The sequence below is a fragment of the Neltuma alba genome, unplaced genomic scaffold, assembly GCF_004799145.2.
Source record: "Neltuma alba isolate B1F8T4 unplaced genomic scaffold, ASM479914v2 tig00011709_pilon, whole genome shotgun sequence".
Taxonomy (NCBI): Eukaryota; Viridiplantae; Streptophyta; class Magnoliopsida; order Fabales; family Fabaceae; genus Neltuma; species Neltuma alba.
The window spans coordinates 544,178-686,618 of NW_021636345.1; the positions used below are offsets into that span (position 1 = coordinate 544,178).

Consider the following 142,441-nt stretch of genomic DNA (forward strand, 5'->3'; position numbering starts at 1 on the left):
AATGTCATCTAATTTATGATTGCCATAATATTAAATGGCCTCTCTTATGATTATGATTCCACGTTCAGCTGAGGAGTCATGGTTCCTAATGAAATGTATGTGTGTATATATATTACATAACAAATTTGTAGAGATTATGAAAATTAATTAAACTAATTTTTTTTTAAAAAAATATATGTATTGATCTTTCTGAAATATTGTTTTTATAATAATTTGCATGCTATTACTTTTTTGATAGAAATCACTTTAATATATATGTGTGTGTTAATAATATAAATTATATAAAATTGGGAGGCAAAATAAAGTAAAATCATACATTAAAAACAAATTTTTTTCTTCTAATTCTTATATTTAACATCAAGGCGGGTAGTTTGAGCAGCGGAGATGCGTTTGCTTCAATCTTCTTCTTTTTTTGTTCCTTTCCTCCTCTTCATTTATTTTCTACTTCTTCTCACGATCATTATACTCTTCTAGTTGTTAACATAAAATTTAATTAAATAATTTAAATAAATTAAAGATGCTAGTTAAATTATTTAATATAATATATATTTTTTAAAATACTCTAATAATCTTTTATAAGTTTCTCCTTCTCTTTTCTATTTGATTATTGTTAAAAAAATATTAATAGGGTTAATTAAAAAAATGATTACAGTCAAAAAAATAATTTTAAAAAATTAATAAATATGTAAAATAAATTTACAGATAAGATTAATATCAACTCTGAAATTAAATTAAAAATTAAGTGGAGGAGTGTTAATTTTGAACCGCCACGTCCTTCCTAACGTGGATCCAGCGCGTGATCGACACGCTCCGTTCGGGACTGTGAGTCTGACCTTACAAAAGGTGGGCTCCACGTTCACGCTCAGATGTCGTTCTGTGAGCCTTTTGCATGGCAGCACCGTGGCTCCCCGAGATTCCTCCTCGGGTCTGAATTCTCTGCCATCTCGCTATATTCATTTCTGTCAATGCTTCCCTTGGGCAGCTCTTCGCTGAAGTCCAAGCTCTCAGCGTGTTGCCTTACTTCACTGCATAATCGGTACGCCAAAATCACTAACTATATCAAATTCCAATGTATTTTATTGCTTTACTGTTTTTCTCCTTGTCTTCGCTATACAAGTTGTATTTGGATATTATTGGCTTTGCTTACTTTATTGCTTCTGCTGCCGATTTTGGGCATCTTTACTTTGATACTTGCCTCTCTTCTCTTTTGAATTTCATTTACATCTAAGAGCCTGGCTCGTATTGGGTTGTACTGATTTTCTTGTCGAATCTACGTTGCTGCTTCTAAGGAAGGTTGGCTTTATTGGGTTGACTACCTTGTGACTTCTCCCTACTTCATAGCACCCGGCTGATATGTTGGGATGATAAGCGCGATTTTGCTTTTGGACGCTTCACTGCACGAGCCTTATGAGGAATTATGTCTGACACTTCATGTCGTTTGGAATCTTTTTCCTGAGCTCGTCTCTGGGATTATTCGTAGAGCACTCCTGCCTCTTCAACCCCAAGCTTTGGTTTCCCTTCGTTTAGTTCGGATTTGATGCTTACCACTTGACTCTGCCATCCATTTCCGTGCGCTCTCTGGATCCTGTTTATTTGAACTTCCTATCTGTTGTTTCCTGCACTTCTTCTCTGTGCTTTTTCCCCCCCGCTGCAGCGGTTGTTGATTCACCAAGTGGACGTCCATTGTCTTCTTTGATTATTTGATTATGTTTTGAAATTTGATTTGGCTTTCTTTTAGCAGTAATCGGTGCTGCTTGTTGCGCTGACGATTTGACTAACATATTTCTTTAATCTGTACTGTTCTTCCATTTTATGTTTATGTCCATTAAAAAAGCTGCGGTATTATTCTCAATAATAACTATAAAACATCACCACATAAATCTTGATGCTAGCGATTCTTTATAACGTTTAAGCATCTGGTTTCTCCGGAGAAGGGATTTTTCTGGGCTCGGATTCTCTCGGGGATGCTGTTACTTGGTCTATTATCCCATTCACTTGCATATATTAGTCTTTTTATTATTTCTCTAATATCCATGATGCTGACATTAATTTGCAGACATAGTCCTACCTTTCTAAGACTGAGCACAAGAGAGCCAGAGCAACGTTTGGGATAATGGGAGCCTCAAGCTCCAAGATGGAGGATGATAAGGCACTTCAACTATGCCGTGAAAGGAAGAAGTTTGTTAGACAAGCACTTGATGGGCGATGCTCAGTAGCAGCTGCTCATGTGTCATATGTCCAGTCACTGAAAAATACAGGAACAGCTTTGAGAAAATTCATAGAAACTGAAGCACCAATTCAGTCTTCCTTGTATGCTTCCACTAATGCAACAACAGATCCCATTGGTTTAACTGAGAAGACTCTTTCACAATTCCCTGCCTCTTTGCAATCTGTGTCTCAGCGTTTTGATGCAGTAGAATCCTCCTCCTCATCTCCCTCTTCTCCTGGCTCTAGTAAGATCCAAGCACAACATATGAAATTTGGCAGTTTCTCTTCTAGAACGGTTGAAGAGAACCCTCCCGCTCATTCTGTAGGAATAGGAACATCATCAGGCACACCACAAAATACCATACCTGGCTCAAATGAAAGGAATGAAATGCCAACATTTGATTACTCTTCTCATCCGGCTGGAAATCAGCCCTGGGATTACTTTGGTGTTTTTGATCCTGTTGACCATCAATTTTCTTTTATGGAAGGGAAGGGAGGGCAACAAGAAATAGGGATACCTGATGATATAGCCAAACTAAAGGCAGAGGAAGGGATTCCTAATTTGCAAGATGCTGAAGAGAAGCATTCTTCTCATGGAAAGGAAGATTCTCTTGATTCTGAAGATGAATTTGACGATGACCCAGCCCCAAATTCCTTGGTCCAAAGATTTGAAAATCTTAACAGAGTTAATTACAATGTTGCAGATAATGAATCACTTGCCCCAACCAAGCCTCTGTCAGGGGATCCTGAATCTGAAGTTGAACTCATGAACGGAGAGAAGGGCAATTCCCCAAATTTATCACCACTGGAAACAATATCGACTGTAGCTTTAATGCCAACTGAAACAAATAAGTCAGTGGAGAAAGAAAATCATAGTGAAAATAAAGTTGCTCCGAAGGACTTATTTTCTAGCATGAAAGATATTGAATTTCTATTTATAAAAGCTTCAGAATCTGGCACAGAGGTTCCAAAAATGCTTGAAGCAAATAAGTTGCATTTCCGTCCAATATTCCCAGGAAAAGAAAGTAATCCTTTTTATCTATCACCTTTTTTTCAATTTATTTTTGGGTGTTTGTTTGTCTGTAAGTTAGCATCTGATGGATGTTAGACATAAACAGCGGTAGTAATAAATAAATAAATACATAGTGACTCGTGTAAAGACATTCAAGACATATCATACACTGACCAAAAACTAAATTAACAGTTGAATAAGTAATTCCATTACCATGAACAATGTTCATTTTTTACACAACTGTCTTGTAATTATCTGGGTTTAAATTGTGGATTTTCCATTCTAGACGATTTTCTTACAGATGGAAATGTTCTAAACAAGAGAATCCTTGATTCTAGCAGATAAATCCGTGGCATCTTTAATCTTGAAGGCATGTTTCTCATGTGGGGAAGACCCCGGTCAAGTTCCAGAAGGTATTTCTCAGCTCATTTGGTTATATTTTCTTAAGATCTCCATTACCACTAGCACTTCTGGGTTTAAATTAGTCTACTTGGTAAAGTTTTTTAAGACTGCTTTTACTTTCCAAGACCGCTAGTGGACATTTCATTAAACCACCTGATATTTTTATTTCAAACTGTCACTTTTTAAGGTTGCAAAATATAATGTCTCTACTGTGTTTTACTTACAGCTCTAGATCAACCTGATCTTGGTTAGCCTTGATGTCAAATTTTAAATTGAACTACATTCAGTAGATGACCATGTTCATACACAAGTTAACTGATCTTCATGCAAGTAGTAATATTCAATTAGTATTAGGCAGTAATGCGACATGTGCGGGACAGAGGCAAACTACATGTACATGACCAAAACTTTCATTTATTGTATAATCAAACAAAAGATGAAGCTAATGTTGAATGGTCAATCCACGTGAGAGTCTTTGGTGGATGGCAAATTGTGGCTGGTGGGCTGTTGATAATGATTTTGAGAATGTAGAGAGACAGCAGAAAAGAAAAAGGGAGAAAAGAGCTAATGCTGGGCACCCAAGGGGGAGTCCCTTGGGATTTTGACTACTACTAAAGTTCTGCGAGGCAATACCCTCGCAATTTCCTTTCTTACCATTTTCACTTCTTTTTTTCACTGACCATAGAATATGAAATGCCGGAGTGGATGAATGCTGGCCTTTATTATCAATGGTGGACTGTTATCTACCCGCACTTAATTTATGAATTTGCCTAATGTGTAATGTCCTATTTTAGACATAACACATTTATATGTTTACTTGGATTGGGATTGATGCAAACAAATATTTAGTTCATTATGATCATAATAACATGTGAAATAATTCTTATTTAGTTTTCTAGTTGTCTCGGAAATCTATTTCTAATTCTTTCCTTTTATCTTCTCAGAACCTCCTCAAAACTCTATTAAGTACTTAACTTGGCATAGGACGGCATCATCTCGATCTTCTTCTTCAAGGAACCCATTAGGAGCAAACTCTAAAGACGATGTGGAGAACATCACAAGTAATATCTTTGATAATTTCTGCATGATCTCTGGCAGCCATGCATCAACGTTGGACAGACTCTATGCATGGGAAAAAAAGCTCTATGACGAAGTCAAGGTACTGTATTTTTCATGAACAGTTCAATATTGGTATATTTTTCAATTTACATTTGGATAATAGTATGATGCTGTGATCTTGATTGGGATATTAGACTAGGATCAGAAGCTCTTTCTCATGCAATTTTCAGTAGCCTCAGATTGAAATTATTTTGAAATGGTTTCTTCATTTTATACAAATCCTTTTCTATGTATATAGATGGGGTCTTGGCTTGTATCCAATATTCTGAGAGAAGATTACAGCAAATACTTGTAGAAAAACAGAAAGCCAAGACTGAGCTTTTATACAATGTGAAATTGATAGAAGTAGTCGGATGCAGCACTTAAAACTAGTAGTAGAAGTATTTAAAACCCATCCTTTAAAAGCCTCTTAAGCCACTGGTCATATTTAAAGGTTAGAAGAGGTTGCAAGATACTGGAACTATCATTTTGTAACCTATTGATGGGCTACTTTAAATTGGTTTAAATTGAAGTAGCTAAAAAGCTAGTATAATTGAAGGTCAAACTGAAATCAAAGATTCAAAATCCCTGAAATACAAGATTCTTGGACACACTATGTTCTACAACTAAAATCACCTTCAGAGAAGGCAAAACAACCTCTTGGGAAATAAGCTGGCTGCTGGCAGTGCTAAAGAAAGTGAGGCCGACTATATTCATTGGTTTCTTTTCCTCATGTCAAGGTACCATTAAGATTTAAAAAGAAAAGAGAGAGGGAGAGAGAGATAGTGTATCAGTCAGTCATCCAATTGTGCCTCATTATTTGGCCATCTAGAATTCTACATGACTAATGATAAATCAGTTACATCAACCATATCATTAAAATGTTTTTCTTTCTGGATTTCCACTAAGGAACCAATTAGTTTGGTTCCGTTCCTTGATTACTCCTGGTTATCATGATGTTTATGATTGATTGATAATCATATCAAGTGTAAATACTGAGTCCGGTCTCATTTACAAGTCATTTCCAACACTTTTCGTTGGAATCAAGGAAAAACTTAATACTCATTAACTCCGTTTAAAAATTAAATAAAGTTCCTCCTTTGCCCATATTAAACACATCTTTAAATATGGGTAAAGAGAGGAAAATTGTATTAATAATGTATGTGGCGCCTTATACAAAGAACCACAAAGCCTCTACGTCAAGTGCCTATTCATAATAGGATCGGAGAGAGTAAAATATTATTAAGCATTGATTTGACAATGGTAGGTTTAATCTTAAATGGTATTCGATTATGTGGATCGCAAATACTAACCATCATTGAACGCCAACTTTTTATTTTTTCCCCAAATGACAGAGATAACATAGAAGTTGTTACGCTCTAACATACTGACTTTCAGTGGGCATGCACTCGCACGTATCCTTTTAATTGGAAATGCAATGTCTAGCATTATAGTATATTTATAGATAGATAGAGTAGCGAATATATCTAAATGGTCAATTTTGGTTGGCATGCCTTATCTGAACTTTATATATGATTTTGACATAAGAATTTCCATGTCTATTCAGTATTCTCCTTTTTTTTTTCTTGGTGGTTTCAGGCTAGTGGGTTCATAAGAAAAAATATGACATGAAGTGTAAAATCTTAAGACGCCTAGAATTGAAGGGAAAAAGAGCTCCAAAATTGATAAAACTCGTGCTGTCATCAAGGATCTGCATTCAAGAATCACAGTTGCAATTCACAGGATAGACTCTATATCAAAAAGGATTGAGGAATTGCGGGACAAAGAGCTTCAGCCACAACTTGAGGAGTTGATTGAAGGGTATGATTCTTTCCTTTTCTTTTCTTTTCTTTGTTAATCTTTCTTACAAAGTGCTGATTTATGGCGGCCTCTTGTGGCTTTTAATTGCATGCTACGAAGAATGTGTTTGTTTTTTTCAATGTTATCAGAATAAGACCAGAATGGTCTGGTGCTAGGACCAGTGAAGAACTCTATTGAACTGATCGAAAAGAGAACCAATCAAGAAGTGGTCAAATCGGTGTCTTTGATTTTCTGTATAATTTCTTAATATGAAATTAAATATTATTAATCTGATTATTACCAATTCAACCATGGATGAATTGGTGTACCTTGAACCAGTGCTATGAATGGTTTCACGGGCAAATTTTGTAGATAAGTGCAATTAATAGTCTCGAGGAGTTTATCTTCAGCAAGAGACGTTTGGATATTTCTTAGGCTCAAAGCATATGCTTTGGGGTTGAGTTTTTTTCTGCTTCTGTCTATATGACTTTTGTATTAAAAAATGAACTGATTTTTGTATTTCCTCTGTTTATTATTGCTTTGATGACAGTTTAAGAATGGGCGAATGTGGGAGTCATGTTTGAATGCCACAAGCTTCAATTTCAGATCATGTCAACTGCCTACAGTAACAGCGCGCGCTAGAATAGCTGGGCAGTCTGAACTACGCAGGCAAATGGCTGCTTATCTTGAAAATGAGCTCCACTCTCTGCAATCAAGTTTTTCCAAGTGGATTGGAGCTCAGAAGTTTTACTTGGAGGCTATAATGGATGGCTTTACAAATGTGTTTCTCCCCGAAAAAATCATCAAGCAAGAGAAGGAGGCTTCAACCTCCTCCTTTGAGAAACTATGGCCCTCCAATATATGCCACTTGTAGCATCTGGCTGGAAAAAGCTTGTCACTTTACCTTCCAAGGATGTCACAGATTCTATAAAGAGTTTAAACTAGTGAGATTGCCCGGTTTTTATACCCCATCAAGAAAGAACCAGGGTAAAGGTGCCAATAATCCACCCATGACATCCTGGAAGGCCGAAAAAGGGAGTGAATCGGTGGAAAACTTCTTTAGAGATGACATTTCAGAGGACTGGGTTTTGGGTTTTGATCGATTTCGAGCAAGTTTACTCAGATTTCTGGGTCAGCTAACTAATTTTGCCAGGTCATCCGTCAACATTTATGCAGAACTTACACAAGCCATTCACGATGCCAAGAGAAACTACCATCGGTGGAATTCTCATTCTCACGATAGTCAGAGGAATTCTCATTCTCAAGATGGTAATTCAAATTCTCAACATCCAGGTGATCAATCCAAGTCGAGATAATGAACAGCACAAAAAGTTTTTCTTAAACACTGGAATCATATCATAGGATTCATTTATAGGGTTGAAAAGCAATCTAAGCAAAGGAATGAACTTAACGTTCAGATACAAGTCCATTGCATATGGCATCTGCACATATGGGAGGAAGGAATAAAGTGATTATAAGATGGGTATACTTTCAGTGTTTGGGAATGAGGAGGAGCTGACAGATATTGGTTAGGAGGAATCCTGAGGGTGATGTGACCTGATAGTTAGGTAAAAGCTGTAATTAGTTGGTGCTGGTGGTGAGGAGGGAGTATGCATGCAGAGATAGAATGTGTATAGTGTCAGTATTGTTTCTTTTAGACTTCCTTCCCACCCTCCTCTCTTACTCATACATGTCATTTAATTTATGTATATTTACATGATTGATTTTCCTTGAAAATTTTGGAAGGAAAAAAAAATTAATTACAGTGATGCTTGGATGGGTGATTTTAATTATTCAACTCCGTTGGTTCCAGTAGTGACGGATCCGGGGTAGCTGGGTAGCACACTTGGTGGCCAAAATTAAAAGTAAAGATGCTGATGTTATATTCTTTTTTTTTTTTGGGTCAGAAGCTAATGTGATATTCGAAATTTTTTTTAGGGAAAGTGACATTTAAGTACCCTCTAAGAATATTAATTATGGGTCCTAAAATTCTAAAATTTTAGAAAAAGATCATGGCCTTAGGGTGAAATTAAATTTTTCGGAGCTATTTTTTGGGCCAGCCAGAGTTTTCTTTTTAATATTTATATTTCATATTTTCAGTTTCACATTTTCACTTCCCATCCTTACATTTTCAATTCAATACTAATGGGGTGTTTGGCAACCCTCAAAAGTATTTTTAAAAAATATTTTTTCGTAAAACAAGGCAAACTCCTTCACATATTTACTTTACTTTGTAAACTATAAAAACACACTTTTAAAATCATGATTTAGTTTCCATCCAAACACCCACTAAATTTTCTTTTTTTAAAAAAAAATCTTTTCAATAGTCATCTTCAATGTTTTCAATACTAATCTCCTATATTTTCACTAAAATAAATCAAAGATAAGTACTAAACACATAAAAAAAATGCGCATTGAAAATATCTAAGATGAATGCAAAAAAATTGAAAAACTGAGTACTGAAAATGTTGAAAATGAGTATGAGAGATAAGTGTTTAAAACTCCAATAAGAAATTTCAATCTCAACCAAAGATCGTTATGCTTTTTCTAAAATTTCAAATTTTCATTATCCTTAATTGCAATTAACATACTTAGAGATCCTCTTTAAATATATTTTCTCAATTGGTTATACACATATATATACTATACTATCTCCGGTCTTTAATATAAGGCCTCGTTTGACTTTTATTATGGTCCTAAATATAAGGCCCATTCACTTTGTCTCTAATATTTAGGCATTTTTTTCTAAGATAATCCTTATAACAATAGTAGTTCTAGCCAATGCACTTGATTAGCAAAGATATTTTAGGAAAGACAACCCTATTTATTACCAATAGCTAACTTAATTTTTTCTTTAATCTCTTCAAATTAGTTAACTACGCTTATAATTAGGATTGGAGGTAGTATTTGTTTTGGAGGCCCAGTGTGAGTGGAGCCGGAAAAAAAATCTCACATGAAATGATAATAAATCAAAAAATGATATACAAGCACGTAATAAGCAATTAGTTATTGAATACCAACTCAGATGATAAGATGATAAGGATAAGCTGTTGGGATGTGGATAAAGAGTATTCATGTAGCTTCTTATTTCTTTCTTGAAATATTATTGTTCATAGAGTAGGCATTGACGACTAAATATTTGTATTACTTTAATAATTTTTTTTGTGTTTTCTAAGTTTCCAACTTGAAAGGCTGACATATGGCATAGTTGAGGCCGAGACGATAGATAGATCATTTTGGAACGTAACTGAAGGAGGACGACAACTTCCTATACATACTACGATAACTTTGTCTCACTGAATTTGTATGATATGAAGTACACACTATTGTTTTTTTTTTTTTTTTAATAATGACAAGTTTAGATGACTTGACTTTCGGTAGCTCACTAGTTAGGACATTCTTTTAGGCTCAGACAATCTTTATAGAGGTATTTACAGATCACTCATCAATAAGATTTTTATATTAGCAGTAGAATTCAAATTTACAACCTTATAGGTTATGAGACAACTTGTTACCAACTAATTTAACTCTTGTCAGTGAACTATGCTATTTTATTTATGATGGATGCTCTATGTACTGCTCTAGTCATATAAATAGGGTTTAGGACAAAAGAGAAATTTTTTATATGAACGTAAAATTTTACTCTTCATTTATTATTGTGTTTAACTTTGTTCTCATAAGGTATATTATACATTAAAAAGAATAAAGTTAAAAATTGGGAAAATTCTAGAAAAGCCCTTGGAATATAGGAAATTCCAGATTGGGTTTTGAAATTTTGTAAATGACAGAAAAGGTCAATGACTCAATCTGTTATTTGTAAAATCAAGAAGAATTGACAATTTTGTCCTTGCTAAGCAAAAGTGAGTAGTTATTCTCTAAACAAATCTAGGTAACGTTTTATACTGTTCTAGTGATTACATAATTAGTTGTAGTTAATAACAAAGTACCTGACTACGAAAAAGTGAGTAGTTATTCTCTACACGAATCTAGGTAACGCTTACACGGTTCTAATGATTACATGATTAGTTGTAGTTAATAACAAGGCACCTGACTACGAAAAAGTGAGTAATTATTCTCTACACGAATCTAGATAATGCTCAAACCCTTATAGTGATTCCTTAAATCATTATAGTGAATGAATACAAATGAAGGCAAAGTTGTCAATTCTCCTTGATTTTACAAATGACAGATTGGGTCATTGACCCTTTCTGTCATTTACAAAATTCCAGGACCCAATCTAGAATTTCTTATATTCCAAGGGCTTTTTTTGGGATCTTTCCTAAAAAATTATCAAATTTTGAATAAGAGTTAATAAAATTTATATTTTTTATTAGCCTATGTAAACATTTTAGAAGTGACTTATAATAGAATAAAAGAAATATTAATTTCCCTACAGAAGCTATTTAATTTAACACACACTATTAATTGTTCATAATTTATGATTAATTATTGAAGTAAACATTATTAATTGGAGGAGACAAGAGCACATGAAACTTAATCTCCCATTAATCAGATTATTACGCGATAAATAATATAATGTCTAAATTATTAAAACTGTCAAGACAAACTCACTCAAAAACAAGAGCACCACCCTAAACCGGCCGGCGGCGGCAAAATGTTAACATCCAATTTTAACAACAACAACACTAATATTATCATTTAACAGGCTAATGAATGGAATCACAGGATATATATTCAAAGCAACTAACTCAAAGAATTAATTAGTAGTGCACAGAACAAATAGACCGACTCACATAAAAATACCCCTTTGGTTCTTAATATAGGACTTAATTGTTGACTTGATTTTAGTCATAAATATAAGACATATTTCTCATAATTATTAATTTTTTCTAAATTACCCCTACGTATACTCCTTTAATTATAATCAAGTAGAAGAAGAAGGGATAATATTAAGGAAGATGATTATGGTGTTTTAGGAAAAACATGTCATATTTCTTATAATTAACTAACTTATCTAACTTTCTTAATCTAATTAAATTAATTAAATATGTCTCATATTAATGACGGGAGGAGTATTAATTAATTAATTAATTTGTAATTAAAGCCCTATCTATCTCCACGTTCATCACCAAATATTCATACTGTAATCACAACTCTGGGAAGCAATCTTTGCCTGTTCCGTCGACTTATCCACCGTTATATCACAATTTTACCCTTCATTTCCCACGTCTTCAATGAACCCACCCACCTTCAGTTTCACAGCCACCCCCACTTTCACTTCAACACAAACGCCAACGAGCTTCCATCGATGCTCTCTCACAACTCCGTTCGACCCCTTTAATGACGTCTCGACCACCGTTACATTCTTCGGCGGCTGATAAAACGCGGTCCACGCTCCGCTACACACCGTCACGTCCTTGTAGAAGACTTCCACGGAGCCGCCCTTCTCGTAGTATATTCCCATCTTGTCGTTAGGGTTATTGGCTCTAATCCTGACGTCAAACCCCGGTGAAATCCGGGCCACTTCAGATGATGGAGACGTGAGGTCCATTCCTTTTATTGCAACGCCCTGGACAGTGTATTCTGGGGGTTTAGGGTGGAAAACGAGGTAGAGGACGCCGGCAGCAATAGCAAGGGGGAAGATGAAGACGAAGATGAAAGCGAGGCGGCAGCAGCACCGGCTACGGTGGCTCTTCCGGCTAGTGTAGCTCTGGAAAAGGCGAGCATTCTCAGGGTGGGGAGCGCGGTAGATTTGGTCCCTTGGGACTTTAACGATATGGGTTCCGGGACGCGGGGTAGGCTTGGAGTGTGGAGGAGAGGCTGTTTTGGCGTCAGCGTGCGGGAGAACTCGTTTGGCCATTGAGAAGAAAGTAAAGGAGGCTGAGTGTGTCTGTGTTTGTGAGTGTGTAGAGAGAGGGGAAGGCCGTGAAGGAGGAAGATTTCATGACAGCTTGAGAAGCGGCTGGCTGGGGACCGGAATGGGTCAAGGCGTGTTTGGCTGAACTGGGATGGTGAAATGGGGACTTGTCTGGGAGTGGCCGGCTCTTTTTCCTAGTTGCCAAACACGTCCTGTTTGGCATCGGCAAATGGCGGATCAGACGTTGAGATGAGATTTTATCATTATATAGTAAAGTTTAGGAATAACATGCTCATTTGACTGATAAGCTGTTACGTTGGTTCAGTAGTAGTGCCAGAAGATGTGCAATTTAATTAATCAGTTCCTAATTACAAGTTGATCGACGTGATGGTCATTAATTGTTGCTTATTAGTTGCACAGTTTGAGAGATCTATCGCGCGTACCTGTAGCTTCTAATTTTCCTCCCCTCACTTGATTATAAGCTCATAATATAAGAGGTAGATAACTAATCTGTGAATATTAAAAAATTAGTTATTTATAATAAATGAATGTTCATGTCTATTGAAATTACCTTTTTCATAAAAATTGTATATTTATATCAAAGACAAACTAGATTGGAGTCTTATATATATTTAAGATCAAATAAAATATCCAACTAGCTGTTATGTTAAGAATTAAATGCAGTATATATATCTCTGAGTTACCAAGAATTTTTCATATACTCCTTCTGGTCTTTGACATGGGAGTTAGTTAAAAGATTATATTTTGTTTTAAAATATAAACTCTCAATCATTCTATCTCTTATACTTATCATTTTTTTTTTCAAATTAATTTACCTAGTTGGTACATAATCTAATATTATATAGTGGTACTTGAGAGAGATCATGCATGACCTTTTTTAGTCTGTCCAAATTGATTAAGTAGCTTTTATATTAAGGAGGAGAGAGAGCAATATAAGACACTATAGTGCTACTTATTTTTGCAATGAATAATAAGATTTTATTCCAAATATATATAATATGACAAATGTCTAATAATTTTCTTAAAAAAATATTTGTGATTTTCTACTTAATTGTATGTTATAGTCATGTTAATTTATATGGGAGGATTACGAACTAATTATTATATCTTCATTAAAAAAAATTTAATAATAAAAATATAAAAATGGATATAAGTCTAATTTAATATATCTAACTTTGAAAAATTGAATACTCAATATGATATATAAATCCTACAGGTCAATTCCAAGCCAAACACACACGTGTAGACAACTGGGATAAGTCTTCTGTAGTTGTGCTAATGTTTGCTACCTACTTTTAATTTTATTGGTGCTGAATTATTAAGCAATTAATTTCTCTGCAAAAGAAATGGAAAGATATCTGCTCCCATATTGTTATACCAAATTGCTCCCTCTTGACCGTTTAGAAAGTTGTCTCCCTCTGATCTTTCTTATTTTAATTATTGTGATTCATATCTATGATTATACTAATGATAGACATATCATGTCATCAAAATTAATCTTTGGCCAAAGGAATTAAATTATCCTTTTAATTAAGTTTTCATATAAGTTGAACCCACACTTATTATTATCATTTCATTGTGCGTGCAGTTATCTCTCTCTCTCTCTCGCACGCATCTAACTAAACGCAATCAAAATTCCTTAAAAAACAGTAAGAATCTAATCTAAACACGTAGCATAGATAATAAAGATCTTATTTATTCATATGATAAACACAAAACGGTCCATAGATTGATGTAGTAGCAGGGCCACACACATCATTATTGCCAACAAACAAACCAAAAAGGAAAAAGAAAAAAGAAAGAAGCCAACAAGAAGGACCTAGGGACGGGATGGGAGAGATAGGAGTTATGCTGATATATAACAGACACAGACACAGACACAGACACAGACACGCAAGAGGATTCATGGACTTCCTATTACTTTGTATTCCACAGTCTCACTCACTCACTCACTGGAACCATGCTGATATGTCTGGCTGCTGCTTATCCATTATTATTCCCGCTCCTTGCATATTCTCCCGGAGATCGAAAGACCCAAAATCACTTGGGGACCCAAACATTACATTGAAATTGCTCTCATTGTTGATCATCACTTCATTGTTGCTATCATCTTCATCATTGTTGCCGTTGTTATTGTTGTTGATCATACTGTTGTTGCTGTTGATGATATTGTTGTTGCTGCTGCTGCCGCAGCCAATACCACTGATGATGTTGCTGCTGCTGCCGCCAATACCACTGATGATGTTGCTGCTGCTTTTGATTATGTTGTTGTTGTTGACGTTGTTGCTGCTGCCGTTGTTGATCATATGGTTGTTACTGATATTGCTGCTGACGATGATGTTGTTGTGGTTGGTCTCAAAAGCAGAATTCAAAGCCTTGAAGGGATCAAACTGACGAGCTTCTTGTGGCACAAGCATCTGATGAAGTTCATTGTTGTTATTAGCCACGCTTGAATCTTGGAAGAAGCTACCCACATTCATCATTGCTTGACCGCCAAAGAAATTATCTTGTTGTCCTTGAGCCACCTGCTGTTGGGGAGGAAGCAATTGATTTTCTGCAGCCACAAGATTAGTATTCAAAATCAAGTTGTTGTTGTCATTGCTGCTGCTGCCGCCGCCGCCGCTGGAATTGCCCTGGAAGGTTGAGCCATAGAATGGCACAATATCAGTCATCCTTCTCTGGCTGTTGTTGGAAACTACGAGCCTGGGCATATTGAACGCCGGCTGCGCGGGTGGTGCTGGTAGAGCCAAAGGAACAGACTGAGGCTGAGGATTTGGTTTGGGCTGACCAAAAGATGAAGACGATAAGATTGTCTTTAACTGAACAATATTTAAACCTGATGGAGCCTTGTAATCTGATGAACAAACGCTTTTGTACGGACAGTTGAGCTGATGGTTGTCCCTGGAAATCCTGTCAGGAAAACCGACACGAGATTCGCTGTAAGGACACACAGGGTGTTGGCATGTGAAAATCTGAGGCTCCTTTATCATTTTGTTATTGTTGACCTCAGCAGGAATCTTCCTCTTCATTGGTTGGTGCAGTGACAAGCCTCCCTTCATTCTGTCCATCTTGGACGTGCTGATAAAATTGTCGCGCTTCCGACGATCTTCCAGCTCTAAAATGGAAGCCTCCAAGATGCCTTCAACGTCGTACTCACTGCCCTCATCAAGTAGAGAGCTGCCGGGGGAAGATGAGGGAGGACGATAATCAGGATAAAGTTGTCGGGCCAATGCCTCTTCTTGATTCACAATGGCGATCCACGCAGCGCTTTCCTTGGCCGTCATTTTATCTTGAAGGCACTTAGATTGCCTCACAAGCTTCCGAATCTTAGGAATGTTGGGCGAAATGTGCTTGATAACTGCGGTGAGAACCCCAATCTTATATGCCTTCTTCAAGTCATGAGGCTTCTTGTACGGTGGAGGGCCTTGGTCTCTGGCTATACCGATCTGGGGCCACCACTCTTCCTTCCCCGTCGGCCACCACGGCGGTGACACACCCCTTTCCAGTGGAAACCGCCTCTGAGGGGGATCACAGTGCTGCATCAGAGTTGACAACAGCGAACCCAATGTGGTGTCCTGAATCTCTTGCAAGGTGCATGGCGTTGGGCCACCAGCATTCAGCCCATTGTTCATGCTGGCTAGGGTGTCTGCTCGATATTTGGCGATCGCAGCGGGGCCGTTCCGGTCAAATCTAACTTTATCCTTCCACCATGCACGGAGGTTGTCGGAAGCTCCGGTGACGGGTTTTCCGTTCTCAGGGATGATACCATAGACGAAGCCTTGAGCCTTGCAAACCTCCATCATCTTGAGCATGTACTTCAAGATTCCGTCCTGAGCTCTGGCCATCTTCTTCCTCCTGGCCTGTTCTTCCGAGTGCTGCTGCCTTTGCCTGGCAAGTTCAAGTCCATGATCTGTCGCTGTTCCTTGCTGATCTCTGAGGCGCTTCAGGCGGAGTTTGCTCTTCCAGATCCTCCTCTCCAGCTCCTCCACGTCAAGTTCCTCATCGTCGCTGGAATCATCCTCCTCCATTGTCATGTCTGGTTCGGTCGGCAGGGAGGAGCTACTGCCTTCCACAAATGGAGCAGCCATCATGTCCAGGTCGTCGTCACAAAAGGCCTTGTCATTGAAAATCGTCATCTTCCTGATTCAATCTCACCTTTAATATTGCCCTTTGTATCTGCCAAAAAGCAATAAACCCAGCAATAATTAAACCAGTACGTGAAATAAGGTCAAACTTAACTTTTTTACTTTGTTTTCAATGGCATATACACGTGCTTTAGAAACGAAAAAAAAAAAAAAAATCATCCCCGGCCCCCTTGTATATTTATATATACACACACTAAAAAGGAATCATCATAACCTATACTTACATGTATATGGATACACGTGTGTATTTATCGGCTAATGACTATTGAATAAAGCATAACTTTAAAATAATCTTTCCGTACTTCCAACATTCCCGGAAAATTAAAAATACTTCTGACATTTCAAACTTCCAGCATCCCGGGATAAGAAAAACACTTCCGGCGTTCGTTTCCAACGAAAAACGTATTTTCAATATCATGGCCTGTTTCATTTTTCACAAATCCAAATAACGGCTAAATATGAGAGAAAGAGAGACAGGGGGGGGGGGGGAGAGTTTCAGTTTAAAAAGGAAATTCCAGAGAACAAGGAATAAACGCAAATTCAAAATTCGCAAGCGAAGTCTGTTAAAAATGATACATAACGCAGCGGAATACAAATACAAAGTGAACCAACAACGCGAATGAGGCCAAAAAAAAAAACTTGAAGGGACACGGAAATCAAAGACGGGTGAAAGCTTCGTGACGAACCAAAAGGGTACGACGTGATACACGGAGTACGCGTACCAACAAGAAGGAACCGATTTGAACACAACCCCATGAATGGGATTCACAAAGCTTCCAGGAAGAAATGATTAACACAAACACTGAAACCGAATGAATCAATCAAAGGAGTGAGCATACCAGAAGATGAAGGAACGAGTCCTCCACCGAAGTAGGGCGAGAAGAAGAAGAAGGGGAGACAGTACTGTGATGTTAGTGTATTTGCGAAAGTGGTGGTGCGGTAAAGCCAGTGTGTGGGGATTGTATTTATAGGCAGGAGAGGGGAAGGTTAATTTCATGGGGACAAGTTGTTTTTGGTAGAAATGGGAATTAATGAGAGGGTCCGTGTCGGAGGGTCGCGACCTTTGCCAATAAATCACATGAAGCAATTGCGATTTATGATTTCAGATTCTGTGAGTTAAGAAGTTACCATAGTGGGATATCACATTGGGATTCTGCTCTTTTTTTGGATTGTTAATGCTTCCGCTCTCCCATTTAATGGATTGGAATGCATTTAATGACCTCTCAATACTTGTGTCTATTTTCTTGGAAATATCTCATTTCTCATCTTCATCCAATCCTTGCTTTCATGTTCTTTGACCATTCTATTTTATGTTTCATATCATTTCTTTATTGCGCACTTTTTTTTTTAATCCATCAAATCAAAAGAATTTGCACACTTATCTCATTAGTTGAAAAATCAAATTCAGTAACTCTTTTTTTCACACTAAGACAGTATAGACTAAAAAAATACTTAGTGTCAGTTGAGTCAAACGACTCTAATATTTATCATGTGTTTTTTCACCCTGTCATTCATCAAATGAAAAGAAAAACTTACACACCCATCATATTAAGAAGAAGCCCAACTCGCAACTTCTTATTTACGTCAAGACATAGATAAGAACTAATTAGAGAAGATGTTTAATCTCAGTTGAGTCAAACGGCTTTGATATTTGTTACGTACTATTTAACAGTTGTAAGTAGTGATATAATATTATACTCATTTAAATTTTATACAATGTACATACTTGCAACAAACAAGTGTGCAAAGAATGACTCATTAAAATATTCTATTTTTTGTTGTTGTAAATCATAACACTATGAGCAACATACAATATCAATATAATCTTACAGGAAGTGCTCGTGTCTTCTCTTCAAACTTGTAATTCGCAGGTTAATTGCTACAATATAATTGCACACGTGCTATGAAATTCTCACAATTTTTAAGTTTTACATTATCAAATTAAATAATTCATTATCGTGAGATTATTCAATATATTTTTGGGAAACATTATTAAATTGAGGTTATTTGTATAAGTATATCAAAAAAATTAAAAGGACCTCAAATATGCATCATTACTTGTCATCTTTTATACTATTTTTATAAATCACTAGTATCAATATAACATGTAAAATTTTTATAAAATCATGCCATTCTAAATTTTCAACAATGAAACTTATATGTAAATCTTGTATAGTGCGGAGTTTATATAGTTATTGTAGATATTTTTTTACATCCGATATTTTCATAGACAAATAGTATGGTAAGTTATAACATTTATAATAATTAGCCTTAGTCCATGCAATGCATGAAGCCAAAGATGAGTTGAATTATTCATAATTTGTAGGGATTCTATGTACATTTTATATTTTTAATATGTTGATAATGATATTGATTTTATACTTTTAAAGGTGAGAAAATTTATTAGACACCACAAATAATACAGTGTAAGATTTCACATAGACGGGTGGCAAGCGAAAAAAAAGAGAAAAAAGTCATTTAATTAAGAAATCATGACAAAATGGAAAGGGGAAAAGAATTTTACTTTCATCATGTTCTACATTCACTCAACTTTTTTGAAGACTTGATATTTTTTTATTGGTAGCTGCTGGCTAATTCTCCAAAAACGTGCTCCTATGGTTTTTCTTTCATAAGTTGCAATTTTAATTTTTTTTTTCCCCAATAAGTTTGATTCTTTTTATTAGTTATCTTTGGAGAAGCTAGCCAACTCATTTTCTCTTATTTTTTTCACACTCGTTTCCCTCCCTCATCCACAGGGATCTCTCTATAATATGGGTGTATTTACAAAAAAATATTTTTCTAACATATTTATTAACTTTAACTGACTTCTTAATTTACATAATTTAGTTATTTATAATTTATAAAAAGGATTGAAGAGAAATCGTAGGATGAGCTGCATTCATAGCGAGGGGGCACAAAACCTAATAAAAAAAGTTTCCTACATACAAAATATCAATTTACTTTATAATTAACTAATTTATCTAATTTTTTACTCTATCTAAATTAATTAAGTAGTACTCTTCCAGTTCTAAATATAAGATCCCTTAATTACACTACGAAAGAGGTCTTATATTTAAAATCGGAGGAGTATTTATATCAATAACAGAACACAGTGGTATTGATTTCCAATGTTAACATGTTTGATCCCCTCACACCTGGCCTCTACATATTGTATAGTAGTTGACTATAATCCCTCTTTTAAACTTGTTGACCAGGGTATTGATAAGTTTGAGGAGCTGAGGACTGTTATGAGTGAATCATGTCAGTTCTGTTGGTTTATGTTGGACAGTTATATTCTGTTATAACTGTATGATTATAAATTAAATGCATCGGATGATGTATGTACATACGACTCACTTGAGATGACATCAATACAATGAAAAATCCTTTCTGACATTTCCTCCTTTCTCTCCTTCGTCCCCCGCCCCTCAAAAAACAGTTTGTTACTCTCCTCTCTCCCAAGTCAGTTTTCTCTCTCGCAATTCCCAAACTTCTATCTTTTAGAAAGTACATTATCTACTTTACTTGTTTTATCCAAACAGCATTATTCTTATATTCTAACTTATTCTTAATATAAAAGTTACGACTTCTAATTTTTAATATAAAATCTAGTTTGATTTTTAATTTGATTTTACATATAACATCTAAATCCGTTTTGTCTATCATATTTATCTATTTTTTTAAAGTAGTTCTTATAATAGTTGTACATGTTAAATTTTTCATCAAATGACACTTGATTAGCAAGAATATTCTAGGAAAGACAACACCAATTTATTACAAATAACTAACTTAACTAAATTTTTTAAACTGCTCAAATTAATCAACTAGCTTTAATATTAAGGACCGAAAGTAGTAATTGATTAATTTGAGTAGATTAAGGATGTTTATTAAGTCAGTTATTTGTAATAAATAAATGTTCTCTTTTTTAAAATACTCTTACTAATCATGTGTACTAGTTAGAACTATCATTTGATGAAATTTTAATATATACAACTATTATATGGACTACTTTGGGAAAATAACCATGAGAGGCAAAGTACATTACCAAATTAAAAGGCAAATTAGCTCTTATATTAAGAATTGAAGGTAGTACTATTCTTCAATAATTAATGTGAGGGGTCTTCCTTAACCAACATAAAAAGTTAGATAATTAATAAATGACAGCTAAACTAGTTTCCAAGCCGGTATAATAACTGAATTATGCATATAGAATCAACTTCCTTGATACCAACAAGAGTTTGTCTAGTTGGTAAGGAGCTGACTCCTAACCTGTAAAGTCATCAGTTCAAATCCCGCTGCCAATGTGAGAACCTTATTGATAGGTGATTTGTAAATACCTCTATAAGCGTTATCTGAGCCTAGAGGCATATCCTGACCCTAATGAGTCCCAGGGCCAACTCACCTAAACTTTAACTTGTCACCAAAAAAAAAAACACCCTTGATCTAAGAGGGGTGCAGCCATACGTATAGGTCAGCAATTTCAACATATAGGAATTATTTAACAAAAAAACTGTTAAATCTTCTTGTCAAGTTTTATGTCAGTAAGTATAAATAATTCATATTAAAGTAGTTCTGATCGACATTATTCAGTGATCGATTTGATATATATATATATATATATATATAATTTGTCTGGCATTATTAAAATAGATGCTTGGCATTTACTACCATCCAAAATAAAATCTACTCATAGGAATTGTTAGTATAATCAAGGAAAAGCCTACCGGCGTGCAGTTTCTTATATTTTTGTTTATCAGATTCTTAAACCAAAACAAGATAAATATATGATCAATTGTGCCTTACCAAAATGTAAAAATTCTTCATCTTCAATATTTTCTTCTTCTTCTTCTTCTCTCTCTCTGTTTTTTTTTTTGCCGAAGGAACTTCAATATCATAACATTACGACTCTTTACACACACACACACACATATTATAAAAAAAATATTTCAGCGGCGTGTCTTGGTAAAAATAATTCAGGTGATAACAGTGAGACGGAATATAACTATAGGTTAAAGATTCAAACCCTTCTAAACACACACACACACACACACAGGCTTGTTAATTACTTACATTATGAGTGTGTATTAAAAGCAAATTTCTACACTCTATGAGAGGAGCGTATAAGACTCATGAATTTATAGCATCCATAAAATAACTCGAATGAGCAAATAAATGGTCACAATTATCAACTTCTTTGGATATACTGTGAGTTATGAAGACAATCCGCATAATGGGGATATCAATACTTTGACTCTTACTATTGAATTGTCAAGTTAAATGTTATTAATGCATGCATCAAATATTAAATAGTCAAATTAGCAGCCCAATACTCTTATTGTTTTGATGAATTTTATAATTAGAGCCCTTTAATTAATTCAATCAAATCAGACCAACAGTTATGGGCATTATTATATTGCCATAAATTTTTGTCTTAAATATATGTATATAATGCAACTTTCTTTCATCAGTCAAAGTATTATAGAATTTATTTTTTTTAATTAGAGGAGAAAGCACTAAGGAACAGAGGTCTCAGATTCGCAAGTTAAAGTAAACTTATGATAAGGATGCAAACTTATATCATAAACTAGAATCATAAGCTCATAAGAGTTCACTTTTATTAATAAATTGATATTAGAAGTATATAATTAAATAATTAATCTATAAAAAATGACATCATTTAAGTATATTTCAAATAATTGAAATTAAATCGATTAATATTCATAATTTACCATAGTCAACAAATAAATTTTTATGAAATTCATATATAAAGTTACTAAACATAACTAAATCATAAAATTTAATACGAGTTTAAAGGTGAGTTGACGTGATTTTATAAGTTAAAAACATAAAAACAGTAAATTCAGCGAGTAAACTTGCAAGTTCAACCGAATTTACAACTAACATAGGTTTAAGAGTAACTTAATATGTTTTTGCAAGTTCAAAACATAAAAATATTAAACTCGAAAAGTCAATTTGTGGGTTTGATAACAACACTCCCAAGTCACAAGTGGAATCAAACCAGTAACCTTCTACTTTACCAAGGAACTTTCATGCCATTAAATCACAAGCTTATTGGCTTAAATTTATTTTTTATATCCTCTTTTCGGCAAATTATTTACATATCACTGCATTAATTTACATCAATGCCTTCTAAATTACTGGCCGTGACCTAGTGTATGCAAGTTTATTTTTGTATTTATTTGTAAACAAGTTACTGAAATGTTTTTATTTTAAAAGATAAAGTAGATAATGATATCTTTGCCACGTAATGAGAATTTATCTGCTCTAATCATACAACGATTAAATAGTTATATAATTTTTAAAGAAAATGAAGTTATGGGATACTGTATTAATGAAACAGCTTTCTAATTTTACAACAAATGGATAGGTCTATGCAATGTTAGAAATAATTTACGCTATTTATGGCTCATATAATTTATTAGAGTTTTATGTCTAACATTAGAAACAATGAGATAAAGACCTCAAAAATTATCTTTTATATAAGATATATGAAATAATTAAAAAAACAAGGGAGAATTACAATAAAATCCCAAGGAAAATATAATTACTAAAAAATCCTAATAACAACCTAAACAGTCTATAATGACAAGTTCCATAATAGAAAATAACAATTTTTAGGGTTTATTTTGTATTTATTTTTCTTTCTTGGGACCTCATTGTAATTTTTCCAGAAAACAAACTATTTATACTTGGTTATTGATATGCATACTGTGAGAATAGGAACTAATTACATCACATAGATTACACTATGATAGTTTGCAAAAATTAAAACTGTTTGAATTTCTTTCAATCAGAGTATCCTCATCATTTAAAATGATTTTTACGAAATTTTGTAATATTACACGGTATAACGTGAAATATTGTAATATTATTATTATAATATAAATAAGAATATGTTACACCTAATTAACCGGGTCCCTGCATTTCAATTAAATTTAAAAATTAAATTACATTAGGACTTGAAAACAATATGACTTATTAGTGTAAATTTTATAATTCATATTAATATATGGTTATAAATATATTGGTCATTAGTTTTGAATATTTATTTAATCCAAAATCTTGTATATACAAGACCCACCGAAATTGATTTATATATAAAATCGTACACACACACACACACACACACACATATTTGGGTACAGTACAAACGTAAATATTCGCCCAAGTAAAGGCAAGTCTAGCTTCGTATTGGGCCTAATGCCCCACATGGGCAACTTTTTTTGGTCCACCTTGCCATATGGACTAGTCGAACTGTGGGAGAATGACAAGGAAAGACCACTTGAATAAAGAAATGACATAAAAGAGCCATGAATTTGTGAATTTAATAAACCACAATGCTCTTACACAATCACGCACTGTTTGGTTCGAAGTTTGTCAAAGAGAGGGAAGAGAAAGAGAAGGGAGAGGATGGGTTAGCAATGGGCTTTTGACAAAACAATGGGAACTACATCCCGTTCCTTCCATTGAATCAAACAAAGCCTTAGCAACAAAGCTGATCAGTTGTAAATTCTAAAGGCGTAGTTGTAAATTTTGTAAGGTTAATTATAAATCTTAGAATATTAGTTGTAAAAGGATTATAGGAGTTTTATACGTGTTTGAAGATCAGTAGTAAATATTGGAAGATAGTTAAAAATAGGTTTAAAATATAGGTTTGTAAGTTTCAAAAGGTTAATCGAAAAATGGGAGCTACATCCACGGTGGTAAATTGTGGTAACTTTATTGAAAATAATTGAGTACCTCATTAACTATTTGATTTTTTTTTTTTGTTTACAACTAAACATCGAGTTTGAGTTTGCAGTTGAGCTTTCAAGATTTATAACTGAATTTTTGAAGTTAACTGAACTTTTATAATTCACAATCTAGTTGTAATTATCTTTTAAGGTTTGTAACTAATTTATAAAATTTACAACTAAGTTCCCACAATTTACAATTGAATTATGTTATTAACCATGGCAGAGTATTTTCATCTCTACTCACTTTTATCTAGGTAGTTCTCTCTCATTTAACCAATTCGCAGTCCTTTAGTTTCATTTTTTTTCTCCAAGGTCTTTCTATATAATTTTCCCTTTAACTATCAATAGGTGAAAGAAACTCAATTTTTTTTATAAAAAAAAAAAGACAAATTCTTATATGACGAGCCTTGCAGATGAAAAATAAAAATTCAGAGTCTGTTACATTCCATTTGTGAGGGCCTAAAATAGCTAAATCTATTTGATACCAGGTGATGCTGTATTTTTGGGGGCTTTGACAAGAGACACACAGCACAAAACAGGCCACAGTGCCGCACGTTAAAAGTAAAAATAATATAAAATAGAGCCTTTTTATTTTGACCCTAAGATAAAAGGTTAAGATCATAGATTATTATTATTCTCTATTTCTGGAAAAACAATATAATCAGAAAGCGATGGTTTTTCAGTTCTTCTGAAACACCCCGAATTACTAATGGTGAATGCATTTCCTCCTTCCCATTGATCCCTCATATGAATCTCATTTCTCTTTTCTTTCATCCACCGACACGGAGCTCTACGTGTTTGATTTTAACTTTTCTCATTTCGCCATAAATCACATTCCACTTCCGTAATGAAGTTTAAATCTGGAATCTTCGTGTTGTCGGACAACTTTTCCCCCCTTTTGTTTTCTAGATTTCCCAAAAGGACCTATTTTATTCTACCTATATTTCCCGCCATGCACATATACCATCTATTTGCATTATTGCTCCTGAGAAATATCTCTGTTATAAAGCACATATTTTACTGTATCTGATATATCATATGCAGTTTGGGTTTGATTGGAACTAATAGATTTTGGTAGGGGCTGCGCAATTTATAACTTCTTTGGCTTCTTAATTATATTGCAGATTCACTTTGTGATTCTCATCAGTAGACAAGGGAAAGTAAGGCTTACGAAATGGTATTCACCTTACTCTCAAAAGGAAAGATCCAAGGTATTCATCAGATTTGAACCGTACCCAATATTCATTATAGCAACACTGATTTTTCCCTTACGTTGTTTTGAATTCCAAGTACGCTACAGTATATCTTATCTTGTCATTTCAAGTATTTAATCAAGTGCCTCTATCATTGTTGATGAAGTTAAAGAGATTGCTTAATTGCTATGTGATATCGGCTTCCCCTATATTATCAAAGCGCCATGTTGCCTGCGGAAACTTATATGATGTTGGTTGCTAAGGATACCTTGATTCATAAATGGCCCAGAAGTTGCATTTTGAAATCTTTTTGTGGCATTGATCCTTATATACCTCTATTGTCCCAACACCCCCCCGATAACATGGCTTGAATATTGTCTACTTTTTTGTGGCGATGGATCGATGTAACTATCTAAATGTGAAAAAGTTAGAATTTGGAAGCTCGCATACTTTCGCTTCCCAACATTTAATATATATATATTTATTTATATATAAAGTGTGTGTGTGTGTGGGGGGGGGGGGGGAAGAGACAGGGAAGTAGTAGTGAGTGAAAAGAGGGGAAGTAGACTTATTCACTGTCTTCTTGTTTTTTGTTTTTGTTTTGTCCTTTTTCGGTGTTATTTTATCTGTCTCCTTTAAATGCATGGTCCATTACAGTGGAAGATCACAATCCAAGATGCATTCCATCTTAATGATGCACTGCTTAATTTATTTCTTGTTATGGTCTTTCATTCATGCTTTTGCACCAATATGCATGCCAAGAGTTATAAAAGGTACAGAAATTTACATGTATTTTGGATTTTATCTGGGGCGTCAATGTGGATTCTCAGCTCCGTACTGAAAGTCCTAGCCCCATGTAATTATCCAATGCGTAGCCTGTTTGTAGTTCGGACCTTTCAGTTTGGACGGTGATCAGTATGTGCATACCAAAAATCATAAATGGTACAGTAAAGGCGATGCGTTTTGCACTTTTCCGTATCATTGATTCTGTACTGAAGGTCCTAAAACCATGTGATAATCCACTGAATTGCTTAGGCTGTTTCTTGTTCTGATCTTTCATTTTGCAAGGTAATTCGAGAGCTAAGTGGCCAAATTCTTCCTCGCCCTCCAAAGCTTTGCAACTTTGTGGAGTGGAGAGGACTCAAAGTTGTTTATAAAAGGTAGGTAAATTTTGTTAAGAAATTGGTCGCCATTCAAGGTAAATCAAGCGTAATTGGTTTTGGTTCATGTTTAGATATGCCAGCCTCTACTTCTGCTTCTGCATTGATCAGGATGATAATGAATTGGAGACCCTCTCCATCATTCACCACTATGTTGAGACACTGGACCGTTATTTTGGTAGTGTGAGTATTTCTTCAATCTCCCAATTTCCAAAAGCTAATGCATTGCCTATGCAAAAGGTTAAAGGAGTGTATTTGTTTCTGTGTTACTTTTATTGGCTTTCTTATCAGGTCTGCGAGCTGGATTTAATCTTTAATTTCCATAAGGTATATATCTGACCTCAATTTCTTTTCCAAATTTTCTAAATAGAATTCCTTTGCCTGTCACAGCGTCTCTCTAGCTAACGATGAGGCTCTAAATGGCTCAAAACTAATATTGTCTGATATGATTATAATGAAATACTGTAAATTGCGTGTCTTGCTTGTGTGGTTTCTGGATTCAATACAATTATTCTTAGTATGGTAAGCTTTGATCATGGCAGGCATATTACATGTTGGACGAAATTTTGCTAGCTGGGCATGTGCAGGAGACCAGCAAAAGAACTACCTTGAGACTAATAGTTGCACAGGTATGAATGAAAATGAGCCTTACCAATTGCTGCTGTTGAATGACGATATCAAGATTGTGTATTGAAAAGGGATTTTTTTTTCTCCCCACAATACTAACACCGGGTCAGAGATTAATCATGATGAATTTAACACTTAATATCCATTGTTCTGTTCTGTTGTCCTCTGTTCTTGAGTTCAAACATGTAGATTTTAGGGTCTAACAAAAATTAGTGCAGGAGGAGCTGGTAGAGGCTGCTAAAGAGCAATCCAGTTCAATAGGCAACATCATTGCACAAGCCACCAAATAAGAGCAATCCATGCGTTTCCCTCTACTTTGCACCCAATACCAATAATATTTGTTCAAGGACGCAACTCTCTCAACATTATTGATTCTACTATTCAGATATATATACATATATATATATGGGTTTTCTTTTGAGTGAAAAGACATCCATACCCTTGCTGATTCAATTATAAGACCATAATACCCAGACCGCTAAGTAAAGCTGATCCCTATCAATCTACCCTCCCGGTCCTTAATATAGGACCCAATTATTGAGTTAGTTTTAGTCCTAAATATAAGACTCATTTATCATATTTATTAATTTTTTTTAAATTACCCCTATGGATACTCTCTTAATTATAATTAAATAGAAGAGAAAGATGGTGTATTAAGAAAGATGATTATGATATTTTAAGAACATGTCACATTTTTTATAATTAACTAACTTATCTAACTTTCTTAATCTAATCAAATTAGTTAAATATGTCTTATATTAAGGAGCGGAGGTGTATTTCTAAAGTACTTAACCATAATGAAGTAAAAACTAAAAAGAAAACGGTGCATCTCGCACTCGCACTTGTGAACTCATACTCATGGATCATATATAAACGAACTTGACAACGACATTGGAACCAACAAGACTAATAAGCCATTGATCGCTCGCTAGTGTTACATACAGAACAATGAGTAACTAGTGGACGGTGGTGTTGGTGGTGACCAGCATCTTCCCTGTGAGGCCACAAGTAATAGCCTCAGGAGGGATATGCCCCACCTGATCCACCCCTTCTGCAAATATCACCCCCATCCCCATATGCAGATGAGGCTCTATGTGACAATGGAAGGCCCACACCCCCGGATTGTCCGCCACGAACCTCAGCGCCGTCCATCCGTACGGGAATATCACCGCCGTGTTCTTCATCGGCGGATTCTTCAGGTTCAACTTCTCCTCGTCCCTCTTCGGGTCGAACTTCCCCTGCCCATATCCCAACACCCAAAAATCATGCCCATGCAAGTGCCACGGGTGGATCTCACTGGAGCTAGCGTTCAGCACATTCGCATTCTGCAGTATCACATCCACCACCTGGTTCATCTCGAACATGTACACCCCGCTGCCGGTCACCGAGGTCGGGTTGGCCGGCGGCTTCATGACGTCGTACTCCGCGGGGAAGTTATCCGGCGGGCTCCGGGTGTCGAAGGCGTTTTGGAGCTTGTACTTGATGGAGCCCAGGTAGGGAGTGGTGGGGAGCGTTAAGGAGACGTTATTGATGGCCCATTTGGTGAAGCCATTGATGAGGTTCTGGGTGTTGAGGAGGACGAGGCGGCGGTGGAAGGTGGCGGGAGGGGAGGGGGAGCCCATGAGGGCATAGAGCTGCTGGGCAAAGGACTGGCTTCGCTGATAGTCATTCCAGAGGGGAGAGACGGGAGGCGGAGAGGAAGGAAGGCGGGAGGCGGAGGTGGGGTGGTAGTTGAGGATGGTGAGGGCCTGGGGGGTGAAGGGCTTTCTGCCTCGGACGCCAATGGCAATCCAGTAATTTTTGGAAGGGTCTTGGTCGGTGGTGAGCAGCACTGAGTAGCTCTCGCCGGAGTATATGTCTATGTCTTCCACGGTGAATGGTGTCACGTAGTTGCCATCGGCCTCCACCACCACCATTTTGTGATTCTGCATCAAAATAATATTCATTAATGACATGTAAAATTCAAAAAGAGAAAATGGATTGGGGAAATTTGGTATAAAAAAAAAATACCTAGTTAGAAATTTAATTGGTAAAAAAACCTGAATTTGATTGAGTATAACTATGATTAATCTATAAGTATAACATATCTTCCCTATAACATGTCACCAATGATATTACACACAACGAAAGATATGTTATACATAATGAAAACTATATTATATTCACGTACCATACTTGCATTCTTTCAAATTCAAATCCTTTTAACTAATTAAATTTTTAAACTGAGATTTTCTTTACCAATTTTTCCAAAAGATTGAGGTAAAAGTTGATTGAGAAAATGTGGTGGTCTAATCTAAAAGCGGGTTCCCACATGTTGAAGCGGGGTCAAAAATCAGTAGAAGCTGCAGGTGTCAAATCAGTAGAAGGGAGCATGAAAGTGAAACGCTTCCATGTTGCATGTAGCAACAACACAGGTGTTGTATCGGGTTGCTTTTGTCAGTATGCAAGCTTTTGTCAGTGGTTGTTACAATCAGAGGGGTTGCTATCAAATCAAAGGATCAGTTCATGTCCTTTAGTCCTTTATTGTCATGCACGCTACTACTACAGCCACAGCGTGCTCCTTTCAACAACGTTTCCAGCTTTTGTGCGTACCATCATTTTGGAAAATGGCACTCACCAAAAAACACGACACGAAAGTGAAATCCACCCCTTCCTTCTTTTTCCCCCCCGGCATACTGCACTACATACAATAGCATCCACCCATGTAACGATTTCTTTCTTTATTTATGCCAAATAATGTGTGGTCCTATAATATAACTTGAAATAATTTTCCCATGCGTCCATCCATCAGCGTGGATCATGGATCTGCTTGCACCCACGAATGGAAATTTATTAACTAATTATAACAACCATGCATTCTAATCTAAATTATTTTCCACAACTTTTTTCCTCAATTATTGTTGAAAACACAGGTCTTAACTAAAATAATGGACCAACCCCACCTCTTATTCTGCGAACCCCTACATTATTTCAGTCTCAACGTGGTTCAAAACCACTTTACAGGCTGTTTTCCTTTTACTCTTAATTAGCTACATATATATATACTACCCTCAGTTCTAATTATAAGACCCAGTTGACTAATTTGAGGAGATTAAGAAAAAAAGTTAAGTTAGTTATTTGTAATAAATAGATGCTGTCTTTCTTAAAATATCCTTACCAACCAACTATATTGGCTAGGACTATAATTATTAGAAAGACTATCTTAGAAAAAAATTGCATAAATATGAGAGACAAAGTGGATTGAGGTCTTATATTTAGGACTAAAATAAAAGTCAAACAGAGTCTTATATTAAGGACCAGAGGTAGTATATATATATATATATATATATAGCTCCTAGGGAAACAAATTCACACTATTATAATTCTTCTATTCATTATATCCATTTCAATATGTTTCCGATAATATAATACTATGCGCTTTGATCTTTACTCCCTCCGTCCCGCTTTCTAAGAAACAACTTCTCTCTTACTTCTTCATATTGATGTTTCTAAATATCAAAAACAAATCATCTTTGTTTAAAATTTTAAACTAGTTTTTTTTCCCCTTTTACCTCTCATTAAATATATGGCACTTGGTTTCGTTTTGCAATGAATTTTCACTCATTATCCCTCATGCACTCTTTTTACAAACGAGATATCTTACATGTTTATTACTTTAAGCTAAATTTAACTAACATTTTAAATCGGATGATTTTAGTAGTTATTTCTTGTAATAAGGGATGGAGGTAGTATCATACAACATTCTCTACTAATTCTCACATGTCAAAGAATAAATTAAAGCATCAAATGCTTTTTAAATTGATAATTTTTTAAAGTTCTCCACAACTTAAATAATATAGATAGAGAAACACAAGGTAATATGATCTGTTTAACACTAAACGTTAAATTAGAATAAGAATAAATTGAAAAGTAACAATTAATGAGTTTGGAGAAAAATTACTGGTAGAGGTAGCACGACCTAATGGACTAATAACAACTTCCTCAAATATCTGTCTCGAGTGATAGCTTTGTTTGTTTTCTTTTTTTCCGAAAAAAAGAAACTTTATGTTTGGCTTGAAAAAGGTCTACAGGCAGCTTAGGTTGGGCTTGAAGTTGGAGGAGTGACCAAAATCAGGACAATAATTACAACTCAAAAAAAAAGAAATGATGTTAACTTTCATAAGGTTTGGTTTTTAATTATGATGAGGATGTTTGCATGATGCATCATAAGATTTATACACAAATAATAATGAAGAGATATAAGTTAAATTCATATACACATATAGCAGCTAGAGATAAATCATGATTGATATAGATTTATTTGAATGACATACACACACATATATATATAAACATACGTATAAAATAGCAAGTAAAGGAAGGGACCTGAATGGCCAAGTTGAGGGAAGCGAGAGCAGTGGAGCTGGCAATGCGGAGGCGGTAGGTCTTGTTGGGAAGAACGTGCTGTATTTGAGGAGCACACTGCTCGTTGCCTCTGAACCTGCACTTTGGAAGCGTGCTGTTGATCATGCCTCCCGCCATGGAGCAGTTGAACTGCCCTCTTCCGTTTATCAGCAAACTCTGTTCTCATAAATATATATATATATATATGCATCATCATCGTGATTATTGATTAATAATCTCCTAATTTGTGTACGTACATGCTTCATCATCATCATATACATATGTACATACATACCTGGGGTTCTCCGATCCAGCGGAAGGGTTTGGAGGAGAGGGCAAGTTCCTGGTGGTGAGAGCTCTGGTGCCACCAGTCACTGAGCACGAGATTGATCTCTCCGTCGTAGTGGAAACGCTCTCTCTTGCCGTCCTCCAACTCCACTATGAGTGATCCGTACAGGCCTGCGGATCTCTGCATGCCGTAGTGGCCGTGGTAGAAGTAAGTGCCGGCCTTGTCCACCTGGAAGCTGTAGTTGAAGGTCTCACCGGGGTTGATGGCGCACTGGGATATGGAAGCGGTGCCGTCGGCCCAGGGCGTGCCCTTCTGACGGATGCCGTGCCAGTGGATGACGACGCCCTCGGTGGAGAGCTTGTTGGTGAGGGCGACCACGACGGTGTCGCCGACTTGAGCTCGGATGGTGGGGCCCGGGAACTGGCCGTTGATTCCCATCACAACGTTCTCGATGCAGTCCGGGGAGGCGTACATGTACTCCACCTCCCACTTGTAGTGCCTCACTTTTGCTGCTGCTGATGCTGCCACTTGCAGCAGCAGCAGCACACACACCCACATGCCATTTCTGAGGCTCATGGTGTTGCTTCCCCACACCAATATGATGAAGAAGATAAGAGAATGCAATCACAGTGTATATTATTATACTTGCTTTGCATGCGTATACCATGGATCCCCTTGCTCCCTATTTATAGCAACACTTCCGGTTACTATTGCCTTCACTCTAGTTTCTAATACATGTGTTAGTTCGTTTTTGGATGTTACCCCAAATATAAAAGATCTCAATCCATATCATTTTTATATATACTTTTATCATTTGTTTACCTGACTTATAAAGTAATATATGATCTAACATTACGAATGTATTTTAAGCGGCGATCATGTGTTACATTTGTTGCAATTAACTAGTTTACTAGATTTATTTTAATCTACCTATGAATTAGTTAGTTAAGTGTGTGTGTGTGTGTTATATTGATGATGGGATGAAATATTGTTATCTATTTATTACAAGTACAAAAGGCATGGAATAAAGAATTAAGCACCTTGATAAGCATTATCAGCCTATCAGGTCTAGACTGTGTATATTTGATTTAAATGGTCCAAATTTAAAATCTTTAATTAATTATTTTTAAGAAAAAATGATAGTTAAGAGATTATCTCTATTTTAGATTATAGACATATTAAAACAATTATTTTGAATACATAAGAATAAAAAAGAAGAAACCAAATTCAGACCATTCAAATGAGATATAGACGATCTAGACTTGATTAATTTAAAGTACTCATCAAAGTGATGAGCACCGAAACTTGTTCCAAAGTGTGCAATGTCCAAACCAAGGCAGCCACACGGAATCAATTTCAGTACTTATTACTTTGATGAACACCCAAAACTCATCATATCTAGATTGTTCATATCCTATTTAGATGGTTTAAATTCAATTTTTTTTATTTTTATTTATTCAAAATAATTATTTTAATATGTATAGAATCTAAAATAGAGATAATCTCTTAACTACTATTCTTTGAAAAAAATAGTTTTTTATTTAAAAATAATTAATTAAAAATTTTAAATCCGAACCATTCAAATCAGACATAAATATTCTAGATTTGATGAGCTTAAAATATTTATTAAAATAATAAGCACTGAAACTAGTTTTGCAGCGACACATAATTTAATTTGCATGTAAAGTCAACAATTATCCGCGGAATCTTCAACTTGCTTCCTCGTTTCACACCGCCGACACACATACCGCATGGCCCTGCATCCATGTATATAACCTTAATTCACAAACACATAAATATTCAAAATATCTCCACCCAAAACAATCAATCATAACCATATATATATATATATATATAGACACTCGATTGATTATGACTTTACGCTTCCATTCATTAATTTCACTTAAATTGTATTAGTCCAATCCTGATTTAAATGCCACGTGCTTCAACCAAAACCTTAAAGTAAGTGTGTGTGTGTGTAATTATATATACATATACATATATATATATATATATATATATAGACACACACACATACAGAGATATAAAACGTTGAGTGCGCGCGCGTAAAGGAGGAGTCAAGATCAAGCTTCAGTGGATTTCACAGTGTTCAACTTGGAACTTTGCATCCAAAAATAATGAATGCAAAGTCATTAATTGTTCATCACCTTGGAAGAAGCATATGTAAAACAGAGAGGAATTATGAGAATGAAGCAATATTGTGAGTATGCAGAGATGAGAGACCTACATATAATCTTCAAACAAGTTTTGGATGGTAAATGATTGTTGGACCTCAGTGAGGCTGATCATGAGGCAACAAGGGCCCTTCAACCAGAGCCTTCAGACCTACGAAGATAAACACAATTTCCTCGCGTGTGCGCGCGCGCGTGTGTGAATCAATTGATCAACGTACAATTTTCTTCTCTCCCAAATATTCGTGGGGATAAGGCAGACGCGTGAATCGTGGAGGGGAAGCAGAAAAAGAAGAAGAAGAAGGCAAGGACAAAAGAATCTTAATAATTTGAACTAGTCAACAACAAGCAAACCCCACACGGCTTTTGCGTCCTTCCATACCCTTCTCTTCCTTCGCTTTCACTCATCCTTTTACTTTACGTACACTACGCTCTTTGTACATATTACTTCTTTACTCCTAAATATAAGATCCTTACACACACTGGATAAGGGTTTTACATTTAGGACCGAAGGAGTACCTCTATATATTCTTCATTATTATCCCTTCACCTTCAAATACCGTCATGTTATTCTAATTCTCAATCCCATATACTTTCGCACGATATTTTTTTTGGCCAAAACTTTGTTTACAATATCAAAGTCTTTTCTTAATAAACAAAACATATCTTCTATTATACACCTATATATATTGAAAATGTTGAACATATACTACCTTCGGTCCTTAATATAAGATCTTGTTTGACTTTTATTTGGTCCTAAATATAATGCCCTAATCTACTTTATGTATTTTTTTATAAAAAAATTCTTCTAATAATAGTAATTCCAGCCAACACACTTGATTAGCGAGGATATTTTAGAGAAGACAATATATATTTATTACAAATAACTAACTTAACTTATTTTCTTAATTCTTCAAATTAGTTAACTCTGCAGGTAGTATATAGATTATGATAAAACTCATTATTATTAGATGGATAATGCATGCATGTATGCATGAAGGCGTAAAGGCATTGGTGTTTCTATAATATCATCCTATTTTGTGGCAAAATGTAATGGAAGAAATATACTTGCCTAGTTAGCTTGAAAATAATTAAAAAAATCATGAATACAAATTTTTTCTTCTTTTTTTGACACTCTTCGGATACGTTCTTTTTTTTTTTTGCCAGCTCTTCTTATATGTATATCTTTTTTAATTTGTCAATATATGCATTGGATCCATACCCATGATGTAACTGCAAAACATATAAACGAATTTCTTATTTTGTCGCCATCGCATTCAAACCACATAAAAGCCCTAAATGGCTGCGTTTCACTTATCCAGTTTTTGGCAGGACTTACATGCACGCCAATCACATGTTGGACACAACGAAATCTTATCTTACCTCCTCCTCAACTTCAATGTATTTCTTCTAATCTTTAATATAAGAACCAGATAATTAATTTATAAATATTAACAAAATTATATAAATTAGTTATTTGTAATAAATATACCTCTTAATATATGCAATGACTAGGTGTACTTTGGCATAACATTATAAATTTATAAAATAAAATAGATTGAGATCTTATATTGAGGATCAAAGTGAATCCCTTGTCTAAAACTCATGTTTAGGACCCAAGTTGGTATAAATATACTACCTTCAATCCTAATTATAAGAGTTAGTTGATTAATTTGAGGAGATTAAGGAAACAAATTAAGTTAGTTATTTGTCATAAATAGATATTATCTTTCCTAAAATATTCTTGCTAATTAAGTGTATTGGCTAAAACTACCATTACTAGAAGAACTACCTTAAAAAAAATACATAAATATGGAAGACAAAGTAGATTGGGGTTTTATATTTAAAACCAAAATAAAAGTCAAACAAGGTGTTATATTAAGGACCGGAGGTAGTATAATGCAATCATGATTTTGAACAATTGCCCATATACTACTCCTATCCTTTATGTAAAACGTAATTATTGAATTGATCTTAGTTTTAAATGTAAAATTTATTTCTCATATTTATCAATTTTTGTCTAAATTACTCCTATTAATATAGAGAGAATTATAATGCAATCCCAAGAAAGAAAAATAATTACAAAACAAACTTTAGAAGTTGTTATTTTTTGCTTTAAAACTTGTTATTACAGACTACTTAAATTGTTATTGAGATTTTTTAATAATTATTTTTTTAAGACCTCATTATAATTATTTCATTAATATATGCTAATATATGCAATGAAGAGAGGTTTGTTGACTTGAAATGAAAGTGCAAAAGCAAGAGAGGGCGCGGAGGTGGACTGAAGGAGTAGCCTGTAGCCGGTAGGACCTGATCTGCTGATCATGAATGAACCATAAAAGATGAAATAATTTTTCGGCAATATTCCTTTTGATCAAGAAAATCTCCATCAAGAATTAGTAATGATACATATGATTAGAAATAATATTTTAAGAAATACAATAATAACTAACTTTATTTTACTATGTGGGTCAGTTATATAAATCACACACAACTTTATTGTACTCTATCAATAATCAAATTTTAAATAATATTTTAAGAAATAATTAATTAATATTTTTAATATATACAAATCAGTTATGTCGATTTTATATATCATAAGAAGCATAGGGAGTGTAATTTTCAAAGCTATCTTCTTCGTCCTCTTCTTTTTAAAAGCAGAATTTGACCTCTTTTCAGAAACAAAAAAGGTTATTTTCTTTATACTTCAACGCCCTATGCCCATTCTCAAAAGAAATAATTGTCAAAAAGAAGTAAATAATTAAAGAAACCGTGTTACGTGTACTATATTTAGGACCGGAGCAGTACCTCTATATATTCTTCATTATTATCCCTTCACCTACAAATACTGTCATGTTATTCTAATTCTCAATCCCATACACTTTCGCACAATATCTTTTTTGGCCAAAACTTTGTTTACAATATCAAAGTCTATATACTACCTCCGGTTCTTAACATAAGACCTTATTTGACTTTTATTTTGATTTTAAATATAAGACCTTAATCCACTTTATCTCTCATATTGATGCATTTTTTATAAGAAAATCCTTTTAGTAATAGTAGTTCTAGTCAATACACTTGATTAGCGAGGATATTTTAGAAAATACAACATATATTTATTGCAAATAGCTAACTTAACTTATTTTCTTAATCTCCTCAAATTAGTCAACTGGCTCTTATAATTAGGATCGAAAGTAGTATATAGATTATGATAAAACTCATTATTATTAGATGGATAATGCATGCATGTATGCATGAAGGCGTAAACGCATTGGTGTTTCTATAATATCATCCTATTTTGTGGCAAAATGTAATGGAAGAAAGGGATAATTAATCTCCAGGTCCTTATAGTTTCATCTGATTTTTAATTAGGTCCTTATAAAAATTTTTCTTTTTATCAGATCTTTTTACTTTTGTGTGTTTTTAATTAGGTCCTTCTATTTTTTTTTCTTTTTATCAGGTCCTTATAGTTTTACTTATTTTTTAATTAGGTGCTTTGTAGTTTTTGAAAAATTATTTATTAACTTTATTCTTTAAAATTAATTTCACTTTTAAATTAATAATTATATAATTGGATAAAATAATTAATATAATCATTTAGTAATTAATAAATAATCAGAATAATAATTATACTTAAATATAAATTATTTATAATCATATTTTAATTTTAGAAAAATTTATTTTATAATTTGAATTTTATAATTATAAAAATTCAAATTGAAAATAAATAATATATTTGTTTAACTAAAAATTTAAAAGAATATTAACATAAGATTGTTACAATAATTTATTATTTTTAAAATGTTATTATTTGTAAAATAAAAAATAAAAACTACAAGGACCTAATTAAAAACAAAGTAAAATAATAAGGACCTAATAAAAAGAAAAAAAATTGTAAGGACTTGATTAAAAATATTTGAAAGTATAAGAACCTGATAAAAAGAAAAAAAATTATAAGGACCTGATTAAAAACCAGTTTAAACTATAAGGACTTATATATTAATTATCCCTGGAAGAAATATACTTGCCTAGTGAGCTTGAAAATAATTAATAAAATCATGAATACAATTTTTTTTTTGGCACTCTTCTGATACGTTCTTTTTTTTATTTTTGCCAGCTCTTCTTATATGTATATCTTTTTTAATTTGTCAATATATGCATTGGATCCATATCCATGATGTCACTGCAAAACATATAAACGAATTTCTTATTTTGTCGTCATTGCATTCAAACCACATAAAAGCCCTAAATGGTTGCGTTTTACTTATCCAGTTTTTGGCAGGACTTACATGCACGCCAATCACATGTTGGACGCAACGAAATCTTATCTTACCTCCTCCTAAGAAAAAAACCAAACCGAACTGGCCGATTCAACTGATGAACCGGTCTACAGTCCGGTCTAGTTTAGCTAGTAAACTGGAGGTCTACTGAACCGGTAAAAAACCGGTATTAAACTGGGTAACCCCGGTTTAGTGGGTTACCCGTTTTTTTTTCGCCTACCAAACATCTCAAAACGGCACCGTTTTGTTTTGAAAAAAACAAAACCGCTTCTTCTCTTTTCCTCCGGTCGAGTTCCCTCATTTCCCTTCCTCCCCGTGATTCCTCTCGACTTGCATAGTGCCGGCTCTTCCCTCCCTCAAACCCAAGCCAAAATCGCTTCCACCAAGATCTCTGCTCCCTGGCGTCGTTGATGGCAGAGCTCCTTGTTCGGCCGTTCCCCAACATCACAGTCGGATTCGCCTTCACCTCGTCCTACTTCACCTTCACCGCTTGTATTCACAAAAGGCAGAACCGAAAGTCAAGTCGCAAGCCTCCACCTCGCAATCGCATCCCATGTTTGACATTCTGAGCTTGCAAGTCTCCCTCGCTCACCACGTCCTGCTTGGCTTTCGCTACTGGCATTCGCAGAAGGCAGAATGAAAACTCAAAAGTTGCAAGTCTCCCTCAAATCCCAATCAGTGTTGTCCCTTCAGTGCATTGAGTTGTAGGTAAGCTCGAAAATTTTTCCTGCTAATTTTGGATTAGAGAGCTGCCTTTGTTCTTTCTTTCTCTCTGGTTGTCAAAAGGTTTGGGAAGGGAGGGGATGAAAATTTTCTATTTGATTTCTGAACACTTGAAGTAGGAGAGGAAAGTAGTTGATGAATTTTTTCTGCTGAAATAATATAGATTTTGTTTCCTTTAGACATTAGATGAAATTGATTCTAGATATGTAAAGTATAAACACTTAGCTTGAAACCGAAGAAAATACAAATCTTTTGGTAATCAATATGATATTTTTAATATTGTGAATTAAATTATATTATTTTAATATGACCGGTCTAATCTCGGTCTAACCACGGTCCGACCAGTAACCCTTGACCTAATGCCTTGACCGGTTTAATGCTCAGTCCGGTTTTTTGTTCCTTGCCTCCTCCTCAACTTTAATGTATTACTTCTAATGTTTAATATAAGAGCCAGATAATTAATTTATGAATATTAACAAAATTATATAAATTAGTTATTTGTAATAAATGTACCTCTTAATATATGCAATGAATAGGTGTACTTTGACATAACATTATAAATTTAGAAAATAAAATAGATTGATATCTTATATTGAGGATCAAAGTGAATCCCTTGTCTAACTCATGTTTAGGACCCGAGTTGGTATAAATATACTATCTCTGGTTCTAACTATAAGAGCTAATTGAATAATTTGAGGAGATTAAGGAAATAAGTTAAGTTAGTTATTTGTCATAAACAATAGATATTGCTATTCCTAAAATATCCTTGCTAATCAAGTGTATTGGCTAGAATTACCGTTACTAGAAGGACTACCTTGAAAAAAATATATAAATATGGAAGACAAAGTAGATTGGGGTTTTATATTTAAAACCAAAATAAAAGTCAAACAAGGTCTTATATTAAGAATGGGAGGTAGTATAATGCAATCAAATGATTTTGAACAATTGCCCATATACTACTCCTGTCTTTTATGTAAAACCTAATTATTGAATTGATCTTAGTTTTCAATGTAAAATTTACTTCTCATATTTATCAATTTTTGTCTAAATTACTCCTATTAATATAAGGAGAATTACAATGCAATCCCAAGAAAGAAAAATAATTACAAAACAAGTTTTAAAAGTTCTCATTTTCTACTCCAAAACTTATTATTACAGATTACTTAGATTGTTATTGAGATTTTTTAATAATTATTTTTTTAGGACCTTATTATAATTATTTCATTAATATATGCTAATATATGCAATGAAGAGGGGTTTGTTGACTTGAAATGAAAGCGCAAAAGCAAGAGAGGGCGCTTAGGTGGACTGAAGGAGTAGCCTGTAGCCGGTAGGACCTGATCATGAATGAGCCATAAAAGATGAAATAATTTTTCGGCAATATTCCTGTTGATCAAGAAAATCTCCATCAAGAATTAGTAATGATACATGTGATTAGAAATAATATTTTAAAAAATACAATAATAACTAACTTTATTTTACTAGGTAGGTTCAGTTGTATAAATCACACACAACTTTATTGTGCTCTATCAATAATCAAATTTCAAATAATATTTTGAGAAATAATTAATTAATATTTTTAATATATACAAATTAGTTATCTAGATTTTATATATTATAAGAAACATAAGGAGTGTAACTTTCAAACCTACCTTCTTCGTCCTCTTCTTTTTAAAAGCAGAATTTGACCTCTTTTCACAAACAAAAAAGGTTATTTTCTTTGTACTTCAACGCCCTCTGCCCATTTTCAAAAGAAAACAAAAAGTAAATAATTAAAGAAACCGTGTTACATGTACTAAGGTCCTATTTGGTACGAAGTATTAAAAATAAGGGATAAGGACTAGGATTGAGAGTAAAAAACTATATTAAAAACGTATTTAGTATGAGTAATTATATGATACTTGGGATTAGATAAACTCATATATGTGGGATTGAAGAATACCATGGGGGAAAGTGGTATTCTCTAATCCCATCTATATGGAATTACTTAATCCCATATAATAAGAAATCATTCATGCTAAACATCATTTTTAACATGTGTTTTCAACCCAAATCCCAATCTTTATCTTTTATTTTTAATGTTTCGTACTAAACAGAACCTAAAATAACCAATAAAACATATTGGTCTAGTACTCCCCCCCTACAAGAGGAAGTGTTAAAATGTTTATATATCTATAAATATTGCCCTAACGAATTGTATTATTCAAAAATCATAAACATTATTGTGGCTTATTTCTCATATTTTATGGTATGTATGGGACGTACAGTATTTGTTTCAAATTTCAATAAAACTAAAAGACTGGGTAATTATGTTGCCAATTTCAAAAGTTAATTATTATATTGAAGAATTTCAATCTATCTGTCTGATATTTGCTTTTATTGAAATCATATATATCAGATATTATTTCCCCACATCATTTGTTAAGTGAGATTTAATTTTATGTCATGTCGTCAATTTAAAAAGTGAAATATAACAATTTATAAATTATGGGTGAAAATTAACTCTGAAAGATTCATAGAATATAAGAATGGCTCGAAGATTTTTAACATTTAGAGATTTATTTTAAAATGATATAAAATGCAAGGATATATGGATTAAATGTTTACTTATGATAATATGTAGTGCACTCCATTTTTGTGGGGGAGGGGAAGGAATACTGTCCTTGCAGAAGGAAAAAGGGGTGTTCGTTGATATTAGCCAGCCCTTTTACGGAACACACGAGAAGGTAGGCTCCATGGAGATAAAGCTATGCAATCAATAGTCCATAGTCAATGGTCATTATGAATAATGATGTTCAGCGAAAAGAAAAGCAAAGAAATAAGAATTATGATGTTTCCGGTCGCCTTTTTTTCCCGTCCAAACACTAAATTGCTCAACCCGAGAAAGCGTGAGGCTAAAATTTTACAATTGATTCTAAGGACAATATAATTTTTGATCTCTCGAATTTTAAAAATCATAATTTTAGTTCTTTAAATTTAGTTCTTTTTTTTAAAATATTAGTTCCTAAAAGTGTAATGATATCAAAACCTGCTAAAATGTTGTAAATGGTATTAAAGTGGTTCTAGATATTGTGTAGATAACATAAAAAAAAAAAAAAAGGTTTTCAAACGCAGTTGTTTAGCCCTCTTTGTTTACCTAGCTGTACTACTCATTTGAGTTGTTCACTGCGCTACAACTCATCCTCTCTGTATAATCATTTTCTGCATTGCGTTTAAAAGACTTGTTCTTTTTTTTTTTATTATTCACACAAGATTCAACTAGGTACTATATGATGAATCCACATTATCACTTTAATGCTATTTATAACCCTTCAACAGATGTTAACACCATTACACTTTCAAAAACTAATATTTTAAAACAAGCTAAATTCTAATGAGTAAAACTATGGATTTGATATTGGATAGACCAAAACCAAAATGAGTCCAAATTTCAATCACAAAAATTATATTAACCCTTGATTCTATTATATATGAAAAATATAGGTAATTTTATGTTTGTAAAAAATAATAAATAATATTTTCCAGAAAAAAAATATAAGATAAGCAATGAATATGCTAAAAAGAATAAGTTGGAGCGGACTTGTGAATCATAAAATTAGTAATTAAAATTTTTAAAAATATTTTAGTATTTATATTATATAAGTTGGAAAAAATATTACTATGTCCTGTCCTTAGAGTTCGTTTGACTTTTATTTTAGTTCAAAATATATGATCTTAATTTACCTTATCTCATAATTATCCTTTTTTTCAAAAATAGTTCTTGTAATAATTATAGTTTTAACTAATGCACTTAATTAGTAAAGATATTTTAGTAAAAACAATACTTATTTATTACAAATAACTAATTTAATTAGTTTTTTTTAATCTGTTCAAATTAATCACCTAACTTTTATATTAAAAATCAGAAGTAGTATATTACATAAATTTTTAAAATATATTATGTTATAAATGTATGGTGCCTTGTTTTGTTTTTTTTTTGGTCAGATAAATGCATGGCACTGACGAGTTGGACATGAATCAATGATTGCCGCAAGTCACCTATTTGATATAAAGGCGCATGATAGAAACAAAAACAAATGGAAATTAAAATGAGAATAAGTGAGAAGGGTTTCGGAAGCCAACAAATGTAAATGCACAAGGTAGCACTATCAACTCCAATTCACCAAAACTCCTCCCTCATCAGCTTCAAAGGCTTACTCATTTACAATTCAAAGGTTTAAATAATTTACAATGACAATGTTTCAGATACCATGTAGTCCTGCGTACAATAGAGCGTAAAACAGTTCAGATCAATTAGTTTTGTGCAGATCAAGTAATACACCCCGTTTTGGATCCGAATGATTTTTTTTCCGCGGCACAATCCGAATAATGATTTAAAACGGAAATGACAACACTACTCATTCCCATCTCTAAAACATGCAAAATTTTGAAGCCCATAAGAGAAAGCCGAAATATAGTTCCAACACTAACAAAAACAAATGTTCAATATCATCATATCACAATACAGTGTGAACGCTTCCAGCAGGCCCTAAAAATATTGGAGATATATTGCCATTGAAGAGTTATAGGTTTGATCAGTGACAAGTACATGAGGATTCATTTTCTAGTGTTGTACCAACACAAATCTGTCTTCGACATCATTAGAAGATCACCGCAATAGTTACAATGCCCATATACTTAAGTTTGTAAAATTTACACACACTACCCATTACATATACCATTGCCCATGCCCATTACTCTATGAGGTAATACTTTCGATTTTTGAATACATAACTACATAATTCGATGCAGATTAAGATCTCCTGACATCATTCTATTCACGAGCAGTTTGTGTCATAACTTGCAAGTCCCAGCAACTCCGGGCCTTCCAACCGAGGGTTATTTGCAAAGCTACAGATTGAAGCAAAATAAGGTCATCTCCCGTATTGGAGGGGGAAAAAGAAAGGCAGGAAAACAACCAGTTGGTAGAGAAATAAACTCTTAAAGAGAACGCAAAAATTTTTATTTTCCAAATCAATGGACTGTATGCTGCCGGTGATTGATATTAAAAAAAATTTAAAGAAAAAAAGGCCTAATAGAAAAAACATTATTGCGCTTTTCCAAATCAATGGACTGGAAGTTGCTGGGATAGCTAAAGGAACAAATCAGAATTTCTGAAGATAGATAATTGATCTCCCAAGGATACAGAGTTTCAGGCACAAATACCAATTAATTCAAGCAGAATTCTTATCCTTGTTCAGGGGGTCAACATAATCTCAGTTTTTCTGTACTTGACAGTATGTGAGACGATCAGAGTGTATGATACACTTCTCATCTCATGCGTTTTATAATGATAATTGGTAATACACAATCAGCTCAAAAACAAGGATAGCAAAACAAGAGCAATGAGGCAGCATGGTGAACAAAAATGACCAGAAGAAAAATGGAATAGCAATGAGGCAGCATAGTCATGGCCGTTTTACACCACATTTTATACTTCCTACATTCAATGGCATTCTCTTCTAGTCATTTGCAAACCCAGAACCAGTGGGTATGAGCACACAGAATGTTTATCTGAATCAAGTTGCGAGAAAAACAATAACTTTGAGCAAAAATTTGAAGACGTGGTATGCAAGATAGACTACAAAAAGTAAAATCACATCTATGGCTGTAGTAGTACACATGGGAAGCATATGAAGATGCAAGCAACATATTACTCAAGAAGCAACACAAGGACACAAATGGCAGTCTAATGGCAGACACAGGCAGATCCTAAATGTTTAAGGAAGAGAGAGAGTGAGGGAGAGCGAAGGAGCAGCAAAATAAAGTGCTAACTTTCCAAGTTAAAAATATTAATTCAAGCTAAAAATAAGATATATTTGAGAACATACTTTGACAATGGAATATGCTCAAATGGTCCGGTTGTAGGAATTGTTCCGCACAGATCATTGTTGGAGACATCCCTGGAGAGAAAAAGAGAATGTTAAGATTGTTTACTTGTTTTAAAGCACAATGGACCATAAAACCACCAAAGAATCGTGACAACATATAAAAACAGTTCAACTTACACTACTTTAAGGCTCGAAACAGTAGCAAGTTCCCTAGGGATTGGGCCAGTCAATCTGTTGTCATTAAGACGTCTGCAAAGAAGATGATGATAAGAGAAATGCAATTTGCTGAATTTTGTATGACATAACCAAGAGTAGCAAGTAGGCACTAGAACATTGTGTCACCACCAAATAATTTAGTATAGTATCAATGGTTATTTGCAATTGCTTAAATCATTATCTACTATATGTTCATGTTGAAACTTCTTGCATTAATAGGATTTTTCAGCTATCAAGTTTGGATCAAATAAACTAATCTTGGGACTCGATGAATCCCAGTTTAAGCACATTGCTGCTGCCCCCAGGGATCAATTTCAGTGAATTGAGGTCAAATAGTCTTTCTTTTAATTGCCCATATGTCCTCCTTTGTTAACTAAGCAAGATACCACCTTTCATTCTTTCCGAGATCAATCCCTCCACTTTGACTTGACCCCTCCCAAACAATGACTTAAAGCTCGTGTGTTGCAGGAGTTTAATGCATCATTTCTTTATGTATTTAATAGTAGCAAACATTATGCCACATAATGCTCAATTATATCCCTACAAGATCAATCCCTAAACAGAGTCTAAGATTTTTTTACTCTCTGCACACCCGCCAAACATTCAAGAAACCATGCAACTAAAGAATCTGAATGCGCACATTAAATTGTAGTTGAAAGTTTCCCAGGGACGAAAGCATACTAGAGCCAAGCACAACCCAACCAACTATGCTCAAGAGGAGTCATGAATGAATTTAAGCGGACTTACAAAAAGACGAGGCTCTTCAACTTCCCCAATGAAGGAGGAATTGTCCCTGATATGTTGTTGTTATAAAGGTCCAAGCTAATGAGACTCTTGAGGCTTCCAAGCTCTGGAGGAATAGTTCCTTGAATGTTATTTTTGTACAGCTCACTGCAGCAACAATAAGCATATAGCTTGGAGTCGATAATCGATATCAATGAAAATTATAAAAATACTGTAATACACAACAATAACAAATATTTGGGCATTTCAAATATTTGGAGTCCATCAATACACAACGATCAACCATCAGAATCATCAGAGAACATACAGATACTGTAGATGCTCTAAGTTCCCAAGTTCAGGTACCAGATGTCCAGATAGGTTCGAGTTACCAAGATCCCTGCAGAAAGCATAAGTATGTTAGCATAAACTCGAAAAGTGAGAAGAGCAGACCGCTTTCAATCAATTCCGTAATTTGCGTCACTCTTTCAACATCAAGTGGGGAACTGATAGCAAAATCAATCTTTCTCAGGGGCACTCTAGCTCAAGTCATAAACAAATCTACATACAGATCAAGTCCACAACTCATGAGATATTGTTGGAAAATGAACATGTATTGAAACCGTATGATATGCAGAACCTGAACGGGGGTATCACAGAGAACTACCAACAGCAAGTCAATAAACATGATAAGATGTAGTTAATCACAAACAGTCAAAAGTAGAGACATTCGCAAATTGACCGCAAACATCTATTTGTAGAAGCGGGCAATGAAATTCAGCCCAACCATAACTTCATTCAACCCCCAGAATAATGAAAGATAAAGAAAATAGAAGCTATCCAGAGCATAAGTATATCAGTAGTATGTATGATGTACTTTCCTCCCTCTTCATGGAGCCTCCTCCTTGAGCCGATCCATGATAACCACGTGATTCTGAAGTCAAATAACACTGACAGAGCGCAACAAGAACAGAACTATGCCAAGACGCTTGAGCATACATGTCTTAGAGACGGCAAAGGAGGCAGTAAAATCACAAAAAAGCAAGCAATTAACAAACATATTGCAAAAGGAAGATCCTCCAATACAAAGAAGGTAGGCTGCAGACTGGCCCCATTAAGCATAACAAGCAAATTTCCAATCCTTTCCCTTGGAAAAGGAGAAGGAAAATAAAAAGGTTGAGTTATCACCACTAAACAACATTAACAACCAACAAACGCAAGAAAACACAGCCAATAAAGAAGGATAAAGGGCATACACTCGAGTGACCCGACCATCCTGGTTGCAGGTGACATGGAACCACGTGCAAGGGTTAACAAGAGTGGGATCCCAGCTCTGAAGCACGTTATCGGGATCCGATAAGCTCCGCCGGAGGGTGTAAAGTGCGTCTCCTTCGGAATTGGCAGAAACGAGCTGAGCTATGGTTAGGGCTAGCGAAAGACAGAAAAAGCCCCAAAAGGAAGTCAAGCTAGGTGCTTCCATGGCTGAAGCTCCTCTGATCCGCGATTACTCCAAGGTGAAGCAGAAGCAGAAGCACCTTCTAGGGTTCGCTTTGCCCCTTCTAATCCGCCAACGAACGCTGCAAAAGCTGTGAGGGTAGGCTTTAGAGGGAAATGGAGAGTCAAAAAGAATCTAATCTAATAACACAGTAGTAAAACTTGGAGGCTTTTTCATGCGAATCACTTTATATATCTTTTCTGCTCTCATAATTTGGGTTTTCAATTTTTCAACTTAACCATGTTGCGCAATTTATTTGTAGTTTGCCGCCTTTTAATTTTTACAAACATCTCAACGTTGATGATTACCGGGCTGTCTAAAATTTTGTTTCATATACTCTGCATTTTTTAATATACAACTTAATTAATTTAAGTAAATTTCTGGTCAAAAAAATTAAGTAAATTAAAAATATTAGTTAACTTAATTAATATGATATGTTTTTTTTAAACATCTTAAGTATTTTTTAACTCCCTCACTCCCTCTTCTATTTATTATTGTTGGAAGAATAAGATTAATTTTAAAAAAATTAACAAATATATGAAACACATTTTATATAGGGAGAATCCTGATTAAATCTTATTGAAATATTCAAATCCAAATTAAGGCCTATATTTTTAACAAATCCCTAATTAGGCCAATAGGCCTTGTTAGGAATTTTTTAAATATTATTTAAAGACTACAATGCCCTTTTATAATGTAAAATAATATTATTTTGAAAAAATTTAAACCATGAAAACTTTTCATTATATATAGTATTTATTTATACAAAATGTTTTACATAACAAATGGGAAAATACTAAGAGCAAAAAATTGACAATGCATAATATAATATTTTATACTAATTCTGATATATTGATAAGAAAATTATGAGAGCAGGGATTTTTTTTTTGGTAATGGGAATAGGACTTTTTAATTACTTGATTCCAACAATATTAAATTAATAACTTTTCAAAGGAAATTTTTTTTCTTATAATTGAAAAATCAGAGTCTTAATGTATTAGTATATTTCAATATCAAATTTGTCATTTTCTTAAATTCTTTGTCATATCTACTATATAAACGCTCTTATATCTTATAATCCTATTGCTAACATTCTTACTAATAATTAATATGAGTTTGTATTAGAAATTTAAATAACTTTTTCAACATTTCATGGGATGGATAGAGTAATATAAACTTCTTAATATAAAATTATACAAAAAAAAAAATCATACATTTTACTCTGTTAACAACATATAAAGTAAAAACACGTGAAGCTAATGGTTCATTTAGCGGCATCTCAAGGAAAAAAGTTTAAATTATAAATTGATTGGCCTAATTACCAATTTGCTACTTTAAATGGGTATTTTAGTCTTTTAAAAACATTCAAAAATCCCCAATAAAGCCTCTTGGCCTAATTAGAAATTTGTTAAAAGTGTAAGCCTGAATTTGGATTTTGATATTTTAACCAGATTTAATTGAAATTCTCCCTTTTATATATATGATTAATATTAATTTTTTAATTAGATTTTATATTAAGGATCGAAAAAATACACATATAATACTACTACTTTTGGTTTTTAATATAAAATACTCCAGTGCATCTAATATATTTTCTCTTTGTTTAGATTTTCTTGTTTGTTGTTTGGTGTGGTTGTTCCCACTTCCCACTAACAGGTTAAATATTTGGTGGATTTGGTAAGATGTTGGGTTGACAACTGATCCTGCATGTTCAAATGAGATGTCCTTTTTGACCCACAAGAAAAGAAGTGAGAATAATAGCAAAGGACAATTTTCAATTAAAAAGATTTTTTTTATTATCGTGAGATAAAAAGCACTAGTTTATTATTGTTGTTGTTATGTTATGATAAATTTCAATCTCAATGGCGATAAAAAGTGGACGCACAGGGAGAGGAATAGAAGTGGAGAAACCCCTCGCCGGCATCGCCCATGAACATGGCTTATGTGAGAGAATAAAACAGTTTGAATTGTTTTAAAATATTACATCCTGTTTTTAGTATAAAAGTTAATTAACTTATTTAAGTATATTAAAAAAATTTGTTAAGTTGGTTAATATTAATAAATAGATATTATCATCCCTAGATTGCTTTTGTTAATTATGTGTATTAGTTAGAACTATCATTTGATAAAATCTTTAACAAATACAATGACTACAGTTACTACTTAAAAAAAAATACGAGAAACAAAGTGGATTAGGATATTATATTTAGGACTAAATTAAAAATTAAATTAACTCTTATATTAAAAATTAAAATTGTATATAATATAAAATTATTAATACTGATTGGAAGGATTAGGGGTTTGGAATGGGGCCGGTAAAGATGAGAAGAGAGGCATTCTCTCTTTGCAAAATGGGTTTGGTATTTTACGCAATACCATTAAATATGTTACTTTTCTCTGGCAGGGTGGCTGGGGAAAATAATATTATCGAATATCTTGCTGATGAATGCTACCCCCCCTTCGAAATATAAACAATACTTGCAACTTGTCTTAAATTTTTATAACAATTTTTTTTATTTCATTAATTATCAATGTATTTATTATCTTTTTTTCTAAATCATCATCTCTCCATTATATATTCTCTCTCTTTTATAATTCTTTTTATTATAGTAATTTTTTTCTTTTATTTTCTCTCCCATAAATAAGGATATCTCAGATAAAGAACTTCTAATTTCTATTGATTTATTATCTTTAACCAATTTTAACTAAATTTTTTATCCATGTGATGAAATTCAAAGTTGCTTATAAAAAAAGATAGATGGAGTATAATAGTATAAATTAGATAGATGGATATGATCAAATGGGTTAATTTATTACCATAGACTGCCTCCGGTCCTTAATATAAGAGTTAGCTGACTAATTTGAGTAGATTAAAAAAGTTTATTAAGTTAGTTATTTGTAATAAACAGGTGTTGTCTTTCGTAATGTACTCTTGCTAATCATGTGTATTAGTCAGAACTATTGTTTGGTAAAACATTTAACATGTGCAACTATTATAAGGATTATTTTAGAAAAAATAGATTAAATATGAGAGACAGAGTGAATTTGGGTTTTATATTTAGAATCAAATTGAATGTCAAACGAGCTCTTATATTAATCAGTAAGTTAGTATTTTGAGAACATCATTTGTTTATACATGCAACATAATTCTTCCGTTATGTTTTTTATAAAACAATTTTTAGAATATGTTGGTATTTCTATATTAAAAACGATTTACACAATATAAGCAATAATATGTTTTTCCCAGAAAGGCATTTGAAAATGGGTGTTTTCAATTAATTAGGAAAAAGAGGAGTCAAACAGGAGTAATAATTTATGGGAAGGTAATATAATTTTAAAGATATCAATAATCTTTTTGTTTGCGTAAACAGGCAATTTTATATTGCAAAAATAATAGAGGGAGAATGTTTTAGGTGCTATAGGTATAATATTGACATTGAATAATAGGAAATGATAAGAAATTGGCACTTGGAACGCAATGGATGCGGAGAGTTTTGGTCCTAATTTGACCATTCGTTCATTCTAAACCATCAAACTTAATCCTTCCTCTCATCATTTTGCTTTCTGAACTTCTTGGATGCTTTCCATGTTGATATTCTAATTTACCTGCGGGTCTTGTTTGGAGTGATTTGTTTTGTTTCCTAAAAAATTCAGAAAAGAAAGAAAAGTGACGCAGGTCAATTACTTGAGTGGAAGCCAGCTGTTTTTCTATTTTTTTTAATGATACCATTTGCATGCTCATTCTCTGATAGAATGTGAAAGATTCTAACTCCAATTGTATTTTTGTTGATGCCATAGAAGACATTAATTGAGCTGGTCATGTCTAAGATGTGATTTGATGACCCGAATTCAACCTACAAATAGTAAAATACCTTTAAATTTACAACCATACTTTAAGCATGTTTCAATGATTGTTTAGATAGAAACAAAATTATAATTTTAAAAATAATTTTATGATATAAAAATAAATATGTAAAAAAATTGTTTTGATTTAAAAAAATATTTTTAAAAAACACTTTTGATTATATCCAATCATGGTATACTGTAGCGTTGCCGTGGTTTTATTTTTCCCCTAAAAAAACCCCATTATCTAATAAATTGTGGAGATTCTGATTCTTAAATGTTTTTCTTATACTATAAAGAGCGTGTTTGGCATTCACTTTTTCACAACATTCTTTTATATATTCACTTCGTATACTATAAAATTATTCTTAAAACTATGGTATGAACTCCATCTAAATATCCTAGGTAAAGTCTCAAGATGTAATAAAATTATCAATCCTTCAAAATGGATTAATTATCAACATGGTCAAAATATTGTTTACTTCACTAATCAAATCAAAATGAACTGATTGTAATATATTTTTAATATTATATGTCTTGAAAAAACCATTCTTGAGGTACCTATCGGTTGGTACCTCTAAGTTTTTTCTCCGTATTGAATAATTTAATTTAATTTTGCTAGTTTTTGCATATGGTCTAATAATAATGTTGATAGAGAAAACTTATATTCTTCCGATCCTTACTATAAGACCTATTTAACTAATTTGATTAGATCAAAGAAATTAAGTAAGTTAGTTAATTATAAGAAATATGACACATTTTTTCTAAAACACTGAAATTATCTTTCTTAGTACCCCAACTCCCTCTTCTACTTGATTATGGTTGAGGGAGTATCTATATGGTAATTTAGAGAAAATTGATAAATATAAGAAATGGGTCTTATATTTAGAACTAAAACCAACTCAACAATTGAGTCCTATATTAAAAACAGAAAGAGTAGCAATTAATAGTGTTAAAAGAATAAGATTACAATATTTAGTGTGAAGAAAAACAAATAGGTCTCAGATTAAAAATTAAAGGAAATTATAGATACTTCGAGAATGATGTTTTTAAAATAATTCATAATGATGTTTCAGTATTGTAAATTTGTAATCTCTCCATTATAATGATAGGAGATGTCCGTTCGGTTCAATTCCACTGCACCATGCACGGCGATGCAACGGGAAAATATTAATTACATCGATAGGGTTTGGTGCGTCATCCAAGAAAAATGCAATGAATTAGTATTTTCTAACACTCGTAATTACTACCTCTTGTCTTTAATATAAAACTCTATTTGATTTTTATTTTGGTTCTAAATATAAAAGTTTTAATTCACTTTGTCTCTTATAATTATACATTTTTTTAAAGTAATTCTTCTAACAATGATAGTTCTAGTCAATACATTTGGTTAGTAAGGATATTTTAAGAAAGAAAACACCTATTTAGGACAAATAACTAATTCAACTTATTTCTTTAATCTCCTCAAATTAGTCAACTGACTCTTATAATTAGGACCGGAGGTAGTATTTACTACTATTGATATACGAGAAAAAGACTATTTCACCCTTAAAAAGTGATTTGAAAAGCAAAGCTTTTTCGTCAAACCCACGGCGCTCCATCTTCACAAATTAAATAAGGATCTGTTTGGCATAATGATAAAAAAAATTTATAAACATATTTCACGTAAGTTAAGACAAATAGAGCTGGGAATGCGGGCTGGTGGTGCGGGCTGAAGTAGCCCGCACTTTGGCGGGCTGGCAAAAGCTAGCCCGCCGACCCGCCTAACTTTTTTTTAAAAAAAAAATTATTATTTGTATAAGTTTGGGCTTAGTTTGTAATGTTAAAATTGGACTTGGAGTTTTAAACTTGAGTAATGAGTTATAATAAAATAATGTGAGGATTAATTTATAATTTGAGAAGATATTTTAGAAAAACTAACACATATTTTTTTCTAAATAATTAATTTGACTATTTTTCTTATCCAAATTAATTAAGTAGATCTTTTATGTATGTATTACATATGCAATTACATGGATGAGAAGATGTAAATATGAAATTTGGGGGTTAAAATCCTCCAATTATGTTGTATAACATATTACAAATTATATAAAAATTAAAATTAAAAAAAAAAAAAGCGGGCTAACCCGCGGCGGAGCGGGCTGAAAACGGTGCGGGCTAGAGTAGCCCGCACCTTGGCGGGCTGGCATTTTCCCAACCCGAGCCCGCCATTTTTGGCGGGCTGGCAGGCTGGGCCCATTACCAGCTCTAAAGACAAAACTCTTTTTACATATTTGTCTCGTATTTTACAAATCACAATTAAAAAGTTATTTATAAATTGTTCTAAACAAGTCTGAATTCACAAAGTCAGATGAATTTAAAAGTATCAGAAGTTAAAGAAATTGGCTGTGATCGTGTTTTGTGAGCAGTAAAAATTGAAGCATCTATACATGACGATGGGGAATAAAAAATCTTTCACACAGGGGTCAGGGGACTATCCAACTTTTAAAATACATCATGATGACATCAAATTTGGTGCAAATTACCAATAGAAGTTGGGTCTAACGAAATGGATTAATCTTCTACAATGTAGTAAATCAAGGTTCGAATCCCCGCTGAGAGAGGTGCTTACATTTAGTACTTGATAGTGCCTCGAATAGAATTGTTTTGAATAAGAGGATGCCTATGCTTTAGAGAAAAAAAAAATTTGGTGCAAATTTGATGCTTTTCGAATCAGGCACTTATACAGTACACAGCGGCCAATACGAAAATCAGGATGAAGTGGGCAGAGAACCAAAATCCAGAACGCACATCATCGGCGCCCGTCTGTTGCTCTCTCCCGGGGTTCACTCTTCCCTCTGCAAACACAGTGTTGGGGATTTTGTCGATTAATCATCTTGTGGCATTTGCTTTTTGTTTGGAGTGTACATGTTGTCGTTTCACCTACGTTATTAAAGAACATTTTATAGAGAATTGCAGGTTGAGTATTCATAGGGGTCTCTCTAATCTTTACAGAAAAAAAAAGGTGCAATAATTCTCGTCGTGTAATCTTTTTTAGCATCATAGTCCAACCTGACATGTCCTTTTTTCGGGGGTAAAAACAGTTAGACGTGTAATAAGGATTAACATTGCACACTGTGGGTGTGTTTGGATGCAATCAAACCGTAGTTTGAAAAAGTGATTCTGAAGAATAGATTCTGTGGAGAATAGATTCTGAGAAGTGAGAGTGTTTGGATAGTTATTACCAGAAGCACTTTTTACATGTGGAAATTACCAAAAAGGGTATAAGTTAATATGATAATTATATAAGGGATAGATTTTATGATATATTTTGATTTGAAGAAATAAAATTGTTAATGAATTTTTTTAACAATTTAATTAATAATATATAACATAATATAATTAATACATAATTAATATGTGTACATATATTTATAAAACATAATATTAAATATGTTTATAGAAAAATGATATTTTTTATAACAGAAAAATATTAATTTTCTTTAAAGATTTTAAATGTGAAATCCCATAACATTTTTTCACAACTACTTTTTGTAATAACATACTACATGTATAATAACCTTTGATGTTTAATACAATTAATTAATTAATTGTCACCACACATATATATTCATAAAATATAAGAGTGAAAATATTTTTAGAGAAAATGAATTATTTTGTTGCAAACATAAAGTCATGTATTTTTCATGAAGATTATAAACATAAAATGGGATGATATTGTTTGATGAAATAGAATAAACATGTCTTAAAACAATTTATTAATTATTAAAGTAAGTAATAATTAGCTTGAGAATATAAGGTATAATATTAATAAAAGAAATATAAATAAAAAAGTGTCATAATCATTAAGATGATACATCGATACAAAGCATTTGTAATAGGTTTTGTTTTTAATTACATATTACAATCTATGATAAAAGGAAATAAATAAGACATGACTACTATCCTCGTATTGAATTAACAAGTTCGCCTCTTATGCTGTCACGAACCTGAGCCATGTAAGATGAAGATTGAATTGACGAATGTATATGTGAAAATCTAACCCCATCATCATCATCTTCTGCATAAGTACCTTCTTCTTCCAACTGAACGAATCCAGGATCAGTAATAGATGTCGTTCTAATAAAATTATGTATAGCCATCGTTGCACAAACGATTTTAACTTGTGTTTCATACTCATAGGATGGCATGTTTTGTAAGATTGCGAACTTTTTTTTCCAAACTCCGAAAATTCTTTCAATTGTACTCCTTAAACTTGAATGGAAATAATTAAAGATCTCATTGTCATTTTCAAACCCAGATGTCCTTCGAAAATCAGGCAGATGTTAACGCTCCCGTCTGTATGGGCCAAGATATCCATTCGGTGTTGGGTATCCAGCATCCACCAAATAATATTTTCCTATATAAAAAAATGAAATTATTGTAAATTATGTTTCTATTGTTAAGCTAAATATAAAAAAATTTAGGAAATAAAAAAAATACCTTCAGGTGGATGGGAAAAGTTCATTGAAGGAGTTGTGAGGGCATGATCAAATATCCGAGCATCATGTGCGCTACCTTGTGCGCTACCTTCTCATCCAGCCAAGACAAAAGTAAAACACATGTCCCAATCACAAACCGCTATGACATTTTGTGACACTATTCCTTTCCTAGAGATAAATTTAGTTTAATCTGTTGCACTGACAACGCAGGAAACATGTGTGCCATCAATTGCTCCAATAGCATGTTTAAAAAAAGGCCAGTATTTACCAAACCGAATTTTTGTATGAACATGCTGGAATGTTGGATCTTTTGGTTTGATATTAGACATGGCAAGTCTACAGCATGCCATTAGGACATTATGAAAATGTCTGCTAATTGTCTCCCCTGAATGTTGAAATCTTTTTTGTTGCATTCTGCTACTAAGTGCATGGCCAACGGTATGTAAAAACATTGCAACTGATTCATGTAACCCTATATTTTTAGTTTCTTTCAAACCATGTTGTTGCAATTGTTCCACCAGACTTAAGAACACATCTCGTTCCATCCTAAACATGTTATAGCAACGACTGGGGTTGCCATGTAAAACATCCCTTACCCATAAACAACCTGTATAAACACTTGTATGCCGGGGCTCCTTACACAAGTTCAAAGTAGCATATGCACCGACCAATGCTGCAACTTTGTTAACCCCTTTTTTTCGTCCCTTAGCATGCTCTTCCACATGTTTAATTTCATCATCCATATTCGTTTTATCCTGTGCACATACACATAAAGTTTAGAATTCCTACGTAGAAATTACGAAACATTTATAAAAGTTACAGAGTTGTCTGATTCATATAACAATCCACTAGTCACATAAAACGATACACATATGGAACTGTCTAATATAATAAACAAGTCATAAATCCTTAGTGTAAAACTCCAAAATAGGCAGAAGTTGTTCCTTCTGATCCTTCAGAGCTGCATACATTTCCCGTGCCTCCAGGCATTCCATAAGGAGTTGTGTGCACCGTCTAAAGAAATCAGGATCATTGACAACTTCAGGAACTGTTTTCAGGTGAGACAGGACTCCCCTAATTGAAATCTCATAAGCACGCGCTTCTTCTTCCAACCTTCTAGCTTCCACTCGTGAAATGACCTCATTTCCACGCTCGGCCTCAGAAATATTTGTTTCAGCAATCTTGCTAAGTGCATCCGCTATTTTCATAGAGGGAGGTGTGCGTTTTTTCTTGACTTCACTGTTTCTTCTAACCCCCAGTGAGCTACTAGGTCGACTCCTACCTCTGCTTGTACCCCCACCATTGTTATCCTGCCTCAATTCAGTGTTGCCTCCACTACCTCCACTATTATCATTGAAATTCACTGTATTAAATTCCCCACTTATACCAGTTGGTGCGCCTAAAATTTCATCACTATCTCCGGACCCTTCTTCCAAATCTTCATTCGGTGTTCCTTCACTTGGAAGTGTCATGGAAGAAGGTGCCCATGCTTGTGGTCCAGTTGCAGCCACACTCCCGAACAATTGAGTTAATTGATCCCTAAATTGAAGTCCTCTTTCTCTAAATTTTTCATAGTTTGGAACTTCCTGCACATTAGACACCAATAATATCATAAAATATTCACAAAACAGTAAATATGCACAAAACATTAACAGGCAAAGAAAATGTAAGATCAAAAGGTTCAAAAATTACCCTTATTTTCCTCTCCCACCAATCATCAGTTGCACTGACAGTATTCCTCTCAGTATCCCATCCCAATCCTGTCTCGCGAAGCAGCCTATCCCATGTCTGCCACTCCTTTCGTAGGGAATCATATTTATTCTTAAACTAAGATTTTTCATACACTCTCCCAGTTTTGGCAGTAAACTTATCACCAAGAATATCCCAAGCTTTCTTTGTTAAGCTAGTACCCTTTCTTTCCCCTTGTTGCACAAGTTCAATGCACAGGTCAAGAAACACTTTAGTGGTTCTTAGATCCCAGGAAGCTTTCACCGTATCCTTACCCATTATGCTATAGCACAATTATAGTTCTTCAGTCATCACAAGTTAATCAACCCAAAATCATATGAAATAACAAAAATCATATTGTCTACTGTAATAGGTGAAAAAGTTGATCACATTTTAAATCTCAATTCCTTCCTACCAAACCAAGTGTGACAAAAATTAACAAACACAAGAAAATTCTAATTTTACATGGTTGGAAAAAATACACCCCCTCCTTTCTAAACTTCATTATCTGTTTTTACTTCAAAATACTAAAACTTTTAAAATGTCCAAAATAACATGTTAATTAAATATACTTTTTTTTTCTTAATTATTGTAGAAAGACGATTGGAGGCCAAAGTAATAAGAATAACCATATTTGAACTATCATGCACTATAAATCATCTAATGAAAAAAAATTCGTGTTTATGAATGGAATTCAGAATGCTAGTGATTGCTGTTACACATGGCAGCGGAGAAAACTAAATTAACCATATGATACATTTCTTTTCAACTTCATTCTTCTAAAGACATAACTATAATGCTTACCTTCCCCCCCCAAAGTACAATGACTACACTTGTGATAGAATTGTGAAACGATTAATATAAATGATCAGTCATGGCTTTTCTTCATCTATGGAGATTAACCTTTGAATAACTGTGTGTTACGAATATATTTGAAAAAAATTCGTTCATCTATGTAATTAATACAAATGTTCATGATGAATGCAATAATATTATAAAGCACATTATTGTTTTTAAAAAATAACATGTTGCACAAGCCTTTCATAATATTTTTAAAAAATTATATCCTTATCAGATTTGTCAACCGAAAATAAAATAAAACTACCAACATAAACCTCTGACCAAAATACAAATCACTTCCTTCAATATATATACATGGATTTCAGTTGTGATTTCATTCTTCCTCACTCTCAAAAGTTGGCCATAAATTTATCAAAATCCTTAATACAACAATACAAGACAACACAATTCTTATCTCATCCCAAATCAGATCAACTCTTAACAAATAATGTTAATTAATCACAAGTACTATCCACGGCAAAAAAAAAAAAACCAAAGTCTCGACTTCACAGGCTTTTTCGGCGGGGGAAATCTAGACAGAAAAAACGATCCCAAGCAACAACAGGAAAAACAAATTGCATTGAATTTATATAACAATTGCCAAACTTTCTCATCCATATACGTCCCCTACCTCCAGAACCAGACATTGATTACCAGAATCTGTTCCCTCTTCGTTTCATAAAATCAGAAGCAATTTACCAAACGAACATACCATTCCTTCGAACAACAAAAACCTGCTTCAGCAAATTCAAAAATGGAACCGAGAGGAAGCTTGCAATTGAAGAGGATATACAGCCAAATCATTCCAATTCAACATACCATAGTCAAAATACTAATAGCCACGGTTCTAAAAAAATTCATATCACTTGCAACCGGATGACAGACCGAAAACAGAGGAGGGACCGAACCAGAACCATAAGCAAGAAGCTGATAGATCAATGAATGGAGGAAATACATGAGTGAACAAAATTTTGGGCAATCACCAGAGAGAGCTAACCTGAGTACACGATCGGACCAACCGAACTACACAAGCCGACCTCACCGAGCGAATTAAAGAACGAAGATTGGAGACAGAGGATGGATGGATCGGACTACCCAACGCTTGCTTTGGTTTTGGCGAGCCGAGAAACACACGACCACCCCTATTTTCGCGAGGCCAGGACGATCTCACTGGTGTCGAGTTTCAGAGCAGCGACGACGAAGAGTCGAGCTGGCGAAGAGGCGAGCTGGCAATGAAGCACGGCCGAAGACGCCACCTGATGATGAAGGGGCGAAGAGACGAGCTGATGATAAGGGGCAAAGGGTCGAGCTTCGAGCTGAGTCTGATCGTTCAACGAAGAGGAGGAGTGTCGGCCAGCGAAGAAGAGATGGATCTGGGGTGTTTTTGGAAATTGCCTATTGGAGCCGTCCCAGTAATAGCTTCGAGCTGAGTAGCTTCTGGTGAGGGTCGACCTTCGAGCTGAGTAGCAATGTTCGATAAAGAGGAGGAGTGTCGGCCAGCGAAGAAGAGAAGGATCTGGGGTGTTTTTGGAATGACCCTTAGCCGTCCCAAATTTTTTTCCAGAAGTGAATATTATTAGCTTCTGGTGAAACCATGGGTGAAACCATGGTTTCATCTTAAACCAAGGTTTATATTTTTTATGGGCCTGTTTGGATGACATTTTTGGGCAAACCATGGTTTGGGCTTCCAAACCATGGTTTCCAGTGTCATCCAAACAGGCACGAGGTTGGATAAACGGATCTTATGTGTTGTGTTTGCAGTAAGCAGAGTGGAGACTAATAATGTTGGTGTCATAGAGATGCAACATAATGTGCGTAACCGTAAAAAAAAAAAACAAAAAAACTGTGATGTAGTGGTAAATACTACTTCTGATCTTTAATATAAGAGCTAGTCGACTAATTTAAGCATATTAAGAAAACTAGTTAAGTTAGTTATTTCTAATAAATATGTGTTATCTTTCCTAAAATATCCTTACTGATCAAGTATATTAGTTAGAACTATTATTATTTTAAAGACTATATTAAGAAAAAATAGTTAAATATGATATATAAAATGAATTAAATTTTTATATTTATGATCAAAATAAAAATCAAATAAATTCTTATATTAAAAACCAGAAATAATATTATACAGAGATGGAAATGGGACGTACGTTTCACACGAGATTTAAAATTCTGTGGGGTGTGTGTAATGACATAACCAAAAGTTGCCCTCTCATTTTATGCTTACCCATTACAAACATTCAGCACGTGACAGCAGCAGCATGGTATAATTCTCGAGATGGCCCCCACAAATAAGAGCAACTGTTATATATAGGTGAGAAATTGATTGGAAGGGAGCCGAGGGGGAAGCCGTTTGAGAGAGTAGGTGGGGCCATGGAAGTCCAAGGAAGACGAGGCAAGACCGCAAAAGCGAAGAATGTCAAGCTCCTATTCACCAATACAATTAACAAGAGTATATGACCAGCATTCGCCTACATATATCTCAGTGCCCATTAGTCTCTTCATAAGCTCCTTCATTTTTTTACGCTTTTTTCTTTCATTTATTCTAGGAATTATCACTTTTAATAATATCTACTGCTTTTTATTTTTAATATAAGAATTAGTTGACTAATTTGATTGTATTAAAAAAATTAGTTAAGGGGGTGTTTGGATGTAACCAAACCATGGTTTGGAGAATAGCTTCTGGAAAATAGATTTTGGGGAGAATAGATTTTTTGAAGAATAGATTTTGTGAAAAAGTGATTCTGAGAAGTGAGAGTGTTTGAATAGTTGTTACCAGAAGAACTTTTTACATGTGCAAATTACTAAAAAGGGCATAAATTAATATGATAATTATATAAAAAATAGATTTTATAATATATTTTAATTTGAAAGAATAAAATTGTTAACAAAATAATTTTTACTAACATAATTAATAATATATAAAATAATATAATTAATATGTGTATATCTATTTATAAATTATGAGATTAAAAATTTTTTTGTCAAAAATGAATAATTTTTACCAACATAAAAATATTATTTTATTCTAAAAACAACAAAACGCATATCCCATAAGTTCTTATACTCTTTCTTTTTCCTCCAAAAATAGAAAATTTCTGCTTCTGCCAAAACCATGGTTTTGGTTTTTTCTATGGTGTTTGGGTAATTTTTTCCCAAACCATGGTTTGGGTAATCACCCAAACACCCCCTAAATTAGCTATTTATAATAAATAGGTGTTGTCTTTCTTAAAATACCTCTGCTAATCAATTGTATTAGCTAGAATTACTATTACTACAAAGACTATCTTGTGAAAAAATAAATAAACATGAGAGATAAAGTGGATTGAAATCATATTTTTAGAATCAAATTGAAAGTCAAACTAACTCTTATATTACGAACAGGAGGTAGTATGTTATTAGGTACTATTAAAAATATATTATTAGGTAGTATTAGTGCCTGTTTGGCATCACTTATTTTGAGTTTAAAAGTAGTTTATAAGCTTTATAAGCTCGATTGACACAATTGGGTCTGTTTGGATCAGCTTTTCTGCAATCGGGCTTTTGTCTGAAAAGCTACAATAAGCTATAAGCTAAAATTAACAGCTTATGACTTATAGTTTATGGCTTATAGCTTTTGAAATATGGAGAGAGAAAAAGTTAAGAAATTTATTACCGCTTTTGGTTCTTATTATAAGCCTCAAATAACTCATTTGTAGATAATAAAAAATCAGTTAAAATTAGTTGAAAGTAATGAATAAGTTAGAAATATATTTTTATTTTTAAATATGCTCCTAAAAATATACTTTTATTTTTTCATGTTTCACTTTATATTTAAAATATTTTTTATGACTTCTTCATATTAAATTATTTTAATTTCATTGTATTATGTGAAATTATTTTTTTAATCATGTTTCATTATTTATTAAAACTCATATCTATTTTAGTCATTTTACAACCAAACTTACTTTTACTCAATCATAATCCAAACAACCTTTTACCAATCTCATTTTTGCAATCTAGCTTTTTTGAACTCTAATCCAAATACAATTCAGCTTATCCAATTTAGCTTTTATCCAATTTCACTTCTCTATAAGCTACTTTTTCAATCGCTGATCCAAACGGACCCTTAATGATATATATTCACGTATATCTTATGATCCAATTTTGCTTGAGAAATTTTTGCACCGGAGTTCTGGATATTCAAAAACTTTTTTAAATCAATATTGTCTTGGAAGTGTTAAAAAAAGAAGCAAAATCATCCTTATTTTTCAAGAACTGACGCTGATTGTTATAAAACTAATATTCACCATTACTATAAAACACTTCTTAGACAACGTTAATCCAAATAAAATTTTTGAATACGAATGCCTCCCACACAAAAACTTTAACCTTACCCTTTAAATTAATAACCAATATTTAATTTAAAAAATAAAAAGAAAATTATGCCTGTACAGGCACCACTTAAGAAAGTTTCCACGTTCTTTAGCCGCGGGAGGGAGAGCCCGAAGGAGTGCGGCAGTCTCAGAGCACTGAGGACGGAGAGACGAATAATGAAGGATCTGAACCTTTGTTGCGGGTGGGAATGTGGGCCCCCCCAAATTCTGAATCCCCCCACCTTCTCTGTTTTCCCAATTTACCATTATCCGGGGTCTGAATTAATAGTTTCATTCAGCGTTAACTGACGGCATACAAACCGTCATTTTGGCATTGTCCTCTGTCCAACACGGTCAAAATAAAAATGTATCGTCGAGGCCCGCACTAGCCCAGCCGGGCGTGACACGTAAACCACTTTCGTGCGCGGCGCTGCCACTGTTCTATTGGCCAGAACAAACTCCATGAGTAATCTCATCCGTCGATTTCACGAACCATAAATCAACGAACGAAATCTATCACACACTGTAGCTGGCCAGCTGCTAGCTCGTACTGCCCCGCGCGAGAATTCAGTACGTCGGAGAGTGTGGCGCCATCGCGAGCTGATATCACTCTCTCACTCTCATTCTTTACTTAAAGGGCAAGGGAGTGTTCACACAAACCATTCTCTCAGCAATTCTCTCTTCTTCTGCCTCTCTGCTTCTAGGGTTCTTGGTTCTTCTCCTTCTATCATACCTCTGTTGCATTGTGCTGAGGATTTTTTCTTTTTGCTCCTTGTAGAACTTCGTGATCACTCTGCTTATCGAGGTACATACCCTCTCGTATGGGAAAATGCGGCAGATATATTTGGTTTTTAGTGGCTGTCTGGGGTTATGCATGCGTTTGATCGGTTTCATCTTCTTTCTTTTATTGTGCACTCGAAGAAATGTTTCTAGTTTGTTCTGAAGCTAAATCTTGCTTAAGCACGGAGAGCCCCTTTGCATGATGCTTCGCACGGGGTTTTGAGTTACTGCTTCCTTTGTTACGGTGTTATTTCCTCTTTTTTTTCCTTCTCCTTTTGGGTCTTTTCGTTCCCTTTTTTTTTCCCCGGTCCCCTCAGAGTGCGAAGCTCTGTTTGTTGCAATGTGTAATGCTGTTCTGTTTCTGTTTTAATCTTGTACTCCTTTTGGGTATATATATTCTCCAGTTATGTTTTTCCGGCCGAGACGCCTGAAATTTATTGTCCAACGTGAATTCTACGGTATCTGAGTATCACCTGATGTTAGTTCCTGGTTAGCTTACCTATTTCCATTGCATGTTTATTTAACTAGTTGTGCTTCATTTCTCCGAGCTAACCTTTGAAGAGTGATTTGCTTTTTTCTCTAGTTCCTGTGGTGGACTTGGCTCCGGCTGGTTTTTCCCTAGTCTTGCTCTATCTCTAGCGATTGCTTAAATTTTTCCTATTATTTACGGATATCTAAGTGTTTAATCATGAAAATGCGCCTTTCTCTTCCTTTTTGCAACGTGTTGTAGGGTTATATGATATTTCTTTTATACGCAGGATATGGATTCATTCGAGCCAGAAGGAAATGGATCGGAGGGCCCTCTGCCGCCGCCACCTCCTGTCCCACCACATGTTGTTCCATTAATAGCAGATCAAGGACTTCCTCTGGAACCTGTCAAGAAGGTTTCCCGTGTTCCAATTGCCAGACGAGGATTGGGATCCAGAGGAAGTAAACTACCTCTTTTAACTAATCACTTCAAAGTCAATGTTAAGAACAACGATGGCTATTTCTTCCACTACAGTGTATGTTCCTCATCTCTTTGTCGGTTGAATGAGGCACCTATACGGATCATTTGACTTTTTCCCCCCCGAGCAGGTGTCATTTTCTTACGAAGATGGTCGCCCTGTAGAAGGCAAGGGTGTGGGAAGAAAAATCATTGACAGGGTGCAGGAGACGTATGACTCTGAGTTAGCAGGGAAGAACTTCGCCTATGACGGGGAGAAGAGTTTATTTACCGTTGGCCCTCTTCCTCGAAACAAGCTTGAATTCACTGTTGTCTTGGAGGATCTCATATCAAACAGGTTTAAATACTTTGATCTTTGTTGACTCCGTTGGTTGATCTTATGCCTTCATTTTAGTCAAATGAATTGCTTTTCCTTTGTAGGAATAATGGCAATTGCAGCCCTGATGGTCGCGGGAGTCCCAATGAGAGTGACAAGAAGAGGATGCGACGCCCAAATCGTTCCAAAACATTTAAAGTGGAGATCAGTTATGCTGCTAAAATCCCTATGCAGGCTATCACTAATGCACTGCGTGGTCAAGATTCTGAAAATTTTCAAGAAGCCATCAGAGTGCTTGATATCATATTAAGGCAACATGCTGCCAAGCAGTAAGTAAATCATGAACATGTTGTATTGGTGTATTAAAATGTCGCAAAATAATTGGGCACTGTCTGTTGCAGAGGGTGTTTACTTGTTCGCCAATCTTATTTCCACAATGATCCAAGGAGTTTTGCTGACGTTGGAGGTGGGGTTTTAGGCTGCAGAGGATTCCATTCAAGTTTCAGAACTACACAAAGTGGTTTATCACTTAATATAGGTTAGCTATGTTCTAAGTACTGTATCTTCTCTTCGCAATGTTTGTTATATTGTGCTGATACGCCTTACTTTTATTTTGTTAAGATGTATCTACTACCATGATCATACAGCCTGGGCCCGTGGTGGACTTTTTAATTGCCAACCAGAACGTGCGAAATTCTCATTCAATTGACTGGGCAAAGGTATCCAAAATTTCTGAATATTTCCCATTTGTGCTTCTCTGTTATTTCAATAGAGGCATCAGATTGTTCAATAAATTTTGTAAACAGGCCAAAAGGACGCTAAAAAATCTGAGGATTAAGACAAGTCCAGCCAATCAAGAGTACAAGATAACGGGGCTTAGCGATCTCCCATGCAGAGAGCAGACGTACCTTTTTTTTTTTTCCCGCTTTATTTTTTATCCATTGTAGTCTTAGAGTGGTATCTTGTATGATGAGTTGAGTGTTTTATGAGACATGGGCTATGCAGGTTTTCTCTGAAAAGCAAAAGTGGAAAGGATAGCATTGATGCTTCTGAGGAAGTGACTGTTTATGATTATTTTGTTAATCATCGTAAGATAGATCTCCGTTCTTCTGCTGATCTTCCGTGTATCAATGTTGGGAAACCAAAACGTCCTACTTTCTTCCCACTTGAGGTGCATTGAGGGTTTATTTGTCTCGTCAAAAAATTCAATAAAAAGTAACGGTTGATCCTTATGACTGATTGTGTTTTTCTGGTTCGTTTTCTAAGCTTTGCTCTCTGGTATCCCTACAACGGTATACAAAATCACTGTCAACCCTTCAAAGGGCTTCGCTGGTGGAGAAATCTAGGCAGAAGCCCCAAGAGAGAATGAGAGTTTTATCTGATGTAAGCATAATTATTAAATGGGGTGATATAATTTTTATTTACTCATGGTTAGAGTTGAAAAATCTTTCTCTCATTGATGTAGGCTTTAAAAAGCAACAAGTATAATTCTGAACCCATGCTTCATAACTGTGGGGTTTCAATAAGCAATAGCTTTACTGAAGTGGAGGGTCGCGTTTTGCAGGCTCCAAGGGTATTTCACTTTTTCTTATCTCGGTACTGTGAAGTTGTTTATCCAGTCTATTTTCTTTTATTCTCGTTTGAACGCTATTTGCCACAAACTGAGCTTCAGGTTTTTTTTTTTTTTTTAAAAATCATATCAACGTACAAAATTTTATTGCTCATATTGGCTGCAATTTTTGGGCTAGAAAATACTGGCTGCAATTTAATTTTAAGTTCACGAAAGGGACCAGAGTATAGAAGAATGGTAATCTTACATGTGGGCAAGCTTATTTATAGAACTAGGGGTGCTCTTATTTTGTCTTTCGAGATTAGGTAATTTACAAATTTTAGTAGAAATATTATATCTTTTACCTCTTGGTTGTGGTTCCAAAATGATTATGATTTTATCTGATATAGCTGATGTTTGGTGATCGGGAGGATAACCCAAGAAATGGGAGATGGAACTTGAATAATAAGGTAATTAATACTTTTCGTTTCTGAACAAAATTGATAGTCTATCTGATAAAAAAAAGGAAAAGAAAAAGCATCTTGATGCCAAAGTTATAACGATGTGAGCTATTCTGCAGAAAATAGTGCAGCCATCGAGGATAGAAAAATGGGCTGTGGTGAACTTTTCTGCCCGTTGTGATACACGTGGGCTTGTGCGAGATCTGATTAAATGTGGAGGAGTGAAAGGAGTTGTGAGTTCCGTGTCTGCTTTGTGAATATTAACTGAAAAGCATGAATGTATTACTAACGTTGAATTCTGGTTTTGTATATTTTGGCAGCTCATAGAAGAACCATTTTGTGTCTTTGAAGAAAAACCTCAGTTTAGACGTGGCCCACCTGTGATAAGAGTGGAGAAAATGTTTGAAGAGATCCAATCGAAACTTCCTGGGCCCCCCAATTTCCTTCTTTGTCTTCTTCCTGAGCGGAAAAACTCTGACCTTTATGGTTGGTGATGTTGTATGATTGGATATTTTGTCAATGATATCTCTGTGTTCAAATGTTCAGTTCCTAATTGATGGAAATGAAATGGATATTCAAGGTCCATGGAAACGGAAGAATCTTTCTGACTTTGGAGTGGTCACTCAGTGCATAGCTCCTACAAGGGTCAATGACCAATATCTCACTAATGTTCTGATGAAGATCAATGCTAAGGTATATTATTGTCCAGTAGATTTTCTGTTATGTTTTTCAATTACCCAATTTCCAATTAAATTTGAAAACTCACATGGGCTTCCCTTTGAACAATTTTGTTCTCTTGTAGCTTGGTGGTCTGAATTCAATGCTATCAATTGAACATACACCGTCAATTCCTGTTGTTTCCAAAGACCCCACCATCATTCTTGGCATGGACGTGTCACACGGTTCACCAGGACAGTCTGATATCCCTTCAATTGCAGCGGTAAATAATAATTGTTCTGAGGTTAATTTATGACTATATTATTTCATAACGGAATATGCATAAGTCGGGGTATAATTATTTAGGATATTCTGTTTTCTGTTTCGCCATGCTTAATGCTAATTTACAGGTAGTCAGCTCTAGACAGTGGCCTCTAATATCAAAGTATAGGGCCTGTGTCCGTACCCAGTCTCCAAAGGTTGAAATGATCGATAATTTGTTCAAGCCGGTGTCTGGGAATGAAGATGAAGGCATCATCAGGTCGATATTGCATTTAATTGGGACCCTCCTCTATTTTTAGTGGCCTAAGATGATTGACCTGTACATTTTATTTTAAATTTCTTATGCGGCCTGCTCGATGTCCTATAATAGCAAGTGTTTGATGCAGCCTAATGTTAACTAATTTTTTGAACACATTTTGTTTTTGCTGGCCAGCCCTTCCGTAAAAATAAGCCTTCTAGCTGATAGGTTTCCATAATTACAGGGAACTTCTGGTTGACTTCTATGCAACTTCTAAGAGGAAACCACAAAATATAATAATATTCAGGTATTTTTTTCCCTTCAAAGCACGTCTCCTACACGAATACTCTATTTGCATTTCTTATTTAATACCATATTGTTTGTGTTTTTGAAAATACCGGTAGCACGGTACATGTCCCTGTAAAGACGTGGATTCAGGAAGTATTTTCTTGGAAGGGGGTCTTTTGCAGGATCAAGAGATATACCCCAAAACATTTGGCACCATTGTCCTTCTTTATCTACTATTTATGTTGGAAACTGTGTATTTGTTCCCTAGCTGCCATGTAACATGTTGAAGATTGGGTTTTAGTAGGGAAAATATGCGGTGTACTGAAATGCCGGTATGTTACAGCTTCGCCCTTTGCCTATTTTTCGAGCTTTTTATTAAAATAAAAAATTAAGATGACAACATGAATCCCTTGAAGTTGCTATACTAGTTAAAACAAGAATGACCTCAACTGGCGTGTGTTGGCCCGGGGGTGATGATTTGGGCATTTTACCAACGCTTATAGAAAAACTCATCAACCAAATTCATCTATACATAAAATGCTACATCTGAAATAAATCTATAATGTTCGTAAAATATGATTGGCGGGGAGCACTGAGAAAATTCTTTTTCTGTTAATCCTACCTGCTTTTCTAACCTTTTTATTCCATATAATAAGTATTCATTATATTTGATTTCATCAATATTAAAAAAGGTCATTCTTATAAATTTAGCAAACTGCAAATGTGAATTCTTTTGAAAAAGGAAAAAAAAAGTTAAAAAGAATATATTATTATATTATTTAAATAATGTATGGTTAAGTTACTAATTAGAAGATTATTTTTGTTGAATGTATAACAAACATAATTGTTTTGGAAATTGATAAAAAAGTTTACAGTATCCAATTTTTGTAATACGATCATCTTTTTTTTTTTTGTTTTGACCTGGGGGGGTTGTAAATTAACCTTAATTACTGTGATATCTTACTATGCAGTTTTAATTTTTAGGACTTCATAAGCTGCATGCCTTGATTGCTTCAATGAATGGTTGATGTTGGCATTTCAATGTCTTGCATGTTATGATCAGTCTTGGTTAACATGTCTAGAAAACTTGCACCCTCTGGTGGTTTAGGCGTGTTAGTCTTCCGTTAAAGGTTGTTCCTGATGGTTTGTATTCTGTTCCTTACGTGATTTATTTTTCCTTCTGACGTAGGGATGGGGTAAGCGAATCACAGTTCAATCAAGTATTGAACATTGAACTCAATCAAATCATTGAGGTTCTTGAGCTGGACTACGGTTTTTTAATATAGAATATTTTGAGCTCAGTTGGGCTAATCTCTTTAATTTTGTGCTTTTTAGGCCTGTAAATTTCTTGATGATCAGTGGTGTCCCAAATTTGTGGTAATTGTTGCCCAGAAAAACCACCACACAAAGTTTTTCCAGCCTTCATCTCCAGACAATGTTCCCCCAGGTATAATGTTTCATATGACATCTTAAATGATCTCTTATTTTGATGTCCATGTTCATTTCGCTCTTTATCGGTTTGTATGGTTTTGCAGGAACCGTTATTGATAATAAAATATGTCATCCACGGAACTATGACTTTTATTTATGTGCACATGCTGGAATGATCGTACGTATTCATTTTTACCATTTTTTATTTTTCATTTTGATTTGATTAATTTGTTTTTAAATTTTGCTAATCCACGATTGGAGCTACTGCTACTGATTATGTTTAAGATTCTTAGCACTTGTAAATTTTAGACAAAACAGTGCTTCTTTTTCTACATATATACACGCACATATTTTGTTTTCCTCCACAGTTCTTTTTCAGTTTTGTATTTCTTGGCATAACAAGTTTTTTCATAGTTGTGAAGTTGGGAAACAAATATTGCTTTTTATCAGGTAGATGTTTTCTTGAACTATTGTCTATATTAACCTGATAGGTTCAACTAAATATTGCTTTTGCTTCAAATCAGACTTAAAATTCATGATTCAACTCTGCAATTTGTAGCGAGTCATAAAAGATATAACCAACAATATCAATCGATTGCTGACTTGGCAATTGATATGGCAAAATAACATTCCTTTTACCATTCAAAAATATGTGAAAACAATAAATTGGCATGGCATGTTTTGAAGCATTGCCTTTTCCTTTTGTAAAGGAAAAAGCGGCTGTTGTTTGCACTTATTTCAAGAATTTGTTGTTTATAAATATTGAGTTAGTTTATGACATAAATATTTCCCATCTACTGGGTCTGATTTATTACATTGAATGTTCGTGCATGTTGTAAAGGTAGACATATATGTTATGCTTTATAATTAATCTACTTTATGGAATGTTATCGTTTGATGCGCTTCTCATTTCACATGTTAAAAATATGCTTTCTGATTCGTGATACTTGAGTTTAAGACAATGTAGAATTAAATGAGGTTGGACAGCTTCGGTCATTAAGAAACTCCTGGTGACTGGAGTCTGTTGTAAGTCATTTCTTATGTTGGTTTTGGGGTCTGTTATACGCCACTTTTGTATCTTATCTTATCCCCCCTGGTCCTTCTCAAGTGACATGGGAAGACTGCTTGTGTTGAAGTGTTTTCTTCCCTTAAAAATCTTCCCATCCCCAAACACCCTCTCTGCACCATGCTGTTGGACGGTTAAAGTCTGGCTTTCCTAAGGACCTACATATAAGCGGGCTGCTTTCTTTTTGAAAACTTGCTCCACAGGGAACTACCAGGCCGACGCATTACCATGTTCTGTTAGATGAGATTGGTTTCTCGCCTGATGATCTGCAGGCACTTGTGCATTCGTTATCATACGTGTAAGTATACGCTTGAATTCATGATTGCCTTCTCATGGGATGATATATGTATGTTAATCTACATCCAAGAGGCTATTATTAATAGATTTTACTTGTTAAATGACAGGTATCAGCGGAGCACCACTGCCATATCTGTTGGTAAATTCTTGCAACACGTGCCATTCTTAGATGGTTGGTTACTTGAGTGCTACTATTCCTTGGGGCATATCTGACTGTGTGTTTTGGTTGCTTTAATATCTGTGATCGTAGTTGCTCCAATATGCTATGCGCACTTGGCTGCAACTCAGATGGGACAGATGATCAAATTTGAGGACAAGTCTGAGACTTCTTCGAGCCATGGCGGGCTGTCATCTGCTGGACCGGTTCCTGTGCCCCAGTTGCCCAAATTGCAGGATAACGTCCGCAACTCCATGTTCTTTTGTTGAGGCCTTTTCCTCAGATCTTCTCTCAACACTCACAGAATAGTGGATTATATAGTTACATAAAACTAGGATCAAGACCTCCTTTCTGGACGCATTTTAAATTAAGTATGGAGCACTACCTTTTGGTGGGATTAGGTCTTGCACAAGGCAACATTTTGTTCCCTACTACTTGCTATTATTCTTGTCTAGGATATTGCTTATGGCTTTGCCTTTTAGCTAGCTACTATTTATGCTTTTGCCGAATTGTCTGCTAGTGCATTGAAATTTAGGAAAATGTTGCGACGCACTTTGGTATGGATGCTGAGGGATAGATGCTAAATTAAAGCTCGGGATACAACCCATTTTTGCATTAAAAGGAAAAAAAAGAAAAAAGAAAAAGAAGAGGCTCGGCACGTAGTTATGTTCCCCCAAAAATAAAGGGGATTAAATCTGGTTTCCTGAGAAAATGACATGTTTTGGCCCCCTTCACATGCTGAGTTCTGATGGAGACGCCTGGCCCGCTCTATTAAGTTTAGATAGAAGGGGCAGAAGCAGCTTCATCAATGTTCAGGTCCAATTTGAGTATTTGACTACGAAGATGGTGTCACTTTTGGTGAAACATCAGGGTCTGGTTAAGAAGATTAAAAAGGAAAATTGGGACTTTTCCATCCAGTAGCAATATTAAAGAGTGGTTGGCCAAGAAAAAGTTAATAGATATATTTTAAGAGGGAGTTAGCTTCGCCTAATGATGGTTTCATTCTTTCTACTTGTTCTTCTATTTTACTTTTAACTAGCGAAACCAACTACAACATACTGGAGGAATAGTGACAGGATTTTCGCCCCAGCGAAAGAATACATTCATCTTGATCACCGTGAATTGCTATGATTTTCTCTCCCTCGCTACAAACCCATTTATCCCACAGGCTACCATTTTATAATCAACAAACCACCACTAGTTCTCATATCAAGTATAACTCTAATTTAATTAAGCGTGCTTGCTTGGTGCAAAATTGCCATAATATTTTTTTCTTAATTTCTCGATTTACTCATGTTGTTGGCTTCTAAAAGCCCATTTGATCGTATAGTTTTCAGCCACGTCCTCATCAACAGGCAAGACCACATGGAAATAGAAGAAGATGGAGATCCGTAGGAGCAGCTCGAAACAGAGAGTCCTCAAATTGTAACTTATGAATCAACTCTACATTACATCTCTCTCCTCACAATCCACCCCCTCTCTCCCCCCTTTCCCACTCCCCATGTCTACCCAAAGCAACACAGGCTCCTATTCATTAAAACTATCCTATATATATATATATATATATATATATATATATAATATGATAATATTAGGAAAAAAATATAAATTAAAGGAATAAAATAAACACGTCTTTCATCGATCCAATATTACCTCCAGTCCTTAATATAATATTTCGTTTGATTTTTATTTTGTTTCTAAATATAAGACCCCGATCCACTTTTTCTCTTATATTTATGTATTTTTTTTCTAAAATAATCTTTTTAATAATAGTAGTCTAGTCAATATATTTGATTAATAAAGACATTTTAAAAAAAAACAACACCTATTTATTATAAACAACTAACTTAATTTATTTTTTTAGTTTATTCAAATTAGATAAGTAACTTTTATATGTAAGACATACAGGGGAGTATCATCAAAAAGCTCCAGGCTCCAGCAGCTCAGATTTAATTTCAATATAAATATAAATAATAATGTAAAAAGATGCGGTGTGAGTGGCATATTCTCAAGCCTTCTGTACAAATGCCCCTTCTTCTGCGTCTCTGATTCTGTGTACGCTGCCCTTTCCTTCTCGCCGCCAGCGTTACCTGACATTTTCCATCTCCTGAGGTATTCCATTCTCTTCACTTTCTCCGTTTCACGCTCCCTCTTCTACTCTTAACTATCTCAATCTTCCGCCGCCTGCTCTGAACCCTAACTCCACCGCCACCGTGCCCTTCTCTCTGCTCCGCTCGACTCATCCTTCTCCATCTTCAGTCTTGCTCCCTGGTTCTTCGTGTCCCGGTTCGTCTCGTGTTCGTGCTAATCCTTCTCCCTATCTCCCTCCCAAATCCTAATCCTGGAATGTGTTGTCATTGGCGTGATATTTTTTCTTTTGGATCTTCATTTTGTGATTCTAGTCTTCTGTTTTCTTTGGTTGTGTTTTTCTTTAAGTTAACGAATTCATGTGGTTTTAAGAAGTATAGATTATTCCAAAAAAACCGGGGGGACTCTTCAACTTCACTGGATGTTTTGTACACATTATTTGTTTGGTTTACCAATGTTTTATTAAGTGAGTGTGTTCAAGAATTTTGTATGCGATCGGGTAAATCAAAATATGAGCCACTTAGCCTTTTAAATTGTTAGCACAATGTAAGAGGTAATTTATTTCTGCATCTTTGTTCAATTTGATTGGATTAGGAAAAGCAATGTTCAGTTTTCGGTCCTTTCGTTTATATATATATATATATATATATATATATACACACAACCGAATCTCAGTGGAAGCCTGCCATTCTATGTTCTCTGTTCGCAAGTCTTTTGCATATGGAAACATCTCAACTGAAACTGACGTCCATTTCCAGTTCCAGTAAATTGAAAGCTTCTATAATACTTTTGTTCTTAACTTCTGTGATAATACTATTTATCATCAGTTACATAATTCAGAGCCTGGTTAAGAGTGCAGGTTATAGACATGGTTGAACAGGGCAGCCAGAGGAAGAGGCCAAACATACTGGTGACTGGTACGCCAGGCACAGGAAAGACGACAATGTCCTCTGCTCTAGCAGAAGCTATCCAACTTCGCCACATCAATATTGGAGAATTGGTCAAAGAGAAGAACTTGCATGATGGATGGGATGATGAGCTTGATTGTTATGTCGTTAATGAAGACTTGGTGAGCTGCTATATGAATCAACGCTTAAGAAAATATTTATTTGCATTTCATGTTTAATTGCTATCATAGGTGTAAATGCATGAATCGTACCATTGAATCAGGCCCAAGATAAAACACACAGGACATCGAAAAGGCTAATGGATTGATAGAGTTTGAATGGGTTCATCTTATTGAGTATTTGTTTAGATAGTATATTTATTAGTAAGACTAATAATCGCACGCATCTGCATGAAAATATTATATCATGATAATACCTTCTTTTAAAAAAAAAAAAAAAAAAAATGGAAGTCAACGTACTTATTGAAAATATTTTTCAGTTCCCTTTCCTGACACCAAAGGTGGCAGGTCCAGTTTTATCGTTCTAGGGAGTCTGCCTTGGATTCTAATGTACTTACATTTCTTGGATTTTGTAGGTCTGCGATGAGCTTGAAGACATTATGGAAGGAGGCGGGAACGTTGTGGACTACCATGGTTGTGATTTCTTTCCTGAGCGATGGTTTGATATTGTGGTGGTACTTCAAACCGATAACACTGTGTTGTATGACCGATTGAGCAAGAGGTATGGGATGAAGTTGTAAATATGATTCTTTAACAACTAATTTTTTCATCTCATACAAATTACATACTATCTCAAACTGTGTAACAGGGGATACACTGAGTCGAAGCTCTCCAACAATATTGAGTGCGAAATCTTTCAAGTTCTGCTTGAGGAAGCTAAAGAAAGTTACCCAGAGGACAGAGTTATTGCATTAAGGAGTGATACTGTTGAAGACATAAATAGAAATATTGCAACTTTAACAGAGTGGGTGACAAACTGGCATCCCCGATCTTAGTCGCAGCAAACTCAATACAGCAAAAGCAGGACCCTGTACATATTGTTTATTTGTTTTGCTGTGTCTTCTTCTTTGTACTGTTTTCCTTTTGAGTTTTTGTTTTGTATTGGAACTGGCCTTCTGCCTGCTGTTTTCCTAAGTTGAATTGCTAGCATGCAGTTATCTTTAAAGTTGTATCTATGCTAAGTTCCAATAATACAAGATGGTATGAACATGGGAACTTCCTCAGAATCCAGCTTTCGTTCTGGTTTGGGCTGCGTTCCATATACTGCACGATTGTAAGAAAAACTGTTTTAGCTGCGAGTGTGATGTTGATTTTTTCCCCGCATTGGGTTACAGCAAAAATGAGATCGCTGCGTTAGACAAGGCACTATGATATGTGCCACATTGCTCATCAATCTGGTTGAGGCCGACACGGATATAATCCTCAAACTCAACACTTTGAAGCCAAATCTCGAAGGCCTGTTTACTAATAAATCCTCATTCCAGTGAGAAGCAACTTTTAGCGTTTGCCCAATGCCTTTATATGTTAGGCTTTGTTTGGTTCAATGGAAGGGAGGGGAGGGGAGGGGAGGGGAGGGAGGAGGAGAGGGGAAGGGAGGTCATAGTTTTGTTTGGTTGGAGGGGAGGGGAGGGGAGGGGAGGGGAGATTTCTTGTTTGGTTCATAAGAGGAGGAGAGGGGAGGTAATTATAAATTGACAAATATACCCTTATCTCTATATTTAGACTAATTTATTTTTTTAATACACACACAATATAATATATATATTATAATACACACGTTATGATATGTATATATTAATACATATGATATGTATATATTACATTATTATATTATTATTATCAAATATTATTAGTGGCTAAAAAGAGAAGAAGTGAAAAAAGATTTTTAATAAGATGGACAAACTTGGAATATTAAAAAATTAGTATGGATAGTTTGGCCAATATTAGACATAATATTTCTCTCCCCTCCAAAAAACCCCAAATTTGGAGGGGAGCATGGAGGGGGAGGGGAGCACTAAAAGACAAATTTCTCCCTCCCCTCCCTTCTATTTTTCCCAACCAAACACACCCCTCCCCTCCCCTCAACAACCCTCCAACCAAACAAAGCCTTAAAGTTTGTTAATTTCTTTTTGATCAAAGTTAAGGTTTATTAATTATTATCTCGTTTTAATGATCTCTCTTTTTTCTTTCTCTTTTTTTCTTTTTGCTTCTCTCTAAATATACTTATATGCATTTCATTTTTTTCCGCATATGTAAGATCCAAAGCGAACAAGTTATATGCCTTCCATAAAAAGGAAATATTGCTAACAATACGCTCCAAAAGATAAAGAGAAGGGAAAACTCCATGCAAAATCACACCTTTTTGGTGGTAGAGAAGAGAGAACATTATTTCACTCTTGCGCAGCCTCTCCATGATGAAAATGTAACTTTATTTGTAGCGAAGAGGCTAGCCTTTAAAATGGCCTGGCACGCAAAATATATAACTGGAGCACATCGCTAAGGATGACCTATGATCGTGCAGACAGACTTCGGGAATTACGGTGAAGCATCTTCAATTTTGCATGCCAATGCGACCCGTGATTTTGTCCCTCTGATTTGCATGCTTTGCTTTGGCAGGCCCTTGTCATCTCTGGGAAGAACTCCACGGCAGAGCCCCGCCTCAACTTGGTGATGCTCGATCGATTGATCACATTGGGTTACACTAAAAACAAGTCTTATTGCAAATTTGGCAAAGCTATAAAGTACAAAACCTTGCACATTTTTCGACACCATTCCCATTTAAAATAAAGGACTCTCCCCTCTTTTCTTTTCTTCTTGTTTTTTTTTTTTGGTTCTTTCCTAGACTAGTCTATCAGTTTATGTACAACATATCCTCCTCAAAGTCGAATGACCCGGAAACAGAGGATGCATTCGGAAGCTTCAGAAACGTTGGGAGGCTTGGCAATCAGCAGCCCTCGCACAGGCAAGGTTTAAGCAATCCAAACCAATATTGAACAAACAAAAATAATCTTGCTCTTTGCGTTCAAATTAAAAAGCAGGCCGCTTCTCCTCCAACTCACTGTCATGTTAGATTTCAATTCAAAACTGGGGACGCCATCAAAAACTCTGCCAAAAGGATTTTGTATTACTCATAATTTAGTTGATGCCCTCTTTCACCGTCTTTCTTTCTTTAGCTCGAAAGTCTTCCAAACTTCGGTATTCTTCTCTGAGCAATTTATCTAGCTCCGGGTGTTTGCTCAACGGTTCTTTCTGGTCCCGTACCGCACGATAGTGGTGAAATGCCCTGCCATAACCAAAAGAAAATACGAGTGATTGATAGTGTGATAGCCCCAAACAACCTGAGATAAATTACAATTGCGCAGTAAAATTTTAAGACCAAAGAGCTAATTAATTACCAGTATTTTTCCAGGCCATACAAATTGCCCTTGTGGTAAAAGTCCAGAGTCAACTGTTCAAAATCCTTGTATAGATCCTCTCTAAATTCCTTCTCCAAGCCATAACTGAAACAAGGAATTGCTCAAAATCACAAGAGGAACAATGTGCCCCAAGTTTTACCTTTTAAAATGGTCATTATAAAAGCAGCTCGAATCTGTCCTCTACAATAAAAATCTCCATATCTGCAGACCTTACACAGCTATTTCCTGAGACAATTCTGTTGCATCAGCCTAGTTTATATGCAGTTTCCACTTGCTCCTATTCCTTTTTTTTTTTTGGGGGGGGAGGGGGGGATATGTTATTTTTTGCATTGTCAGGCAGCAACCTGCGGAATAAGCCGCTGGAATTCTGATTGATTACATGTCCTTTGGAGCGATGTCTTCTGATACATGAGTTTTGGAACAGATTAGACTATAACATTGTGGCAGTGAGGGTTCACTGCTGTGCATGGTTTAAATAATATGTCAACATCTTAAATGTTGTCTCATTGCCCTCGCATGAGTAACAAGATAGGGTCGAGTTTCTCTGGTATATGCATAGTTTCATATAAAATTTCCTTGTTTGACATGCACGATATGGTTTTATAAATCTTTCTTGTTTGAGCTGTTTTCCTGGTTTAGCTTTGCCCTAACATACGTTATGAGATAGGATTGTCCAGGCCAACAAAAAAAGAAACAGGATTGTGATTCTTCGGTGCTCTACAACGCATGGCTTTATAAATATATCCCTTGTTTGACATGCAAAAGGATGAGAACTTTCTGGCACTTTTATTCCCACAATTTCAGTTTCTCCGAGGAGGATATGTTGTCCTCCTCCGCATATTTTTCTCCTCACATAATATATTTATACATAATAATGATGAACTTGAACATAAATAAACAAAAATTTCACATCAATGAATTATTCTATTCAGATTGCGAGGAATAGAAAATAAAAGGATAATGATGGTAATAAATTTACCAAGCAAATAATAAGGACATAATTTGATGCTATTACCTGTAGAATCTGAAAAGGCACTCTATCCCGTAATAATAATTAGCCAATGCATCCTCCATTGCTAGTTTCTTAAATTCATCGTACATAGAAGGAACAAACATGTCTCTGAGAAAGTATGACCAGAACCTGTATAATGTATTCATTTCCTGTATAGACAAGCAAATCCTACAGAAATAAGTAGTCATGCAATTGAAAGTAATGTCAGGCCAGAAAATATATATGCTAAATTTGTGAGTAACAAAAAGGGTGTATGGAATAAGTGTAGTGTTACTGAGAAACAACTGGGCTAATAAGACTCCATGAAGAACTCAACTAACGATTGACCATGCTAAATCACAAAATAATTAACTAACAACAGCAGCAGTCTTTGTCAAAAGAAATAAATAGAACAAAGGAAAATGTTTAAAAACTTACATGAACAATATGAATAAAAACTGAGAAAAATACTAGTATTGAAAATATTAATCAACCCTCATAACTTCACCATTTGATCTTTAATTATGAATTGTTTCAAAGAAGGTTTAGAGTTTTAGTCCACCTCACTGCAGCCAATTCCAAGTTTCTTTCTATCATTCAGGCACCGCTTATGATACTTGAGATACCTATAAGGAAAAACAGTTACATAAATGACATGACAAGGCACTATATCTTTCACTCTACAAGTCCTCATGCACAAGTACTGTAAGCAGTAGCACTATCACTTACTTCTGATGTTTGAAACCATTTTCTTCTAAAAGTTGGTGACTCGGGTGCTGAAATGGTGGAAAAGACTTAGGCAAGGAACCCACAGGTGGGCTACTTCCAGAAAGGCGGGGTGAAACACTCAATTTTGAAGGTCTAGGGCTGCAAAATAAAGATAATTATTGGAAAGTTTCACGTTCATCAAGCAGAACAATCAAACAATAAGTATACCGTTTCTTTTATCATTTATGACATGCTCCTCATGCCAATGATCATTTCATGTAATTACTCAAAAAACAAGATAACAAAAACCAATATCACACTGTAGAGCTCAGGGAACACACAATTCCAAACTGACCCATGATTTTCAGGAGGCGTAGAAGCGAAGAAAAATCCAACGGAATTACTTGGTGGACTTTCAGATATAATTCCCAAAGAGTTACGACCAGTTCCATGATTTCTAAAATTGCTAGAGAAAAACCGCTGCTTATGGGAAGACTGCTGCTTGAGAGTGCCTTTTTGTTTCCTCCGGAGACTCGTGCTTCCAGCCTCTTCCAGGGCATTGCTTGCACTGATATTTTCTCCCATCTTCATATTAGGCACTCCTGAAGTATTGCTTGTAGATTTTAACTTTCGATCTCTATTATCAAAATTATTCTTTCTACGATTTGACCGCTTATTTTTAAGTTCCTGTCAATAATTATGTGGGGAACATTAATTCAATGTTGAAGAGATGACAACGGCCTGGTAAAAGCAAAAACAAAGGTAACATTTAACCTGCTCATAGAAGTAAAGACCATCATTTATTGCAGAAGCAAGTTCACTGGAAATGGAGTTTGGTTCTTTGCCACCAACTTTAGATCCTTGTTTAATATCACTATTCTGCACAATAAAAATAGAAAATGAACAAATAATTCATTTATGCAAGCTCAGCAGAGTATCAAGAAAAATCATAATGCTATATTTGCACAGTTCCAGCCTCTTTATAGCCATTTAAGCAGCACCCAAAATTTATTTAAATTTTCATCAACTCTGTTTAAAGTACCTATCCCTACTTTATGGAATAACAAGTAAAGGAGATGAAGCAAGGGGCAACGAACTGGTTCAGAAGAATGCTTCTTTGCTTGTATAAATGATTATAATCTGTGCAGGTACGGGCTAATCCTTAATGACTGATCCCACTAAATCAGCCCCTAATCTCTCTAAATTAGCCTCTGATCCTATTTATGATACTTAAATAAGATTAATAAAGAATATCCTTCAGGGAAAAAAAATGGTGAGTTAGAAGATTTCCAAGAGCATCGAAAATTGGAAGCGTGCATTCCTTGGGCAGTTATGTCACCCTTATCCATACCAGTTTATCCAGCACTTGTTTTTACAATCCTTCTCTCTAGAGTCACTTTAATAGCTTTAGCTTTTGAGATGAAAGGGTTCTTGTAGGACACCAAGAATGATGATTCAACTGTATATTATTCATCTCGATGAGGTATAATTATATACAAGAATGAGGGACAATTGAATTAATTGTATGACCGAGAATCAGGGGAGAAGACCAAGGAATATACAATCAGATTCAAATCCTGATATTTACTTAATCAATCCCTACAAAATCGGATCTAGATTTTCACACTTTCCCTCAAGTTGGACCATAGATGTCAACCATGTCCAACTTGCGAATAAAATAATCAAACTTGTCTCTTGTTGGTCCCTTTGTAAGTTATGTCGTTTGAGGGAATGTATCTTAGACGAATTATGCCTCTATCAATCTTTTCTCTTATAAAATGCTTATCTATTTCCACATGCTTTGTTCTGTCACGTTGGACTGGATTGGGGGAGATATCTATGGCAGCCATATTATCTGAATATAGTTTGATAGGTAGGTTAACATTCTTCTTCAATTCTTCTAGTACCCTCTTCAGCCATATGCCTTCGCATATGCCAAGTGCTACTACCCTAAACTCTGCTTCTGCACTGCTCCTTGCTACTACACTTTGTTTCTTGCTCCTCTGGGTAACAAGATTGCCCCATACAAAAGTGCAATAGCCTGATGTGGATTTCCTATCATCTTGGTCACCTGCCCAGTCGGCATCTATGAATATCTCGATGCTTTGCTTGTCGGATTTTTTAAATAACAGTCCATGACTTGGGGATCCCTTCAAGTATCTAAGAATTCTATAAACTTCGTTAAGATGTTTCTGCTTAGGATCATGAGAGCGTTGACTAACCACACTAGCAATAAAAAGAGATATTTGGTCGGGTATGAGAGAGGTATATGAGTTTTCCCACCATTCATTGACACCTTCCCATATCCACGACTTTACTAAGATCCCCCTCGTCACTAATCTTTATCAACTCCTATGGGCGTATCACTTGGTCTGCATCTCAGCATCCCTGTTTCCTTCAAGAGGTCCAGGATATACTTTCTTTGAGAGATATAAATCCCTTTCTTTGATTGAGCAACTTCCATCCTAAGAAAATATTTCATTTCTCCAAGGTCTTTGATTTGGAATTCTAGAGCCAGTACTACTTTAATTTGTTCTATTTCTGTCACATCATCCCCTGTGAGTACATTGTCATCAACATATACTGCCAGGACAGTTATTTTTCCTCTTTCATGTTGAAGAACATAGTGTGATCGCTCTGCCCCTGAGTGTAGCCCCGCCTCTTGAGTGCTTTGGTGAATCTTTCAAACCATGACCTAGGAGATTGCTTTAACCCATACAATGATCTTTTCAGTTTGCACACTTGACTCGATTTCTTCCTTGGGAACCCTGGGAGCAGTTTCATGTAGACCTCTTCCTTGAGTTCTCCATTGAGGAAAGTATTTTTGACATCCAGTTGATGCAAAGGCCAACCTAGGTTGATAGCTAATGATAGTAAAATTTGGATTGTGTTTAATTTTGCTACCGATGCAAAAGTCTCTATGTAGTCCTTGCCATAGGTTTGTGAGAAACCCTTAGTAACCAGTCTCGCTTTATACTTTTCTAGGCTTCCATCAGCTTTATACTTTGGAGTAAACACCCACTTACATCCAACCGGTTTCTCTCCCTTTGTTAGGTCTACCACTACCCAAGTGTTATTTTTCTCAAGAGCTTCCATTTCCTCCATAATTGCCTGTCTCCACTCAGGTAGGGCCAAGGCTTCATCAATGTTATGTGGTACCTTAACATTGTCAAGGTGAGTAACAAAGGCATGGTATTTTGGGGAGAGTTTTATGAGACAAAACTTTCTATGGGATGTTTAGTGCAAGATCTCGGCTTCTTTCTAATTGTGATTGGTAGATCTAGATCTTCAAGTGCCTCACTTTCCTGTATAGTATTATTAAGTTCCACACCATGTCCCTCTACCAGATCTGCCTCTGGGTTTGACTCTTGGCGAGTTCTGGGAGCTTGGGGTTCGTGACCTTCGTGCATAGATCTTCACTGATGTGTTTCTGTCTCCCCTTAGATTAGATGCCCCCTGAACATGAGGTACAGGTTCTGTGTTGTCATGGATAGGTTCAGTTGTGGGGGGGCGAAGGTTGAGTAAGGTGTGGTCAACAAAAGTTTGTTCATGGGGTAAAGGTGCTAATGCTGGTGCTGGTGATGCTAGTGCTGATGTTTCATGAGTCTGGAATTCACTCTCACTCTCCCCCTGAATGATAGACAGCTGATAGAAGGGTGTGGTTTTATGGAAGGTGACATCACAAGTAATAAAGAGTCGTCTGGAGATAGGATCATAACATTTATACCCCCTTTGAGATGAGGAGTAGCCGAGAAAGATACAAGGTAGTGCTCTGGGGTCCAGTTTGTTAGAATGATGGAGGTGGACATAGAAGGTACAGCCAAAGACCTTGAGAGGTAAAGTGTTCTCTAGATATGGGAGGTTGAAATGTTGATGAAGAACTTGGTGTGGTGCTTTATAAGATATAGGTTTACTAGGCATGTGATTAATAAGGAAAGTGGCAGTGAGAATGGCGTAATCCCAATAGAATTTAGGAACATGACTGGTAAACATGAGTGCCCTGGCTGTTTCAAGAATGTGGCGATTTTTTCTCTCGGCAATTTCATTTTGTTGGGGACTGTTATGACAAGTGCTTCCATGAACTATAGCGTGAGTGGTTAGGAATGTGGTTAGTGTTTGATTAAAGTATTCCATGCCACTGTCGGTGTGAAGAGTCTGGATTGGCGTTTGGAATTGAGTTTTGATCATGTTATAAAAGTTGACAAAAATCTGGGGAACTTCTATTTTGTCTTTCAATAAGTAGACCTAGCTCACATGTGTGTGATCATCAATGAAGGTGATAAACCATTTAATGTGTGTTCGATTTGGCATGCGGGAAGGACCCCACAAATCACTATGGATAGTAGCAAATGGTTGTGAAGCACGTTAAGGATGACGAATGAAAGAAGTGCGATGATGTTTAGCCTTTTCACAAGAGTCATGATAAAATTCAAAAGGGTCTTTATTAGAAAAAACAGACGGAAACATTTGAGACATATAATGGAAATTTGGATGCCTTAGCCGTTGGTGCCATAACTCCAATTCACTAATCCTAGGGAGAAACACTTTATTACAAGACCTAACATGTTGTGAAGCATTGTTGTCAAGATAATAAAGACCATCGTACTCATTCGCACTACCAATCATCATCCCCATTAGTAGATCTTGAAATAAACAATGAGAGCCATAGAAATTAGCATGGCAACGTTCTTCTCCGGCCCAATTGACTAACAAATACTAAATTGCATCTCAGATTTGGCACATGTAGGACATAATGGAGAGTTAATGAAGTGGAGACCATTACAGTACCAATTCCAGCAACAAGAGAATCAGAATCATCAACGATCTTAACTATGAGGCGTTTAGTCATAATGGTGTAAGAAAAGAATAGGGACCTATCATTAGTCATATGATCAGACACAGCTGAATCAACTATCCAGCAGTTCCCAGAACATTTATTTTTAATAGACAGGCCGTGAAAAAATCACCTCGTTTTACAACAATGGCAGTTGGTTGTTTGGAAGGTTACTGACTTGTTTGCATTGATGTGAGCAGTTCAATGATTTTGTTCAATGGGTCTCCCTGAGATGTGGAAGGAGTGTCCGAGTCAACACTCTTTTTAGCAACATAGCCTTTGCTTCTCCCTTTTCGAGGTTTCCAGTCATGTGGCTTGCCATGCAGGTCCCAACAAGTGTCTTTGGTATGACCCTGTTTCTTACAATGGTCACAAAAGGAGCAGGCTTTATTAGATCTCTGGTCATTTGTGCGAACAGCAAGGGCAGAGCTTTCAACAGTAGGGACCTGAGGACTGTGATCATCTTTAAGCATGACCTTAAGCCGTGATTCTTCTTTGCGGAGGAGGGCAAAGGCTTCTCGGACACTTGCTGGAGGCTCAAGACTAAGAATGCGCCCCCTAGCATCACCGCAGATCAAGTCCAGACTAGCTAATAGTTCAAACAACTGCTCGACCTCCCTCTCCTTGCGATCAGATGCAGCATCAATAGAACAGTGAAATGTTATGTGGTTTAACAGAACCAATTCCTACCAAAGGGAGGTCTTTTCGAGATAGTACTCATGGATATTGCGGGAATTTTGTTTCGTTAATCATAGCTGAGACCGAATTTCAAACACTTAGGAGATGTTACTGCTATCATCATATGCCTCACGGACCGCTTCCCGGATATCACGTGTAGTAGGGAGGAACATGAAACTCTTCTTGATTGTCGGCGCCATGGCATTCACTAGCCAGGATGAGACCAGGGCATTCTCAGCCTTCCACACAGCAACACCCTTGGTATTGGATGATGGAGGTGCAGCGGTGTCGCTAGTGATGTGGCCTCGTCAACTGCAACCTGCAAGGGCAAGGGACATGGATTGCACCATCCACAGTAGTTCTCACCATTGAGCTGTTTGAGGACAATAAGGACGGACGAGCTCTCCAAGCTTGCTGCAGTTGGTCGAGACCCATTGACAGTAGAGGAATCTTCATGACCAGTTGACATTGGTTGTAGGGATTCAGGTTGAAGGTTCGACTTGTGATTGACTTCAGATGAATCGAACGAATTCCCCGTGTCCGGTGAGTGCTCTGATACCATGTAGGACACCGAGAATGATGATTCAACTGTATATTATTCATCTCGATGAGGTATAATTATATACAAGAATGAGGGACGGTCGAATTAATTGTATGACCAAGAATCACGGGAGAAGATCCAGAAATATACAATCAGATTTAAATCCTGATATTTACATAATCAATCCCTACAAAATCGGATCTAGATTCTCATAGTTCTTAAGAGGGTTCTTGACATATGTGTCAATGTTTATACATCTACCAATCAAAAAATGATCATGTCTGCTCTGTGGTGCCTTTCTCACTGCCTTTCTATGCTCTCTTGAGGGGAACATCCTATCATCCTTGTTTACAATCATCCTTTCTCGTAAATCCTTAATTCTAATAAAAACAAACAATAACAAGCTTTTGAGGGGAGAAAACACATTTATTAATTAGCTTATCAACAAATACCTGGGTAACAATTACAAGTCTTTGAACGTCTTGGTCATTGACAACCATTTCATCATCTTCATCATCAATCCTTTTAGGCAACAAATTCCATCAAATGAGTGGAAAATCAAATGCAACACAAACTAGTTTATACTTAAATGGCAATCGTATGACAATCACCTAATCCCATTCCATAAGGGATTAGAAAATCTCAAACAGAAGATATTAATATGGGTTTAACAAAGGAAACAAAAATCTTCCACTTTCACATTAGAAAGAATAGGGAATATCAATCTTGGATGGGTCAACGAAAATGTTATTGGAAATGCTATGAGAAAAGAATTAAAAATGATTATGTTCCAGATTGCACATTTTAACATATGCAACAATAAATAATATTATTCTAGTTTGAAAAGGAAGCAAACTTCTATGAGATGCATAAGCAAGCACCCATCCTCTAATAATCTAGGAAGCAGTAACGAAGGATAGAGACTGGGGACAATTTAGAATATAAATGATAGGGAATAAATAAATGAATATAAATTTTACATAAATTAACAAACCATTAATATTTCTAAGGAAAAAAAAGTAAAGCCAAAATGATTTTGGAGATTCTTTTTGGCCAAAAATGTTCATTATATGTATAAGATGCTTTCCAGGGGAAAAAATTAGATAAAAAATAGATAAACAAAGATACTATACCAATCTTATGTTTCATATAAATTGTTCATCATGGTTGGGCAAAAAATTTCAGTGCAATGTATTTCATCTTCACTAGTTATGCTGGCAATAGTCCAGGCTTCTCATCTCCCGACTACTGCTTCTGTTAATTATAAACTTCCGCATATTTCATCTCTCTAAAAAGAGACGCGTATCCATGAAAAAATAAAAAACGAAAGCTTTCAAGTGTATGGAAAATATTGCAAAAGCTCTTGAATGATTGGCCAAGCATAAAACTGATTTGCTGTTACAATGCTTTTCAAAAAACAATTCTAAAAATGAGATTTTCGGAAAAGCAGAAGCTAGAGCGCTAGCACCAAGACATAATGTCCACATATCTCCCATACATGTGTGGGTGAGTCAACAAAAAATTTGTCTCCCATTTGGGCACACAACAAGTACGGTATGGGCTTACTTGAAACATGGCTTTGGTGGATGACACTAGAAGTGGAATGAGGTACTAGAAAACTCATGTTGATGAGAAAATTACATTTTTATATTTATATTTTTTACTTCACCTTTTTCTTTTTTGTGTTACATGATCGTCAGAATGTATTTTAACAGTGAGTGTCCACGATCAAATATTCTACAAGACATTTTCAAAGACCTGAAAATTTTGACCATGTGTTTCTCCCACTTGTTGTCCAAGCCTGATATCCCCCCAAAAGTCATCCCTAGGACATTTCGATCTGTGTAAGAATTAGATGTCATACCTTCTGGTAGAAGAAAGATCAGCCTTCTTTAACATCTTGTTTTCAAGCTCTATCTCTTCATCAAGCATAAATGTAGTTGCAAAATCATTAGAAAGATCTTTGACATCCCCATCAGTCGGAGCCTCCATATTTCCAGTCTCATCATCAATTTTTTTTGGCTCAGAATCTTGTGAGTAGAAACATAACTTATTGCTGCTCTTGTCATGATCAGTGAATTTGACATTTTCACCAGTTATTGCTTCTGGTTTATTATTGGAAAGATGACATTCAGCACGTTCCGTGTTTATTTCTGAAACCTTTGAACCATTTTCATTTGATTGCATCTGTTCCTCTGGAGAGTTAAGAGTTGCTTCAGAAATTGCCCTTGTCTTGTCTCCGCTGGCATCACCATTTTCAAGAGATTTGGTTGTATCATCTGCAGGTTGGTTCTGCTGGCTCTGCTGACTATGAGCCATTGATGCTGCTGAATTTCCTGCGGAAACTCGAATCCATTTTGACCAACTATCACGTCTCCTAATCCTTTCATCCTATGGAAATAGCACCAGCTACAATTAAAATAAGAAAGGAATATGCAGGCCAAAAATAGAAAAGAAAGGAAAAGGAAGTAATACGAAATAAAAATCTAATCAAGATATCATGAAATTGTTGAGCTTTTGAGGCTTTGGTAGTATTAAAGCTAACTCCAAAAGCATTAACGTGGTATTCCTTGTATGTAGAGTCTACAAAGAGACAAAGTTTAAAGATCTCTAGGTTCAAAAATAAAGCCATCTTTATCCCCTTATTTCATATATTGAAGCCATATTACAATTTGGCTTAAACTTAAAGAGCCCAAATAATTCTTCCACTACATAGCACTTCTAATTTCTCAAAAAGTTGCATACACGTAAATTTAATATGCGAACTTAAAGAAGAAAAGGTTTCCAAGGCATACTTCACTTAAAATAATTTGATAAAACAGTAACCTATGTGTTTTTAGTAAATAATTGAACACAAATTATAGCATGTCAACTGTCAAGTTGACTTAAGCGAGCAAAGATGCCTGGGCCCAATTCATCAAAAAATTTCTGTCCAATAGAAGGAAAGAGAACTTAGAACCTTGTTAGGCTTGTCTTGAGATGAAACAACCCAACTGAAAATTTTCAATAGGAATTATACAGTAATTTGAATAACATACAAAAGAAGGGAGTTTAATTATTTATAGCAAGGTTTTGACTCTAAAACCGTTTAAGTTGATCAAAACTACTGCCAACAACTGAAAACCAAGTTATATGTTCAAGCATGCATTGTTGCAGCCCCAAACTCATGCACACAAAAAGATCCAATGTTATGAAAGCTGAACCAGATAAACTTAACTGGACAATAGTCAAACTGTGATTGAACCAGTCATAAATTAATATATTTTAATTTTTATATATTTAATATCACATAGAAACAAAAGGAACTGTCAAACTTGGAAAACCAACAACAACCAAGTCAAGTAAGAATCTAACCTGCACTTCTATGGTATTAGAGCTCTGCAGCGCATCAAGGATGAAGGGTATGTCCTCGCTCATCTTCTTAACCTTTGGAAGTTTTGAAAATAGTATAGCATCAGAATTACATTACTAAAATTGTAGAATAAGATTATTTACTAAAAGAACAACAACTTGACAATTGACATTATATTATTGGGAATAATATACATTATAGTATGCATCTGCATAACGCATACTTTTTAAAAACTGTAACACAATTAGGAGGCAAAAAATTTACAAACAGACCCTTTTAAAGCCAGCTACAGTGGATATCGGAACCCATCCTTGGTCATCCATCAAGGAAATAAGATAATGGTCATCCTGAAGATTTTCATCGCTGCCAAGAGAAAGCACTGAGGTCAGCATTTTGCTAAAAGAACAATCTTTATCACATTCCTTATGTTGATTAACTTGATTACAGGAGTCCTCAAGACATGTTTAACACTCATCAAAATCATTGCCACTTCATATGGCACAACTCAAAATCATAAAGCCAAATAGAAAAGGCAATAATTGTCTTAGACTTGGTTACTTTCGCTTCCCAAAGTAACAAATCAGTCATCTCGTACAGTACGATCTAACAGTAAAATCAGTTCATTCATCCTCATCTAGAAATTATGTTCATATCCAATGGTCTAAATTAATGACATCCATCAAGATGAAAATAATATTAACAAAAACAAATTATTATAACATAGTAATATGTTATGCAAGACATATTTAACAGTAGCCAATAAGTTAAAAGCCAATGCCCACAATTAATTTACTGACCTGAAATAATATTCTATCTGTTTAACAATGCTAGCCCTCAAAGATATAGTTTCTGGAGGCAGTGGCTGAGATCCTGGATTAACAGGATATGGAACAAAATGACGAGGATGCGGTCCTCTAATAGAGCCTGGGGGTGCCACAGGGACATACCATACAGGTGGAGGTCCTAAGCAAAAACAGACTCATTGAGATACAGAACCAACCAACGGAGGAATTGGAATTCAAGAATAAAAAAATACTGAGATGTGTCCCAAATCATTCAATAAAGACAAATATCTGCGCATAGAGTTCTGCATATGTAAAGCCAGAAGACATGAACGAATATTTACCTGGGAAGCTTGGAGCAACCATGTAACCTGGAGGTGGACCATAAAACGGAGGCCTTATAAAGGTCCTTGTTCCCATACCCTGTTGCATAGAAATGTTGGTTCTTGGGGGAAATGCCCTTTGATGATGCCAAGTATTATTCACATGATCAACTTGTTCCTGCATAGGGGGTCTTCCACTAGAAATACTGACATAAGCATTTGGATCACCTTGCACAGAGGGTTGAACATTTTTGGCATCAACAGCATGAGCAGTTTGAACAAAGGCTTGTCTTGTTGCCTGAGATGCAGGCTTTACTAAAGGATTTTCAACACTAGGAAAAGGTCCTGGTCCGGGAGGGAAAGCATAGCCAGGAACGGCTATGTGAGGTGGAGGTACCATAGCATGAAAAACCGGGGGGACTGGTGGTTGATGATAAGGCATCGGTACAGGAAAAGGAGGTCCACCGCCAGAGTTGCGCTTAGAACCTGATTTCTGATGACGTGATGATGAGATCTTATGCATCGGATTAGGGTTTCCAGCACCATTTGACTTCTGCTGAACTGACCCCTGTGATGATATGAAAGAGCATGAAGAAGCAAAGCATATTTAATATCAAATTTAAGAATGTTGTGATGTTAAACTATTATTTCAATGTAAGAAACATAAGACTTGAGAAAATGAGGGGGGAAAAAAGGTTTCAATACCATTGAAAGCTACTTCAATGCTCAAATTGTTGCCATCATACCTTCCCATAACAATCACTTCAAAATGCAAACGAAGTAACGTCTCTAGACCCCTAATCATCATATGACTTCTTACATAATTCATTATACAATAATTTAAAATGTTCAACCAAAATTGCAAACAAACTGATAGTGCAATAGCAAAGGATCAAAGTGATACATTTTTCTTTCAACTTGTCAAATTATAACTAATGACAATTTTAAATCACCTGAGCAACAAAAACATCACAACCTAGAGCCAAGCATGTCAGAATTATTCCACCAAGACAGGATATATACAATGACCGAGGAGATATAGAAAGACATCCATACATGAAGTTGTACTTCTGGAACTAACACTTGCTTTTAATTGTGTACTTAAATTAGCGGACAAGTACAACTACTGGTATAATTGTTGAAGACTTGAACTCTTCTGCATGCGCATAAAAAGCTCAAAATCCTCATTGCGCATTGGCATCCTTCATTTCAAGGAATATAAAGCGTTAACTCACAATTTTTTATTGGCGACCATCATTTCAAGGAATATAAAACATTTCTAAACAAGTCATTTTCTATTAGAGTAATTTCAAAGCATTTAAAACCCATGATATTACTACATTTTAAATTCGGATCCTATATAAGAATAAACTCAACAAGTTCAAGATGTGTGACAAGTACCCTCGCCATGTAAGAAATCAGAAAGGATCTTGCCTATAGTCAAGCAGACTAACCTAAATGGCATCAAATGGTTTCTTGCTAAGTAACTGGATCCATATGGTCAAATTAGATTTAAGAGACTGCCATAAGGCATGGCAGAGACCAAAAGACCAGCCGGTCCTAGTCCCTACCCCCCTCCAAAACCCAAAAAAGGATTCCCTTGTCCCTACTTACCATAACAAGAGACCCACTTCCCAGTGGGATGCAAGAACATGAAAGAATCCCCAAATAAATAACATTTTTTGGATAGTTAGTGAAGTTCTTAAATACCAAAATAATATATTTCTCAAAAATTCAAATAAAATTTATAAAAATAGACACGTATTAAAGTTTCTTAGAATAAATTATAAGTATTTAATTACCCATTTCTGATATGCTGAACAAAGTTTCAGGTGATCCACATTGTTTATGACTTATGAACAACACATCTTACAATAGATTTTATATTATATATTGATATATTGATGACATTGATATTAACTAGTAATAAAGATATACAAAAAAAGTAATTGAATAAAATGAAAGATGTTACAGTAATTTAAATATAACGAGTTGCATAAGAGATGGTCCCCAAATTCTAGTAAGGGGAAAATATATCCGCATTCTTGTCCCCTGAGACGGGAAATCGTCCTCGTTCCTATGCAAGCCAACCCCTACGAGAACCATCTCATCATTGGAAACGGTCTGTAAATTGGATCAAGAAGACGACACTTGGAGGACAGTTTTAGTGAAGCAAGGAAGTTAAAATGTAAAAAGGTGAGGACTCAGTAGCATAAGAGAAAACTCGAAAAAGAAGCGTTAAAGCATTATTATAGAATATGTATAAAATATAGTTTGTTAAGCCTCTATGTGGAGAAATTTAAAATAAACAACAGTAACAGAAGGTAAAAGAAATGACAAAGATTTCCAAAACTTTATTGTGGGCAACAACATAAAAGCTGCCTAATAAGCAGCTCAACAGCATCAAGCTCTGGTTATTTAAAAAAAAAAAAAAGGCTTTTTTAATGGGAGACAACACTAGTTATAAATTTTGCAAGCTTAAAACATGAAATTTTGGAAGTAAACTAGATAATGACATTTTTCTTTTAAAAGTAAATTCTATCCAGATTTCAAGCAATAAAAACATTTAACTGAGCTCTGAAAAATCATCAAATTAACAATGACATTATACACTTCATATCAGAAACCATAATGCAATACAAGATAGGTTAACCTGCATAGGTGGAGGTCGTGGAGCAGCCTCCGCAGAGATTCGATCAGCAGCTGACGCATCCTCTAGCTTTGCTGCAGTCTCATAAGTCTTAGGACGTTGGGCATCAGCGAGAGCAGGCCAAGACTCAGTGCCCATCATAACAGAGACATCACTTCCGTTCCCATCTACAACAGGAGTCTTCCACGGCGATTTGGGAGCATTAACCTCCTTCTGGTCCTCGCCAATCTCACTCTCAGCAATCACCATCACTTACAATTACCTAACTCCCAAATTGGCCCCCTTAGACCTTACTCTCTCACCAAATGACAGTCACAGCTTGCAAAAACAACTGGAAAGAAAGAAAACTAAATGATCAATTAAAAATGTGAAAATAAGACAGAGAGATAAATTCACTTGCCACTTGAATCAAGAGTTATCATCGAAGCCAGAGCAAGGGATGATTAAACACATGAATCCTGAGCTGGAGCAGCAGGAATCCAAGTGGGTTTTCAGTAAAAAGCAGACAGTGAAGTTTTGATCAAGGTTGAAGCCGGGGTCAGAGGGCAAGAAGTAAAACGGGAGGGAATGGGGTTTGTTTGGTGTGGAGGGAATTAGGGTTTGTGGGGAGAGTAAGGGTGATGATAGTGGCGGGTTTGGGTGTGCTAAAATTAACTACTAGGAGTTGCAGACGCCTACAAGTGCGATGAACAGGTGAAAAAGAGAAGCTCGAGGTTTTTAAGGGGCCTTATATAGGGGTGCCCTATCATGCGCAAGTGTGGAGTGCAACTCATTGTGCGTTTTCCATTGGCTGATGGCCGCTCCAGGAATTGAAAGGCGTTTACACGCAAACAGTGACTGCTTGTTAAGGGCTTGGGGCCCATTAGTGCCCCTGTCAATTGAATTTTTCTTTTTAGTGAATTAAAACTTAAAAGTCTCTTAAATGGGTGTTTAGATAAAACCAAACTATAATTTAAAGAATAGCTTCTGAAGAATAAATTTTTAAAAGAATAGATTTTGTAAAGAATAAAGAATAGATTATAATAAAGTAAAAGTGTTTGGATAGTTGTTATCAGAAAAACTTTTTATATGTACAAATTACTAAAAAAACATAAATTAATATGATAATTACATAAAAAACAGATTTTATAATATATTTGAATTTGAATAAATAAATTTGTTGATAATATTTTTTTACCAACATATTTAATAATATATAAGAAAATGTAATTAATAAATAATTAATATGTGTATATATATTTATAAAACATAAGATTAAATATGATTTTATTTTCCTCATAATCTAGTTTGGAATAAATTGTGTGTAATTTACTATAAATTATACTTTTACAAAATTTCATGTGAAGTACTGAAATGTCCAAATAGCAAGAAAGGAACAGCGACCCACATGTAGATGTTATGTCTCAGGAGGACCGAAGGAGGAATGGATTCTGAGGAGTGAAGGACCGAAGGCGGAAGAGAATGAAGACAAGAAATGAATAATTGAGGGGTATATCTGTCTGGGCCAAAAAAAAAGAAGCATATATTTGTTGGAATTACATGAAACTTACTCTAACATTCTCCAATTTTCTCTACAAAAGCATATCAATTTTGCTTCTCCCCAAACCATGGTTTTTGGACCAAAACCATGGTTTCTGCTATTTTCTAGTGTTTGGCAATGTTTTTGCCCAAACCATTGTTTGGGTAGTTGCCCAAATAGGGGCTAAATGCTATTCCTCTAGTCCTATTTATAAGACACTTCCAACATGTTTCACACAAACTAAAAAAAACTTTAAATTGCATTAACTATTCATTAAAATATAGTAACTTTCCAACATTACCCCTATTTAATATATACTTCTTTCAAAAAAAATAGCTATTTATACTATAATAAATGGAGGATAATATGACACATTATGATAAAAATTTAATGAAATGACATATAAATATGATAAAAAAAATTCTCTATCTGTCCTATAAATAGGACTAGAGGAGTAATTATTTTTAAATATCATTATTTGAATAAATTTATCTTCAAGTCTTATAAGACTTTATCTTCTACACTCAAACAATGTTAGACGACTTGCGCAAGAGGCTCTACTTTGTATGCCATCAGTCTCTCACACTGGCTCCCTGTGCCTATAATCTATCAATAATGTTGAATAGACCAAGCATGGTGAGACTGTTGAACGGGCAGACTTCATATCATCAGAAATGCAAGGTCATCGTGCGGGATATTAGGTGCTCATGTGCTAGGTTTCCTACTGTATCCTTCGTATCTTGTTAGTTTGTACTAATTATCAAAAAAAAAAAGTTTTATAAGAATTTATTCTTCAACTCATAAATTTTGTGGTAATTTTTAAAACCTATCAGAATTAATTCAACCACTATATTGTGTTATGCGAGTCCAGTTTGATTCATAGAGTCAAATATCACAAGAAAGATAAACGAATAATGGTATTTGATGAATATGGTTGGTCTTGAAAAGAAAGTGCGAAGTACCTAATTACCAATGCTGCGCTCTATAATGTTATTTGCATTATTGCTTTACTGTAGATGTTGCCAAAGTTTTTTCACTTTAAGTGCATAACAAGAAAATACACAATTAAGTCCCCAATTGAGATCCCAAACAGTCATTCTGAACTTTGTCTGCAAATAAATCGGATTTATGTCTGAGTGAAGAGTCATTAATCACATCCTTTGCCAGTCTATTAGCTACGCACGAGAGTTCTGGTTCTTTGAGACGTGGCTGACTTGTACATTCCAAGCATAATTGATCTCTGAACTTGAATCAACGCTAAACTGCAGCTTTCAGGGTTGAATTTTTCCTCCAAAATGGCTATTAGAACATTGCAATTAGATTTTAATATAATTTGTCTGAAGCCTAAATCTCATGTCAATGTAAGATCTTTTAACACGGCCCATTCTTTTGCTTCATATGCCCAACATCGCCCTAGCGTATGAATAATTCCAGGGATTCGATGACCCATATGGTCTCCTATAGCACCTCCACATTTCGGAGTTGATAACATTGTTCCATCGACATTTAAGTTTAATCCAATCAGGAGATGAAGGTTTCAGAGCAGAAGAGACGATGCTATATCATTCTCAGCGTCTCTGATTAATATTAGGCATGCGACGGCATTATCCCTCCTCGTATTACATGTTGCCAATGCTTTCTCCCCTTGTTCCAACGTCAACATTATCCATACGTGCTCTTACATGCTATATCATCATCACCAAACCGAAGCCACACTTTGTTTTGGTCTTTCCATAGCTTGGATTCACTTGGTCGCGCCTTTTCTCATAGTTTTCTTTCAGAACTTGTGACATCATCCCTGCCACAGGGCCTTGTTCAATCTTTGATAAGAAGCTTTGCTCATTGCGTCAAGCACTCCAAGGTCAATTTCTCATAGTATTCTTAGTTTACTCATGATTTTTCTGCCAAGTGATGTGCCAATTCTTCTTATAGAAATTCATGTTCCGCTTTCATAATTTCTGTGTCCATTCATGCTTAAAAGAAGGACCATACCATTGCTGCTAGCCACTAAGCGTTGTCGCAGAGGGTAGACACTTACATTTCCATCCACTCCTTGTACGTCTTTAATCCCCCCCCCCCCAGTGCAAGCGAAGGAAATAGCCATCAACAAACCTAAAAGTCAAGAATCTATTGGACAGTTGTCTTAATCATAGCCATAATCTACCTATTCAAACATAATGTGTGAGTTGGTCAGCATCACTCAGTCTCGTACAATTAACCTCCTTATATCTTTAGTAACTTTTATCTCTTTCGATTTTTGGTGATATGTCAACTTCTGTTAAAAAAAAAAAAACTCATAAAATCTGAAAAAATCCTGATGTTCATGCACCCCCAATTCGAGTTTCTCATTCCATGCTGCCTTCCGTAAGTCCTTTATTAGGGTGGGTCGGGTACCCTTTTGTTATGAACATCAAACAAACACATATAAGCACGTGATGATATCAGTTCTCTTTCAATCTTCTCATCAAGAAGTCCCACTATTATGTGCAACAGCCTTCCCACATTATTTAAAATTTAGATAGGTTGACAGCAGATCTTGCCAAGCTCTTCCAAATACGTTTTAAATAAAAGATATAATTATTATTATATTGTATATATAAAGTATCTCTTCTTTCATTTCTTATAAGTTAGTTCGATATTTAATTAATTTGGTCATGAATATAAAATTTCAATCTATTTTATTTTTTATACTTATCTATTTTTTTCAAAGTATTCATTGTATTGTATAAGTTACACGTATTAAAAGTTTTATCGGATAATAGTTTTAGCTTATACATATGATTGGCAAAGATATACACAACGCTTAATTATTATAGATAACTAGCTGAACAAATTTTTTTAATTTATTCAAATTAATTAATTAGCTCTTATATTAAGAATTGAAACTAGTATTTCATATTCAGTACCAAATATTGTTTCTTCTTTTTTTGGCCAATGCTTGTCCAAGCAAACTTTAGTTTAGTGATCACTTACGACTTGCGCTCTTTTGCTAGAGTTACGGTGGTTTCTTGCGATAGAAAGATGAAAAAATGTACAAACCAGCAAGGAGCAAATATAAGATCGCAATAAGATCGTGAGATCCCAGCAGCCTCTGCATTCAAGATATAAATCTCATCAAGCTGACTGTGGCTGGCTCTTTTTTAGGTATTATCTTATATCTTAATTATAAGATTTTGTTTATAAATTATAAATAAGATTTTATAATTAAAAGAAGAGTTAATATATTTTTAAGTAGTCAATATCATCACGTGATTGAATGTTGACAGTGTTTATAACATATTCTATGGGTATATAAATATACAAAACAAAATTGACATGACAACCAATTTCAGGCTTCGATGTGGAGGATTTGAGTGTTGTTTGACTACAGTGTCATGCTTGTGTCCTCCTGTTCTCTCCGAAAACATTATTTGGACCGTCCATTCCAATGCACATTTGAGAGAAAACCACAACGGTCCATCATGTGAAAACGCTTCGCTCGCTTCAAATTGCATTCACAGGGTTGCAATGCTCAACAATCCAGAGAAAACAGTATACAACCTGCACGCTGAAAAAAATAAGAAATAGAACCAAGTAAGAGGGAGATCCGGAGGGGTTAGGGTTTTCTTTTTTCCCTCACTCGGGATTGCTCCTTCTCCGACATCATTCAGACTAGCTCCTCCCGGCGGTAAATTCTCCGCCGTCTCACTGGTAAGTAGGTTTCTCACCGGTAACTCTATAGTGCAGTTTACATTGTATTATACATTTTTTGTCGGCCAAGTCGTGTGGCCTGTTCCATTTGGCGAGCATTTCTTTATATTGGATGGCTCTTGTCTGCTTTGTCTTTCTTCCTGAAACTGGTTTATATATTCTTTTTCGTGCTTATGCCTGTTGATCTTTGAATGCCTACTTTTCTCCATTTTTAAAATCCCCAAAATCAGGGGGAATATTCTGCCCTTGTGTTGAATAAAGAGTCAGTATATTTGATGGTTGCTAAGGAAATGGAAAGAGCTCATAATTTGGCTATATGCTTATTGGGTTTCCCTTTTCCCTTTGAATTCGAATCCGCTTGTTGAATGTTTACGCATGAAACTGATTGTTTTGTCGAAATTTTCGTGCATATCTGTATGATGTCTGCTGCTAATTGGGCTGATAAATTGATGTTGCCCCAAAAAAATTCTATAGAATCCATTCTTTTTTTTTTTTCTTTTGACACAACTATAGAATCCATTCTAAGATACCATGGTCAAGTTTTTGGCACTTTTTGTTTTTGGAAAAATTATTTTTTAAAAAAAAAAAAACCTAACCTCTCTTCGACCATTATCTTTGCTCTCTATAAGAGAATCGGGTTCTTCACATGGGCATATTGCAAACTTCAATCATAGGGATGGATCTCTCCCCCTTGATTGATTGCTTTTATTATTTTCTATGCTAGTAGTCAAAGAATCATTTCTCAGAGCAACATTTTTCGACTCATGAAATTTTTGTTTTTAACTAATGAAATTTGTAGTTCGTTTCTTTATTATACCTCCGGTGTTACAAAACTGGTTGAGATAAAAATGAGTGCAGTGGAGAAATCATCGACGACCACAAAAACCCCAGCGGATTTTCTCAAATCCATTCGTGGTCGACCAGTTGTTGTAAAGCTGAATTCTGGTGTTGATTATCGAGGTTTGCCCGTCTATTTTTTTTCCCTCTCTTCTGTAGTTTTTCTGGTGGATATGCATATTGGGAAGGTTTTCCTTTGTGTTTAAAATCTATATTAAACTTTTGAAGCTGAAAACTTCTTCACATTTCAATGTCTGTGGTAGAACTGAGGACCTTAATTTTCTAGCATGACTATATGTTAATTCTGTCAAACTTAATAACAATTAAATTCTTTCAATTTTTTTTTTTTTGCCAGCAAATTCTTTCAATTAACTACGTTGGATTTTTTTTTTTTTTTAATTTTAAATGTCCTGCTTTTTCTAGTCCTTAGCGTCACCCATGATCCAACCTGAATCCTGCTTCTTCCAAGTGCCATTGCTTCTCAGTTAAAAAGTTGCTCGAATTTTGGCGCCTGATTTTAACTACCATGAGAGCTGCTAAAAAACTTTGCCTCTTTGGTACCCAGTGCTAAGGCAAGCGCCTTTGATGACATTTATGGTGGAACTGACATTGATTTTTAACGTTAATAATAAAATAATTTCCTTTTGTTCTAGTATTTCAAAGTTCTTGATGTGCGTGTGGCATTAGTTCTTTGAGCAAAGGATTTGCTAATTTATTACTTACTAAATGTTTTTTTTTCCCTTGAGTGAAATAGTAAATGTGTTTTTTAACATAAGAACGAAGAAGTTGGTGAAAAAATATAAAGGTCATAGTTTATACTCTCTAAATCCTCATATAAGAGCCATATCAAAGTGTTATTAATTCAAAATTCTGACTGACCAAGTGAGAGGAAACGGGGAGCAGTGATAATTAAATTCTTATCAAGTTCTTTTCTTATGTGTGGGCCTTCACTTTGTGGGCGTATTCTTGATAGTTGGTCCAATTGACCGCATGGTTTCGTTTTCTTAATGTTTCCGTGGGGCTACGAATGGACGGGCTTGATTCCTTTTGGTAATGTTTGCAGGCATTCTAGCATGTCTAGATGGCTATATGAATATTGCAATGGAACAAACAGAAGAGTATGTAAACGGGCAGTTGAAGAACAAATATGGAGACGCTTTTATTCGAGGGAATAATGGTTGTTATGATGATGTTTCATATTATTTATTGGATTGATTTTATTGCGATGAGTAATAATTGAAATCTCTTTACCTCGATCCAGTTCTATACATCAGCACATCAAAGAGGACCCTTGCAGAAGGGGCTTAGATTGTGGCCTTGTGCTGCTACTGCACGACTTTGGATTTGGAAGACTGCTGATTGGTTATTACATTTCCAGGTTATTTATTGGTTAGGGCTTTTGCTTGTTAATTTTAAGCAGTACGTCTCGCTTGTGCTTGTTATTTTTGGATATCCTAGGCAAAATGGTGCCACTTGTTCCCAAGAAGGTCTCCATCAAGGTTTTAGATCCTCTTCATTCAAATGATTGGAGATCTAGCTTCAAATTTATCAAGAGCTGGTGAAGGGGGTAAAGCATTTCGTTTTGCAACCGCGTAACGTCAATCAGTTGAGTGTTGGGAGGGGACAGTGATTTATTCGAATCATATTTTTACGTCTATTTATAAAAAGATTTTATACCATGTGAGTAAAAATTCGAGATGATCTGGAGAGAAAAATGGCAAAGACATTCATTAAGAATTTAGGATTTATTTCTAGTTGTTTAAATCTAAATAGTGATTGAGCTGATTTAAATAGTTACGAGTTAAGTTCGCATACCCCACCCATCAAAAGTGACGGTTGATCTGGTAAAATGAGGGTAGCCAAGAGTCAATTGGCCCACGCTCAATTTTTTTTTTTTTTTCATGTTTTATTAAATACGTGCATCTACCAGATTTCAAGGAAAATTTGCATTTTGTGCAATCTGTACATATGATAAAGAAAAAAAAAGGATTTTCGTTTGTTTTATTCCACCATTCAAGCTACAAGGAAATCTCATTTACCTCGTGCGTGTTTTGTTGCGCAAAATAAGCCAACAATGTCTAGCTGGTAGACGCGTGCAGGGGCTAAAAAATGATGGCCACAAGCCCGGCAACTCCGCCAATTTCATATTTTTGTAATCGATCGTACACCACAAAATGACAATTAAAATACAACAAATAAACTAATCAACAAAGCGGAATCAAAAGACCATTTATTTTATGTTTTTGTCTTTGTTATTAAAGAGTAAACATTCAAAATGTTCAAGTCTAGGAAATAATCAATGCCAATAAACAAACCTTACCTGCATTTATAATCAACTCCGCCAATTGTCTCGTTAGTTAATTTCTTGAGTGAAAATCCAATCTTATCTTCTCTAAGTTTTCGTCCTAGGCGGTTGGAGCCGAGCCATTTTTCCTTCCTCTCTAAAAAATACGCCAATTACTTTTCGGGGCACTGCAACACCCCCTCAATAAAATGCCCTCATCTATTACCATATCACAGTACACCCGTATAACTAAGAATACTAGCTCCAATAGTTGCTACATTTTTCGAACCCATTCTTATTAGAAGAAATATATATTAAAAAAAATAAACTTTTTCGGGGGGATAAAAAAAAAAACTACCGCAAGTCAGATTGTTATCAGGCCCTTGGTTAGAACCCTACATTCCTTGGCTTAAGAATAATAAGTGGTTAGAATACTTACAAAAGGTTGTGCTTCTGTAAATCCCCAAGTGCGAAGCACACCAATATGTTACAGAAATTACCACTTCTACACATGATCCAACTCCATATCTGTTTGGCCTAACATATAGAACTCTTCCTTCATCAGTAGACTGAAGCCATACCAGCATCACATCAGCCTCGTGCCTAATTATATCCCGTCATGCCAAAAACACCTGATGGTTATGGCCCAAACAATTCAAGGATAATAACCACCTCATCCATCAGAGAACTGTCTCATCCAACGTATCACCAATTTTATCTCCATGATACCTTCAAGAATGTTATGCAGCATTCTAATGGTTGGGCCTAGAAGATATGCAAAGAAAATGACACAGATAACACCCAAGATGGGAAAACTGTCTACCGCCCAGTTTGGCATTGGGCTTCATTAGGCTTCAGCTTTGCACTTGGAAGCAGCTGCTTGGCTTAAGACATGTAAAATGAATTTTGGCCCCCCAAATTCTCTCCCCCCCCCTCCCCAAAAAAAAACTTGTTTTGACGTGGTATAAATTAAGTATTTTTATCTTTCGCCATGCCGCGTCAAGAAAAATCCTAAAAGCCACAGTAGAGTACCAAACAGGGCATCAATCAACCCACAAATTGCATGGCGACAGCTAATTCAAAATCCAAACAAATTTTGGAACCCCACTCACTAATGCATGGAGAATACCCCAAAAATCAATTAAAAACTTCTGAATGTTAAAAGGGGCATTTCCATAAACTAAAACCTTTCCAGGCAACAGCAACAGGAGAAAAAACAACAAAAAAGTCATACCAATGGAGCAGAACAAGGATTGTACGACCAAGGCATCCATCCCAGAATAAACTTGACAAAAGGGAGAGCAATCCACTCAAGTGACCACTTCTCACCTTGGATATATGTTTCAAGCTCCAGTGGATGTAGATGACAAACTATGAAGAGGGGACCAGTTGATCAGATATAATATGGTGTAATAGGTCACAATCCAGGTCAATGCTCAGCATATGCCAAATTATGAAAGAAGCAACCACTACTGCTAGTCAAGAATATTGTTGAAAAAAATAAGCCGTACGCCCGTACGTCAATGGTTCACCACATTAAATTAAGTTCATTTTTCTGACTGATTATTGAGGCAAAAACACATGGCCTTTAAATTGAATGCAGACGTTCTACTAAATCTAAAAGCATGGAAAACTCACAAATCAGTAAATTACCAAAATAAATTTTCATGCTCTGACAAATACATAGATAATAACAATTAGAACAAGACGAGAAATTCTGATAAATCATGGCTGGGACCCAGTGATACGCGGGAAAAAAAACAAAACTATAGGGGTGTTTGGATGGAAACCAAACCATGGTTTCAAAAATGTTTTTATGGTTTACGAAGTAAATATGTGGAGGAGTTTGCCTCATTTTGCGGAAAAGTGCTTCTGAGAAGCACTTTTCAATGTTGCCAAACACTCCCTATAACTTTCAGCTTCCAATAAAAACTAAGTATTCCGAACCATCTGGCTGTCAAGGACTTTCAATGTCAAGCAACCACAAATCACATCGCAACACTTCCCCCACCCCCCTTTGGTGGGTTTTTTTTTTGGTGGTTTTTTTTTGGGGGGGAGGTGTCCACACTTTTAAAATTATTGCACAAAGTTTTCTCTGCCCCAAAATTCAACCTGATCCTCAGGACCTCAACAACATTTCAAAATAGAGGTGCTACATTGCTTAAAAAAACTTGTCACAGGGAAAATGTACTTGATATAAAAGAAAATACAAGTTTCAGAATCTGGTTCTTTTAGAGATCAAATGGTAATGGTTCATTACAAATTTAAAGGATGCATTTGAATAGTGCTGGGAACTTCAGAAGAATCAGCAGAGTCCAAAACTAAATGATTGATGCATCTATGAGGGTATCTGCACAATGAATACATAAAGCATAAAGAGAGTAATTTCATTAAAAATATCCATTAGAAAGGCAGATACAACAGTAAAGTTATGAAAGCCATACCAATGGTACTGCAAAAATAGATTTACATGTTCTATTTGCTCCAAACTACAAAGCAAAGAACGTAATGTTTGTTTAAAACAAGACTTGTGAAATCTAAATAATGGTAAGAGAGTAAAATGCAAGCATCTGAATGTTCTTTCACAAAGATAAAATTCGACAAGTTCAGAAGCTAAATGTGCATTGAACTTGGAACACAGAGCATTAACATTTATTATTTCAATTTTCCTTCTTGCAGCCTGATATAAATGCAAATAAAAAATTTAAAAAACAAAAGACTCACAAAAGAAAACACAGGAAATGGTGAAAACACTAACTAAATATAAAGACACAATCAAGCTACTACACAGCAGAAGTAGCAGCCTAACTAAGCAGAAGCAACATGAAATCATGTTCCTAGCGATCAATAGAGTTTTAAATGGTAACTACTAGCTAAGGCATGGTTGGACATTGGGTAGCTGGCTCATACACCACGTCAAACATACATATTACTAGACCAAAAACCACTAAATGGGGACAGTATTTTATTTTATAACGCAATAAAAAGAAAACCAACCCTAAATAAAGAATCAATCAGACAGCTATTTCCACAAAACTGATTGATATCACCCTCATGCTTAACCCACCATATTCTTACCAACTTCAGTCCATGGAAATTTCGTCATTCTTACTTTCCAGACAGGGAAAGATAATATGCACTATTTTAATTTAGAAGGTAAGCAGACAGCGTCTAAGCAATGTGCCCTGCTACAAATTTATACTTTCCTGAAGTAAAGAGGTATCACAACATCAAAAGGCAACAGCAACCTGGCCAAATGTCCCTTTGTACCAGGACCAGCGTTAGTTGAACGCCCAGTAACGGGAATTCCTTGAATATCTGTAACACTTACAAACAACAGCTAGCAAACACCAACACGCCCTTACAAGATCTGTTGCACCCAAAAAGAAGCATGCATCCATACATAGTTGCATGCTTAGATAGCACCTTTACAAGATCTTATAACATTTATTCGACAGGTGTAAAGCCAATATCCAGGTGTCTAGCTTTTGCCAGGAAAAAAAAAAAAACAGTACTTCTAAGTGCATGCATAAAAAATCACTTAGCATGAAGAATGCACATAAGCATGAACCCACTTCAAAAGGAAATCATTACTCCCCTATTGCAATGCGCATTGGCCACCATGCCAAAATCTTTTAAGAGAAACAAAGCGAGGAGCAACCCTTTTGCACTGGACATTTTCTTTCTTCATTGAAATACGAATAAATTTTGTAACTCTGATTCTTTTGCCACTAGTCAAGTCAATTTTGAATTATTACCCGTTATAAAACATTTTCATTTTTAGGCACACAGATGAGAAAACATTTTTTTTGGGACAAAAAACAGAGTAACCTTAAAAAGGAAAGAAAATCAGCAGCAAATAAATTCAGAAAATGCAAAGTTCCACAATGCTAGGCTCACCTAATGACCCATATAAGGAGCGCCAGGGCCAGGATGAGGCCTAACACCACTGCTCTGCCCCATTTGTGGATTTTGGTATCCCCCTTGCATTCCCGGTTGGTTCCCGTAGCCCACAGCAGGCTGGTTGACATATCCAGCAGGAGGCCCAGCCTGGTTTGCGGGTGCACCACCAAGACCTCCAAGCAGGTTACCCAGCCCTAGCCCAGCGCCTTGAGTAGTAAGCAAAGCAGTCAAGGCCTGCCCAAGTGCCGGATTTAGCCCCTGTGCAGCCACTCCAGGATTGAAACCTACGGAAGGAGCTGAGGGTGCCATCAGGTGTCCAGGCCCTGGTCCATGACCGCTAGGCTGATACTTATTCTTATCCTTTCTTGGCTGATAATGAGGTTGATGATGATGAGAATGCTGCTGCTGCTGCTGGTGATGCTGATATCCCTTGTTTCCCTTAGGACCATCAACAGCCTTCTGACAATACAATGTATGCCCTTCAAAGTTTTTGTGCGGTTCTTCTAAAGCCTTCTTTGCGCTCTCTACTGACTTGTATACAAACAGTGCAAATCCCTTTGGCTTACCCGTATGTTTATCAAGACCCAGAGGACCATCCTCTATCTCCCCAAATTGACCAAAGAACTCAAGCAATTTTTGGGGATCGAGGTCTGCACTTACATTGCTAACAAAGATCTTCCTTTGTGTATACTCGGACACCGGTGGGGCCACTGCAGCAGGCGATGGGACTGGTCCCGCGGATGCCAATTGACACGATGTGGTTCGGTTCCCAATCTTTTTCTGGGGCTGTTTCAGCGCCTTCCGAGCCCCACTTCGGTGCTTGAACAGGATGAAGGCATAACCTTTTGATTTCCCAGAGACCCTATCGATGACAGCCTTGCAATCCTCAATCTCACCATACTTCCCAAAAACACTCGTGAGTGTTTCAGCAGTGGTGTCCCAGCCAAGACCGTGGATGAAGATTTTTCGGTGGGCAGGGTCCACGTCCGCCAGCTGACGGACGTTGTCGATAAAATCCGGGTACTTCTCCGCAGCTTGCTTTACAAGAGTGTAGAGCTGCTCCTTCGTAAAAGGCTCAAGAAGCTTCTCTAAAGGCTCCTCTTCGTCCAAAACCTCAACTTCATCATCGTTATCGTTGCCTTCCTCAGCTCCATTCGCATCAACCTGAGCTGATTCAGATGGGGCAGCATCGGCTACACCTTCCGCCGTTTCGGGGTGCTCGCTATCCTGCTCTTCAGCGTGAACTTCTGGAGGTACACTTACATCCGCGCTTTCTTCCAATTTTACCTCCTCCTGATGCGTATCATCGTCCACGGCCATCGTGTCGGGTCCCTGGTGCTCTTCTTCTAGGGTTGCTTCGGGGTTTGGTTGTTCGTCCACTCTAACTTCCTCGTGGATTTGCTCTTCTTGGGGTTGTTCTTGTTGCGCAGGTTGTGAATCGGAGGTCTTGGCAGATTCGGGCTCAGATGATCGAAGCTTTCGCTTCTTAGCCATGACGGTGGAATTGCGTTTTGGGAGGCGAGCTAGGGTTTGAAGCAGAGACAGAGAGAAGGAAAATTTGCTTTCCTAGAAGTCCGAACACAAATAGTTGCGAAAATGGGTGTTTTTAATTATGAGCGAGCATGAGGCCGGGAGAGCATTTTGCCATCCAGGACCCAAAAAAAATCTACGGGGCGAGTCCCCTGTGGAGTGCCGAATGTCCCCAAACTTTTTTTCATCATCAAAAAAAGTAAATAAATTATTTAAAACACCTGTATTTATTGTTTTTTAATTAATTTACTTGAATTTTAGATTAATATATATTTTAATAATACACATAAATATTTTTAAGAGATAATATAATATATATTATAATTAAATAAGTTATTTAATTTTTTTAAACTCTCTAAATTAGACAATTGAGTATTATATTAAACACCTAAAATAGTAATAGTTAATAACAAACTTTATAAATAAACAATATATTTAATGAAAAATAATAAAAAAATACTATTAAAATTTTGATATCTCATACCATGAATTCAAATTTCAATAATCTCAAATCAATCATAATCCTAGCAAAAGACATCATTATTCCTCATTTCTTTTCAAAAAATGCCTCCAAACTATTTAAACTAAGGCTATGAGACTCATGAATTTAAGTAAACTTATAATAATGAGGTGAACTTAAATTACTTTCGATCTTAATTATAAGACCTCATTTATAATTTATAAATAAGGTTTTATACTTAGGATCGGATGTAGTAATATCTCTATCAATAAATATACTTTTAAAAGTATATAATTAACTAATTAAAAATAAACAAAGATAATAATTTGGCATAAATACATTTCAAATCGAAATCAATGAAATGAAATCCATCAATATTCATGACTTTTCCATATTCAATATAGAATTTTATATAAAGTTAATATATGAAGTTAAAACTAAATACACAAATTCATATAGGAAACAAAAAAGAAATAATTGCCAAACATGTCCTATCTCATATTATTGTGTATACATGTATAAAAAAATAAAAAAAGACATGTGCAACACGCCATGCTATATAGTTTAAAATATAAAAAATTAGTGTAAAATAATTTATTTTGCTATCTTTCTACCGTCTATAGGAAAATGCGGACTTGTGAATACAGTAGCGTACATCATAGCGTGAGTTCGTGATTCCAGTTCAACTCGCCACGATTTGTTCACCACTTGAGGTCAGGATTTATAATAAATTTTTTTTACATATTTATCTTAAATTATAATTAAAAAAATATTTACAAATCATTTCAAGCCACCCCAAAATTGGCACGCAAATCAATATGAGGAGAAAAGGTATAATCATAAATAAGTACGATTTCATGAGTCCAATTGCGATTTTAATAACAATGCCTCAAAGGGTAATTTTTGAATTTTTAAATAACAATAGTAGTAAATAATAAAAAAATAACAAAAAAAAGTTAAAAATTACTAAATATTAAATAAAAATATCAATAAAAATTTGTTGTTATTTATAAATTCAATACTATCAACACTAAATAAAGTGTTGTTACCAAAACTAATTTAAGATTTAGTAATTTTTAACTTCTTTTTTTAATAATAAATTCAAAGTCTAAATATACTGGATAGTTAGTACTAGGAATTTTTTTTCATAAATTTATTTAAGTAGGGAAATTCTTAACACAATTTTTTAAATTTTAAACTAAGAGTCATAAATAATTAAACAGCTTAGCTGTTTTCGAAGTCAGGTCACATAGGACTACCTCAAACAGATAATAAACAAGAGCCAGAGGATTTGGGAGAAGTTTGAAAAACAAGTTTATAATACTTGTATTTTTTATAGAAAAATTACTTATAAGTTTTAAGTAAGAAATTTGAATACAAATAATGTCTTTGAATTTTATCTCATACTAATAGATCCTAAGGTATTTGATATTTACAAATTTAATTACATTATTTACAACTTACAAGTCAAATGTAGCAATTTAATATTTACAAATCATCAATTTTTCTTTATGCTCATAGATTGACTGGTGTCATTTCTCGTTTTTTGTGCTAGTGACATGTGTCACTTCTAAAAAAGTTAAATTTGTAAATATGATATATACATATGTTTACTTTGATCTAATTATTGATGATATTTAAATTTTCATCTTTTCTGTACATTTATATTTTCTTTCTTGAATTGGACTTCCCAACATTACGAGCATGCCTCAACATAATTAGAAGATATAGCGCGTAGACTAATTTACCATTAAGTTATTTAATATTTATATCTATGTTGTCAATTTTTTTATAAGGTGTTTGGGTGAAAATTAAACTATGCTTTTAAAAGTAATTTTATGGTAAACATGTAAAAAGAATTTTGTTTCAACTTGCATGAAAACAATTTATAAAAATGCTTTTAGGAATCCAAACACTCCATTGCTGTGTGTCTATTTTTTATTTTACATGAATTTATGATTGAATGTTACTATTTCCGGTCTTTAATATAAAACCTTATTTGATTTTTATTTTGGTCGTAAATGTAAAATCTTAATTTACTTTATCTCTTATATTTATATATTTTTTCCTAACATAGTTCTTCTAATAATAATATTTTTAGTCAATACACTTGATTAACAATGATATTTTAGGAAAAACAATATCTATTTATTACAAATAACTAACTTAACTTATTTTGTTAATCTTTTCAGATTAGTTAACTAGCTCATATAATTAGAACCGGATGTAGTATTAAATATTTTTAAAATAGGTAATTAAAAAATTTAACAGGGCATGATTATTATCCTAATCTAACAAGTCAGGCAAGATCATAAGGAGATCAAAATTCTTCCCCAGATATTTAGGGTATGTTTGGCTCAATAAGAGGAAGGGGAGGGGAGGGATTTAATAGAAGGAAAGGGTGGGGAGGAAAAAAATATTTTAATATGGATAATTTTGCTCTTATTTTATTTAAGGTGTGGGCATAATGATCACAACATGACAAAATATAGACATAATGGTTACAACATGACAAAATATAGGGCATAATAGTCATAATATGACAAAATATTGCCATTTCCCTCCAAATCCTCCCAATTTTGAAGGGAGGTTGAGGAGGGGAGGGGAGGGGAAATTTTAAAAATTTTTCCCTCCCCCTAAAATTGTGTGTTGCCAAACAGGAAAAATGATTAAAATCCTTCTCCCCTCCCTTCCCTCCCTGTGTTGCCAAACAAGGAAAAATGATTAAAATCCCTCCCCTCCCTTCCCTCCCTCTCAAATCCCTCATACCAAACACACCCTTAATGTGGGCCGCATTCTAAACCTTGAAGTCGAAATTTATAGTAATTTAAGTTGTTGATCCGAAAAAAGGATGACATAATCAATAATCAATAAATTGAGAAAAATAAAAAATGAGTTGAATTGGTGATGCGATGCTCTAAGTACAAGGAGCCCCAACATTTGTTCCCAAACGCTGCCACTTGCCAATATTTCCCACAAAATCAGACACAACGGGCAACCAAGAAAAGCCAAGCATTCGTCAAATTTCCAAATCACTCTCCGGCCATCACCCATTAACGTATTGCTCTCAACGAGCTTTCCAACTAATTATTATATCGGTGTCCCCTGCGTTTCGATCGTAAAAGTTTGTTCAATTTGATCACCATTTCGATGGCTTTCTTTGTGTTACTTGTGCAGCTGCCGTACCCAGAACCATGAGGGCTTTTTCTCTCTGATTATATCGGTTTTATATCAGATCCTTGTCCTATTTATTTATAGGTATGGGCCTTCTGCTTTGTAACCGCTGTTATCGGTTAATTGCTTACTTTGTTGATATAATTCAATCCTGCGTGCGTCTCTGTTTCTGGGCCTAATCCAGCTGGTGGGTTTTCTATGTTTGTCATAGTTTCATTTGATAATTCAGTAAATGTGTTGATGTTGATAAACGAAGTGTAATAGTAAACGTTGACGGTACTACGATCATTTGTTTGATACTTCGGGGAGAATGTAGAGGAATGAAAGTGATTTAAGCACAAATGCCAGCCTCAGTCCTTCGTCTTGTGCCTTTTCCCATAAACAGTTTCGTTTCCAATATCATCCAGAAACATACTAGTGTTAAAGTATTATATTTTCCGAGGAAGATTCTTTAACAATACTCTAGTCCATGAATAACGGTTGGGTTGCATTTGAAACTGCCTGTATTAATTTTGAGAAGTGAGTTCCTGGCTTCTAGTGGAATTCTCAATGTTTTTTTTTTTTTTTTTTTGGGTGAAAAAATTCTCTGATTTAATACATCACTATAATTGCAGATTTTGTGTTGAAAGTGTGCTGCATGGGGATTCAGACAATGGGTTCTCAAGGCAATGGGCAACAGTCTCATTTGCAGCCTTCCCCATTGACAAGGCAAAGTTCATGGTATAGTCTTACACTTGATGAGGTTAAAAATCAACTAGGAGACCTGGGGAAGCCATTGGGAAGCATGAACCTTGATGAGCTTCTTCAGAATGTATGGACTGCTGAAGCAAACAAGTGTGTAGGGGTAGAAAATGAGAACTTGTCATCATCATCTTCTCTTCAGCGTCAGGCCAGTCTGACCCTGGCCCGGGCTTTGAGTGGGAAGACAGTTGATGATGTATGGAGAGAAATCCGACAAGGTCAAAAGAAACGATTTTCAGAGGATATAAGAGGTCCAGATAGTGAGATGACTCTAGGTGAAACAACCTTGGAGGATTTCTTGGTACAAGCAGGGCTTTTTGCTGAAGCTTCTATTAGTCCATCTGTGGGGTTGGATGCTATGGAAGCCACAACCCCACAAAGCATTCAACATAAGACAGGCTTGTCATCCTCCCCTTCGTTTGGAAGTTTATCTGACACAAGACCAGGCCGCAAAAGGGACACTCCAGATGCATATGAGAAAACGCTGGAGAGGAGGCTAAGGAGAAAAATCAAGAACAGGGAATCTGCTGCCCGTTCACGAGCCAGAAAGCAGGTTTAACCTATATTGACTATAAGATTTGAGCAATTGATTAGATTTTTTTTATTCCCGCTTTTTGGAACATTATCTTGGATTGCTACTGATCAGAGTTGGATGGTCCAGGCTTACCATAATGAATTGGTTGGCAAGGTCTCTCGTCTAGAAGAAGAAAATACAAAGCTCAAGAAAGAGAAGGTAAGATTCTCATTCATATTTTTTATTGAATCATAAATGATTTCTTGTAGTTATAATAAAGGCACTTTTATTTTCTTTGGCTGTGAGTTTTATTGAGCATTTAGGTTATTTGATTACTATTGGTTTAGAGGAACAAACTTTCTCTCTCTCTCTCTCTCTCTCTCTCTGATTGAAAATTTATGGTTCATTGTATGCTGTGTATCGAGTTTTTTAGCACCAAGTGACCCATGATGTGAACTGTCTCTTCCTGGCAAAGATGACACGTTTGATACCTAAATTTATCACAATCTTTAGATATGAACAAGCAATCTTGAAATAATTATTCTTTGGTATAAATCATCTCCCTTTTAAGAAATCGCAACCACCGGAGGCTGAGTTAGGATAACATTTTGATAACCTCTTAGTTGACTGTCTGTTGATAAATTTTCGTCATACCTCCAATGCATGTTATTATTTATGACCAAATCCATGTCATCAAAAAAAATTTATAAGGCCTTGTAATGAGTCATCTTAATGAGAGGTGAGCTATAATACCTATTTAGAACTCAATAACTCAACATTTAGATGAAAGAGTTGAGCTGTTAAATAAATATATACAATTTTTTTCATTTGCGGAAAGCTTTTAAGCTACGTTAAATCATGTCTTTATTCATACCCTTTAATTTTGTTGATGCCTTGTTCTATGTTACACGTACATCTATTTTAGCATCTTGTGCTTTAATCTGCCTTTGAATCTTGTATCCTACACGAACAAAGACCATGAACAGGTTTGTTATTAATTAGTGGTCATGGTATTGCATACCTGAGAGGTTTTATGTCCATAATACATTTGAATAAATTTAAGGCTTGTATACTCTGAGTGATGCAGTTCATCCCTAGCATCACTCTGATATATATGATGTACTTCAAAAAGTAAATTAAAACTTGGGTGCTTGAAAGATGCCTCTTTGTTCCATCTGAACCTCCACCTTAAAGGCCTCTCCTTGTAGTCCTAAGTGAATTTCTTCACTATTACAGTCCTCTCATTGACAGACATGTTAACTTGACCTATAGTTATTACTTGTTAAGCCTTAACTTAATCCCTGAGATATTGAAACAAATTCCTCTTCCTTGGAACCAATGTCATTATGATCATCATTAAGAAATCCCTATCTTTTCTCTTTATCTTTTGAAGAATCCATTTGTTCATCAAACATATCAACAGATGAGAAGAGGAGATTGTTATTGCCCTTTTTGTGTTGTTGATATGGATAATAGATACTAAGTCATTAAAAATTGATTTTCCAAGGATGGGTCAAGTGGATCTCTGGTGCTACCCTCTGTAAAATACTCAAATCAGGGTTGTTGTTGGCCTATTCATGCGTAGCCCCTGTAGCACAACTATTACATGCATGCACATAAATATAGGTCCTATAGTACAAAAACACTGTAGTTATATAAAATTTGCAAAGATAGGCACTTGACGTTGGACCAAGTATGCATATGAGCTATGGCACGAGCTGTAGCATGCTATGAATAACTAAGATATGGCTTAACAATATTCTCATGTGCCACTATTTGACCATATACATAAAATGTGAAGTTTTTCCTTTCCATTAGAGCTTTAAAAACATCAAAACTCGAGGGGCTACATCATCATAGAAGGGCAAAGTGATGAGATGAGTAAACCAAATGATTGTGTCTCTTAACTTATTGTTTACTCGGTTCGAGGACTATACAGTGATAGTAGTCACTTTGGAGGACTATAATGTGAAACTCCAAAAATGGAGGGCTAGGCTGAACAAATAATATCTTTTTGACGACTTAAATATTAATTCACTCGATTAATAAATAATAATCTTCTCACTAAGGCTTCTATTATGGTTGTTCGTGCATCTATGATATTTCAAAGACAATATGGAATATGTTGGGATTCAATTGGGATACATTATCTCATAGCTTTGAACAGCCCCTTAAAATGAAATACATATTAAAGTTGAGACCCAACAAACACCTTTTGCATAAATTTAAATATATTCACGCGGACAAAAATGATAATAGGCTGAACCACGTATGGCTATGGGGGATTTTTGATTGATTTAAATGAATAAGCCTTGCAAGCACAAGCGATGTTGGCCTTGTTAGTTGTTCTAGCTTTTATCCGAGGGAGTATGGATAGCTTCCAGATTGGTTGGGAGGGTTGGCAACAAATTGCACCTCGTGCTTTGATCTACAAGGTCCAATTAAGTATTTATCTAGACCAAAAAACTTATAGGGAAAAAGGCTTGGTAATGTTGATGTGATTAATGGTTGTGAACTTTGGCACTTCTTGGAGTTGCAGAGAGGGATGCAATGTTCGTAAGCCATCTGGACACGTTACCACCTAATATGTGTTCGCTTTTGCAAGTGATGTAAATGTTCACACTTAATGGAAAAGCCACAACATTCTCAATCGTGGCTTTCACCTTAACTAAATAATTGGGCCGGGTCTAATGATTACATATCTGCACATGGATCCCCTGGGATTAATTGATGTGAATTATAAGTGGAAGTCGCGCATTCTGGCAATTCATGGATCACTTTCCATCTCATGAACAGAGTCTGTGTTAGCTTCTGCAAATGATGTAAATGTTCACACGTAATGGAAAAGCCACAACATTCTCAATCGTGGCTTTCACCTTGACTAAATAATTGGGCCGAGTCTAATGATTACATTTCTGCATATGGATCCCCTGGGATTAATCGATGTGAATTATAAATGGAAGTTGCGCATTCTGGCAATTCATGTATCACTTTCCACCTCATGAACAGAGTCTGTGAAGGGGACGGTGGTGAATCAATTAATTTGGAAGTATTGGAATTTTGGTCAGCCAATCTAGTGATGCTTTACTATAGTAATTACTGCTCTTTTAGTTATGTGCAATGGCCCTGGTTTTTCCCCTGCTTAATACTTACTTAGGAAAGTATTGTCATATAAAATGGTAAAAGTTCAATCATTTTCTTAACCTTCCTAAATTTGGTTCTTGGGTGGATGTTCACTTGACATATAGACTGCCACAAGGCCCTTCACTTTCTAAACTAATGTAACTTCCTTTCTCCATTAGTTATGCTCCCATTAGCTCAAGTAGGGCAGTATAATTAATGTTATAACAGCTTTGTTCTTATTGATTTTATGATGAGTTCATTGTACTAAATTTGACTGGCGCGATGACTGATGTATCAGAGTTTTTTAACTGCAAAAGTTGTGAGTGGCAATTATTCAAGTGTAATACAAATCTACCATTCTTTGGGAATCGTTGCAAGATGATTTTACATTTTCACTAGCACCACCAGAGCTCCTATGATTTCAGTTTTGGCCATTGTGCAGCATCTGCAAAATGCTAACTTCATTGTGAATGCCTTTCCTTTTGTAGGAGTTTGAGGAGAGGTTGACATCTGAATCATCACCTGAACTGACTTATCAGCTTCGAAGAACGAGTTCTGCCTCTTTCTGACATGACCTGCACTGAAGTGTTACTATTGTTCCCTATGTTCTAGGTTTTTAAGAGGGGCATGTCCAGGATTGCATCACCCAATTTCTCATCACTGTTGCAGATGGTGTGCTTTCTCGAATAGTTTGTTAAATCTATCTCTATAATTAACTAACTAAGGGGTACATATTGCAGCAAAGTTTAAATGTTCATAGACTTCAGCTTTGCTTTGCTGGAAAGCATGTCAAGAAAGACTGGGAGCTTGCTGAAGGGTTGCCTTTTTTGTGTAATGATTATCCTTGTGTGCGGTGATATTGTAAGGTAATCAAGTTCTTCAAAGGCGACTTATAGAATTGAAAAAGGTAGGTCTTATTAGTATTTTTTGGTTTTCAGGATGATATTGTATTAAATTTTAGCTTGTATTTGATGGTAATGTTTAGGCTAAATTCCATCCTGGAGAAATGTGTGCGCTCATTGGAGTTATTTTCCAGAAAATTGCAGTAGCGAAGTAAAAGTTAATTCTTCATTATAGTTTTCTGGGGAAGTTTGCCCCATGATCTTGTTTCTTTCTTGCTACCCAACTTCTGCTTTTGTTTGTCAAGTAGGAGGTTCAGGACTTAGGGAGGAGGTAAAGATTGAACGCTCCTGATAGTCTAAAGCAAGTATTGCTGAAGTAGAGAGGGAGGGAGGGAGGGGGATTACTTCAATTTAGTTCAATTTTTCTCTTTCTCTATCAGTACTTTAGTTAAAATAGATTTCAAAGAATGTGTTCAGAGATCGAATTTGACATCTTTACAATTGAAAATTGGGGCATGGGAACTAATGATTGAGATTTACAAGTGGATTGAGAAGACAAAGATAAAGCTTACTATTGATTTCCTTTGTCTTTTGAGGTACTATGCTTAATCTCTAATGATGTTTATTTCCCATAGCTGCTGGAGTCTAAGGGCTCTGAGGAGTGAGGACCAAAATAAGGTTGATATTATGCATTTGTTGTTATTGGGTTACAAGGTCCTGACATATTCAGAGCGAATGGATGTAGGGAGTCCTGTATGTCATTAGGCCTGAGCTAAGTTGTGAGATCCATGTTTTTCTGGCTGGTCAAAAGGGCCAAAAAAGGATCCATATATTTCACGGGAATTCATATAACGAGTCTTATTATTGACAGATGGCGTAAAATATAACATTTTATACATTAGATATGTAGATATGTATGCTGGGGTGCCAGAGGAAGGATGGAGAGTGAGCACTCTAATCAAAGTCTTTCGCACGGAGTTCCTATTTGATAATCTAACATGTGCCCATAACCATATCTCACCTGTAATGCAAAGTAATGTTTGGTATTGTAAGGATGAGAACAAGTTTATCAACCTTGGAACAAATTATATAGAAAGAAAACTAACAAGTATTACTTTCATTCGTTAATATAAAAATTTTTAAATCCGAAATATAAAATGTCAATCTATTTTATTTTTTATATTTATCTTTTTTTAAATAGTTCTTATAATAGTTGTATATGTTAAAAATTCTATTAGATGGTAATTCTAATTAATACATATGATTAGTAAGGATGCTTTAGAGAAGATAATATCTATTTATTACAAATAATTAGGTTAAAATTTTTTTAATATATTTAAATTAGTTAAGTAAGTTTTATATTAGGAATTGGATAGTACTATCTCTGGTCTTGATTATAAGACTTTATTTGTAATCTACAAACAAGATCTTATAAATAGAATATAATTTATGTCAGCACCCACCCATCATCTAAAATCGGAATCTCCCTCCCGGCGAGCACTTCTCTTCCCACTATCGCCGCAGCCTCAGCTTCCCCTCTATGACGCATTGCTTTTCACTTTTCCTTCCCTTTCTCTCCATTTTCCTTTCAAGTTTCCAGCTCTTCATCTCTGATCTTTCAAATACCTCTCCAACGACTCTTGTTTGGCGAGGTAAAGATTCACAGAACTCAAAAGATGCCTCTGCAGTGGGTTTCAACCAAGACGTTGAGTTAAGATTTAATGATTGAGCTAGCATCGAGTCAAGACTATAAATAACAAATGATTAATTGTTTTTTTCCCCCAGTTTCATTTCATAAGAAGGCAAAGAAAAGGGGAGCGGGGGCTAGCAGCTATATTCTGAACTAACAAGTTTTAAGTGAACGATGGGATCCGATCCTTACGCAAGTTAATCAAACCAAGCATTTTGACCTTCTGTTCTTTTCCCCTCGGAATATTGTCGGCCAAAAACAATGTGCATGGATACGGGATACCGATTATGAGGGAGTGTTTGGATAGAAACCAAACCATGCTTTTCGAAATGTTTTTACGGTTTACGAAATAAATATATGAAAGAATTTACTTCGTTTTACGAAAAAGTACTTCTGAAATCATAGTTTGGAGATTGCCAAACACCCCTCAGTTGTCTATTACTTATTGAGGTGATTTTTAAATAATACAAGCATGTGACATATTTTTTAAAAAACCGGATACTTGCACGTCCAAGGGGAATAGTTTGGCTCAGATAAAAAAAAAAAAAAGGGGAATAGTTTGGCCTCCGTGGAACAGGGGGATTCAACTGGCAGAACAGACAAGGGGGAATATTGACCAGAATAAACAACTGAAAAGTGGTCAGAGGATAATGAAATAAAATAAAGTGAAAAAAGATAGAGATGATGAGGATATAGCGATAAGGATGATTAGAGATAAGCTCGCCACGTCTTTGCCTATGACTTTTTTTCGCGTCCCTTCTTTCTTCAATCACTTTATCTGTCAGCAACCTATCTTTTCATTTTTTTCCCCCTTTAATTAAAATAAAGATAGAATTAGAATAAGGTTACAAGTGAAAAAAATAATTAGTCTTAATAACAATCGAAATAGTGTATAATTATTTTGTAATTATTTTTTTAATCTTATTATAATTTTCCTTTAAAATAAATTCCAACAATGTTGTCTTGAAAGTGTGTTCACTGATCCATGTACTTGTGTATGTACTTTTTCGATCTATAAAATTTTTTCAGATTTTTTTTTTTGCCAACTATAATTTTTTCCAGTTAGTCATAGACGACCGAATGCTCCTCTATTAACATCTATCTAAAAGACTTTGATACCTAAATTTGTTATTTTTGGAAAAGAAATTCTTCTTTCATTATTGCAACGGATATAACTTAAATAAGAAATTTTTTTTAAAACAACTCAAATGGTTAGAGTTAGATAAAAGTCAATTTTTAAAAAATTTATAGAGTCAAATTTGTAAGGTCATAACGCTTGTTCTCACATATTTATGTGCTTCATTTATAACATAGTAGTATTTTGCTTTCTTGTAATAAAAAATAACTCACGCGTTACATAGGATGTTTTTGTAATTGCATATAAATAAATTTAAACTACGAACAATTAGTTCCACATGTATAAAATTTGGAACCAATGTGACAAAATGATGTGCTTCGCACTCTCATTACCAACACAATTCTCTTGTATATTAATATTACCTTTTGAGCCTTGATTTGGTGATAAAATATAAAATAAAGCGCGAGTGGAAGTTAAATGCTCAAACCCTCGTAAAGTAATAAAAAATGATAATTATCTCCAGAATGTTCATTCGCAGTGTGGCGGTATCTCATTAAAAAAGTGTTTAGATGAAAATTAAATCATAATTTTAAAAATAATTTTAAGACATACAAAATAAATATGTAAAGGAGTTTATTTCAATTTGAGAAAAAATAATTTTTAAAAATACTTTTATTTTTATTTGATGCCAAACACCTCTAAAGCTAGCTTTATATAGCTAAAAAACTACGTTGGCAATATACATATATATATATATATTTATATACACAAAGCTAAGGACCATTTTAAAAGCACACTTGCAAGTTACTCCCTCCATCCCTTATTATAATTAATATAGTACTCCATTACATAGATCAAAAAGTTAGTTAAAGATAATAAATAGATAGAATTTAGAAGTTTTTTCTCCAAAATACCCTTACTTATAGAGGAGAGAGTATAATAAAAAGAACTATAAAAGAGAGAGAATGTGTGACAAAGAGAGATAATAGTTTGAAAAATGAGACAATAAATATATTGAATATTAAAATAAATAATTAATAGGATAAAATAGAGAGAAAATGTGTGATAAAGAGAGATAATAGTTTGAAAAATGAGACAATAAATATATTGAATATTAAAATAAGTAATTAATAGGATAAAATAGAAAATTCGCTGCAAAAATTTAAAATAACTTGCAAATGTTACTTGTATTTAGGTATAAAAAGGGAATAATAGTTGTTGCTTATAAAGATGTCGGAGGGAGTATCTTGTAATGAGTTTCTAGTATCAGCTATGATATTGAACTCATAAATTTATTGTCATGAGTCATCAGTTGAATCAATCTTTATTGATTTTTTTTTCCTTAACCAAAGATTTGAAGAGTCTTTACAAGTTATAACAACTTAAATAAATCCATATTAAGAAAACTGAAATCGAGAAAATTAAGTTTAGAAATCACAGAAAACTGGACAAAAGAGAATAAGCGAATAAGAGCAAGAATTTCCTACCGGGTAATATTAAGAGTGTAATGGCATTTCGTGGGGATACAGATGAACTTCTTCTTCACACAGTAAATATAGAGGGGAGGCTTGTGAGCAAAGTTTTCTTTTTCGAGTTCCGGATTCAAAAGGAGAGCTGCTTTGAAATATTTGGAGTAAAAATCTGAACCTGCAATACTTTTGTTTTTCCACAAGAATTAGAGCTCCTTCATAGCAGATAACAAACGATGTTGAAACTTGAAATGTTAGGGGGGAAAAATAAATATATACTCTTTCTTCCTTCCTATTTTAAATATAAAAATTAAATAATTAGTACACAAATTATACTCCTAATAATTAAAATTAGTACGGATTATTTAAAAACATATCATTAATATGTACAATTAATAAAAAAAATTTTAAAACTTATAAATTCAGAAAACAAAATGAATTGACTTTTTACCATTAAAACCAAAACAAATCCAAGAGCAAAAATAGTGCATATTTTTTAAAACAAATAAATTAAGAATAATACTTATATCAAATTTGTTAGATCTATTAGGTCTATGTAGCCAACTATGACACCTAAATTATTATTACCTCCGATTTTAATTATAAGACCTCATTTATAGATTTTAATTATAATACGTTGTTTGTAATCAACAAATATAGGTCTTAGAACCTGTCTAGATTAGCAGTGAACAACTATTATTTTAGACAATCATAAATTTTATAAATGATACTGACTATAAGTGACACTAGTTAATCGTGATTTCTATTTGGATGTTTTTTTTAGAAGTGATTTTAATAATTGTGATTATGTTTGGTTTTCATTTATTAAAATCACTTATAGATGTATAATTACTAAAAAAGACATGAAGTTAATAAAGTTGTTTATAGTTTCATAATTATTATATGTAATAATAAATTTTATTAAATATAATTTAATAAATGACATGAATATTTAAATATTATTTTTATTTTCTTAATTTAACGATGCTCCTTGAATCAGAATGAGATCAGAATATTATTTGAATATTTGCTTCGCATTGTTTCAATCATATGTCATCCATTCAAGTTTTATCCGATTTTTTTTTAAATGTCTTTTAGATAAAATTAAAAGAAAAATAGTTTCATATTGTATGCTTTTTTAAAAAAACAACAAATTAAAATAATTACCATTAGAATGATTATTAGTATGGCTGTTTCCGGAAAGGATGCGTGTCAGGAGTGGATGGAATAGAGAGAGGCACTGAATGAGCAAAGGGTATATTGGAGAAAATTTAATTGCTGAATATTAATTGGGATTTTTCAAACACATAAGTTATTTTTTATTGTTTATCCTAAATGTATGGTAAGAGGTTAAAATCATGATTTATCAGAATTTTATAGAAATTATCCAAACAACTCAAATGTACTTCATAATCATTTATTTTGATTTTAAACGGGTTTATTTGAAATCCTATCAGTTAATCAAACAGGACACTTATAATTATGATAGGAGGTAGGATAACACATCAACACTTAACGTCGGTTAAGCCACTATTTGTCTATTTGTGATTCTTCACCCGCTTTCTCCTTCAAAATGCTAGCACCCCCAATAAAAACACTAGTATGGATACTGTCGCGTAAAGATAATTTTGTCATTGTCCTTCGCTCACTATAGCCTCTTCTTCTTCCTCATCCTCAGGCCTCTGGATCACTTGCTTCCTCCTTCAAAAGAAGAAACTTCAGTTCCCTCCTTTCCAGAGCTCAATCCATCATTTTCAGTCTCTCCGTTTTTCATCTTTATCTCTTCTTCTCTTCACTCTCTCTACTTTTGAACCCTATAATTCTTTTGCCTGTGGCACCCTTCTTTACACCTCGTATTGTCAATTCTTATCTAGAAACATCCCACACCATTCACAATATTCCCAACAATCTTACTCCAAAATCCAAAATCTTTAATTGGTTATCACGGACATGAAAATCAAAACCCAAATCATTTGAAGCATCAAAGACCAAGTATCCTTTCCCTTCAACTGCTCTACAGAGATTAGGTATTTTTGTATCGAAGGGGAACCAAAGGCATGGATGATCTCATTGGGACTCATGTGGTTGAAGACACCACAGACGATGAACTCCGCTTGTTTCTCAGGGTTTTGCACCAATATTGTCTCACTTCTAGAGCCAATGTTGTTTTCTTTTTTCTTTTTTTTTTGTCAGAAGAGCCAATGTTGTTTTCATCTTCGCTTATGCTTCTTCATTTCTGATATTCGAATCTATTATTCAGTAAGAGACTTGAGAATAGAACCCATGGATGCTAACGGTGATTTAAATAGAGGTCAATTGTTGATGCATGAAATTAATCCAGGTGTCAGATTTTTATTGGTTGCCTGGAATTAATGGATCTAATTAATTTGATTTGAGTCATAAATTAATATCTCGTACAATACACTGAAAAAATTAGCTAATTATTGGAAGGATAATTTTCTGTTCGAGATTTTTTCCCCCAATCTTAATCCAACATATATTAACAACAAACAAAAGGCGTTAAATAGAAATTGCCATTTAAAACTGAAAAAAGTTAACATAAAAATGAAATTAATTGAATTTCGATTATATTCACACCCTCTAAAAACTTATTGAACCAATGCATTATTAAGTTTTGCCAGTACTCAGGACAGACAATGAACAGAAATAAAACAAAAGTTTGCTTTTTGAAGAATGTTCATATTTCCAGAGCTATTTAGCTGAGTTAGAGGAAGAGAGTTAGTTTAAGTGGTGACTTGGGAAAATACTTGGGCATTCCCCTTATACATAAAAGACCCTCCTACATCCTCTTTGCCCCCAGTTTTAAGGTAGTATGAATCTGAAAAGCAAATTACACTCATCCAATTTTTAATGTAAGAATTAATTATTAAGTTGATCTTGATTTTAAATACTACCTCCGGTCCTTAATATAAAACCCCGTTTGACTTCTAGTTTGGTCCTAATTATAAGATCTCAATCCATTTTGTTTATCATATTTATGCATTTTTTTTCAAGATAGTCCTTCCAATAATGATAGTTATAACCAACACACTTAATTAGCAAGGATATTTTAGGAATGACAACACTTATTTGTTACAAATAACTAACTCAACTTACTTCCTTAATCTTCTCAAATTAGTCAACTGGGTCTTATACTTAGGACCGGAGGTAGTATAAACCTACTATTATATTTATTTATATTTTTAAATCATCTCTATTGATATTCTATCAATCATAATCAAATAAGAGATGGAGGGAGGATATTAAGAAAGATGATTATGATGTTTTAGAAAAGATAAATCATATTTTTATAGTAGTTTAATTAACTTACTTAGCTTTTTAATCTAAATAAATTAGTTAAATAGGTCTTATATTAAAAATTAGGGAAGTATCATATTTTGCATAATTTATATTAATATATCTTATCATAAACCTCTTTCTTTGAAAACAACCACCGTGTATTATAAAACATTTAGATCTAGAAATGTATGTTTGAGGCTTGCTGAATGAAGATGCTCGTATTTAATGAAAAGCAAATAAATTAACTGCTACTATTACGCTTTGCTTCTTTTTAATAATTAATTTTCTTTTCAGAATTCATATATTGTTTTAATTTTAAATCCAAAGCAAAAAAGTTAAGTCTACGCTGGTTATATGACTTAAAATTTTTAAATCTTTTTTACACAAATTATTTTCTGGACGAGATAAAATGAAAATAAATTAGGATTAATATAATTTTGTCCCTCAAGTTTATCTTCATTTTGTTTTGATATTTTGAATTTCAAAATCATAGGTTTTGGTTTCTCAATAAATAAAATGGTCTAAATTTTTATTAAATTATAGGGAATTAATATTTTAAATAAAAAAATTTAAGGAACTAAAACAATGATTAATTGATATAATATTTATTTTTATTATATCAATCAATTAACTATATTTATATGGGTATGCATACATTTGGCTTTCTTTTCTCATCCATCATGATGAGAACGAAATTAGAAACCTGTGACATTCAATCTAATTTCAATACTTTTAGACTTATTTTATTTTTAAATTTGAGCTATTTTTAATAAAACTAACAATGAAGAAATTAAGTAATTAATAACTAATTGATATAATATATATTATATTTTCTTACAAAAGATATGCAAGAAGAATAAAATCTCATTCTTACCTTCCGCACCTAAGTTGCTGTGAATTTGTTTAATCAAGAAAATGCTACTATTAAAAATTTAAAACTGGCCCGCTCCATTCCAAATTTCAATTGTTTTGTCATAGCCAAATACTTTCACATTTAACTCGACTAATTGCATTGTGTAATTTGGGAATCCAGTTTTTTCTTTTTTTGGTCAAAAGGAATCCTGTTTATTTTAATTCTGTTGTTGTTTTTTTTTTTTAATTCAACGTGATAAATACGGGACCAGGCGTCAGAGATTGGATAGATAGATAGTCTGATTCAATGCATTTCAGTGGGGCAATAGGAACAACCAGGGGAATCACATCCCCCTCTCTCAAGAACTTGAAAGCAAAGGTGTTCAATTTGTCCTCTTCCAGTCTAGATGAATTCAGGATGGAACAAAAAAATTTCAGAACTAGACAAGTACGAAAGGGGATGAGAACAGTAACCGGGATGGGACGGGATGGAGGATGGGACGTCGCGGGATATTTTTTTTTAAAAATTATTTATTAATAATTATTATTAGATTATTCAATTTACTTATTAATAATAATAATTTTTATAATATTTTTAGCTTTTAAATTGTGATATTATCTCAACAATATCTCTTTTCTTAATAAAATAATTCATAAAGTTATTATATAGTATTTCTTTTACACCTTTTTTTACTGTATAATTGAATTTTCTACGTAATATTTTTTATAATATTTTTATTTTTAGAAACCTAATAAAAAATAATCATTATAATATAAAAAAATTTGTATGAAAAATTATAGTATTTTTTTAAAAAAAGAGTAACTGGACGTCCCGTCCCATCCCGATCCCGACGAGACTAGGACAGAACCGGAACGGGATATGATACGAGACTAAAACCTGTACCCGTCTCTATTTATCAGGACAGGCCTGTCCCGGTCCCATCTGTCCGTACTGTAAACATCTCTACTTAAAATTACCCTTTGGTCCCTAACTGCATACTATAGTACATCCGGTTTCCAGCGACAACAGGCGAGTCACGCATGCACACAGCGCGTGCCGAAAAAACAGAAATAAAAGAAAAGAAAATTCACATACAACCTGCTTCCTCCTCAGCGCCAAACATAGCAAGAACTTGATAAGAGCGGTTTCCCAGCAGCTCTGTGTGCGTTCCAGTCGCTAATCCTGGCACTAAACGGGAACCCGTACCGTCGTTGATCATCCCGGCCGTGTCTTCTTCTTCTTCCCATTCTTCTTCTCTCGCATCCCGCTTCACCACTCACCGGTCACCACCTAACTTTGCTGCCTGCATTGTCAGCAAAACGCCATCTGTTTCTGTATCTTTCATGGAAACATATAAATAAAATATTGCGTTCTCGTTTTCTGCAATTATAAAATCTATTTTGGCTTGTGGATCTGTACGGGCATTTCTCGAGGAAATCGATGGGAAACGCCAACGGTAGAGAAGATGGAGCCATTGGCAGCGATGATCAATCCGCCGCTGGATCAGACATCCGTAGCAGTTATGCGCCGACTTCTCAGCCTCCGGTTCGGGCTTCTTCAATCGATCCCATGGCGAATAGTCCGCCTCCTAGTCCCGGCCGATCTCGATCACCGGTCTTGTTCGCTCCTCAGGTTTCGACCTTCTCCTTTATGCCTCTACTTTATTTTTCTCTGCATGCTTGTCCCGATTCTTGCTCTTCTGTTAGCTTTGGGTACAATTTTTTGGTTGTGTGGTGTAGATTTTGGTTTTTCAGCTGGTTTCAAGTGTTTGATGGGTTTTGCTATGACGTTGTTGCAATGTTTCTGAGTGAAGAATATGATTAATGTTTGGGGCGACGTTTCTGCATGAATTCGCTTTGTGATTGCCAGCTCGTTGGCCTTTCTATCTGGTTAGCCTTGGGTACAATTTTTTGGTTGTGTGGTGTGGATTTTGGTTTTTCAGCTGATTTCAAGTGTTTGATGGGTTTTGCCATGACGTTGTTGCAATGTTTCTGAGTGAAGACTATGATTCATGTTTCGGTACGTTTCTGCATGAAGTCGCTGTGTGATTACCAGCTCGCTGGCCTATCTATTTGGTTGAGCATCCTGCAATGGAGTCCTGACATTTTGAATGCTAATAATAAGCTGTTGGTGTGCGGTTGCCGGAGAGTGAGAGCTTGGAAACTGGTGAAGACCAGAATGAAAGTTGTATTGCTAGTGCTTGAATAAATTTTGCTCGCGTCAAATCTTCGTGCATGACATGGGAATTTATCTTTCGCAACCTAATAGATCTGGAAAATCTAATATTGATTATTTCCCATCTCTTAGCTGGAGCTTATATCATCAACTGCGTTTTGGCAAGGATTGGCATTAATGGTTTTCGGAAAAAAGGATAAGCATTATAATGACCGAAAGTAATTTGACGGTTTTTTTTTTTTAATTGAATATATGAAATTTATGAGGTAAAAAAAAGGAAAATAGCCTAAAGACTAGCAAGAAAGTGTGGATCTGGGAGACCTATGGTATTTTTTGCTTGCGTTTTTAGATTAGCAGCATCAGTCGACATGATTACCATGCTATTTTGGAGGTTCTTTATTGCTTTGTTTTCTATGGTAAAGTTGCCGGAAATATACTTCATATATTGTAGTAGAGGGAGGTCAACATGTTAATATGATCCTATTTCAAAGCCCACATAGTACTGCAGTGTCCAATGGTCGAACAGTTAATTTTATCCAGTTTAATAATCACTTGTACCTATGTCCTCTGGCGTAGTGAGTGAAATTCTGTTCTTTTGGAATGCCAATGGGGTGAATGAATGATGGTCAAATATTTAGTTATTTCAATGGTGCACAAACACTCATTTTGTTTTTTTGCGTATATCGGCCCTCAGCTCAGCTTTTTTACTATACTCAGTGACTTATCTGTTTGAGAAGCAGCGTGTGATATTTTGATATATGAGTGCATGCTGTCCACCAAAATCCGGGCCATGATTTGGGATATTGTAATGGATGTACTGAAGTACAATTTGGAATGTTTTACTCAGAAGCTAGGAAGATCTTGCAATTAGATATTAATCACAGTTAAGTATTTTATAGAATGATTTTCTCGAATATAATTGAATAGTGCTCAATGCCAATATACATCAATCTCTCATTAGGAGTTATCTCTTGCATTTTATAAGGACCCAGTAACTAGGGTTAGGGTAACGTTTTGATTGACTATTAATAAAGTGTGGCTTGTTACCCATCTCTTCCCCTCCCTTCTTCCCCTCATATTTCTCTGTCTCCCGCTTTCCTCGGTCATGTCCATGTTGACCTGCATCACTCCCCTTACATAGGGGAGCATGTGTTTTCCTGATGTCCAATATGTGCATGTTGATATGTGTTTGCGTGTGTAGATTTTCACTATGTTAAATAGAATATCTTCTGAAAAATTTTTGTGCGTTTTCAGGTCTTTGGGGCTTGGGTCAACATAAAAGTCATGTCCCAGTGAGTTAAAAGTACCCAACAATATGTGGAAAATGGCTTTTTTAATCTTCTAAGTTGTAGATTGCTTTCCCAAACGATTTTAGGAGCCGGGACTTTTTCCCCTTCTTTTGGCTTAAGTACAATTTTGGTCTTTCTTGTTTCATGCAATTTCTTATTTGGTCCCGTTTGTTCAAAAGCAGGCAATGTTGCCCTTCTATTTTAGAATAAGAAACCAAGTTTTCTCTCCTTTTCATATTTCCCTTGATTTTTTTAACGAAAGGGACACTATATTTGAGTAAGTCTTTAATGATTTTGCCTATTAAATAAATGTTGTCCAAGCTAACAAATTGTCTAGTTTGAATTTGTTTTTTTATGGATGATGTGAAAGAGGGGCGATCATTTGTTAAAAGATAGGAGTTAAACTTCGTTTTCCCCCCTTTAAATAAAAAAAATTGTGGTCTGTTTCCTTGCAACTATCTTCATCAGACTCAAATCATAAGAGATCTAAATAATTTTAATTTCACTGGATTCAGTGATGTTTTCCATTGTTCAATGTAGTTGCCTTATGTTAAAGATCGATAAATATCATAAAATACTGGAAAGTGGAAGGCTCTAGCTAATGTATTCACCTAGTTAAATATGAATAACTGAAAAATATAGGAACTTGCAGTAGGACCCCTGGGTAGAATAGCAGTTGAATGAATATGTTTAATAACTGATGGTCATCCTCATTCTTTTTCTAGTTTTTACTTTCCTTCCCCTTTTGTGGCTTACTTGTTCGCTTGCTCACATTCAAGAAACATGATGGTTGTTTTTGAGTTTCGGAGCTGGCTGGCAAAAAAAGAAATGGAGCTGGGATTATCTTTTTTCTGCTACGTTGGATGACAAGGTTGCAAAATATTTTGCATAACATCACCATTTGATTGATATATATTATGTAAAGTGACATAGTTGATGGTTCAATCACCTTGTATTTGAATTGTAGGGTCCACATCAGGGAAAATTAAGCTATGCGTTTTGGAGCAATAGTAAATTAAGTGCTTCAAGCATTTGAGATTAGCCATCGTAGCTTGGCAGCTTTATTTGGGAATTTCACAACCCCTGATTTTTATTAGTATATAATAAAATGTGATTTCAGAACATATAAAATTTATCTGTCTCCTTGAGATAATGAATACCTCTGTCATAGGTGTGTATGGCTTATTGTGAATTTTTGCACTTTTATGCGTTGCATCTGACCTCACTATTTTCATCTCTGAGACTCTAGGGTTATATGCCAAAAGACATATGATTTTCTCGTTGGCTAAATAATTTTATGGGGTTCCCCCCCCCCCCCCAAAAAAAAAAAAAAGAAATTTCTTACCCTGTTTTCTCAATTATATGGCTGTTTTGTAACCTCACGAAAGAACTGCAACAAAATATTTCACATACAGGAATGTTGGCTTAAAGATGCTAATTTTGATAGAGATGTAGGTTGGCGTTCCTTTCCCGTTATGGAGAAGTGACTATGATAGCTGATAAGTCCATCATCCTTGACTGAAAGATCTTCCATTATCATATTATATTGCGTTCAATAAATTTTGTTAATTTGAAGGTTTTATGAATTCATAATGATGACTTTCTGAAAGTTCCTCTGAATATTTTTCTGTTTTGCGGTCCTTGTGTTCTCATAACTAACATTGCATGTGTTTTTGTGAAATGACAATATCTGGTTTATATTGAGAAAGACTCGATACTATGTTTGTCAATTTGACAACGACCATGAAGCTTGCTTCTTTTGATTGGATGATTTATTATAAAACCACACATTATCAGCAGCTGCACCATGTCATGTTTTACTTTGTGCTTTTTAGGCTCCTCTAGCTCCACTGCAAAGAGGTAATGGTCCTCATTTTTTCAACCAAATGTGGCAGAACGAATCTCATGGGATTGTTGATCAACCTCCTGAGCGAGGAATCCCTGTCATGATTACATGGACTTATGGTGGTAACAATGTGGTTGTACAGGGATCCTGGGATAATTGGACTTCTAGGTTAGACTTAATGATTCCTTTATCAATGATACCGCCTTTATTTTATCAGTGTAGTTGCAAATATCCTACATTGTGTACTTGGCAATATAAGTTAACTTTATTATTTACAGGAAGCAGCTGCAGAGAGCTGGCAAGGATCACTCGGTTGTTATGGTCCTCCCATCCGGCTTATATCATTACAAGTTTATTGTTGATGGCGAACAGAGATATATACCTGAACTTCCTTATGTAGCTGATGAGATGGGTTGTGTCTGTAATCTTCTTGATGTTAATGTAAGCAGTTTTTTTCCTCCGCTTTCTTTACAAACATGGCAGATTGGTACTTTTTACAAATCATCACTACATGATTGACTTTAAAAAAATTCAGGATGTTATGAATTGGAAACATAAGAAGAAAAGGCTTAAAGAAATTTGCCTAAGGTTTATTCACTAAAACTTGTCTGTGTTGCTTATTGTCTATCTTTATGGCTTCAGATTTGATTGATGTTTTCTTTTTATTCTGCAGGATTATGTACCTGACATTCCCCAGAGTATTAGCGAATTTGAGCCCCCACCCTCTCCAGAAGCCAGTTATGGCCAAGCGTTTCCTGCTGAAGAAGACTTCGCAAAAGAGCCAATGGCAGTCCCTCAACAGCTGCATCTCACTGTCCTTGGTATGGAGAATTCAGATGTAGGTACCTCTTCAAAGCCTCAACACGTTGTGCTAAACCATGTTTTCATTGAAAAAAACTTGGCCGCCCAGTCTGTGGTTGCGCTGGGACTTACTCATAGGTTCCAGTCCAAATATGTGACCGTTGTTCTCTACAAACCTCTCAAAAGGTAACCTTTTGCAAGGGAAAAAGAAGAAAGGTAACATGACATCTTTTTTCCCCCTTTCATTTTTCATTTTTAATACCTCAAGTCTGTAAAGTTGAAATTTTATGTAGACTCAGTAGGATATGAACGTGTTTTGTTTTGTCCATAAATGTGCTATAAGTCATGTTTGTGTTGCTGTATAAAATCTTCTCGTTTTCCAATAATCTCTAGCTTTACTAGTTCCTCATCCTTCTGCTTGCGGCCTATTTGGAATTCTCGTGGCTTGCCTCGGTGTGCTTTTCGGGTAAAGCTTCTACCATTTAGAGTCGTTTTGGCCGCGGTATAATATATGTTCTATTTTCTTTTTTCTTTGGTGAATAAGATAATACTATCTCGGTCTTTAATATAAGAGCTAGTTGGCTAGTTTGAGTAGATTAAGAAAAATAGTTAAATTAGTTATTTGAATAAATATGTATTATTTTTTTTAAAATATCTTTACTAATTAAGTATATTGGCTAGACTACTATTATTATAAGGATTATTTTAAAAAAAATATAAATATGAGAGATAAAGTGGATTAAGATCTTGATTCAATAAAAATTAAACAAGTTCTTATATTAAAAACTAGAAGTATGTATGTTCTATAGTTTCAGGTTAGTGTGCTCCGGTGCCAACGGTGAGAGTGACGGCAACATTTTGTCCGTATGCATATGCAATCTTGCCAGGATTTTACTGGTGGTCAGTTCCCCTGGTGGTACATTGGATAGAACACGTGGTCTGATCCCAAACATGTATCTGTCATTATGTTTTAGAAATAAATCGCTGTTATTTTGGGAGCCACTAGCTATATTTTACCAAGCGCGGAAGGTTGCTTTCGGTGAGCATGCTGATGATTGAAGTAGCAATAAAGTATCGAACTTATCTTCAGTGCAGCTCATTAGTAGGCGAGTGGCTAGCTCCCTGGCGTGCTGAGTTCTGAGAGAGAACTAGTTATTGGTTAAGAAAGGTCCAAGATGAGCTCGATGCCGGAGCCTTACAAGTGTCAAACTAGTCCTGCTAGGCTGCTACTATATTACTCTAGGACTGTCTCTGACGTTAACGAACATGTTACATTTTTTGTTAATTTAGAGCGCAGGTCGTATCTTCTAATAGTCACCGACATAGGCAAAGCTGACACTCGTCAGTTCACAACACCCCAACCATATACCCTATCTATAACAAAAAATGTCGGGGGAAAATTGATATAAACTCTGCACTGGTTAGTTATTCGGCGGCACCTTAATTCTAAGCTATTAACCAGCTCAACTATCAATTTCGGTGATAAAATTGGACAAGAATCACTAGAGGGAAAAGATAGAAAAGAAGGCTAACATATAAAGGTAGTCTGGTGTTCATATGTGATTTATCAGTAAGACTGCGTGCAATTCAAGGGACACATACTAGTAATTCGAATTTATAGACAAATCATTATCAATCATTACTTGTCATGACCGTATCACACTCAATTATTTGATCATGGTCATTTCTGTTTTATCTGCTGCATATTTTGCTACAAGGCAACGATTCATTATCATCTGATTTCCATTATTATTACATAATAGATATTCCAGTCACTTACTTTTAGGAGGAGGTGGATCTCATTCAGAGGATGGAACATTCTCGAACTCGATCTCTGGTACGACGTTTCTTGTATTGGCGATTCTCTTTTCCCCCGCTTTTGCCATGATTCTGTTCCATCCTTTTCCTTCTCATTCTGCACCCAAACACAGCATATACATTCATTAATCAAAGTGTGCTAAGAGAGGCATTAACCTCCAACTTTTATAAAACCCATACTTGACCCCCACTAGTTTCCTGTTAATCCCTTTTCGGTGGCATTTGCGCGCTCAAAACCAATAATTTCCCCCCTCCCAAAAAAAAAAAAACAGCCCTCCCAAAAGAAAAAAAGGGGCTCGAGTAAAATAGTCCGGATTCAGAGCATAAAACGTGTGATATCGGGACATACTTGCACGGATCAGCCTTGAGGAATTGCTGACCGCCGATAATCTTAAGAAAATTACAATAAAATCCTTAAAAAAAAATTTACAAAACAAATATTAGAAATTGTCATTTTCTATTTGTGCTTAAATTGTTCTTGAGACTTTGTAATAATTATTTTTCTTTCATGAGACCTTATTATAATTCTTTCTATAATTTTTTGACATTTTTCAATTTTCAAAAATTTCATTAAAAGTGGGCGAAAATCTTATTAATTAAAAGAACTTTAATTTAAAAGTAATTTTAATTATGTGTAAATCACTTCTGTTCTAAAGATTTTTGCCCATAATTAATTATAACTTGGATGCACCCAAAAAAGAGAATTGCGCTCTTAGTCCATAAATTTTTCAGACACGTACTTCTAATCAAATTTTCGTCTCATTCTTTTGACCACTATCTTCTAACCCCCCCCCCCCTCTATGTACTTCTCTAATCAATAATGCCTTCTTTTAGCCTGTTTTAAAACATCTAAACGAACATCATGCAAAGCTAAGATGCTTACTCTTATCCAAATAGTGAAGTCTTATGTACGACTAGTTCTCTTCCACTTGTCGAAAGCAAAATAAATAAATAAAAATATTGACAAGATACATCTTTAATCAACTTATTCCCTAATAGAGGGATACGTATTACATATATATATATTTTAATTGTTTATCTTTAATCTGAACTGTTTAAATTTTATTATTTTAATTCAAAAACGAAATATAGAAGTAATTTAAATTCAAATTGAGACTTTCAAACAAAATAACGATATAAATTTGAAAATAATAAAGAAATTTAGGTGGTATAGATCTGACTTGACAGTTCAGAGAAAAGCAAAACGGCAATATCGTAGCAGAGAACTCGCAATTCTTATCTTCCAAGAAGAGTCTATTTAATATACAAAAGACGAGCTCAGAATCCACATCCATATCTGGCAACTTCAAATCATACCGTAAAGAATAAGCATAAGTTCGCCACCTCAATCATAGAGAATAGGACGCAATGAATTAAGATTCCAGAAAAAAGGGTTTATGAAATCCCACCAGGGGGCATCATATGCCTTAGTGAAACAGTGACGTGAAAACTAGTTCGACGTCAACGACCCATGGGTCCTCTCTATCCCCCCCCCCCCCAACGAAAGAAAGCTAACTTGACGGAACGCCGTGACCTAATCTTTTATATCTTGACATTCATAAAAACAGAAATCGCTTCAGCAGAAAACTTTACTTTCAAGACTAACGGAGTATTTTGCTTAAAAAAAAAAAAGACCAACAGACTAAAGAAATGAAGCGGACCCCATGTCGACCCTGCAATATCGGCGGCGAACTGTGGAGTGACGAACTGAGCATACATTAATTTAACTGTTTATAAAAAGCAAAAATGACTATTTTGCCAACGGCTCCTCCTCAAAGCTCGGTGGCAGAAATAACCCAAAGAGTTCTGAATAGACTCTTCCCAAGCTGAAATGCTTGTGAAGTACATTCCATGCGGAATTCTCATCTTAAGAAGACTTCTAAAATATATTCACACACTTATCTCGCATTCTCACCTAGCAACCACTTCCAACATCTAATTTAGATTGGTTTTAAGTAGTCCATCTTCAATTTAATTTTGATATTTTAAACAGTTTTTATTTTAATAGAAAAAAAATTAAAATAAAGATCACAATACTAACATTTCTTAAAAAAATATATTTATTACTAAAAACGTTGTAAATTGAAAATTATAATTTGAATCACAAATTTCATCATTTGACCCCAAAAACCATCATAATTCAAAAAAGAAACTACGTCTATGCCTAATTCCCGACAGGCATTCCGGACTCCAATGAATATTTACACTTCTTGCAGTTTTAATATTAAACTCGTTTCTCTACTGTTTGTAGACAACATAGACTCTTTTTCCATTAAAAACAGACGAACTTGAAAATTTTTCTGTTGTATTAATTTCTCACACAAAATAGTCACGAGACCAGCTCAAATAACAGAGAGAAGACTAGAGTTCGAACCAAAAATTCCATATATGAAAATAAGACTATAGTAGATTTCTTTTTCCTAAAGTTATTCAAACCTCGGCTACTATAATCTTTTTTCTGGGAAACAGAAGATAAGAGAAGACAGAAGGGTAGGGGGGAAAAATAAGTTTTTAAGCTCAGAAGTTGTGATAGGTTTATGTAACTAAACAACAAAAGAATAACTGGGGAAAAATCGACTTACCTCTACCTAGGGAGTCAAAAAAATCCACCACGAATTCTATTCTCTCCATTATGGGTAAGGGTCTAGTTAGAACCAAGAAGATAAAAAATCATATTCAACCTATCAAATTGCCATTACTCTGACTTGTTGTATAATTGGACAGAAACATAGTTCCGCACTAATCTAACCCAGATTGGGAAAAAGCAGGGGGTTCTGCGGCAAGCACTATCATATATTTTGGAGTAGCTTTCGAAGGGTAAAAGCACTTTCTTTCCTCGTAAGAAACGGAAAGTCAGAAATGATGTCTGACATTGGATCATCAAACCGAGGATAAGAGATGCACCAACTCAACAATCTTCCTTTCAGAACAGGAAATCATTCCACAGTTCAAACAGAGGAGCACCCAACAGAATATGAAAAATAATTCATGGAAAAAAGTAGTAAATATTAACATAGTTAGCCACCCAAAAAGAAAAAAAACAAATTGCATCCAATTGTTCTGGGTTCATAGTAACCAAAAAAGTAGAAAATTGAAGAACCAATGCATGGTGAGGCACGGCTAATCCAAACTACTAAAACATGGGACGGAACAAACAAGAATACTAATGAGCAGTACCAATAAAGCAAAGAAGGAAATAGACAACCAACCAACAAAAGCTAATGACACCAGAAGATGTCCTAACGGAAATAGAATTCTCATCAAAACTTATCTGCCCTGTCCCTTTTCTCGTTATATGCTTTTCAAATTTTGGTTTAGGTTGATTGGTCCTCACTTGGCCATCATGACTTTGACGAATTCCTCATAGTTGATCTGCCCATCACCATCAACATCAGCTTCACGAATCATCTCATCAACTTCTTCATCTGTCAACTTCTCGCCAAGATTTGTCATGACGTGGCGGAGCTCAGCCGCAGAAATAAAACCATTCTGATCCTTGTCAAAAACACGGAAAGCTTCCTTGAGCTCCTCCTCAGAATCAGTATCTTTCATCTTTCGGGCCATCAGGTTGAGAAACTCTGGGAAATCAATGGTACCATTTCCATCAGCATCAACCTCATTTATCATATCTTGAAGTTCCGCCTCTGTCGGGTTCTGGCCAAGCGATCGCATCACAGTGCCAAGTTCCTTGGTTGTGATACAACCTGTAACATACTATCATGTTAAAAAATAGTAAAAGACACGAAACTGGTTCAGCCATGACACAAAACACATAGATAAATAAATAAATCTTTCAGATGTTATAATGAAGTTTTAAAGCATGTCAAGAGATTTCGACTAGTGTTGCTCTATAAAAAATTGGGAAACTAATCAGGCTTATGGCCTTCAAAACAAGGAAATCGCTAAGCAAACACTATAATCACTAATCCTCTTTTCAACACGACCAGAGACACTTCTAAAACTGAGCATAGGGAAAACTACAATCCACTATTGAAGGAAAGATAAGTAGAATGCCACAAATTCTACTTACTTGTCAGAGATGTAGTGCTACTGAGTACCGACCACAGGGTGATGGCACTGATAGATCGACTAACAAAAATTTTAAGATTATCAAGCTAATTTATTATCCGCAACATTAAAATAAAGTTAGGTCCATAGGATAAAAGCCAAAGTGCAGTCCAAATACACTACAGCGATGTAAAAGGGCCTTCCAACGTAAGAACCATTTTGTAGTGTAAAATTTAAACTACAAAATGTCTTACGTTTAGGACCGGAGGAGTAGAACCGAAGCCATAGAATCTTTTATATATATATATTATTTCAGAGGCAATCTGATCAGGTCAGACAAGAAACGAAATATCAAGCCAGGAAATTTTCAGAAAGCTACGATACACCATAATCCAGACAGAATATAGCATATAGAATCACAGAAGCCACACGCGAGACTAACGAAGCGCCAATACGACAAAACAAAGAAATACCGCGAGCCACTCGCATTTCATACACCTCAAAATCAACAGCGAAAAGTCAAACAAAAAGGAACCCTAGATCAGCCAGAAAATTTCAAATTGGAATAGGGACGGGAGCGAACTTGACGTACGGAACAAAAGCAGGAAAGCAAACAAGGAGCAATCAGATCTAAGAACACATCCAGAGTCAATAATTGCAGAGAAAATAAGATCGAAGATTAAATGAAAGAAAGATTAAAGAGATCTGAGAGTGGAGACCATCTCCGTCCTTGTCGAAGAGGCTGAAGGCCTCCTTGAACTCGGAGATCTGGTCGTCGGTGAGCTGATCGGCCATCGGTGGAGGTGTCTGGGTAGCAAGAAATTAAGCGATTCCCAAGGGAGAAGGGAGTAAGACAGGCGGGGGTCGATCTGAGCGTCACTCCTCTGATGAGAACAAGAGCGAAGGAGTAGGCCGTGTATATATATGCGGGCAAAGCACGGTCCAAAGAAAAAATGGCATCTGATGCTCTCTCATCCGCAAGGACTGCCTTTCTCTTCCCTAAAACTTCCTCTAAATCGCTATTTTAATTATTCATTTAGAATTACAATTTTAATTAAAAAGGTAGTATTGCTGTTGTTGTTAGCATTTTATCTCCCAATTCCTCATAAGAATGTCATGTTTTATCTCTCTTTTTTTAATTAGACAACTTAAAATTCTCATCCCCTCTGAGAGGCAATCTACACACCCACACTTTACCAATCCCTACTTTGGTTTTTGTGGGAATAGAACCCATAACTTCACGAAAGGAGATATATAGAGTGTCATTGGACTAGGTGGTTGTTGGCATCATGTTTTATCTCATTAAAATGTATGCTTTTTATTAGAATGTCGTTGGATGAGATTGAGAGAGCTAAAATTTCCTTACTTTTAAAATAGATTTTGATGACTTATTATTATAAAATTGTATTTTGTCTTAAAAACACAAAACTAAAATGGTAAAGGCATATTAAAATATAAATGGCATTTGCAGAGAGGAAATGGCATGTAGAACATAAAAACCAAATTTAATGACAGTTGAGTCCGAATTAAAATAATAACATCTCTTAGATATTTTAAAAATAATATATACTAATACAAATTTCAAGGACAGAAATTATAATTACCAATTCACGCCTCATGTAATTTTGCCCCTAAACTAGCCATTTACTAATGAAAGCCTGCTAACGTTGGCAGCATATTTTAATTTTGAATGTTCAGCCTGACTAATTTGTAATGTTCAGCCTTAAGCGAAAGAGAGCGTGAGAGGGACGCTTTTCGGCGTATCTATTAGCCATATCTTCTGGGAAATTCTTCCTAATTCCACTTTCCTTATCCTTCATCTTTATCAAATCTACGTGCCAGCCAGAGATTATTTCCCCTTATTTGGCAATGTTCGCATTTATTGAAAAAAAAAAAATCCACGCAAATATCCAACCTGCCAAAGTAGCGCATACAAATCGATGCACTGGCACTAGGGGGAAACAGGCCAGGCCAGGACATGCCTCACCACAGGCCTGGCCTGTGGTGAGGCTTGTTGGCTTGAGCCTGGCTGCGTCCTGTGAAAGGCCTTTTTAATTGGGCTGAGCCTGGCCTATGGCCTGTTAAGAGGCCTGTTTTTTTTAACAAATTTTAAACACACATAAATCAATTCAAATTACAATAATTCAACCTAATTGATCTAAAATACAAAAAAAAAATCAAATTAACACAATTTATAAAACATGTCCCCTTAGGTCCAAAAAAATCTAATATAAAAAATTATTAGAAAACATAATTTCACTCTGATATAAAAATATCACTTCATCCCATCTCTAGTATAAAAATTAGTTGATGATTAGATCTAGTTTAAAATATGAAACATTCTTAATCCCTTTTATATTTTAAATTTATCATTTATTCAAACTAATTTACTAATAAAATAATATTTGATTCTGTTGTTACACATGGTTGTTTTAAAAAAACATGTTACAATTATTATAGTTTATTTATTTATTTAAATTAATTAAGTAACTATTATAATAAGAATTAGATTGAGCACACATATATATGGTCTAAAACATAATAGGTCAATTATATATATATTCTATATAAGATTAATATGAAAAGCATGAATCAAATAAATGAATGATGCTTTTTTTTTTAATACACTTATGTTTTCTTTCTCTATTCAAATATGTGTCATTATACATACATCAATTATTTTTATTATAGAGAATGGAAATGAAATGAAGCATGCAATAGGCTCTAGATAACATATTTATGTGAATGGAGTTTTCTCAATTAACCAATCAGAATAGCATATTCCCTCTTATCAATTTGTAATTTTAATCTTACAGGCTCACTATCAGGCCTGAGCCTGGCCTAATAAAGTAAACAGGCATTTTTACAGGCCTGAGCCTGATTTGATACCTAAATAGGCCAGGCCATTTACAGGCTAGGCCACAGGCCCCTGACAGGCTGCCTGACCTATTTCCACCCCTACTGGCACCTGTGGACAGAGATGCAAAACTGGGGGGAAAAAATGCTGATCACGAATGGGCTTTTGCTTGATTTGGGAATTTTGAAGGAAAGAGGAATGGGAGGAGAGGGAATCCCACTATTTTTTTTCCCCCTTATTCTTGTAGGCACGTAAGTACTAATCAAGAAGCACTTATGAAATCACAAATACAAATGCAATTAATATTTTCTTCCAAAGACTGGTTTGACCTTGTAACTTAATCATCAATTAATACTTAGTACTATTTCCAGTCTTAATTATAAAACCTTATTTGTAAATTATAAACGAGAATTTTGTAATTAGGATCAGAAATAATATATGAAAATTAAATCTTAGAAATATACGAAAGATCTGTATAAAATTTTTTACTTTCTAATTACTTCTTTTATTCGGGGGATGCATAGACATTGAATCTACATCCTAGATGTCCGCGCTACGTATACGGCTTTTGCCTCTGTTTAATATGTGATATAATTCCTTGTAGTATCTTGAGATTGTCTACTTTATATTTTGGATGACGATGGCATAGTTTGTTGGCCCTCATTTATGGCTATATTTTATCCTCGTGATATGGTAATATAGGCTTTTGGTAAGGTGGGCCTTGTATTGTGAATGGGTACAGAGTTGCTTGCTTGAGCTTGGAGTCCAGGTTTGCTTGCCTGAGGATTTCTCTTTTTTGCTAGTTTTGGGTTTGGATATTAACTCATACGGTTGAATTGTGAGTGATGGCTGATGATAATGATTAGAGAAAGTCAAGTATAGATTGTAAGCTTTAAAAATCACAGGAATCAAAGTCTTGTATCTCAATGTAGTGAACACCATTCATCATGGCAAACTAGGCAGATCTTTGGGATTGAAAGTATTCAACCAGCCAATAAGTGTTCCTAGTCCAATCCTATGCTATTTTAGAGTTGAATTGAAATTTTAGAAATTTGAATTCACTTAAGATTCAGGATGAATCATATAATCTCTTATTCATAGTTAATTTCATAACTATACTTCTCTAGGGTGTTATAACAATCTACTCAGGTTCATAATATTCCAACATCATATATTTCGTTCCGATTAGAAGTTGGTTCATTAAGATCATCAATAAGAGACAATTGTTGGATTATGTATGAGCACCGATGGTCATGATTCATTAGTGAAACAAAAACATTGCATGAAAACTAAGGGTTAATGTGTAAATTTATCATGAAAGTTTTTACTTGTTAGGCACCAGGAAGTTTTTTAATGTACAAATTTGCCCCAAAAGATTAAAATTGTATCAATTTTGGCCTCTATTATTAAAAGTGTTAACAGTAAATGACATTATTTAAATTTTCAATATTAGTTTTTTAACAGTAGGGGCAAAATTACTATAAAAAACAAAGGCACTGAGTTGACTCTTGAATATGGATTGCAATTATTTGCCATGGAAGCTTAAATTAGTTTTTTAAGGGTAAGCTTCCATGGCAAATTTGTGCTGGCAGGAATGGTTATCTAAAAAGTACAAGAAGAAGAGATGATAAAGAAAATGATGCACAATGTCTTCAAAGTATGGACAACACTTTTTTTAAACTTAATTTGCCCCGCCTATTCTTATCTCATAGGGTGTAAGTTGGGTTAATCGGTGAATTTTTTTGAGGATATAATGAAGACCCTTAAAGATGAATTGCACTTTGAAGATTCAAGCCAAGACAACGACAAAATAATTTGACTTTATTTCTGTGTATACTAAATGACAAGGGTAATGAGTTTTGATCTTGGTGTATTTATATTTGTGTTATGTGCAAATGAAGTGATAATAAGAAGTTTATATAAACCATGGAGTGATGTCTGGAGAGATGCCTTTTGGATTAACACATCTTTAATTAAAAGTTATAACTTTATGTTGATTCATGAACCAACATAATTTAAATAGCTAAAAGATATTTAATATCCTTTTCACGAAGAGTTACACTTTTTAACATGTAGGTTCTTTTTAGCATAGAAACTTCATATTTAACCTTTCATATACATATATTAATGTATATAAAAACACAACCTTTCATATAAATATATTAATTCATATGAGAACACAAACCTTTAGATAAATTTATTAATTTATATGAAAATACAACTCTTTATATAAATTTATTAATTTAATAAATTTACATAAGAAAATGACTTTTCAAAAACATATTTTTTTCATTTTAAAAAATTTCAATTGGCACCTAAAAAAATTCTTGATATCCAGCGCTCTTAAGTGAAAACTTTCAGAATAAATTTACAACTTAACTCCAAAAACTAACATGGAAGTCATGATTCTTGATAATCTAGCAAAACTTTTTCTCAAAATCAATAGTATCTATTGCTCATATTGCGTTATTTATTACGCATTTGTTTTAATTTCCTCTCAAATAGTGATAATATTTTAACATAACACGTTCTCGTCATCAACTAGTCCTAAAAAGACAACAATTATCCAAGAAACAATTTCTTCCCACATAAAAGCTCGATTTGGAGTGATCACAAGAAATCTAATGTCCTTTGAGTAAATTTTACAAATAAGACATGTTTTTGTAAATTTGCTCTGACCTTTGATTACATTGTGAAATAATTATAAGGAAAAGAAAGACCCCCACAAGTGAACGACTGAAAAATTCAAACCTGGAAGTAAAATGAAGGTCAGGGCAGTGTAAACTTTCTTGAGAATCTTTCTTGGTTCAACAATGTCTACGTCCCGTGCAACAAGAAAAATTTAAATTTAGGACATGAAATACATAGGTACTAGAAAATTTGTTTCAAGTTAGGCAAAATACTATTATGACCCAAAATCTTGTCTCCATCTAAATGTTACAAATTGTTTCCAACCAAAACTCTAGCATCGGGACGCTAATGGGTTTAACATAACTCCGGGAGAATAACAGTAAGGTGTTAAATTGAATTAATGGCAGAAAATTTTTTAATTCAATTAGTTAAAATTAATCTTTTAGTACATATAGTTTTCATTCATTGATAACTCAATCCTTATACTTTGAGTCGGTGCAATTCAGTTCCTATAGTTTTGACTCGGTTGTAACTCAGTATTTAAAATTTGACTTGTTACAACTCGGTTCTTGTACTTTTAACCATTATATATCTAATAAAAGGAGGGGCTAAATTATAAAATGGTTAAAAGTATAGGGACCGAGTTGCAGCGAGTCAAACTTCAGGGACTGAATTACAATCGAGTCAAAACTATAAGAATTGAGTTGTACGGGGCTGAGTTACAAACATATCAAAACTATAAAAACCAAAAGATTAATTTTTTCTTGAATTAATAACAGTTAGATTCTCAACAAATTTTTTTTTAATGAGTTGTAAATATTAATTTGGACAATTGCAAATTAAAAATTTTAATTGCAAATGAGACATTTAAGTTTCAAATGTAATGCTTAGTTTGTAACCTGGATATTTGACTGCAATCATTTGAATCAAATCTAGAACTCATTTTTCAGAAAATTTTTTCAAAGAGCTAACTGTTATTGGTGGTCATTAAGAGGTGCACAATATCGCTTGGGGTGTTTTGATGGAAAGCAAACAATAATTTTAAAAGCGATTTTATAGTGTACGAAATAAATATATGAATGAGTTTATCTCGATTTACAAAAAATATTTTTCAAAAGTACTTTTATCTAATACCAAATATCCCCTTGGTATCTGTGAAAATCAATTAACCATTCGCATGCTTGACGCATTTACATATTATAGATTTATAGATTATAGATTAGAGATAGGGAATAAGAAAATACTTTTTTGGTTTTATTTGTAAGGCACTTCCAGCATATTTCACATAGAACAAAAAAAATTTAAATTACATTAAATTTCTATTAAAATATAACAACTTTACAAATTTAATCCCTATTTAATATATATACATCTTTAAAAAAATAACTATATAAATTGTAATAAATGAAAGACAAAATAATTCACTCATACTAAAAATTTAATAAAATGACTTATAAATAAGATTAAGAAAAGTTTTACTCTCTATCTTATAAATAAGACAAAAAAATATTATTATTATTTTACTGTTAATTTGCACTCTTATCATCATTCAAATTCAAAGTTTCAATAATGAAAAACATGCACGAACATTCCTGTTTTCAAAAAG

The 142,441-nt window shown here is 34.8% G+C and overlaps 14 protein-coding genes, 1 long non-coding RNA gene and 1 pseudogene across 28 annotated transcripts in view; 8 read left to right on the top strand and 8 right to left on the bottom strand.

The window, feature by feature from the left end:
* Nucleotides 1-958: 958 nt before the first annotated feature.
* On the top strand, nt 959-7,161 carry LOC114717112 (nitrate regulatory gene2 protein-like). Of its 4 annotated transcripts, none has more exons than XM_028902189.1 (6): nt 959-1,036; nt 2,057-3,233; nt 3,559-3,633; nt 4,567-4,781; nt 6,320-6,541; nt 7,071-7,161. In XM_028902189.1, exons 2-5 carry the CDS (start codon nt 2,114-2,116, stop codon nt 6,350-6,352), a joined length of 1,443 nt encoding a protein of 480 aa, XP_028758022.1. In that variant the 5' UTR covers nt 959-1,036; nt 2,057-2,113; the 3' UTR covers nt 6,353-6,541; nt 7,071-7,161. The 4 variants fall into 4 exon arrangements, with proteins under 4 accessions (XP_028758022.1, XP_028758023.1, XP_028758021.1 ...); XM_028902190.1 differs by lacking the exon at nt 959-1,036 and adding an exon at nt 1,240-1,977; XM_028902188.1 differs by lacking the exon at nt 959-1,036 and adding an exon at nt 1,240-1,569.
* LOC114717113 (uncharacterized) lies at nt 7,076-7,850 on the top strand (annotated as a pseudogene).
* Nucleotides 7,851-11,690: 3,840 nt separating this feature from the next.
* Nucleotides 11,691-12,341, bottom strand: LOC114717150 (NDR1/HIN1-like protein 13). The gene has a single exon (XM_028902242.1). It carries the CDS (start codon nt 12,339-12,341, stop codon nt 11,691-11,693), a length of 651 nt encoding a protein of 216 aa, XP_028758075.1.
* A 1,967-nt stretch (nt 12,342-14,308) lies between these two features.
* Nucleotides 14,309-16,495, bottom strand: LOC114717151 (ETHYLENE INSENSITIVE 3-like 1 protein). Its single transcript, XM_028902243.1, has one exon. The coding sequence runs from the start codon at nt 16,493-16,495 to the stop codon at nt 14,309-14,311; it is 2,187 nt and encodes a 728-aa protein (XP_028758076.1).
* Nucleotides 16,496-17,525: 1,030 nt separating this feature from the next.
* LOC114717152 (AP-1 complex subunit sigma-1-like) lies at nt 17,526-27,531 on the top strand. The gene is made up of 7 exons (XM_028902244.1): nt 17,526-17,615; nt 25,386-25,472; nt 26,523-26,614; nt 26,689-26,797; nt 26,906-26,941; nt 27,157-27,243; nt 27,460-27,531. Exons 1-7 carry the CDS (start codon nt 17,526-17,528, stop codon nt 27,529-27,531), a joined length of 573 nt encoding a protein of 190 aa, XP_028758077.1.
* Nucleotides 27,532-28,044: 513 nt separating this feature from the next.
* On the bottom strand, nt 28,045-32,647 carry LOC114717189 (L-ascorbate oxidase). Its single transcript, XM_028902286.1, has 3 exons — nt 31,920-32,647; nt 31,607-31,801; nt 28,045-29,166 (listed from the first exon to the last, which is right to left on the bottom strand). Exons 1-3 carry the CDS (start codon nt 32,487-32,489, stop codon nt 28,198-28,200), a joined length of 1,734 nt encoding a protein of 577 aa, XP_028758119.1. The 5' UTR covers nt 32,490-32,647; the 3' UTR covers nt 28,045-28,197.
* A 10,980-nt stretch (nt 32,648-43,627) lies between these two features.
* Nucleotides 43,628-47,559, bottom strand: LOC114717190 (leucine-rich repeat protein 1). Its single transcript, XM_028902287.1, has 6 exons — nt 47,177-47,559; nt 46,249-46,320; nt 45,945-46,088; nt 45,159-45,230; nt 44,982-45,053; nt 43,628-44,001 (listed from the first exon to the last, which is right to left on the bottom strand). Exons 1-6 carry the CDS (start codon nt 47,398-47,400, stop codon nt 43,929-43,931), a joined length of 657 nt encoding a protein of 218 aa, XP_028758120.1. The 5' UTR covers nt 47,401-47,559; the 3' UTR covers nt 43,628-43,928.
* A 16,647-nt stretch (nt 47,560-64,206) lies between these two features.
* Nucleotides 64,207-71,402, top strand: LOC114717110 (protein argonaute 4). The gene is made up of 22 exons (XM_028902186.1): nt 64,207-64,449; nt 64,523-64,728; nt 64,812-65,036; nt 65,109-65,245; nt 65,329-65,426; nt 65,514-65,611; nt 65,713-65,878; nt 65,974-66,090; nt 66,173-66,280; nt 66,667-66,726; nt 66,837-66,950; nt 67,038-67,203; nt 67,298-67,410; nt 67,520-67,657; nt 67,785-67,915; nt 68,139-68,201; nt 69,372-69,435; nt 69,518-69,629; nt 69,718-69,791; nt 70,883-70,977; nt 71,084-71,115; nt 71,227-71,402. The coding sequence occupies exons 1-22, from the start codon at nt 64,207-64,209 to the stop codon at nt 71,400-71,402; spliced, it is 2,736 nt and encodes a 911-aa protein (XP_028758019.1).
* A 1,849-nt stretch (nt 71,403-73,251) lies between these two features.
* On the top strand, nt 73,252-77,095 carry LOC114717134 (adenylate kinase isoenzyme 6 homolog). Its single transcript, XM_028902229.1, has 5 exons — nt 73,252-73,419; nt 74,081-74,290; nt 74,704-74,849; nt 74,937-75,611; nt 76,386-77,095. The coding sequence occupies exons 2-4, from the start codon at nt 74,090-74,092 to the stop codon at nt 75,121-75,123; spliced, it is 534 nt and encodes a 177-aa protein (XP_028758062.1). The 5' UTR covers nt 73,252-73,419; nt 74,081-74,089; the 3' UTR covers nt 75,124-75,611; nt 76,386-77,095.
* Nucleotides 76,825-93,089, bottom strand: LOC114717133 (la-related protein 1A). Its single transcript, XM_028902228.1, has 14 exons — nt 92,407-93,089; nt 89,775-90,321; nt 89,446-89,611; nt 88,921-89,011; nt 88,651-88,722; nt 87,161-87,687; nt 85,749-85,818; nt 80,018-80,122; nt 79,599-79,930; nt 79,265-79,402; nt 79,098-79,161; nt 78,560-78,705; nt 77,524-77,628; nt 76,825-77,411 (listed from the first exon to the last, which is right to left on the bottom strand). The coding sequence occupies exons 1-14, from the start codon at nt 92,650-92,652 to the stop codon at nt 77,264-77,266; spliced, it is 2,757 nt and encodes a 918-aa protein (XP_028758061.1). The 5' UTR covers nt 92,653-93,089; the 3' UTR covers nt 76,825-77,263.
* A 4,270-nt stretch (nt 93,090-97,359) lies between these two features.
* Nucleotides 97,360-99,932, top strand: LOC114717176 (sm-like protein LSM36B). 2 transcript variants are annotated; one of them, XM_028902271.1, is made up of 4 exons: nt 97,360-97,612; nt 98,412-98,572; nt 99,513-99,626; nt 99,711-99,932. In XM_028902271.1, exons 2-4 carry the CDS (start codon nt 98,461-98,463, stop codon nt 99,755-99,757), a joined length of 273 nt encoding a protein of 90 aa, XP_028758104.1. In that variant the 5' UTR covers nt 97,360-97,612; nt 98,412-98,460; the 3' UTR covers nt 99,758-99,932. The 2 variants fall into 2 exon arrangements, with proteins under 2 accessions (XP_028758104.1, XP_028758103.1); XM_028902270.1 differs by lacking the exon at nt 97,360-97,612 and having other exon boundaries at nt 97,639-98,572.
* Nucleotides 99,933-102,646: 2,714 nt separating this feature from the next.
* Nucleotides 102,647-106,222, bottom strand: LOC114717136 (UBP1-associated protein 2B). Of its 5 annotated transcripts, none has more exons than XR_003737687.1 (3): nt 104,634-106,220; nt 102,994-103,083; nt 102,647-102,859 (listed from the first exon to the last, which is right to left on the bottom strand). XR_003737687.1 is itself a non-coding variant. In XM_028902233.1 (3 exons), exon 1 carries the CDS (start codon nt 106,128-106,130, stop codon nt 104,634-104,636), a length of 1,497 nt encoding a protein of 498 aa, XP_028758066.1. In that variant the 5' UTR covers nt 106,131-106,222; the 3' UTR covers nt 102,828-103,083; nt 103,178-103,222. The 5 variants fall into 5 exon arrangements, 4 of the variants coding, with proteins under 4 accessions (XP_028758067.1, XP_028758066.1, XP_028758065.1 ...); XM_028902233.1 differs by adding an exon at nt 103,178-103,222 and having other exon boundaries at nt 102,828-103,083; nt 104,634-106,222; XM_028902234.1 differs by lacking the exon at nt 102,994-103,083 and having other exon boundaries at nt 104,634-106,222.
* A 3,343-nt stretch (nt 106,223-109,565) lies between these two features.
* Nucleotides 109,566-115,267, top strand: LOC114717129 (ABSCISIC ACID-INSENSITIVE 5-like protein 2). 4 transcript variants are annotated; one of them, XM_028902222.1, is made up of 5 exons: nt 109,566-109,684; nt 109,804-109,884; nt 110,415-111,094; nt 111,203-111,274; nt 114,667-115,267. In XM_028902222.1, the coding sequence occupies exons 3-5, from the start codon at nt 110,438-110,440 to the stop codon at nt 114,745-114,747; spliced, it is 810 nt and encodes a 269-aa protein (XP_028758055.1). In that variant the 5' UTR covers nt 109,566-109,684; nt 109,804-109,884; nt 110,415-110,437; the 3' UTR covers nt 114,748-115,267. The 4 variants fall into 4 exon arrangements, 2 of the variants coding, with proteins under 2 accessions (XP_028758055.1, XP_028758054.1); XR_003737685.1 differs by having other exon boundaries at nt 109,602-109,884; nt 114,667-115,044; nt 115,164-115,267; XR_003737684.1 differs by having other exon boundaries at nt 109,602-109,884; nt 114,667-114,850; nt 114,919-115,267.
* A 9,487-nt stretch (nt 115,268-124,754) lies between these two features.
* Nucleotides 124,755-129,796, top strand: LOC114717153 (SNF1-related protein kinase regulatory subunit beta-1-like). 3 transcript variants are annotated; one of them, XM_028902247.1, is made up of 5 exons: nt 124,755-125,042; nt 128,710-128,888; nt 128,999-129,161; nt 129,256-129,308; nt 129,394-129,684. In XM_028902247.1, exons 1-5 carry the CDS (start codon nt 124,851-124,853, stop codon nt 129,560-129,562), a joined length of 756 nt encoding a protein of 251 aa, XP_028758080.1. In that variant the 5' UTR covers nt 124,755-124,850; the 3' UTR covers nt 129,563-129,684. The 3 variants fall into 3 exon arrangements, with proteins under 3 accessions (XP_028758080.1, XP_028758078.1, XP_028758079.1); XM_028902245.1 differs by lacking the exon at nt 129,256-129,308 and having other exon boundaries at nt 124,787-125,042; nt 129,394-129,796; XM_028902246.1 differs by lacking the exon at nt 129,256-129,308 and having other exon boundaries at nt 124,787-125,042; nt 128,770-128,888; nt 129,394-129,796.
* Nucleotides 129,797-131,320: 1,524 nt separating this feature from the next.
* On the bottom strand, nt 131,321-136,257 carry LOC114717154 (calmodulin-7). The gene is made up of 3 exons (XM_028902248.1): nt 136,067-136,257; nt 134,674-135,043; nt 131,321-131,436 (listed from the first exon to the last, which is right to left on the bottom strand). The coding sequence occupies exons 1-3, from the start codon at nt 136,140-136,142 to the stop codon at nt 131,325-131,327; spliced, it is 558 nt and encodes a 185-aa protein (XP_028758081.1). The 5' UTR covers nt 136,143-136,257; the 3' UTR covers nt 131,321-131,324.
* Nucleotides 136,258-141,761: 5,504 nt separating this feature from the next.
* The window catches only part of LOC114717173 (uncharacterized), a 14,225-nt gene continuing 13,545 nt past the window's right edge, over nt 141,762-142,441 (bottom strand). The window contains exon 3 of the long non-coding RNA XR_003737689.1: nt 141,762-141,773. This is a non-coding gene — a long non-coding RNA (uncharacterized LOC114717173). The remainder of the gene's footprint in view (nt 141,774-142,441) is intronic.

Coding starts and splice junctions, on each gene's coding strand:
- LOC114717112 (XM_028902189.1), top strand. CDS start 2,114: ATGGGAGCCTCAAGCTCCAAGATGGAGGATGATAAGGCACTTCAACTA. Junction 3,234..3,558: donor AATATTCCCAGGAAAAGAAA/GTAATCCTTTTT, acceptor CCTTGATTCTAG/CAGATAAATCCGTGGCATCT. Junction 4,782..6,319: donor AGCTCTATGACGAAGTCAAG/GTACTGTATTTT, acceptor TGGTGGTTTCAG/GCTAGTGGGTTCATAAGAAA.
- LOC114717150 (XM_028902242.1), bottom strand. CDS start 12,341: ATGGCCAAACGAGTTCTCCCGCACGCTGACGCCAAAACAGCCTCTCCT.
- LOC114717151 (XM_028902243.1), bottom strand. CDS start 16,495: ATGACGATTTTCAATGACAAGGCCTTTTGTGACGACGACCTGGACATG.
- LOC114717152 (XM_028902244.1), top strand. CDS start 17,526: ATGGGAATTAATGAGAGGGTCCGTGTCGGAGGGTCGCGACCTTTGCCA. Junction 17,616..25,385: donor GATTTATGATTTCAGATTCT/GTGAGTTAAGAA, acceptor ATTATATTGCAG/ATTCACTTTGTGATTCTCAT. Junction 27,244..27,459: donor TGAGACTAATAGTTGCACAG/GTATGAATGAAA, acceptor AAATTAGTGCAG/GAGGAGCTGGTAGAGGCTGC.
- LOC114717189 (XM_028902286.1), bottom strand. CDS start 32,489: ATGAGCCTCAGAAATGGCATGTGGGTGTGTGTGCTGCTGCTGCTGCAA. Junction 31,802..31,919: donor GCTGGATCGGAGAACCCCAG/GTATGTATGTAC, acceptor TTATGAGAACAG/AGTTTGCTGATAAACGGAAG. Junction 29,167..31,606: donor CCCTCAACTTGGCCATTCAG/GTCCCTTCCTTT, acceptor ATTTTGATGCAG/AATCACAAAATGGTGGTGGT.
- LOC114717190 (XM_028902287.1), bottom strand. CDS start 47,400: ATGGAAGCACCTAGCTTGACTTCCTTTTGGGGCTTTTTCTGTCTTTCG. Junction 46,321..47,176: donor GATGGTCGGGTCACTCGAGT/GTATGCCCTTTA, acceptor TGCTTTCTGCAG/GGATCTTGGTAACTCGAACC. Junction 46,089..46,248: donor TTAGAGCATCTACAGTATCT/GTATGTTCTCTG, acceptor TTGTTGCTGCAG/TGAGCTGTACAAAAATAACA.
- LOC114717110 (XM_028902186.1), top strand. CDS start 64,207: ATGGATTCATTCGAGCCAGAAGGAAATGGATCGGAGGGCCCTCTGCCG. Junction 65,427..65,513: donor ATTCAATTGACTGGGCAAAG/GTATCCAAAATT, acceptor TTTTGTAAACAG/GCCAAAAGGACGCTAAAAAA. Junction 67,411..67,519: donor TGATGAAGATCAATGCTAAG/GTATATTATTGT, acceptor GTTCTCTTGTAG/CTTGGTGGTCTGAATTCAAT.
- LOC114717134 (XM_028902229.1), top strand. CDS start 74,090: ATGGTTGAACAGGGCAGCCAGAGGAAGAGGCCAAACATACTGGTGACT. Junction 74,291..74,703: donor ATGTCGTTAATGAAGACTTG/GTGAGCTGCTAT, acceptor TGGATTTTGTAG/GTCTGCGATGAGCTTGAAGA. Junction 74,850..74,936: donor TATGACCGATTGAGCAAGAG/GTATGGGATGAA, acceptor ACTGTGTAACAG/GGGATACACTGAGTCGAAGC.
- LOC114717133 (XM_028902228.1), bottom strand. CDS start 92,652: ATGGTGATTGCTGAGAGTGAGATTGGCGAGGACCAGAAGGAGGTTAAT. Junction 90,322..92,406: donor CACGACCTCCACCTATGCAG/GTTAACCTATCT, acceptor ATATCATCACAG/GGGTCAGTTCAGCAGAAGTC. Junction 88,723..88,920: donor CTGTAGCTGGCTTTAAAAGG/GTCTGTTTGTAA, acceptor AAACTTCCAAAG/GTTAAGAAGATGAGCGAGGA.
- LOC114717176 (XM_028902270.1), top strand. CDS start 98,377: ATGAAATTTTTGTTTTTAACTAATGAAATTTGTAGTTCGTTTCTTTAT. Junction 98,573..99,512: donor TTCTGGTGTTGATTATCGAG/GTTTGCCCGTCT, acceptor TAATGTTTGCAG/GCATTCTAGCATGTCTAGAT. Junction 99,627..99,710: donor TTTTATTCGAGGGAATAATG/GTTGTTATGATG, acceptor ACCTCGATCCAG/TTCTATACATCAGCACATCA.
- LOC114717136 (XM_028902234.1), bottom strand. CDS start 106,130: ATGGCTAAGAAGCGAAAGCTTCGATCATCTGAGCCCGAATCTGCCAAG.
- LOC114717129 (XM_028902222.1), top strand. CDS start 110,438: ATGGGGATTCAGACAATGGGTTCTCAAGGCAATGGGCAACAGTCTCAT. Junction 111,095..111,202: donor GTTCACGAGCCAGAAAGCAG/GTTTAACCTATA, acceptor TGGATGGTCCAG/GCTTACCATAATGAATTGGT. Junction 111,275..114,666: donor CAAAGCTCAAGAAAGAGAAG/GTAAGATTCTCA, acceptor TTCCTTTTGTAG/GAGTTTGAGGAGAGGTTGAC.
- LOC114717153 (XM_028902245.1), top strand. CDS start 124,851: ATGGGAAACGCCAACGGTAGAGAAGATGGAGCCATTGGCAGCGATGAT. Junction 128,889..128,998: donor TGGGATAATTGGACTTCTAG/GTTAGACTTAAT, acceptor TATTATTTACAG/GAAGCAGCTGCAGAGAGCTG. Junction 129,162..129,393: donor GTAATCTTCTTGATGTTAAT/GTAAGCAGTTTT, acceptor TTTATTCTGCAG/GATTATGTACCTGACATTCC.
- LOC114717154 (XM_028902248.1), bottom strand. CDS start 136,142: ATGGCCGATCAGCTCACCGACGACCAGATCTCCGAGTTCAAGGAGGCC. Junction 135,044..136,066: donor CTTCGACAAGGACGGAGATG/GTCTCCACTCTC, acceptor AGTATGTTACAG/GTTGTATCACAACCAAGGAA. Junction 131,437..134,673: donor GTCAAAGTCATGATGGCCAA/GTGAGGACCAAT, acceptor GTTTGGGTGCAG/AATGAGAAGGAAAAGGATGG.